The following is a 136,682-nucleotide window of genomic DNA, read 5'->3' as shown; positions in this document are numbered from 1 at the left end:
ATGCTGTGGGGCCCAACTCGCCCTTTGGAAAGAAGCCTGCACGTTGTGCCTTTCAGCTCTAGGGCAAAGTAGCACACCCAGAGCAGAAGTCCTTCTTCAACCAGATCAGGCCTGCAAAGAAACTGCGTTTCACAGGCCTTTGGAAGAGATGCTCCCGGTAGGCTGTAAGAGCACTGTGCAGAGCGAGTTGTTTCTTAGGTTCCCAAAGAGCTGGAAGCAAGATGCTGTGGGGCCCAACTCGCCCCTTGGAAAGAATCCTGCACGTTGTGCCTTTCAGCTCTAGGGCAAAGTAGCACACCCAGAGCAGAAGCCCTACTTCAGCCAGATCAGGCCTGCAAAGAAACTGCGTTTCACAGGCCTTTGGAAGAGATGTTCCCGGTAGGCTGTAAGAGCACTGTGCAGAGCGAGTTGTTTCTTAGCTTCCCAAAGAGCTGGAAGCAAGATGCTGTGGGGCCCAACTCGCCCCTTGGAAAGAAGCCTGCACGTTGTGCCTTTCAGCTCTAGGGCAATGTAGCACACCCAGAGCAGAAGTCCTACTTCAGCCAGATCAGGCCTGCAAAGAAACTGCGTTTCACAGGCCTTTGGAAGAGATGTTCCCACTAGGCTGTTAGAGCACTGTGCAGAGCGAGTTGTTTCTCAGCTTCCCAAAGAGCTGGAAGCAAGATGCTGTGGGGCCCAACTCGCCCTTTAGAAAGAAGCCTGCACGTTATACCTTTCAGCTCTAGGGCAAAGTAGCACACCCAGAGCTGAAGTCCTACTTCAGCCAGATCAGGCCTGCAAAGAAACTGCGTTTCACAGGCCTTTGGAAGAGATGTTCCCGGTAGGCTGTAAGAGCACTGTGCAGAGCGAGTTGTTTCTTAGCTTCCCAAAGAGCTGGAAGCAAGATGCTGTGGGGCCCAACTCGCCCTTTGGAAAGAAGCCTGCACGTTGTGCCTTTCAGCTCTAGGGCAAAGTAGCACACCCAGAGCAGAAGTCCTACATCAGCCAGATCAGGCCTGCAAAGAAACTGCGTTTCACAGGCCTTTGGAAGAGATGCTCCCGGTAGGCTGTAAGAGCACTGTGCAGAGCGAGTTGTTTCTTAGGTTCCCAAAGAGCTGGAAGCAAGATGCTGTGGGGCCCAACTCGCCCTTTGGAAAGAAGCCTGCACGTTGTGCCTTTCAGCTCTCGGGCAAAGTAGCACACCCAGAGCAGAAGTCCTACTTCAGCCAGATCAGGCCTGCAAAGAAACTGCGTTTCACAGGCCTTTGGAAGAGATGTTCCCTGTAGGCTGTAAGAGCACTGTGCAGAGCGAGTTGTTTCTTAGCTTCCCAAAGAGCTGGAAGCAAGATGCTGTGGGGCCCAACTCGCCCCTTGGAAAGAAGCCTGCACGTTGTGCCTTTCAGCTCTAGGGCAATGTAGCACACCCAGAGAAGAAGTCCTACTTCAGCCAGATCAGGCCTGCAAGGAAACTGCGTTTCACAGGCCTTTGGAAGAGATGTTCCCACTAGGCTGTTAGAGCACGGTGCAGAGCGAGTTGTTTCTTAGGTTCCCAAAGAGCTGGAAGCAAGATGCTGTGGGGCCCAACTCGCCCCTTGGAAAGAATCCTGCACGTTGTGCCTTTCAGCTCTAGGGCAACGTAGCACACCCAGAGCAGAAGCCCTACTTCAGCCAGATCAGGCCTGCAAAGAAACTGCGTTTCACAGGCCTTTGGAAGAGATGTTCCCGGTAGGCTGTAAGAGCACTGTGCAGAGCGAGTTGTTTCTTAGCTTCCCAAAGAGCTGGAAGCAAGATGCTGTGGGGCCCAACTCGCCCCTTGGAAAGAAGCCTGCACGTTGTGCCTTTCAGCTCTAGGGCAATGTAGCACACCCTGAGCAGAAATCCTACTTCAGCCAGATCAGGCCTGCAAAGAAACTGCGTTTCACAGGCCTTTGGAAGAGATGTTCCCACTAGGCTGTTAGAGCACTGTGCAGAGCGAGTTGTTTCTCAGCTTCCCAAAGAGCTGGAAGCAAGATGCTGTGGGGCCCAACTCGCCCTTTGGAAAGAAGCCTGCATGTTATGCCTTTCAGCTCTAGGGCAAAGTAGCACACCCAGAGCAGAAGTCCTACTTCAGCCAGATCAGGCCTGCAAAGAAACTGCGTTTCACAGGCCTTTGGAAGAGATGTTCCCGGTAGGCTGTAAGAGCACTGTGCAGAGCGAGTTGTTTCTTAGATTCCCAAAGAGCTGGAAGCAAGATGCTGTGGGGCCCAACTCGCCCTTTGGAAAGAAGCCTGCACGTTGTGCCTTTCAGCTCTAGGGCAAAGTAGCACACCCAGAGCAGAAGTCCTACTTCAGCCATATCAGGCCTGCAAGAAAACTGCGTTTCACAGGCCTTTGGAAGAGATGTTCCCGGTAGGCTGTAAGAGCACTGTGCAGAGCGAGTTGTTTCTCAGCTTCCCAAAGAGCTGGAAGCAAGATGCTGTGGGGCCCAACTCGCCCTTTGGAAAGAAGCCTGCACGTTGTGCCTTTCAGCTCTAGGGCAAAGTAGCACACCCAGAGCAGAAGTCCTACTTCAGCCAGACCAGGCCTTCAAAGAAACTGCGTTTCACAGGCCTTTGGAAGAGATGTTCCCGGTAGGCTGTAAGAGCACTGTGCAGAGCGAGTTGTTTCTTAGCTTCCCAAAGAGCTGGAAGCAAGATGCTGTGGGGCCCAACTCGCCCTTTGGAAAGAAGCCTGCACGTTGTGCCTTTCAGCTCTAGGGCAATGTAGCACACCCAGAGCAGAAGTCCTACTTCAGCCAGATCAGGCCTGCAAAGAAACTGCGTTTCACAGGCCTTTGGAAGAGATGTTCCCTGTAGGCTGTAAGAGCACTGTGCAGAGCGAGTTGTTTCTTAGGTTCCCAAGAGCTGGAAGCAAGATGCTGTGGGGCCCAACTCGCCCTTTGGAAAGAAGCCTGCACGTTGTGCCTTTCAGCTCTAGGGCAAAGTAGCACACCCAGAGCAGAAGTCCTACTTCAACCACATCAGGCCTGCAAAGAAACTGCGTTTCACAGGCCTTTGGAAGAGATGCTCCCGGTAGGCTGTAAGAGCACTGTGCAGAGCGAGTTGTTTCTTAGGTTCCCAAAGAGCTGGAAGCAAGATGCTGTGTTTCCCAACACGCCCCTTGGAAAGAATCCTGCACGTTGTGCCTTTCAGCTCTAGAGCAATGTAGCACACCCAGAGCAGAAGTCCTACTTCAGCCAGATCAGGCCTGCAAAGAAACTGCGTTTCACAGGCCTTTGGAAGAGATGTTCCCGTTAGGCTGTAAGAGCACTGTGCAGAGCGAGTTGTTTCTTAGCTTCCCAAAGAGCTATAAGCAAGATGCTGTGGGGCCCAACTCGCCCCTTGGAAAGAAGCCAGCACGTTGTGCATTTCAGCTCTAGGGCAATGTAGCACACCCAGAGCAGAAGTCCTACTTCAGCCAGATCAGGCCTGCAAAGAAACTGCGTTTCACAGGCCTTTGGAAGAGATGTTCCCACTAGGCTGTTAGAGCACGGTGCAGAGCGAGTTGTTTCTTAGGTTCCCAAAGAGCTGGAAGCAAGATGCTGTGGGGCCCAACTCGCCCCTTGGAAAGAATCCTGCACGTTGTGCCTTTCAGCTCTAGGGCAACGTAGCACACCCAGAGCAGAAGCCCTACTTCAGCCAGATCAGGCCTGCAAAGAAACTGCGTTTCACAGGCCTTTGGAAGAGATGTTCCCGGTAGGCTGTAAGAGCACTGTGCAGAGCGAGTTGTTTCTTAGCTTCCCAAAGAGCTGGAAGCAAGATGCTGTGGGGCCCAACTCGCCCCTTGGAAAGAAGCCTGCACGTTGTGCCTTTCAGCTCTAGGGCAATGTAGCACACCCAGAGCAGAAATCCTACTTCAGCCAGATCAGGCCTGCAAAGAAACTGCGTTTCACAGGCCTTTGGAAGAGATGTTCCCACTAGGCTGTTAGAGCACTGTGCAGAGCGAGTTGTTTCTCAGCTTCCCAAAGAGCTGGAAGCAAGATGCTGTGGGGCCCAACTCGCCCTTTGGAAAGAAGCCTGCATGTTATGCCTTTCAGCTCTAGGGCAAAGTAGCACACCCAGAGCAGAAGTCCTACTTCAGCCAGATCAGGCCTGCAAAGAAACTGCGTTTCACAGGCCTTTGGAAGAGATGTTCCCGGTAGGCTGTAAGAGCATTTTGCAGAGCGAGTTGTTTCTTAGATTCCCAAAGAGCTGGAAGCAAGATGCTGTGGGGCCCAACTCGCCCTTTGGAAAGAAGCCTGCACGTTGTGCCTTTCAGCTCTAGGGCAAAGTAGCACACCCAGAGCAGAAGTCCTACTTCAGCCATATCAGGCCTGCAAGAAAACTGCGTTTCACAGGCCTTTGGAAGAGATGTTCCCGGTAGGCTGTAAGAGCACTGTGCAGAGCGAGTTGTTTCTCAGCTTCCCAAAGAGCTGGAAGCAAGATGCTGTGGGGCCCAACTCGCCCTTTGGAAAGAAGCCTGCACGTTGTGCCTTTCAGCTCTAGGGCAAAGTAGCACACCCAGAGCAGAAGTCCTACTTCAGCCAGACCAGGCCTTCAAAGAAACTGCGTTTCACAGGCCTTTGGAAGAGATGTTCCCGGTAGGCTGTAAGAGCACTGTGCAGAGCGAGTTGTTTCTTAGCTTCCCAAAGAGCTGGAAGCAAGATGCTGTGGGGCCCAACTCGCCCTTTGGAAAGAAGCCTGCACGTTGTGCCTTTCAGCTCTAGGGCAATGTAGCACACCCAGAGCAGAAGTCCTACTTCAGCCAGATCAGGCCTGCAAAGAAACTGCGTTTCACAGGCCTTTGGAAGAGATGTTCCCTGTAGGCTGTAAGAGCACTGTGCAGAGCGAGTTGTTTCTTAGGTTCCCAAGAGCTGGAAGCAAGATGCTGTGGGGCCCAACTTGCCCTTTGGAAAGAAGCCTGCACGTTGTGCCTTTCAGCTCTAGGGCAAAGTAGCACACCCAGAGCAGAAGTCCTACTTCAACCACATCAGGCCTGCAAAGAAACTGCGTTTCACAGGCCTTTGGAAGAGATGCTCCCGGTAGGCTGTAAGAGCACTGTGCAGAGCGAGTTGTTTCTTAGGTTCCCAAAGAGCTGGAAGCAAGATGCTGTGTTTCCCAACACGCCCCTTGGAAAGAATCCTGCACGTTGTGCCTTTCAGCTCTAGAGCAATGTAGCACACCCAGAGCAGAAGTCCTACTTCAGCCAGATCAGGCCTGCAAAGAAACTGCGTTTCACAGGCCTTTGGAAGAGATGTTCCCGTTAGGCTGTAAGAGCACTGTGCAGAGCGAGTTGTTTCTTAGCTTCCCAAAGAGCTATAAGCAAGATGCTGTGGGGCCCAACTCGCCCCTTGGAAAGAAGCCAGCACGTTGTGCATTTCAGCTCTAGGGCAATGTAGCACACCCAGAGCAGAAGTCCTACTTCAGCCAGATCAGGCCTGCAAAGAAACTGCGTTTCACAGGCCTTTGGAAGAGATGTTCCCACTAGGCTGTAAGAGCACTGTGCAGAGCGAGTTGTTTCTTAGCTTCCCAAAGAGCTGGAAGCAAGATGCTGTGGGGCCCAAATCGCCCTTTGGAAAGAAGCCTGCACGTTGTGCCTTTCAGCTCTAGGGCAAAGTAGCACACCCAGAGCAGAAGTCCTACTTCAGCCAGATCAGGCCTGCAAAGAAACTGCGTTTCACAGGCCTTTGGAAGAGATGTTCCCACTAGGCTGTAAGAGCACTGTGCAGAGCGAGTTGTTTCTTAGCTTCCCAAAGAGCTGGAAGCAAGATGCTGTGGGGCCCAACTCGCCCTTTGGAAAGAAGCCTGCACGTTGTGCCTTTCAGCTCTAGGGCCAAGTAGCACACCCAGGGCAGAAGTCCTACTTCAGCCAGACCAGGCCTGGAAAGAAACTGCGTTTCACAGGCCTTTGGAAGAGAGGCTCCCGGTAAGCTGTAAGAGCGCTGTGCAGAGCGAGTTGTTTCTTAGCTTCCCAAAGAGCTGGAAGCAAGATGCTGTGGGGCCCAACTCGCCCATTGGAAAGAAGCCTGCACGTTGTGCCTTTCAGCTCTAGGGCAAAGTAGCACACCCAGAGCAGAAGTCCTACTTCAGCCAGATCAGGCCTGCAAAGAAACTGCGTTTCACAGGCCTTTGGAAGAGATGTTCCCGGTAGGCTGTAAGAGCACTGTGCAGAGCGAGTTGTTTCTTAGCTTCCCAAAGAGCTGGAAGCAAGATGCTGTGGGGCCCAACTCGCCCTTTGGAAAGAAGCCTGCACGTTGTGCCTTTCAGCTCTAGGGCAAAGTAGCACACCCAGAGCAGAAGTCCTACTTCAGCCAGATCAGGCCTGCAAAGAAACTGCGTTTCACAGGCCTTTGGAAGAGATGTTCCCGGTAGGCTGTAAGAGCACTGTGCAGAGCGAGTTGTTTCTCAGCTTCCCAAAGAGCTGGAAGCAAGATGCTGTGGGGCCCAACTCGCCCTTTGGAAAGAAGCCTGCACGTTGTGCCTTTCAGCTCTCGGGCAAAGTAGCACACCCAGAGCAGAAGTCCTACTTCAGCCAGATCAGGCCTGCAAAGAAACTGCGTTTCACAGGCCTTTGGAAGAGATGTTCCCGGTAGGCTGTAAGAGCACTGTGCAGAGCGAGTTGTTTCTTAGCTTCCCAAAGAGCTGGAAGCAAGATGCTGTGGGGCCCAACTCGCCCCTTGGAAAGAAGCCTGCACGTTGTGCCTTTCAGCTCTAGGGCAATGTAGCACACCCAGAGCAGAAGTCCTACTTCAGCCAGATCAGGCCTGCAAAGAAACTGCGTTTCACAGGCCTTTGGAAGAGATGTTCCCACTAGGCTGTTAGAGCACGGTGCAGAGCGAGTTGTTTCTCAGCTTCCCAAAGAGCTGGAAGCAAGATGCTGTGGGGCCCAACTAGCCCTTTGGAAAGAAGCCTGCACGTTATGCCTTTCAGCTCTAGGGCAAAGTAGCACACCCAGAGCTGAAGTCCTACTTCAGCCAGATCAGGCCTGCAAAGAAACTGCGTTTCACAGGCCTTTGGAAGAGATGTTCCCGGTAGGCTGTAAGAGCACTGTGCAGAGCGAGTTGTTTCTTAGCTTCCCAAAGAGCTGGAAGCAAGATGCTGTGGGGCCCAACTCGCCCTTTGGAAAGAAGACTGCACGTTGTGCCTTTCAGCTCTAGGGCAAAGTAGCACACCCAGAGCAGAAGTCCTACTTCAACCAGATCAGGCCTGCAAAGAAACTGCGTTTCACAGGCCTTTGGAAGAGATGCTCCCGGTAGGCTGTAAGAGCACTGTGCAGAGCGAGTTGTTTCTTAGGTTCCCAAAGAGCTGGAAGCAAGATGCTGTGGGGCCCAACTCGCCCCTTGGAAAGAATCCTGCACGTTGTGCCTTTCAGCTCTAGAGCAATGTAGCACACCCAGAGCAGAAGTCCTACTTCAGCCAGATCAGGCCTGCAAAGAAACTGCGTTTCACAGGCCTTTGGAAGTGATGTTCCCGGTAGGCTGTAAGAGCACTGTGCAGAGCGAGTTGTTTCTTAGCTTCCCAAAGAGCTAAAAGCAAGATGCCGTGGGGCCCAACTCGCCCCTTGGAAAGAAGCCAGCGCGTTGTGCCTTTCAGCTCTAGGGCAATGTAGCACACCCAGAGCAGAAGTCCTACTTCAGCCAGATCAGGCCTAGAAAGAAACTGCGTTTCACAGGCCTTTGGAAGAGATGTTCCCTGTAGGCTGTAAGAGCACTGTGCAGAGCGAGTTGTTTCTTATCTTCCCAAAGAGCTGGAAGCAAGATGCTGTGGGGCCCAACTCGCCCTTTGGAAAGAAGCCTGCACGTTGTGCCTTTCAGCTCTAGGGCAAAGTAGCACACTCAGAGCAGAAGTCCTACTTCAGCCAGATCAGGCCTGCAAAGAAACTGCGTTTCACAGGCCTTTGGAAGAGATGTTCCCACTAGGCTATAAGAGCACTGTGTAGAGCGAGTTGTTTCTTAGCTTCCCAAAGAGCCGGAAGCAAGATGCTGTAGGGCCCAAATCGCCCTTTGGAAAGAAGCCTGCACGTTGTGCCTTTCAGCTCTAGGGCAAAGTAGCACACCCAGAGCAGAAGAACTACTACAGCCAGATCAGGCCTGCAAAGAAACTGCGTTTCACAGGCCTTTGGAAGAGATGTTCCCGGTAGGCTGTAAGAGCACTGTGCAGAGCGAGTTGTTTCTCAGCTTCCCAAAGAGCTGGAAGCAAGATGCTGTGGGGCCCAACTCGCCCTTTGCAAAGAAGCCTGCACGTTGTGCCTTTCAGCTCTAGGGCAAAGTAGCACACCCAGAGCAGAAGCCCTACTTCAGCCAGATCAGGCCTGCAAAGAAACTGCGTTTCACAGGCCTTTGGAAGAGATGTTCCCGGTAGGCTGTAAGAGCACTGTGCAGAGCGAGTTGCTTCTCAGCTTCCCAAAGAGCTGGAAGCAAGATGCTGTGGGGCCCAACTCGCCCTTTGGAAAGAAGCCTGCACGTTGTGCCTTTCAGCTCTAGGGCAAAGTAGCACACCCAGAGCAGAAGTTCTACTTCAGCCAGATCAGGCCTGCAAAGAAACTGCGTTTCACAGGCCTTTGGAAGAGATGTTCCCGGTAGGCTGTAAGAGCACTGTGCAGAGCGAGTTGTTTCTTAGCTTCCCAAAGAGCTGGAAGCAAGATGCTGTAGGGCCCAACTCGCCCATTGGAAAGAAGCCTGCACGTTGTGCCTTTCAGCTCTAGGGCAAAGTAGCACACCCAGAGCAGAAGTCCTACTTCAGCCAGATCAGGCCTGCAAAGAAACTGCGTTTCACAGGCCTTTGGAAGAGATGTTCCCGGTAGGCTGTAAGACCACTGTGCAGAGCGAGTTGTTTCTTAGCTTCCCAAAGAGCTGGAAGCAAGATGCTCTGGGGCCCAACTCGCCCTTTGGAAAGAAGCCTGCACGTTGTGCCTTTCAGCTCTAGGTCAAAGTAGCACACCCAGAGCAGAAGTCCTACATCAGCCAGATCAGGCCTGCAAAGAAACTGCGTTTCACAGGCCTTTGGAAGAGATGCTCCCGGTAGGCTGTAAGAGCGCTGTGCAGAGCGAGTTGTTTCTTAGCTTCCCAAAGAGTTGGAAGCAAGATGCTGTGGGGCCCAACTCGCCCTTTGGAAAGAAGCCTGCACGTTGTGCCTTTCAGCTCTAGGGCCAAGTAGCACACCCAGGGCAGAAGTCCTACTTCAGCCAGACCAGGCCTGGAAAGAAACTGCGTTTCACAGGCCTTTGGAAGAGAGGCTCCCGGTAAGCTGTAAGAGCGCTGTGCAGAGCGAGTTGTTTCTTAGCTTCCCAAAGAGCTGGAAGCAAGATGCTGTGGGGCCCAACTCGCCCATTGGAAAGAAGCCTGCACGTTGTGCCTTTCAGCTCTAGGGCAAAGTAGCACACCCAGAGCAGAAGTCCTACTTCAGCCAGATCAGGCCTGCAAAGAAACTGCGTTTCACAGGCCTTTGGAAGAGATGTTCCCGGTAGGCTGTAAGAGCACTGTGCAGAGCGAGTTGTTTCTTAGCTTCCCAAAGAGCTGGAAGCAAGATGCTGTGGGGCCCAACTCGCCCTTTGGAAAGAAGCCTGCACGTTGTGCCTTTCAGCTCTAGGGCAAAGTAGCACACCCAGAGCAGAAGTCCTACTTCAGCCAGATCAGGCCTGCAAAGAAACTGCGTTTCACAGGCCTTTGGAAGAGATGTTCCCGGTAGGCTGTAAGAGCACTGTGCAGAGCGAGTTGTTTCTCAGCTTCCCAAAGAGCTGGAAGCAAGATGCTGTGGGGCCCAACTCGCCCTTTGGAAAGAAGCCTGCACGTTGTGCCTTTCAGCTCTCGGGCAAAGTAGCACACCCAGAGCAGAAGTCCTACTTCAGCCAGATCAGGCCTGCAAAGAAACTGCGTTTCACAGGCCTTTGGAAGAGATGTTCCCGGTAGGCTGTAAGAGCACTGTGCAGAGCGAGTTGTTTCTTAGCTTCCCAAAGAGCTGGAAGCAAGATGATGTGGGGCCCAACTCGCCCCTTGGAAAGAAGCCTGCACGTTGTGCCTTTCAGCTCTAGGGCAATGTAGCACACCCAGAGCAGAAGTCCTACTTCAGCCAGATCAGGCCTGCAAAGAAACTGCGTTTCACAGGCCTTTGGAAGAGATGTTCCCACTAGGCTGTTAGAGCACGGTGCAGAGCGAGTTGTTTCTCAGCTTCCCAAAGAGCTGGAAGCAAGATGCTGTGGGGCCCAACTAGCCCTTTGGAAAGAAGCCTGCACGTTATGCCTTTCAGCTCTAGGGCAAAGTAGCACACCCAGAGCTGAAGTCCTACTTCAGCCAGATCAGGCCTGCAAAGAAACTGCGTTTCACAGGCCTTTGGAAGAGATGTTCCCGGTAGGCTGTAAGAGCACTGTGCAGAGCGAGTTGTTTCTTAGCTTCCCAAAGAGCTGGAAGCAAGATGCTGTGGGGCCCAACTCGCCCTTTGGAAAGAAGACTGCACGTTGTGCCTTTCAGCTCTAGGGCAAAGTAGCACACCCAGAGCAGAAGTCCTACTTCAACCAGATCAGGCCTGCAAAGAAACTGCGTTTCACAGGCCTTTGGAAGAGATGCTCCCGGTAGGCTGTAAGAGCACTGTGCAGAGCGAGTTGTTTCTTAGGTTCCCAAAGAGCTGGAAGCAAGATGCTGTGGGGCCCAACTCGCCCCTTGGAAAGAATCCTGCACGTTGTGCCTTTCAGCTCTAGAGCAATGTAGCACACCCAGAGCAGAAGTCCTACTTCAGCCAGATCAGGCCTGCAAAGAAACTGCGTTTCACAGGCCTTTGGAAGTGATGTTCCCGGTAGGCTGTAAGAGCACTGTGCAGAGCGAGTTGTTTCTTAGCTTCCCAAAGAGCTAAAAGCAAGATGCCGTGGGGCCCAACTCGCCCCTTGGAAAGAAGCCAGCGCGTTGTGCCTTTCAGCTCTAGGGCAATGTAGCACACCCAGAGCAGAAGTCCTACTTCAGCCAGATCAGGCCTAGAAAGAAACTGCGTTTCACAGGCCTTTGGAAGAGATGTTCCCTGTAGGCTGTAAGAGCACTGTGCAGAGCGAGTTGTTTCTTAGCTTCCCAAAGAGCTGGAAGCAAGATGCTGTGGGGCCCAACTCGCCCTTTGGAAAGAAGCCTGCACGTTGTGCCTTTCAGCTCTAGGGCAAAGTAGCACACTCAGAGCAGAAGTCCTACTTCAGCCAGATCAGGCCTGCAAAGAAACTGCGTTTCACAGGCCTTTGGAAGAGATGTTCCCACTAGGCTATAAGAGCACTGTGTAGAGCGAGTTGTTTCTTAGCTTCCCAAAGAGCCGGAAGCAAGATGCTGTGGGGCCCAAATCGCCCTTTGGAAAGAAGCCTGCACGTTGTGCCTTTCAGCTCTAGGGCAAAGTAGCACACCCAGAGCAGAAGAACTACTACAGCCAGATCAGGCCTGCAAAGAAACTGCGTTTCACAGGCCTTTGGAAGAGATGTTCCCGGTAGGCTGTAAGAGCACTGTGCAGAGCGAGTTGTTTCTCAGCTTCCCAAAGAGCTGGAAGCAAGATGCTGTGGGGCCCAACTCGCCCTTTGCAAAGAAGCCTGCACGTTGTGCCTTTCAGCTCTAGGGCAAAGTAGCACACCTAGAGCAGAAGCCCTACTTCAGCCAGATCAGGCCTGCAAAGAAACTGCGTTTCACAGGCCTTTGGAAGAGATGTTCCCGGTAGGCTGTAAGAGCACTGTGCAGAGCGAGTTGCTTCTCAGCTTCCCAAAGAGCTGGAAGCAAGATGCTGTGGGGCCCAACTCGCCCTTTGGAAAGAAGCCTGCACGTTGTGCCTTTCAGCTCTAGGGCAAAGTAGCACACCCAGAGCAGAAGTTCTACTTCAGCCAGATCAGGCCTGCAAAGAAACTGCGTTTCACAGGCCTTTGGAAGAGATGTTCCCGGTAGGCTGTAAGAGCACTGTGCAGAGCGAGTTGTTTCTTAGCTTCCCAAAGAGCTGGAAGCAAGATGCTGTGGGGCCCAACTCGCCCTCTGGAAAGAAGGCTGCACGTTGTGCCTTTCAGCTCTAGGTCAATGTAGCACACCCAGAGCAGAAGTCCTACTTCAGGCAGATCAGGCCTGCAAAGTAACTGCGTTTCACAGGCCTTTGGAAGAGATGTTCCCGGTAGGCTGTAAGACCACTGTGCAGAGCGAGTTGTTTCTTAGCTTCCCAAAGAGCTGGAAGCAAGATGCTGTGGGGCCCAACTCGCCCTTTGGAAAGAAGCCAGCACGTTGTGCCTTTCAGCTCTAGGGCAATGTAGCACACCCAGAGCAGAAGTCCTACTTCAGCCAGATCAGGCCTGCAAAGAAACTGCGTTTCACAGGCCTTTGGAAGAGATGTTCCCGGTAGGCTATAAGAGCACTGTGTAGAGCGAGTTGTTTCTTAGCTTCCCAAAGAGCTGGAAGCAAGATGCTGTGGGCCCAACTCGCCCTTTGGAAAGAAGCCTGCACGTTCTGCCTTTCAGCTCTAGGGCAAAGTAGCACACCCAGAAGTCCTACTTCAGCCAGATCAGGCCTGCAAAGAAACTGCGTTTCACAGGCCTTTGGAAGAGATGTTCCCGGTAGGCTGTAAGAGCACTGTGCAGAGCGAGTTGGTTCTTAGCTTCCCAAAGAGCTGGAAGCAAGATGCTGTGGGGCACAACTCGCCCTTTGGAAAGAAGCCTGCACGTTGTGCCTTTCAGCTCTAGGGCAATGTAGCACAGCCATAGCAGAAGCCCTACTTCAGCCAGATCAGGCCTGCAAAGAAAGTGCGTTTCACAAGCCTTTGGAAGAGATGTTCCCGGTAGGCTGTAAGAGCACTGTGCAGAGCGAGTTGTTTCTTAGCTTCCCAAAGAGCTGGAAGCAAGATGCTGTGGGGCCCAACTCGCCCTTTGGAAAGAAGCCTGCACGTTGTGCCTTTCAGCTCTAGGGCAATGTAGCACACCCAGAGCAGAAGTCCTACTTCAGCCAGATCAGGCCTGCAAAGAAACTGCGTTTCACAGGCCTTTGGAAGAGATGTTCCCGGTAGGCTGTAAGAGCACTGTGCAGAGCGAGTTGTTTCTTAGCTTCCCAAAGAGCTGGAAGCAAGATGCTGTGGGGCCCAACTCGCCCCTTGGAAAGAAGCCTGCACGTTGTGCCTTTCAGCTCTAGGGCAAAGTAGCACACCCAGAGCAGAAGTCCTACTTCAGGCAGATCAGGCCTGCAAAGAAACTGCGTTTCACAGGCCTTTGGAAGAGATGTTCCCGGTAGGCTGTAACAGCACTTTGCAGAGTGAGTTGTTTCTTAGCTTCCCAAAGAGCTTTAAGCAAGATGCTGTGGGGCCCAACTCGCCCCTTGGAAAGAAGCCAGCACGTTGTGCCTTTCAGCTCTAGGGCAATGTAGCACACCCAGAGCAGAAGTCCTACTTCAGCCAGATCAGGCCTGCAAAGAAACTGCGTTTCACAGGCCTTTGGAAGAGATGTTCCCGGTAGGCTGTAAGAGCACTGTGCAGAGCGACTTGTTTCTTATGTTCCCGAAGAGCTGGAAGCAAGATGCTGTGGGGCCCAACTCGCCCCTTGGAAAGAAGCCTGCACGTTGTGCCTTTCAGCTCTAGGGCAATGTAGCACACCCAGAGCAGAAGTCCTACTTCAGGCAGACCAGGCCTGCAAAGAAACTGCGTTTCACAGGCCTTTGGAAGACATGTTCCCACTAGGCTGTAAGAGCACTGTGCAGAGCGAGTTGTTACTTAGCTTCCCAAAGAGCTGGAAGCAAGATGCTGTGGGGCCCAACTCGCCCTTTGGAAAGAAGCCTGCACGTTGTGCCTTTCAGCTCTAGGGCAAAGTAGCACACCCAGAGCAGAAGTCCTACATCAGCCAGATCAGGCCTGCAAAGAAACTGCGTTTCACAGGCCTTTGGAAGGGATGTTCCCGGTAGGCTGTAAGAGCACTGTGCAGAGCGAGTTGTTTCTCAGCTTCCCAAAGAGCTGGAAGCAAGATGCTGTGGGGCCCAACTCGCCCTTTGGAAAGAAGCCTGCACGTTGTGCCTTTCAGCTCTAGGGCAAAGTAGCACACCCAGAGCAGAAGTCCTACTTCAGCCAGATCAGGCCTGCAAAGAAACTGCGTTTCACAGGCCTTTGGAAGAGATGTTCCCGGTAGGCTGTAAGAGCACTGTGCAGAGCGAGTTGTTTCTCAGCTTCCCAAAGAGCTGGAAGCAAGATGCTGTGGGGCCCAACTCGCCCTTTGGAAAGAAGCCTGCACGTTGTGCCTTTCAGCTCTAGGGCAAAGTAGCACACCCAGAGCAGAAGTCCTACTTCAGCCAGATCAGGCCTGCAAAGAAACTGCGTTTCACAGGCCTTTGGAAGAGATGTTCCCGGTAGGCTGTAAGAGCACTGTGCAGAGCGAGTTGTTTCTTAGCTTCCCAAAGAGCTGGAAGCAAGATGCTGTGGGGCCCAACTCGCCCCTTGGAAAGAAGCCAGCACGTTGTGCCTTTCAGCTCTAGGGCAATGTAGCACACCCAGAGCAGAAGTCCTACTTCAGCCAGATCAGGCCTGCAAAGAAACTGCGTTTCACAGGCCTTTGGAAGAGATGTTCCCGGTAGGCTGTAAGAGCACTGTGCAGAGCGAGTTGTTTCTTAGCTTCCCAAAGAGCTGGAAGCAAGATGCTGTGGGGCCCAACTCGCCCTTTGGAAAGAAGCCTGCACGTTGTGCCTTTCAGCTCTAGGGCAATGTAGCACACCCAGAGCAGAAGTCCTACTTCAGCCAGATCAGGCCTGCAAAGAACCTGCGTTTCACAGGCCTTTGGAAGAGATGTTCCTGGTAGGCTATAAGAGCACTGTGTAGAGCGAGTTGTTTCTTAGCTTCCCAAAGAGCTGGAAGCAAGATGCTGTGGGGCCCAACTCGCCCTTTGGAAAGAAGCCTGCACGTTGTGCCTTTCAGCTCTAGGGCAAAGTAGCACACCTAGAACAGAAGTCCTACTTCAGCCAGATCAGGCCTGCAAAGAAACTGCGTTTCACAGGCCTTTGGAAGAGATGTTCCCGGTAGGCTGTAAGAGCACTGTGCAGAGCGAGTTCTTTCTTAGCTTCCCAAAGAGCTGGAAGCAAGATGCTGTGGGGCCCAACTCGCCCTTTGGAAAGAAGCCTGCACGTTGTGCCTTTCAGCTCTAGGGCAATGTAGCACAGCCAGAGCAGAAGCCCTACTTCAGCCAAATCAGGACTGCAAAGAAAGTGCGTTTCACAGGCCTTTGGAAGAGATGTTCCCGGTAGGCTATAAGAGCATTGTGTAGAGCGAGTTGTTTCTTAGCTTCCCAAAGAGCTGGAAGCAAGATGCTGTGGGGCCCAACTCGCCCTTTGGAAAGAAGCCTGCACGTTGTGCCTTTCAGCTCTAGGGCAAAGTAGCACACCCAGAGCAGAAGTCCTACATCAGCCAGATCAGGCCTGCAAAGAAACTGCGTTTCACAGGCCTTTGGAAGAGATGCTCCCGGTAGGCTGTAAGAGCGCTGTGCAGAGCGAATTGTTTCTTAGCTTCCCAAAGAGCTGGAAGCAAGATGCTGTGGGGCCCAACTCGCCCTTTGGAAAGAAGCCTGCACGTTGTGCCTTTCAGCTCTAGGGCAAAGTAGCACACCCAGAGCAAAAGTCCTACTTCAGCCAGACCAACCCTGGAAAGAAACTGCATTTCACAGGCCTTTGGAAGAGAGGCTCCCGGTAAGCTGTAAGAGCGCTGTGCAGAGCGAGTTGTTTCTTAGCTTCCCAAAGAGCTGGAAGCAAGATGCTGTGGGGCCCAACTCGCCCTTTGGAAAGAAGCCTGCACGTTGTGCCTTTCAGCTCTAGGGCAAAGTAGCACACCCAGAGCAGAAGTCCTACTTCAGCCAGATCAGGCCTGCAAAGAAACTGCGTTTCACAGGCCTTTGGAAGAGATGTTCCCACTAGGCTATAAGAGCACTGTGTAGAGCGAGTTGTTTCTTAGCTTCCCAAAGAGCCGGAAGCAAGATGCAGTGAGGCCCAAATCGCCCTTTGGAAAGAAGCCTGCACGTTGTGCCTTTCAGCTCTATGGCAAAGTAGCACACCCAGAGCAGAAGTCCTACTTCAGCCAGATCATGCCTGCAATGAAACTGCGTTTCACAGGCCTTTGGAAGAGATGTTCCCACTAGGCTGTAAGAGCACTGTGCAGAGCGAGTTGTTTCTTAGCTTCCCAAAGAGCTGGAAGCAAGATGCTGTGGGGCCCAACTCGCCCTTTGGAAAGAAGCCTGCACGTTGTGCCTTTCAGCTCTAGGGCAAAGTAGCACACCCAGAGCAGAAGTCCTACTTCAGCCAGATCAGGCCTGCAAAGAAACTGCGTTTCACAGGCCTTTGGAAGAGATGTTCCCGGTAGGCTGTAAGAGCACTGTGCAGAGCGAGTTGTTTCTTAGCTTCCCAAAGAGCTGGAAGCAAGATGCTGTGGGGCCCAACTCGCCCTTTGGAAAGAAGCCTGCACGTTGTGCCTTTCAGCTCTAGGGGAAAGTAGCACACCCAGAGCAGAAGTTCTACTTCAGCCAGATCAGGCCTGCAAAGAAACTGCGTTTCACAGGCCTTTGGAAGAGATGTTCCCGGTAGGCTGTAAGAGCACTGTGCAGAGCGAGTTGTTTCTCAGCTTCCCAAAGAGCTGGAAGCAAGATGCTGTGGGGCCCAACTCGCCCTTTGGAAAGAAGCCTGCACGTTGTGCCTTTCAGCTCTAGGGCAAAGTAGCACACCCAGAGCAGAAGTCCTACTTCAGCCAGATCAGGCCTGCAAAGAAACTGCGTTTCACAGGCCTCTGGAAGAGATGTTCCCGGTAGGCTGTAAGAGCACTGTGCAGAGCGAGTTGTTTCTCAGCTTCCCAAAGAGCTGTAAGCAAGATGCTGTGGGGCCCAACTCGCCCTTTGGAAAGAAGCCTGCACGTTGTGACTTTCAGCTCTAGGGCAAAGTAGCACACCCAGAGCAGAAGTCCTACTTCAGCCAGATCAGGCCTGCAAAGAAAGTGCGTTTCACAGGCCTTTGGAAGAGATGTTCCCACTAGGCTGTAAGAGCACTGTGCAGAGCGAGTTGTTTCTTAGCTTCCCAAAGAGCTGGAAGCAAGATGCTGTGGGGCCCAACGCGCCCCTTGGAAAGAAGCCTGCACGTTGTGCCTTTCAGCTCTAGGGCAAAGTAGCACACCCAGAGCAGAAGTCCTACTTCAGCCAGATCAGGCCTGCAAAGAAACTGCGTTTCACAGGCCTTTGGAAGAGATGTTCCCAGTAGGCTGTAAGAGCACTGTGCAGAGCGAGTTGTTTCTTAGATTCCCAAAGAGCTGGAAGCAAGATGCTGTGGGGCCCAACTCGCCCCTTGGAAAGAAGGCTGCACGTTGTGCCTTTCAGCTCTAGGGCAATGTAGCACACCCAGAGCAGAAGTCCTACTTCAGCCAGATCAGGCCTGCAAAGAAACTGCGTTTCACAGGCCTTTGGAAGAGATGTTCCCACTAGGCTGTAAGAGCACTGTGCAGAGCGAGTTGTTACTTAGCTTCCCAAAGAGCTGGAAGCAAGATGCTGTGGGGCCCAACTCGCCCTTTGGAAAGAAGCCTGCACGTTGTGCCTTTCAGCTCCAGGGCAATGTAGCACACCGAGAGCAGAAGCCCTACTTCAGCCAGATCAGGCCTGCAAAGAAACTGCGTTTCACAGGCCTTTGGAAGAGATGTTCCCGGTAGGCTGTAAGAGCACTGTGCAGAGCGACTTGTTTCTTATGTTCCCGAAGAGCTGGAAGCAAGATGCTGTGGGGCCCAACTCGCCCCTTGGAAAGAAGCCTGCACGTTGTGCCTTTCAGCTCTAGGGCAATGTAGCACACCCAGAGCAGAAGTCCTACTTCAGGCAGACCAGGCCTGCAAAGAAACTGCGTTTCACAGGCCTTTGGAAGACATGTTCCCACTAGGCTGTAAGAGCACTGTGCAGAGCGAGTTGTTACTTAGCTTCCCAAAGAGCTGGAAGCAAGATGCTGTGGGGCCCAACTCGCCCTTTGGAAAGAAGCCTGCACGTTGTGCCTTTCAGCTCTAGGGCAAAGTAGCACACCCAGAGCAGAAGTCCTACATCAGCCAGATCAGGCCTGCAAAGAAACTGCGTTTCACAGGCCTTTGGAAGGGATGTTCCCGGTAGGCTGTAAGAGCACTGTGCAGAGCGAGTTGTTTCTCAGCTTCCCAAAGAGCTGGAAGCAAGATGCTGTGGGGCCCAACTCGCCCTTTGGAAAGAAGCCTGCACGTTGTGCCTTTCAGCTCTAGGGCAAAGTAGCACACCCAGAGCAGAAGTCCTACTTCAGCCAGATCAGGCCTGCAAAGAAACTGCGTTTCACAGGCCTTTGGAAGAGATGTTCCCGGTAGGCTGTAAGAGCACTGTGCAGAGCGAGTTGTTTCTCAGCTTCCCAAAGAGCTGGAAGCAAGATGCTGTGGGGCCCAACTCGCCCTTTGGAAAGAAGCCTGCACGTTGTGCCTTTCAGCTCTAGGGCAAAGTAGCACACCCAGAGCAGAAGTCCTACTTCAGCCAGATCAGGCCTGCAAAGAAACTGCGTTTCACAGGCCTTTGGAAGAGATGTTCCCGGTAGGCTGTAAGAGCACTGTGCAGAGCGTGTTGTTTCTTAGCTTCCCAAAGAGCTGGAAGCAAGATGCTGTGGGGCCCAACTCGCCCCTTGGAAAGAAGCCAGCACGTTGTGCCTTTCAGCTCTAGGGCAATGTAGCACACCCAGAGCAGAAGTCCTACATCAGCCAGATCAGGCCTGCAAAGAAACTGCGTTTCACAGGCCTTTGGAAGAGATGTTCCCGGTAGGCTGTAAGAGCACTGTGCAGAGCGAGTTGTTTCTTAGCTTCCCAAAGAGCTGGAAGCAAGATGCTGTGGGGCCCAACTCGCCCTTTGGAAAGAAGCCTGCACGTTGTGCCTTTCAGCTCTAGGGCAATGTAGCACAGCCAGAGCAGAAGCCCTACTTCAGCCAGATCAGGACTGCAAATAAAGTGCGTTTCACAGGCCTTTGGAAGAGATGTTCCCGGTAGGCTATAAGAGCACTGTGCAGAGCGAGTTGTTTCTTAGCTTCCCAAAGAGCTGGAAGCAAGATGCTGTGGGGCCCAACTCGCCCTTTGGAAAGAAGCCTGCACGTTCTGCCTTTCAGCTCTAGGGCAAAGTAGCACACCCAGAGCAGAAGTCCTACTTCAGCCAGATCAGGCCTGCAAAGAAACTGCGTTTCACAGGCCTTTGGAAGAGATGCTCCCGGTAGGCTGTAAGAGCGCTGTGCAGAGCGAATTGTTTCTTAGCTTCCCAAAGAGCTGGAAGCAAGATGCTGTGGGGCCCAACTCGCCCTTTGGAAAGAAGCCTGCAAGTTGTGCCTTTCAGCTCTAGGGCAAAGTAGCACACCCAGAGCAAAAGTCCTACTTCAGCCAGACCAGGCCAGGAAAGAAACTGCATTTCACAGGCCTTTGGAAGAGAGGCTCCCGGTAAGCTGTAAGAGCGCTGTGCAGAGCGAGTTGTTTCTTAGCTTCCCAAAGAGCTGGAAGCAAGATGCTGTGGGGCCCAACTCGCCCTTTGGAAAGAAGCCTGCACGTTGTGCCTTTCAGCTCTAGGGCAAAGTAGCACACCCAGAGCAGAAGTCCTACTTCAGCCAGATCAGGCCTGCAAAGAAACTGCGTTTCACAGGCCTTTGGAAGAGATGTTCCCACTAGGCTATAAGAGCACTGTGTAGAGCGAGTTGTTTCTTAGCTTCCCAAAGAGCCGGAAGCAAGATGCAGTGAGGCCCAAATCGCCCTTTGGAAAGAAGCCTGCACGTTGTGCCTTTCATCTCTAGGGCAAAGTAGCACACCCAGAGCAGAAGTCCTACTTCAGCCAGATCATGCCTGCAATGAAACTGCGTTTCACAGGCCTTTGGAAGAGATGTTCCCACTAGGCTGTAAGAGCACTGTGCAGAGCGAGTTGTTTCTTAGCTTCCCAAAGAGCTGGAAGCAAGATGCTGTGGGGCCCAACTCGCCCTTTGGAAAGAAGCCTGCACGTTGTGCCTTTCAGCTCTAGGGCAAAGTAGCACACCCAGAGCAGAAGTCCTACTTCAGCCAGATCAGGCCTGCAAAGAAACTGCGTTTCACAGGCCTTTGGAAGAGATGTTCCCGGTAGGCTGTAAGAGCACTGTGCAGAGCGAGTTGTTTCTTAGCTTCCCAAAGAGCTGGAAGCAAGATGCTGTGGGGCCCAACTCGCCCTTTGGAAAGAAGCCTGCACGTTGTGCCTTTCAGCTCTAGGGGAAAGTAGCACACCCAGAGCAGAAGTTCTACTTCAGCCAGATCAGGCCTGCAAAGAAACTGCGTTACACAGGCCTTTGGAAGAGATGTTCCCGGTAGGCTGTAAGAGCACTGTGCAGAGCGAGTTGTTTCTCAGCTTCCCAAAGAGCTGGAAGCAAGATGCTGTGGGGCCCAACTCGCCCTTTGGAAAGAAGCCTGCACGTTGTGCCTTTCAGCTCTAGGGCAAAGTAGCACACCCAGAGCAGAAGTCCTACTTCAGCCAGATCAGGCCTGCAAAGAAACTGCGTTTCACAGGCCTTTGGAAGAGATGTTCCCGGTAGGCTGTAAGAGCACTGTGCAGAGCGAGTTGTTTCTCAGCTTCCCAAAGAGCTGTAAGCAAGATGCTGTGGGGCACAACTCGCCCTTTGGAAAGAAGCCTGCACGTTGTGACTTTCAGCTCTAGGGCAAAGTAGCACACCCAGAGCAGAAGTCCTACTTCAGCCAGATCAGGCCTGCAAAGAAAGTGCGTTTCACAGGCCTTTGGAAGAGATGTTGCCGGTAGGCTGTAAGAGCACTGTGCAGAGCGAGTTGTTTCTTAGCTTCCCAAAGAGCTGGAAGCAAGATGCTGTGGGGCCCAACTCGCCCCTTGGAAAGAAGCCTGCACGTTGTGCCTTTCAGCTCTAGGGCAAAGTAGCACACCCAGAGCAGAAGTCCTACTTCAGGCAGATCAGGCCTGCAAAGAAACTGCGTTTCACAGGCCTTTGGAAGAGATGTTCCCGGTAGGCTGTAAGAGCACTGTGCAGAGCGACTTGTTTCTTATGTTCCCGAAGAGCTGGAAGCAAGATGCTGTGGGGCCCAACTCGCCCCTTGGAAAGAAGCCTGCACGTTGTGCCTTTCAGCTCTAGGGCAATGTAGCACACCCAGAGCAGAAGTCCTACTTCAGGCAGACCAGGCCTGCAAAGAAACTGCGTTTCACAGGCCTTTGGAAGACATGTTCCCACTAGGCTGTAAGAGCACTGTGCAGAGCGAGTTGTTACTTAGCTTCCCAAAGAGCTGGAAGCAAGATGCTGTGGGGCCCAACTCGCCCTTTGGAAAGAAGCCTGCACGTTGTGCCTTTCAGCTCTAGGGCAAAGTAGCACACCCAGAGCAGAAGTCCTACATCAGCCAGATCAGGCCTGCAAAGAAACTGCGTTTCACAGGCCTTTGGAAGGGATGTTCCCGGTAGGCTGTAAGAGCACTGTGCAGAGCGAGTTGTTTCTCAGCTTCCCAAAGAGCTGGAAGCAAGATGCTGTGGGGCCCAACTCGCCCTTTGGAAAGAAGCCTGCACGTTGTGCCTTTCAGCTCTAGGGCAAAGTAGCACACCCAGAGCAGAAGTCCTACTTCAGCCAGATCAGGCCTGCAAAGAAACTGCGTTTCACAGGCCTTTGGAAGAGATGTTCCCGGTAGGCTGTAAGAGCACTGTGCAGAGCGAGTTGTTTCTCAGCTTCCCAAAGAGCTGGAAGCAAGATGCTGTGGGGCCCAACTCGCCCTTTGGAAAGAAGCCTGCACGTTGTGCCTTTCAGCTCTAGGGCAAAGTAGCACACCCAGAGCAGAAGTCCTACTTCAGCCAGATCAGGCCTGCAAAGAAACTGCGTTTCACAGGCCTTTGGAAGAGATGTTCCCGGTAGGCTGTAAGAGCACTGTGCAGAGCGAGTTGTTTCTTAGCTTCCCAAAGAGCTGGAAGCAAGATGCTGTGGGGCCCAACTCGCCCCTTGGAAAGAAGCCAGCACGTTGTGCCTTTCAGCTCTAGGGCAATGTAGCACACCCAGAGCAGAAGTCCTACATCAGCCAGATCAGGCCTGCAAAGAAACTGCGTTTCACAGGCCTTTGGAAGAGATGTTCCCGGTAGGCTGTAAGAGCACTGTGCAGAGCGAGTTGTTTCTTAGCTTCCCAAAGAGCTGGAAGCAAGATGCTGTGGGGCCCAACTCGCCCTTTGGAAAGAAGCCTGCACGTTGTGCCTTTCAGCTCTAGGGCAATGTAGCACACCCAGAGCAGAAGTCCTACTTCAGCCAGATCAGGCCTGCAAAGAACCTGCGTTTCACAGGCCTTTGGAAGAGATGTTCCCGGTAGGCTATAAGAGCACTGTGTAGAGCGAGTTGTTTCTTAGCTTCCCAAAGAGCTGGAAGCAAGATGCTGTGGGGCCCAACTCGCCCTTTGGAAAGAAGCCTGCACGTTGTGCCTTTCAGCTCTAGGGCAAAGTAGCACACCTAGAACAGAAGTCCTACTTCAGCCAGATCAGGCCTGCAAAGAAACTGCGTTTCACAGGCCTTTGGAAGAGATGTTCCCGGTAGGCTGTAAGAGCACTGTGCAGAGCGAGTTGTTTCTTAGCTTCCCAAAGAGCTGGAAGCAAGATGCTGTGGGGCCCAACTCGCCCTTTGGAAAGAAGCCTGCACGTTCTGCCTTTCAGCTCTAGGGCAAAGTAGCACACCCAGAAGTCCTACTTCAGCCAGATCAGGCCTGCAAAGAAACTGCGTTTCACAGGCCTTTGGAAGAGATGTTCCCGGTAGGCTGTAAGAGCACTGTGCAGAGCGAGTTGTTTCTTAGCTTCCCAAAGAGCTGGAAGCAAGATGCTGTGGGGCCCAACTCGCCCTTTGGAAAGAAGCCTGCACGTTGTGCCTTTCAGCTCTAGGGCAATGTAGCACAGCCAGAGCAGAAGCCCTACTTCAGCCAGATCAGGCCTGCAAAGAAAGTGCGTTTCACAAGCCTTTGGAAGAGATGTTCCCGGTAGGCTGTAAGAGCACTGTGCAGAGCGAGTTGTTTCTTAGCTTCCCAAAGAGCTGGAAGCAAGATGCTGTGGGGCCCAACTCGCCCTTTGGAAAGAAGCCTGCACGTTGTGCCTTTCAGCTCTAGGGCAATGTAGCACACCCAGAGCAGAAGTCCTACTTCAGCCAGATAAGGCCTGCAAAGAAACTGCGTTTCACAGGCCTTTGGAAGAGATGTTCCCGGTAGGCTGTAAGAGCACTGTGCAGAGCGAGTTGTTTCTTAGCTTCCCAAAGAGCTGGAAGCAAGATGCTGTGGGGCCCAACTCGCCCCTTGGAAAGAAGCCTGCACGTTGTGCCTTTCAGCTCTAGGGCAAAGTAGCACACCCAGAGCAGAAGTCCTACTTCAGGCAGATCAGGCCTGCAAAGAAACTGCGTTTCACAGGCCTTTGGAAGAGATGTTCCCGGTAGGCTGTAACAGCACTTTGCAGAGCGAGTTGTTTCTTAGCTTCCCAAAGAGCTTTAAGCAAGATGCTGTGGGGCCCAACTCGCCCCTTGGAAAGAAGCCAGCACGTGGTGCCTTTCAGCTCTAGGGCAATGTAGCACACCCAGAGCAGAAGTCCTACTTCAGCCAGATCAGGCCTGCAAAGAAACTGCGTTTCACAGGCCTTTGGAAGAGATGTTCCCGGTAGGCTGTAAGAGCACTGTGCAGAGCGACTTGTTTCTTATGTTCCCGAAGAGCTGGAAGCAAGATGCTGTGGGGCCCAACTCGCCCCTTGGAAAGAAGCCTGCACGTTGTGCCTTTCAGCTCTAGGGCAATGTAGCACACCCAGAGCAGAAGTCCTACTTCAGGCAGACCAGGCCTGCAAAGAAACTGCGTTTCACAGGCCTTTGGAAGACATGTTCCCACTAGGCTGTAAGAGCACTGTGCAGAGCGAGTTGTTACTTAGCTTCCCAAAGAGCTGGAAGCAAGATGCTGTGGGGCCCAACTCGCCCTTTGGAAAGAAGCCTGCACGTTGTGCCTTTCAGCTCTAGGGCAAAGTAGCACACCCAGAGCAGAAGTCCTACATCAGCCAGATCAGGCCTGCAAAGAAACTGCGTTTCACAGGCCTTTGGAAGGGATGTTCCCGGTAGGCTGTAAGAGCACTGTGCAGAGCGAGTTGTTTCTCAGCTTCCCAAAGAGCTGGAAGCAAGATGCTGTGGGGCCCAACTCGCCCTTTGGAAAGAAGCCTGCACGTTGTGCCTTTCAGCTCTAGGGCAAAGTAGCACACCCAGAGCAGAAGTCCTACTTCAGCCAGATCAGGCCTGCAAAGAAACTGCGTTTCACAGGCCTTTGGAAGAGATGTTCCCGGTAGGCTGTAAGAGCACTGTGCAGAGCGAGTTGTTTCTCAGCTTCCCAAAGAGCTGGAAGCAAGATGCTGTGGGGCCCAACTCGCCCTTTGGAAAGAAGCCTGCACGTTGTGCCTTTCAGCTCTAGGGCAAAGTAGCACACCCAGAGCAGAAGTCCTACTTCAGCCAGATCAGGCCTGCAAAGAAACTGCGTTTCACAGGCCTTTGGAAGAGATGTTCCCGGTAGGCTGTAAGAGCACTGTGCAGAGCGAGTTGTTTCTTAGCTTCCCAAAGAGCTGGAAGCAAGATGCTGTGGGGCCCAACTCGCCCCTTGGAAAGAAGCCAGCACGTTGTGCCTTTCAGCTCTAGGGCAATGTAGCACACCCAGAGCAGAAGTCCTACATCAGCCAGATCAGGCCTGCAAAGAAACTGCGTTTCACAGGCCTTTGGAAGAGATGTTCCCGGTAGGCTGTAAGAGCACTGTGCAGAGCGAGTTGTTTCTTAGCTTCCCAAAGAGCTGGAAGCAAGATGCTGTGGGGCCCAACTCGCCCTTTGGAAAGAAGCCTGCACGTTGTGCCTTTCAGCTCTAGGGCAATGTAGCACACCCAGAGCAGAAGTCCTACTTCAGCCAGATCAGGCCTGCAAAGAACCTGCGTTTCACAGGCCTTTGGAAGAGATGTTCCCGGTAGGCTATAAGAGCACTGTGTAGAGCGAGTTGTTTCTTAGCTTCCCAAAGAGCTGGAAGCAAGATGCTGTGGGGCCCAACTCGCCCTTTGGAAAGAAGCCTGCACGTTGTGCCTTTCAGCTCTAGGGCAAAGTAGCACACCTAGAACAGAAGTCCTACTTCAGCCAGATCAGGCCTGCAAAGAAACTGCGTTTCACAGGCCTTTGGAAGAGATGTTCCCGGTAGGCTGTAAGAGCACTGTGCAGAGCGAGTTCTTTCTTAGCTTCCCAAAGAGCTGGAAGCAAGATGCTGTGGGGCCCAACTCGCCCTTTGGAAAGAAGCCTGCACGTTGTGCCTTTCAGCTCTAGGGCAATGTAGCACAGCCAGAGCAGAAGCCCTACTTCAGCCAGATCAGGACTGCAAAGAAAGTGCGTTTCACAGGCCTTTGGAAGAGATGTTCCCGGTAGGCTATAAGAGCACTGTGTAGAGCGAGTTGTTTCTTAGCTTCCCAAAGAGCTGGAAGCAAGATGCTGTGGGGCCCAACTCGCCCTTTGGAAAGAAGCCTGCACGTTCTGCCTTTCAGCTCTAGGGCAAAGTAGCACACCCAGAGCAGAAGTCCTACTTCAGCCAGATCAGGCCTGCAAAGAAACTGCGTTTCACAGGCCTTTGGAAGAGATGCTCCCGGTAGGCTGTAAGAGCGCTGTGCAGAGCGAATTGTTTCTTAGCTTCCCAAAGAGCTGGAAGCAAGATGCTGTGGGGCCCAACTCGCCCTTTGGAAAGAAGCCTGCAAGTTGTGCCTTTCAGCTCTAGGGCAAAGTAGCACACCCAGAGCAAAAGTCCTACTTCAGCCAGACCAGGCCAGGAAAGAAACTGCATTTCACAGGCCTTTGGAAGAGAGGCTCCCGGTAAGCTGTAAGAGCGCTGTGCAGAGCGAGTTGTTTCTTAGCTTCCCAAAGAGCTGGAAGCAAGATGCTGTGGGGCCCAACTCGCCCTTTGGAAAGAAGCCTGCACGTTGTGCCTTTCAGCTCTAGGGCAAAGTAGCACACCCAGAGCAGAAGTCCTACTTCAGCCAGATCAGGCCTGCAAAGAAACTGCGTTTCACAGGCCTTTGGAAGAGATGTTCCCACTAGGCTATAAGAGCACTGTGTAGAGCGAGTTGTTTCTTAGCTTCCCAAAGAGCCGGAAGCAAGATGCAGTGAGGCCCAAATCGCCCTTTGGAAAGAAGCCTGCACGTTGTGCCTTTCAGCTCTAGGGCAAAGTAGCACACCCAGAGCAGAAGTCCTACTTCAGCCAGATCATGCCTGCAATGAAACTGCGTTTCACAGGCCTTTGGAAGAGATGTTCCCAGTAGCCTGTAAGAGCACTGTGCAGAGCGAGTTGTTTCTTAGCTTCCCAAAGAGCTGGAAGCAAGATGCTGTGGGGCCCAACTCGCCCTTTGGAAAGAAGCCTGCACGTTGTGCCTTTCAGCTCTAGGGCAAAGTAGCACACCCAGAGCAGAAGTCCTACTTCAGCCAGATCAGGCCTGCAAAGAAACTGCGTTTCACAGGCCTTTGGAAGAGATGTTCCCGGTAGGCTGTAAGAGCACTGTGCAGAGCGAGTTGTTTCTTAGCTTCCCAAAGAGCTGGAAGCAAGATGCTGTGGGGCCCAACTCGCCCTTTGGAAAGAAGCCTGCACGTTGTGCCTTTCAGCTCTAGGGGAAAGTAGCACACCCAGAGCAGAAGTTCTACTTCAGCCAGATCAGGCCTGCAAAGAAACTGCGTTACACAGGCCTTTGGAAGAGATGTTCCCGGTAGGCTGTAAGAGCACTGTGCAGAGCGAGTTGTTTCTCAGCTTCCCAAAGAGCTGGAAGCAAGATGCTGTGGGGCCCAACTCGCCCTTTGGAAAGAAGCCTGCAGGTTGTGCCTTTCAGCTCTAGGGCAAAGTAGCACACCCAGAGCAGAAGTCCTACTTCAGCCAGATCAGGCCTGCAAAGAAACTGCGTTTCACAGGCCTTTGGAAGAGATGTTCCCGGTAGGCTGTAAGAGCACTGTGCAGAGCGAGTTGTTTCTCAGCTTCCCAAAGAGCTGTAAGCAAGATGCTGTGGGGCACAACTCGCCCTTTGGAAAGAAGCCTGCACGTTGTGACTTTCAGCTCTAGGGCAAAGTAGCACACCCAGAGCAGAAGTCCTACTTCAGCCAGATCAGGCCTGCAAAGAAAGTGCGTTTCACAGGCCTTTGGAAGAGATGTTCCCACTAGGCTGTAAGAGCACTGTGCAGAGCGAGTTGTTTCTTAGCTTCCCAAAGAGCTGGAAGCAAGATGCTGTGGGGCCCAACTCGCCCCTTGGAAAGAAGCCTGCACGTTGTGCCTTTCAGCTCTAGGGCAAAGTAGCACACCCAGAGCAGAAGTCCTACTTCAGCCAGATCAGGCCTGCAAAGAAACTGCGTTTCACAGGCCTTTGGAAGAGATGTTCCCAGTAGGCTGTAAGAGCACTGTGCAGAGCGAGTTGTTTCTTAGATTCCCAAAGAGCTGGAAGCAAGATGCTGTGGGGCCCAACTCGCCCCTTGGAAAGAAGGCTGCACGTTGTGCCTTTCAGCTCTAGGGCAATGTAGCACACCCAGAGCAGAAGTCCTACTTCAGCCAGATCAGGCCTGCAAAGAAACTGCGTTTCAGAGGCCTTTGGAAGAGATGTTCCCACTAGGCTGTAAGAGCACTGTGCAGAGCGAGTTGTTTCTTAGCTTCCCAAAGAGCTGGAAGCAAGATGCTGTGGGGCCCAACTCGCCCTTTGGAAAGAAGCCTGCACGTTGTGCCTTTCAGCTCTAGGGCAATGTAGCACAGCCAGAGCAGAAGCCCTACTTCAGCCAGATCAGGCCTGCAAAGAAAGTGCGTTTCACAAGCCTTTGGAAGAGATGTTCCCGGTAGGCTGTAAGAGCACTGTGCAGAGCGAGTTGTTTCTTAGCTTCCCAAAGAGCTGGAAGCAAGATGCTGTGGGGCCCAACTCGCCCTTTGGAAAGAAGCCTGCACGTTGTGCCTTTCAGCTCTAGGGCAATGTAGCACACCCAGAGCAGAAGTCCTACTTCAGCCAGATAAGGCCTGCAAAGAAACTGCGTTTCACAGGCCTTTGGAAGAGATGTTCCCGGTAGGCTGTAAGAGCACTGTGCAGAGCGAGTTGTTTCTTAGCTTCCCAAAGAGCTGGAAGCAAGATGCTGTGGGGCCCAACTCGCCCCTTGGAAAGAAGCCTGCACGTTGTGCCTTTCAGCTCTAGGGCAAAGTAGCACACCCAGAGCAGAAGTCCTACTTCAGGCAGATCAGGCCTGCAAAGAAACTGCGTTTCACAGGCCTTTGGAAGAGATGTTCCCGGTAGGCTGTAACAGCACTTTGCAGAGCGAGTTGTTTCTTAGCTTCCCAAAGAGCTTTAAGCAAGATGCTGTGGGGCCCAACTCGCCCCTTGGAAAGAAGCCAGCACGTGGTGCCTTTCAGCTCTAGGGCAATGTAGCACACCCAGAGCAGAAGTCCTACTTCAGCCAGATCAGGCCTGCAAAGAAACTGCGTTTCACAGGCCTTTGGAAGAGATGTTCCCGGTAGGCTGTAAGAGCACTGTGCAGAGCGACTTGTTTCTTATGTTCCCGAAGAGCTGGAAGCAAGATGCTGTGGGGCCCAACTCGCCCCTTGGAAAGAAGCCTGCACGTTGTGCCTTTCAGCTCTAGGGCAATGTAGCACACCCAGAGCAGAAGTCCTACTTCAGGCAGACCAGGCCTGCAAAGAAACTGCGTTTCACAGGCCTTTGGAAGACATGTTCCCACTAGGCTGTAAGAGCACTGTGCAGAGCGAGTTGTTACTTAGCTTCCCAAAGAGCTGGAAGCAAGATGCTGTGGGGCCCAACTCGCCCTTTGGAAAGAAGCCTGCACGTTGTGCCTTTCAGCTCTAGGGCAAAGTAGCACACCCAGAGCAGAAGTCCTACATCAGCCAGATCAGGCCTGCAAAGAAACTGCGTTTCACAGGCCTTTGGAAGGGATGTTCCCGGTAGGCTGTAAGAGCACTGTGCAGAGCGAGTTGTTTCTCAGCTTCCCAAAGAGCTGGAAGCAAGATGCTGTGGGGCCCAACTCGCCCTTTGGAAAGAAGCCTGCACGTTGTGCCTTTCAGCTCTAGGGCAAAGTAGCACACCCAGAGCAGAAGTCCTACTTCAGCCAGATCAGGCCTGCAAAGAAACTGCGTTTCACAGGCCTTTGGAAGAGATGTTCCCGGTAGGCTGTAAGAGCACTGTGCAGAGCGAGTTGTTTCTCAGCTTCCCAAAGAGCTGGAAGCAAGATGCTGTGGGGCCCAACTCGCCCTTTGGAAAGAAGCCTGCACGTTGTGCCTTTCAGCTCTAGGGCAAAGTAGCACACCCAGAGCAGAAGTCCTACTTCAGCCAGATCAGGCCTGCAAAGAAACTGCGTTTCACAGGCCTTTGGAAGAGATGTTCCCGGTAGGCTGTAAGAGCACTGTGCAGAGCGAGTTGTTTCTTAGCTTCCCAAAGAGCTGGAAGCAAGATGCTGTGGGGCCCAACTCGCCCCTTGGAAAGAAGCCAGCACGTTGTGCCTTTCAGCTCTAGGGCAATGTAGCACACCCAGAGCAGAAGTCCTACATCAGCCAGATCAGGCCTGCAAAGAAACTGCGTTTCACAGGCCTTTGGAAGAGATGTTCCCGGTAGGCTGTAAGAGCACTGTGCAGAGCGAGTTGTTTCTTAGCTTCCCAAAGAGCTGGAAGCAAGATGCTGTGGGGCCCAACTCGCCCTTTGGAAAGAAGCCTGCACGTTGTGCCTTTCAGCTCTAGGGCAATGTAGCACACCCAGAGCAGAAGTCCTACTTCAGCCAGATCAGGCCTGCAAAGAACCTGCGTTTCACAGGCCTTTGGAAGAGATGTTCCCGGTAGGCTATAAGAGCACTGTGTAGAGCGAGTTGTTTCTTAGCTTCCCAAAGAGCTGGAAGCAAGATGCTGTGGGGCCCAACTCGCCCTTTGGAAAGAAGCCTGCACGTTGTGCCTTTCAGCTCTAGGGCAAAGTAGCACACCTAGAACAGAAGTCCTACTTCAGCCAGATCAGGCCTGCAAAGAAACTGCGTTTCACAGGCCTTTGGAAGAGATGTTCCCGGTAGGCTGTAAGAGCACTGTGCAGAGCGAGTTCTTTCTTAGCTTCCCAAAGAGCTGGAAGCAAGATGCTGTGGGGCCCAACTCGCCCTTTGGAAAGAAGCCTGCACGTTGTGCCTTTCAGCTCTAGGGCAATGTAGCACAGCCAGAGCAGAAGCCCTACTTCAGCCAGATCAGGACTGCAAAGAAAGTGCGTTTCACAGGCCTTTGGAAGAGATGTTCCCGGTAGGCTATAAGAGCACTGTGTAGAGCGAGTTGTTTCTTAGCTTCCCAAAGAGCTGGAAGCAAGATGCTGTGGGGCCCAACTCGCCCTTTGGAAAGAAGCCTGCACGTTCTGCCTTTCAGCTCTAGGGCAAAGTAGCACACCCAGAGCAGAAGTCCTACTTCAGCCAGATCAGGCCTGCAAAGAAACTGCGTTTCACAGGCCTTTGGAAGAGATGCTCCCGGTAGGCTGTAAGAGCGCTGTGCAGAGCGAATTGTTTCTTAGCTTCCCAAAGAGCTGGAAGCAAGATGCTGTGGGGCCCAACTCGCCCTTTGGAAAGAAGCCTGCAAGTTGTGCCTTTCAGCTCTAGGGCAAAGTAGCACACCCAGAGCAAAAGTCCTACTTCAGCCAGACCAGGCCAGGAAAGAAACTGCATTTCACAGGCCTTTGGAAGAGAGGCTCCCGGTAAGCTGTAAGAGCGCTGTGCAGAGCGAGTTGTTTCTTAGCTTCCCAAAGAGCTGGAAGCAAGATGCTGTGGGGCCCAACTCGCCCTTTGGAAAGAAGCCTGCACGTTGTGCCTTTCAGCTCTAGGGCAAAGTAGCACACCCAGAGCAGAAGTCCTACTTCAGCCAGATCAGGCCTGCAAAGAAACTGCGTTTCACAGGCCTTTGGAAGAGATGTTCCCACTAGGCTATAAGAGCACTGTGTAGAGCGAGTTGTTTCTTAGCTTCCCAAAGAGCCGGAAGCAAGATGCAGTGAGGCCCAAATCGCCCTTTGGAAAGAAGCCTGCACGTTGTGCCTTTCAGCTCTAGGGCAAAGTAGCACACCCAGAGCAGAAGTCCTACTTCAGCCAGATCATGCCTGCAATGAAACTGCGTTTCACAGGCCTTTGGAAGAGATGTTCCCAGTAGCCTGTAAGAGCACTGTGCAGAGCGAGTTGTTTCTTAGCTTCCCAAAGAGCTGGAAGCAAGATGCTGTGGGGCCCAACTCGCCCTTTGGAAAGAAGCCTGCACGTTGTGCCTTTCAGCTCTAGGGCAAAGTAGCACACCCAGAGCAGAAGTCCTACTTCAGCCAGATCAGGCCTGCAAAGAAACTGCGTTTCACAGGCCTTTGGAAGAGATGTTCCCGGTAGGCTGTAAGAGCACTGTGCAGAGCGAGTTGTTTCTTAGCTTCCCAAAGAGCTGGAAGCAAGATGCTGTGGGGCCCAACTCGCCCTTTGGAAAGAAGCCTGCACGTTGTGCCTTTCAGCTCTAGGGGAAAGTAGCACACCCAGAGCAGAAGTTCTACTTCAGCCAGATCAGGCCTGCAAAGAAACTGCGTTACACAGGCCTTTGGAAGAGATGTTCCCGGTAGGCTGTAAGAGCACTGTGCAGAGCGAGTTGTTTCTCAGCTTCCCAAAGAGCTGGAAGCAAGATGCTGTGGGGCCCAACTCGCCCTTTGGAAAGAAGCCTGCAGGTTGTGCCTTTCAGCTCTAGGGCAAAGTAGCACACCCAGAGCAGAAGTCCTACTTCAGCCAGATCAGGCCTGCAAAGAAACTGCGTTTCACAGGCCTTTGGAAGAGATGTTCCCGGTAGGCTGTAAGAGCACTGTGCAGAGCGAGTTGTTTCTCAGCTTCCCAAAGAGCTGTAAGCAAGATGCTGTGGGGCACAACTCGCCCTTTGGAAAGAAGCCTGCACGTTGTGACTTTCAGCTCTAGGGCAAAGTAGCACACCCAGAGCAGAAGTCCTACTTCAGCCAGATCAGGCCTGCAAAGAAAGTGCGTTTCACAGGCCTTTGGAAGAGATGTTCCCACTAGGCTGTAAGAGCACTGTGCAGAGCGAGTTGTTTCTTAGCTTCCCAAAGAGCTGGAAGCAAGATGCTGTGGGGCCCAACTCGCCCCTTGGAAAGAAGCCTGCACGTTGTGCCTTTCAGCTCTAGGGCAAAGTAGCACACCCAGAGCAGAAGTCCTACTTCAGCCAGATCAGGCCTGCAAAGAAACTGCGTTTCACAGGCCTTTGGAAGAGATGTTCCCAGTAGGCTGTAAGAGCACTGTGCAGAGCGAGTTGTTTCTTAGATTCCCAAAGAGCTGGAAGCAAGATGCTGTGGGGCCCAACTCGCCCCTTGGAAAGAAGGCTGCACGTTGTGCCTTTCAGCTCTAGGGCAATGTAGCACACCCAGAGCAGAAGTCCTACTTCAGCCAGATCAGGCCTGCAAAGAAACTGCGTTTCAGAGGCCTTTGGAAGAGATGTTCCCACTAGGCTGTAAGAGCACTGTGCAGAGCGAGTTGTTACTTAGCTTCCCAAAGAGCTGGAAGCAAGATGCTGTGGGGCCCAACTCGCCCTTTGGAAAGAAGCCTGCACGTTGTGCCTTTCAGCTCCAGGGCAATGTAGCACACCGAGAGCAGAAGCCCTACTTCAGCCAGATCAGGCCTGCAAAGAAACTGCGTTTCACAGGCCTTTGGAAGAGATGTTCCCGGTAGGCTGTAACAGCACTTTGCAGAGCGAGTTGTTTCTTAGCTTCCCAAAGAGCTGGAAGCAAGATGCTGTGGGGCCCAACTCGCCCCTTGGAAAGAATCCAGCACGTTGTGCCTTTCAGCTCTAGGGCAATGTAGCACACCCAGAGCAGAAATCCTACTTCAGCCAGATCAGGCCTGCAAAGAAACTGCGTTTCACAGGCCTTTGGAAGAGATGTTCCCGGTAGGCTGTAAGAGCACTGTGCAGAGCGACTTGTTTCTTATGTTCCCGAAGAGCTGGAAGCAAGATGCTGTGGGGCCCAACTCGCCCCTTGGAAAAAGCCTGCACGTTGTGCCTTTCAGCTCTAGGGCAATGTAGCACACCCAGAGCAGAAGTCCTACTTCAGGCAGACCAGGCCTGCAAAGAAACTGCGTTTCACAGGCCTTTGGAAGACATGTTCCCACTAGGCTGTAAGAGCACTGTGCAGAGCGAGTTGTTACTTAGCTTCCCAAAGAGCTGGAAGCAAGATGCTGTGGGGCCCAACTCGCCCTTTGGAAAGAAGCCTGCACGTTGTGCCTTTCAGCTCTAGGGCAAAGTAGCACACCCAGAGCAGAAGTCCTACATCAGCCAGATCAGGCCTGCAAAGAAACTGCGTTTCACAGGCCTTTGGAAGGGATGTTCCCGGTAGGCTGTAAGAGCACTGTGCAGAGCGAGTTGTTTCTCAGCTTCCCAAAGAGCTGGAAGCAAGATGCTGTGGGGCCCAACTCGCCCTTTGGAAAGAAGCCTGCACGTTGTGCCTTTCAGCTCTAGGGCAAAGTAGCACACCCAGAGCAGAAGTCCTACTTCAGCCAGATCAGGCCTGCAAAGAAACTGCGTTTCACAGGCCTTTGGAAGAGATGTTCCCGGTAGGCTGTAAGAGCACTGTGCAGAGCGAGTTGTTTCTCAGCTTCCCAAAGAGCTGGAAGCAAGATGCTGCGGGGCCCAACTCGCCCTTTGGAAAGAAGCCTGCACGTTGTGCCTTTCAGCTCTAGGGCAAAGTAGCACACCCAGAGCAGAAGTCCTACTTCAGCCAGATCAGGCCTGCAAAGAAACTGCGTTTCACAGGCCTTTGGAAGAGATGTTCCCGGTAGGCTGTAAGAGCACTGTGCAGAGCGAGTTGTTTCTTAGCTTCCCAAAGAGCTGGAAGCAAGATGCTGTGGGGCCCAACTCGCCCCTTGGAAAGAAGCCAGCACGTTGTGCCTTTCAGCTCTAGGGCAATGTAGCACACCCAGAGCAGAAGTCCTACATCAGCCAGATCAGGCCTGCAAAGAAACTGCGTTTCACAGGCCTTTGGAAGAGATGTTCCCGGTAGGCTGTAAGAGCACTGTGCAGAGCGAGTTGTTTCTTAGCTTCCCAAAGAGCTGGAAGCAAGATGCTGTGGGGCCCAACTCGCCCTTTGGAAAGAAGCCTGCACGTTGTGCCTTTCAGCTCTAGGGCAATGTAGCACACCCAGAGCAGAAGTCCTACTTCAGCCAGATCAGGCCTGCAAAGAAACTGCGTTTCACAGGCCTTTGGAAGACATGTTCCCACTAGGCTGTAAGAGCACTGTGCAGAGCGAGTTGTTACTTAGCTTCCCAAAGAGCTGGAAGCAAGATGCTGTGGGGCCCAACTCGCCCTTTGGAAAGAAGCCTGCACGTTGTGCCTTTCAGCTCTAGGGCAAAGTAGCACACCCAGAGCAGAAGTCCTACATCAGCCAGATCAGGCCTGCAAAGAAACTGCGTTTCACAGGCCTTTGGAAGGGATGTTCCCGGTAGGCTGTAAGAGCACTGTGCAGAGCGAGTTGTTTCTCAGCTTCCCAAAGAGCTGGAAGCAAGATGCTGTGGGGCCCAACTCGCCCTTTGGAAAGAAGCCTGCACGTTGTGCCTTTCAGCTCTAGGGCAAAGTAGCACACCCAGAGCAGAAGTCCTACTTCAGCCAGATCAGGCCTGCAAAGAAACTGCGTTTCACAGGCCTTTGGAAGAGATGTTCCCGGTAGGCTGTAAGAGCACTGTGCAGAGCGAGTTGTTTCTCAGCTTCCCAAAGAGCTGGAAGCAAGATGCTGTGGGGCCCAACTCGCCCTTTGGAAAGAAGCCTGCACGTTGTGCCTTTCAGCTCTAGGGCAAAGTAGCACACCCAGAGCAGAAGTCCTACTTCAGCCAGATCAGGCCTGCAAAGAAACTGCGTTTCACAGGCCTTTGGAAGAGATGTTCCCGGTAGGCTGTAAGAGCACTGTGCAGAGCGAGTTGTTTCTTAGCTTCCCAAAGAGCTGGAAGCAAGATGCTGTGGGGCCCAACTCGCCCCTTGGAAAGAAGCCAGCACGTTGTGCCTTTCAGCTCTAGGGCAATGTAGCACACCCAGAGCAGAAGTCCTACATCAGCCAGATCAGGCCTGCAAAGAAACTGCGTTTCACAGGCCTTTGGAAGAGATGTTCCCGGTAGGCTGTAAGAGCACTGTGCAGAGCGAGTTGTTTCTTAGCTTCCCAAAGAGCTGGAAGCAAGATGCTGTGGGGCCCAACTCGCCCTTTGGAAAGAAGCCTGCACGTTGTGCCTTTCAGCTCTAGGGCAATGTAGCACACCCAGAGCAGAAGTCCTACTTCAGCCAGATCAGGCCTGCAAAGAACCTGCGTTTCACAGGCCTTTGGAAGAGATGTTCCCGGTAGGCTATAAGAGCACTGTGTAGAGCGAGTTGTTTCTTAGCTTCCCAAAGAGCTGGAAGCAAGATGCTGTGGGGCCCAACTCGCCCTTTGGAAAGAAGCCTGCACGTTGTGCCTTTCAGCTCTAGGGCAAAGTAGCACACCTAGAACAGAAGTCCTACTTCAGCCAGATCAGGCCTGCAAAGAAACTGCGTTTCACAGGCCTTTGGAAGAGATGTTCCCGGTAGGCTGTAAGAGCACTGTGCAGAGCGAGTTGTTTCTTAGCTTCCCAAAGAGCTGGAAGCAAGATGCTGTGGGGCCCAACTCGCCCTTTGGAAAGAAGCCTGCACGTTGTGCCTTTCAGCTCTAGGGCAATGTAGCACAGCCAGAGCAGAAGCCCTACTTCAGCCAGATCAGGACTGCAAAGAAAGTGCGTTTCACAGGCCTTTGGAAGAGATGTTCCCACTAGGCTGTAAGAGCACTGTGCAGAGCGAGTTGTTTCATAGCTTCCCAAAGAGCTGGAAGCAAGATGCTGTGGGGCCCAACTCGCCCTTTGGAAAGAAGCCTGCACGTTGTGCCTTTCAGCTCTAGGGCAATGTAGCACACCCAGAGCAGAAGTCCTACTTCAGCCAGATCAGGCCTGCAAAGAAACTGCGTTTCACAGGCCTTTGGAAGAGATGTTCCCGGTAGGCTGTAAGAGCACTGTGCAGAGCGAGTTGTTTCTTAGCTTCCCAAAGAGCTGGAAGCAAGATGCTGTGGGGCCCAACTCGCCCCTTGGAAAGAAGCCTGCACGTTGTGCCTTTCAGCTCTAGGGCAAAGTAGCACACCCAGAGCAGAAGTCCTACTTCAGCCAGATCAGGCCTGCAAAGAAACTGCGTTTCACAGGCCTTTGGAAGAGATGTTCCCGGTAGGCCGTAAGAGCACTGTGCAGAGCGAGTTGTTTCTTAGCTTCCCAAAGAGCTGGAAACAAGATGCTGTGGGGCCCAACTCGCCCTTTGGAAAGAAGCCTGCACGTTGTGCCTTTCAGCTCTAGGGCAAAGTAGCACACCTAGAACAGAAGTCCTACTTCAGCCAGATCAGGCCTGCAAAGAAACTGCGTTTCACAGGCCTTTGGAAGAGATGTTCCCGGTAGGCTGTAAGAGCACTGTGCAGAGCGAGTTGTTTCTTAGCTTCCCAAAGAGCTGGAAGCAAGATGCTGTGGGGCCCAACTCGCCCTTTGGAAAGAAGCCTGCACGTTGTGCCTTTCAGCTCTAGGGCAATGTAGCACAGCCAGAGCAGAAGCCCTACTTCAGCCAGATCAGGACTGCAAAGAAAGTGCGTTTCACAGGCCTTTGGAAGAGATGTTCCCGGTAGGCTATAAGAGCACTGTGTAGAGCGAGTTGTTTCTTAGCTTCCCAAAGAGCTGGAAGCAAGATGCTGTGGGGCCCAACTCGCCCTTTGGAAAGAAGCCTGCACGTTCTGCCTTTCAGCTCTAGGGCAAAGTAGCACACCCAGAAGTCCTACTTCAGCCAGATCAGGCCTGCAAAGAAACTGCGTTTCACAGGCCTTTGGAAGAGATGTTCCCGGTAGGCTGTAAGAGCACTGTGCAGAGCGAGTTGTTTCTTAGCTTCCCAAAGAGCTGGAAGCAAGATGCTGTGGGGCCCAACTCGCCCTTTGGAAAGAAGCCTGCACGTTGTGCCTTTCAGCTCTAGGGCAATGTAGCACAGCCAGAGCAGAAGCCCTACTTCAGCCAGATCAGGCCTGCAAAGAAAGTGCGTTTCACAAGCCTTTGGAAGAGATGTTCCCACTAGGCTGTAAGAGCACTGTGCAGAGCGAGTTGTTTCTTAGGTTCCCAAAGAGCTGGAAGCAAGATGCTGTGGGGCCCAACTCGCCCTTTGGAAATAAGCCTGCACGTTGTGCCTTTCAGCTCTAGGGCAATGTAGCACACCCAGAGCAGAAGTCCTACTTCAGCCAGATCAGGCCTGCAAAGAAACTGCGTTTCACAGGCCTTTGGAAGAGATGTTCCCTGTAGGCTGTAAGAGCACTGTGCAGAGCGAGTTGTTTCTTAGCTTCCCAAAGAGCTGGAAGCAAGATGCTGTGGGGCCCAACTCGCCCCTTGGAAAGAAGCCTGCACGTTGTGCCTTTCAGCTCTAGGGCAAAGTAGCACACCCAGAGCAGAAGTCCTACTTCAGGCAGATCAGGCCTGCAAAGAAACTGCGTTTCACAGGCCTTTGGAAGAGATGTTCCCGGTAGGCTGTAACAGCACTTTGCAGAGCGAGTTGTTTCTTAGCTTCCCAAAGAGCTGGAAGCAAGATGCTGTGGGGCCCAACTCGCCCCTTGGAAAGAAGCCAGCACGTTGTGCCTTTCAGCTCTAGGGCAATGTAGCACACCCAGAGCAGAAGTCCTACTTCAGCCAGATCAGGCCTGCAAAGAAACTGCGTTTCACAGGCCTTTGGAAGAGATGTTCCCTGTAGGCTGTAAGAGCACTGTGCAGAGCGAGTTGTTTCTTAGCTTCCCAAAGAGCTGGAAGCAAGATGCTGTGGGGCCCAACTCGCCCCTTGGAAAGAAGCCTGCACGTTGTGCCTTTCAGCTCTAGGGCAAAGTAGCACACCCAGAGCAGAAGTCCTACTTCAGCCAGATCAGGCCTGCAAAGAAACTGCGTTTCACAGGCCTTTGGAAGAGATGTTCCCGGTAGGCTGTAAGAGCACTGTGCAGAGCGACTTGTTTCTTATGTTCCCGAAGAGCTGGAAGCAAGATGCTGTGGGGCCCAACTCGCCCCTTGGAAAGAAGCCTGCACGTTGTGCCTTTCAGCTCTAGGGCAATGTAGCACACCCAGAGCAGAAGTCCTACTTCAGGCAGACCAGGCCTGCAAAGAAACTGCGTTTCACAGGCCTTTGGAAGACATGTTCCCACTAGGCTGTAAGAGCACTGTGCAGAGCGAGTTGTTACTTAGCTTCCCAAAGAGCTGGAAGCAAGATGCTGTGGGGCCCAACTCGCCCTTTGGAAAGAAGCCTGCACGTTGTGCCTTTCAGCTCTAGGGCAAAGTAGCACACCCAGAGCAGAAGTCCTACATCAGCCAGATCAGGCCTGCAAAGAAACTGCGTTTCACAGGCCTTTGGAAGGGATGTTCCCGGTAGGCTGTAAGAGCACTGTGCAGAGCGAGTTGTTTCTCAGCTTCCCAAAGAGCTGGAAGCAAGATGCTGTGGGGCCCAACTCGCCCCTTGGAAAGAAGCCTGCACGTTGTGCCTTTCAGCTCTAGGGCAAAGTAGCACACCCAGAGCAGAAGTCCTACTTCAGCCAGATCAGGCCTGCAAAGAAACTGCGTTTCACAGGCCTTTGGAAGAGATGTTCCCGGTAGGCTGTAAGAGCACTGTGCAGAGCGAGTTGTTTCTCAGCTTCCCAAAGAGCTGGAAGCAAGATGCTGTGGGGCCCAACTCGCCCTTTGGAAAGAAGCCTGCACGTTGTGCCTTTCAGCTCTAGGGCAAAGTAGCACACCCAGAGCAGAAGTCCTACTTCAGCCAGATCAGGCCTGCAAAGAAACTGCGTTTCACAGGCCTTTGGAAGAGATGTTCCCGGTAGGCTGTAAGAGCACTGTGCAGAGCGAGTTGTTTCTTAGCTTCCCAAAGAGCTGGAAGCAAGATGCTGTGGGGCCCAACTCGCCCCTTGGAAAGAAGCCAGCACGTTGTGCCTTTCAGCTCTAGGGCAATGTAGCACACCCAGAGCAGAAGTCCTACATCAGCCAGATCAGGCCTGCAAAGAAACTGCGTTTCACAGGCCTTTGGAAGAGATGTTCCCGGTAGGCTGTAAGAGCACTGTGCAGAGCGAGTTGTTTCTTAGCTTCCCAAAGAGCTGGAAGCAAGATGCTGTGGGGCCCAACTCGCCCTTTGGAAAGAAGCCTGCACGTTGTGCCTTTCAGCTCTAGGGCAATGTAGCACACCCAGAGCAGAAGTCCTACTTCAGCCAGATCAGGCCTGCAAAGAACCTGCGTTTCACAGGCCTTTGGAAGAGATGTTCCCGGTAGGCTATAAGAGCACTGTGTAGAGCGAGTTGTTTCTTAGCTTCCCAAAGAGCTGGAAGCAAGATGCTGTGGGGCCCAACTCGCCCTTTGGAAAGAAGCCTGCACGTTGTGCCTTTCAGCTCTAGGGCAAAGTAGCACACCTAGAACAGAAGTCCTACTTCAGCCAGATCAGGCCTGCAAAGAAACTGCGTTTCACAGGCCTTTGGAAGAGATGTTCCCGGTAGGCTGTAAGAGCACTGTGCAGAGCGAGTTGTTTCTTAGCTTCCCAAAGAGCTGGAAGCAAGATGCTGTGGGGCCCAACTCGCCCTTTGGAAAGAAGCCTGCACGTTGTGCCTTTCAGCTCTAGGGCAATGTAGCACAGCCAGAGCAGAAGCCCTACTTCAGCCAGATCAGGACTGCAAAGAAAGTGCGTTTCACAGGCCTTTGGAAGAGATGTTCCCGGTAGGCTATAAGAGCACTGTGTAGAGCGAGTTGTTTCTTAGCTTCCCAAAGAGCTGGAAGCAAGATGCTGTGGGGCCCAACTCGCCCTTTGGAAAGAAGCCTGCACGTTCTGCCTTTCAGCTCTAGGGCAAAGTAGCACACCCAGAGCAGAAGTCCTACTTCAGCCAGATCAGGCCTGCAAAGAAACTGCGTTTCACAGGCCTTTGGAAGAGATGCTCCCGGTAGGCTGTAAGAGCGCTGTGCAGAGCGAATTGTTTCTTAGCTTCCCAAAGAGCTGGAAGCAAGATGCTGTGGGGCCCAACTCGCCCTTTGGAAAGAAGCCTGCAAGTTGTGCCTTTCAGCTCTAGGGCAAAGTAGCACACCCAGAGCAAAAGTCCTACTTCAGCCAGACCAGGCCAGGAAAGAAACTGCATTTCACAGGCCTTTGGAAGAGAGGCTCCCGGTAAGCTGTAAGAGCGCTGTGCAGAGCGAGTTGTTTCTTAGCTTCCCAAAGAGCTGGAAGCAAGATGCTGTGGGGCCCAACTCGCCCTTTGGAAAGAAGCCTGCACGTTGTGCCTTTCAGCTCTAGGGCAAAGTAGCACACCCAGAGCAGAAGTCCTACTTCAGCCAGATCAGGCCTGCAAAGAAACTGCGTTTCACAGGCCTTTGGAAGAGATGTTCCCACTAGGCTATAAGAGCACTGTGTAGAGCGAGTTGTTTCTTAGCTTCCCAAAGAGCCGGAAGCAAGATGCAGTGAGGCCCAAATCGCCCTTTGGAAAGAAGCCTGCACGTTGTGCCTTTCAGCTCTAGGGCAAAGTAGCACACCCAGAGCAGAAGTCCTACTTCAGCCAGATCATGCCTGCAATGAAACTGCGTTTCACAGGCCTTTGGAAGAGATGTTCCCGGTAGCCTGTAAGAGCACTGTGCAGAGCGAGTTGTTTCTTAGCTTCCCAAAGAGCTGGAAGCAAGATGCTGTGGGGCCCAACTCGCCCTTTGGAAAGAAGCCTGCACGTTGTGCCTTTCAGCTCTAGGGCAAAGTAGCACACCCAGAGCAGAAGTCCTACTTCAGCCAGATCAGGCCTGCAAAGAAACTGCGTTTCACAGGCCTTTGGAAGAGATGTTCCCGGTAGGCTGTAAGAGCACTGTGCAGAGCGAGTTGTTTCTTAGCTTCCCAAAGAGCTGGAAGCAAGATGCTGTGGGGCCCAACTCGCCCTTTGGAAAGAAGCCTGCACGTTGTGCCTTTCAGCTCTAGGGGAAAGTAGCACACCCAGAGCAGAAGTTCTACTTCAGCCAGATCAGGCCTGCAAAGAAACTGCGTTACACAGGCCTTTGGAAGAGATGTTCCCGGTAGGCTGTAAGAGCACTGTGCAGAGCGAGTTGTTTCTCAGCTTCCCAAAGAGCTGGAAGCAAGATGCTGTGGGGCCCAACTCGCCCTTTGGAAAGAAGCCTGCACGTTGTGCCTTTCAGCTCTAGGGCAAAGTAGCACACCCAGAGCAGAAGTCCTACTTCAGCCAGATCAGGCCTGCAAAGAAACTGCGTTTCACAGGCCTTTGGAAGAGATGTTCCCGGTAGGCTGTAAGAGCACTGTGCAGAGCGAGTTGTTTCTCAGCTTCCCAAAGAGCTGTAAGCAAGATGCTGTGGGGCACAACTCGCCCTTTGGAAAGAAGCCTGCACGTTGTGACTTTCAGCTCTAGGGCAAAGTAGCACACCCAGAGCAGAAGTCCTACTTCAGCCAGATCAGGCCTGCAAAGAAAGTGCGTTTCACAGGCCTTTGGAAGAGATGTTCCCACTAGGCTGTAAGAGCACTGTGCAGAGCGAGTTGTTTCTTAGCTTCCCAAAGAGCTGGAAGCAAGATGCTGTGGGGCCCAACTCGCCCCTTGGAAAGAAGCCTGCACGTTGTGCCTTTCAGCTCTAGGGCAAAGTAGCACACCCAGAGCAGAAGTCCTACTTCAGCCAGATCAGGCCTGCAAAGAAACTGCGTTTCACAGGCCTTTGGAAGAGATGTTCCCAGTAGGCTGTAAGAGCACTGTGCAGAGCGAGTTGTTTCTTAGATTCCCAAAGAGCTGGAAGCAAGATGCTGTGGGGCCCAACTCGCCCCTTGGAAAGAAGGCTGCACGTTGTGCCTTTCAGCTCTAGGGCAATGTAGCACACCCAGAGCAGAAGTCCTACTTCAGCCAGATCAGGCCTGCAAAGAAACTGCGTTTCAGAGGCCTTTGGAAGAGATGTTCCCACTAGGCTGTAAGAGCACTGTGCAGAGCGAGTTGTTACTTAGCTTCCCAAAGAGCTGGAAGCAAGATGCTGTGGGGCCCAACTCGCCCTTTGGAAAGAAGCCTGCACGTTGTGCCTTTCAGCTCCAGGGCAATGTAGCACACCGAGAGCAGAAGCCCTACTTCAGCCAGATCAGGCCTGCAAAGAAACTGCGTTTCACAGGCCTTTGGAAGAGATGTTCCCGGTAGGCTGTAACAGCACTTTGCAGAGCGAGTTGTTTCTTAGCTTCCCAAAGAGCTGGAAGCAAGATGCTGTGGGGCCCAACTCGCCCCTTGGAAAGAATCCAGCACGTTGTGCCTTTCAGCTCTAGGGCAATGTAGCACACCCAGAGCAGAAGTCCTACTTCAGCCAGATCAGGCCTGCAAAGAAACTGCGTTTCACAGGCCTTTGGAAGAGATGTTCCCGGTAGGCTGTAAGAGCACTGTGCAGAGCGACTTGTTTCTTATGTTCCCGAAGAGCTGGAAGCAAGATGCTGTGGGGCCCAACTCGCCCCTTGGAAAAAGCCTGCACGTTGTGCCTTTCAGCTCTAGGGCAATGTAGCACACCCAGAGCAGAAGTCCTACTTCAGGCAGACCAGGCCTGCAAAGAAACTGCGTTTCACAGGCCTTTGGAAGACATGTTCCCACTAGGCTGTAAGAGCACTGTGCAGAGCGAGTTGTTACTTAGCTTCCCAAAGAGCTGGAAGCAAGATGCTGTGGGGCCCAACTCGCCCTTTGGAAAGAAGCCTGCACGTTGTGCCTTTCAGCTCTAGGGCAAAGTAGCACACCCAGAGCAGAAGTCCTACATCAGCCAGATCAGGCCTGCAAAGAAACTGCGTTTCACAGGCCTTTGGAAGGGATGTTCCCGGTAGGCTGTAAGAGCACTGTGCAGAGCGAGTTGTTTCTCAGCTTCCCAAAGAGCTGGAAGCAAGATGCTGTGGGGCCCAACTCGCCCTTTGGAAAGAAGCCTGCACGTTGTGCCTTTCAGCTCTAGGGCAAAGTAGCACACCCAGAGCAGAAGTCCTACTTCAGCCAGATCAGGCCTGCAAAGAAACTGCGTTTCACAGGCCTTTGGAAGAGATGTTCCCGGTAGGCTGTAAGAGCACTGTGCAGAGCGAGTTGTTTCTCAGCTTCCCAAAGAGCTGGAAGCAAGATGCTGCGGGGCCCAACTCGCCCTTTGGAAAGAAGCCTGCACGTTGTGCCTTTCAGCTCTAGGGCAAAGTAGCACACCCAGAGCAGAAGTCCTACTTCAGCCAGATCAGGCCTGCAAAGAAACTGCGTTTCACAGGCCTTTGGAAGAGATGTTCCCGGTAGGCCGTAAGAGCACTGTGCAGAGCGAGTTGTTTCTTAGCTTCCCAAAGAGCTGGAAGCAAGATGCTGTGGGGCCCAACTCGCCCCTTGGAAAGAAGCCAGCACGTTGTGCCTTTCAGCTCTAGGGCAATGTAGCACACCCAGAGCAGAAGTCCTACATCAGCCAGATCAGGCCTGCAAAGAAACTGCGTTTCACAGGCCTTTGGAAGAGATGTTCCCGGTAGGCTGTAAGAGCACTGTGCAGAGCGAGTTGTTTCTTAGCTTCCCAAAGAGCTGGAAGCAAGATGCTGTGGGGCCCAACTCGCCCTTTGGAAAGAAGCCTGCACGTTGTGCCTTTCAGCTCTAGGGCAATGTAGCACACCCAGAGCAGAAGTCCTACTTCAGCCAGATCAGGCCTGCAAAGAACCTGCGTTTCACAGGCCTTTGGAAGAGATGTTCCCGGTAGGCTATAAGAGCACTGTGTAGAGCGAGTTGTTTCTTAGCTTCCCAAAGAGCTGGAAGCAAGATGCTGTGGGGCCCAACTCGCCCTTTGGAAAGAAGCCTGCACGTTGTGCCTTTCAGCTCTAGGGCAAAGTAGCACACCTAGAACAGAAGTCCTACTTCAGCCAGATCAGGCCTGCAAAGAAACTGCGTTTCACAGGCCTTTGGAAGAGATGTTCCCGGTAGGCTGTAAGAGCACTGTGCAGAGCGAGTTGTTTCTTAGCTTCCCAAAGAGCTGGAAGCAAGATGCTGTGGGGCCCAACTCGCCCTTTGGAAAGAAGCCTGCACGTTGTGCCTTTCAGCTCTAGGGCAATGTAGCACACCCAGAGCAGAAGCCCTACTTCAGCCAGATCAGGACTGCAAAGAAAGTGCGTTTCACAGGCCTTTGGAAGAGATGTTCCCGGTAGGCTATAAGAGCACTGTGTAGAGCGAGTTGTTTCTTAGCTTCCCAAAGAGCTGGAAGCAAGATGCTGTGGGGCCCAACTCGCCCTTTGGAAAGAAACCTGCACGTTCTGCCTTTCAGCTCTAGGGCAAAGTAGCACACCCAGAAGTCCTACTTCAGCCAGATCAGGCCTGCAAAGAAACTGCGTTTCACAGGCCTTTGGAAGAGATGTTCCCGGTAGGCTGTAAGAGCACTGTGCAGAGCGAGTTGTTTCTTAGCTTCCCAAAGAGCTGGAAGCAAGATGCTGTGGGGCCCAACTCGCCCTTTGGAAAGAAGCCTGCACGTTGTGCCTTTCAGCTCTAGGGCAATGTAGCACAGCCAGAGCAGAAGCCCTACTTCAGCCAGATCAGGCCTGCAAAGAAAGTGCGTTTCACAAGCCTTTGGAAGAGATGTTCCCACTAGGCTGTAAGAGCACTGTGCAGAGCGAGTTGTTTCTTAGGTTCCCAAAGAGCTGGAAGCAAGATGCTGTGGGGCCCAACTCGCCCCTTGGAAAGAAGCCTGCACGTTGTGCCTTTCAGCTCTAGGGCAAAGTAGCACACCCAGAGCAGAAGTCCTACTTCAGGCAGATCAGGCCTGCAAAGAAACTGCGTTTCACAGGCCTTTGGAAGAGATGTTCCCGGTAGGCTGTAACAGCACTTTGCAGAGCGAGTTGTTTCTTAGCTTCCCAAAGAGCTGGAAGCAAGATGCTGTGGGGCCCAACTCGCCCCTTGGAAAGAAGCCAGCACGTTGTGCCTTTCAGCTCTAGGGCAATGTAGCACACCCAGAACAGAAGTCCTACTTCAGCCAGATCAGGCCTGCAAAGAAACTGCGTTTCACAGGCCTTTGGAAGAGATGTTCCCGGTAGGCTGTAAGAGCACTGTGCAGAGCGACTTGTTTCTTATGTTCCCGAAGAGCTGGAAGCAAGATGCTGTGGGGCCCAACTCGCCCCTTGGAAAGAAGCCTGCACGTTGTGCCTTTCAGCTCTAGGGCAATGTAGCACACCCAGAGCAGAAGTCCTACTTCAGGCAGACCAGGCCTGCAAAGAAACTGCGTTTCACAGGCCTTTGGAAGACATGTTCCCACTAGGCTGTAAGAGCACTGTGCAGAGCGAGTTGTTACTTAGCTTCCCAAAGAGCTGGAAGCAAGATGCTGTGGGGCCCAACTCGCCCTTTGGAAAGAAGCCTGCACGTTGTGCCTTTCAGCTCTAGGGCAAAGTAGCACACCCAGAGCAGAAGTCCTACATCAGCCAGATCAGGCCTGCAAAGAAACTGCGTTTCACAGGCCTTTGGAAGGGATGTTCCCGGTAGGCTGTAAGAGCACTGTGCAGAGCGAGTTGTTTCTCAGCTTCCCAAAGAGCTGGAAGCAAGATGCTGTGGGGCCCAACTCGCCCTTTGGAAAGAAGCCTGCACGTTGTGCCTTTCAGCTCTAGGGCAAAGTAGCACACCCAGAGCAGAAGTCCTACTTCAGCCAGATCAGGCCTGCAAAGAAACTGCGTTTCACAGGCCTTTGGAAGAGATGTTCCCGGTAGGCTGTAAGAGCACTGTGCAGAGCGAGTTGTTTCTCAGCTTCCCAAAGAGCTGGAAGCAAGATGCTGTGGGGCCCAACTCGCCCTTTGGAAAGAAGCCTGCACGTTGTGCCTTTCAGCTCTAGGGCAAAGTAGCACACCCAGAGCAGAAGTCCTACTTCAGCCAGATCAGGCCTGCAAAGAAACTGCGTTTCACAGGCCTTTGGAAGAGATGTTCCCGGTAGGCTGTAAGAGCACTGTGCAGAGCGAGTTGTTTCTTAGCTTCCCAAAGAGCTGGAAGCAAGATGCTGTGGGGCCCAACTCGCCCCTTGGAAAGAAGCCAGCACGTTGTGCCTTTCAGCTCTAGGGCAATGTAGCACACCCAGAGCAGAAGTCCTACATCAGCCAGATCAGGCCTGCAAAGAAACTGCGTTTCACAGGCCTTTGGAAGAGATGTTCCCGGTAGGCTGTAAGAGCACTGTGCAGAGCGAGTTGTTTCTTAGCTTCCCAAAGAGCTGGAAGCAAGATGCTGTGGGGCCCAACTCGCCCTTTGGAAAGAAGCCTGCACGTTGTGCCTTTCAGCTCTAGGGCAATGTAGCACACCCAGAGCAGAAGTCCTACTTCAGCCAGATCAGGCCTGCAAAGAACCTGCGTTTCACAGGCCTTTGGAAGAGATGTTCCCGGTAGGCTATAAGAGCACTGTGTAGAGCGAGTTGTTTCTTAGCTTCCCAAAGAGCTGGAAGCAAGATGCTGTGGGGCCCAACTCGCCCTTTGGAAAGAAGCCTGCACGTTGTGCCTTTCAGCTCTAGGGCAAAGTAGCACACCTAGAACAGAAGTCCTACTTCAGCCAGATCAGGCCTGCAAAGAAACTGCGTTTCACAGGCCTTTGGAAGAGATGTTCCCGGTAGGCTGTAAGAGCACTGTGCAGAGCGAGTTGTTTCTTAGCTTCCCAAAGAGCTGGAAGCAAGATGCTGTGGGGCCCAACTCGCCCTTTGGAAAGAAGCCTGCACGTTGTGTCTTTCAGCTCTAGGGCAATGTAGCACAGCCAGAGCAGAAGCCCTACTTCAGCCAGATCAGGACTGCAAAGAAAGTGCGTTTCACAGGCCTTTGGAAGAGATGCTCCCACTAGGCTGTAAGAGCACTGTGCAGAGCGAGTTGTTTCATAGCTTCCCAAAGAGCTGGAAGCAAGATGCTGTGGGGCCCAACTCGCCCTTTGGAAAGAAGCCTGCACGTTGTGCCTTTCAGCTCTAGGGCAATGTAGCACACCCAGAGCAGAAGTCCTACTTCAGCCAGATCAGGCCTGCAAAGAAACTGCGTTTCACAGGCCTTTGGAAGAGATGTTCCCGGTAGGCTGTAAGAGCACTGTGCAGAGCGAGTTGTTTCTTAGCTTCCCAAAGAGCTGGAAGCAAGATGCTGTGGGGCCCAACTCGCCCCTTGGAAAGAAGCCTGCACGTTGTGCCTTTCAGCTCTAGGGCAAAGTAGCACACCCAGAGCAGAAGTCCTACTTCAGCCAGATCAGGCCTGCAAAGAAACTGCGTTTCACAGGCCTTTGGAAGAGATGTTCCCGGTAGGCCGTAAGAGCACTGTGCAGAGCGAGTTGTTTCTTAGCTTCCCAAAGAGCTGGAAACAAGATGCTGTGGGGCCCAACTCGCCCTTTGGAAAGAAGCCTGCACGTTGTGCCTTTCAGCTCTAGGGCAAATTAGCACACCTAGAACAGAAGTCCTACTTCAGCCAGATCAGGCCTGCAAAGAAACTGCGTTTCACAGGCCTTTGGAAGAGATGTTCCCGGTAGGCTGTAAGAGCACTGTGCAGAGCGAGTTGTTTCTTAGCTTCCCAAAGAGCTGGAAGCAAGATGCTGTGGGGCCCAACTCGCCCTTTGGAAAGAAGCCTGCACGTTGTGCCTTTCAGCTCTAGGGCAATGTAGCACAGCCAGAGCAGAAGCCCTACTTCAGCCAGATCAGGACTGCAAAGAAAGTGCGTTTCACAGGCCTTTGGAAGAGATGTTCCCGGTAGGCTATAAGAGCACTGTGTAGAGCGAGTTGTTTCTTAGCTTCCCAAAGAGCTGGAAGCAAGATGCTGTGGGGCCCAACTCGCCCTTTGGAAAGAAGCCTGCACGTTCTGCCTTTCAGCTCTAGGGCAAAGTAGCACACCCAGAAGTCCTACTTCAGCCAGATCAGGCCTGCAAAGAAACTGCGTTTCACAGGCCTTTGGAAGAGATGTTCCCGGTAGGCTGTAAGAGCACTGTGCAGAGCGAGTTGTTTCTTAGCTTCCCAAAGAGCTGGAAGCAAGATGCTGTGGGGCCCAACTCGCCCTTTGGAAAGAAGCCTGCACGTTGTGCCTTTCAGCTCTAGGGCAATCTAGCACAGCCAGAGCAGAAGCCCTACTTCAGCCAGATCAGGCCTGCAAAGAAAGTGCGTTTCACAAGCCTTTGGAAGAGATGTTCCCACTAGGCTGTAAGAGCACTGTGCAGAGCGAGTTGTTTCTTAGGTTCCCAAAGAGCTGGAAGCAAGATGCTGTGGGGCCCAACTCGCCCTTTGGAAATAAGCCTGCACGTTGTGCCTTTCAGCTCTAGGGCAATGTAGCACACCCAGAGCAGAAGTCCTACTTCAGCCAGATCAGGCCTGCAAAGAAACTGCGTTTCACAGGCCTTTGGAAGAGATGTTCCCTGTAGGCTGTAAGAGCACTGTGCAGAGCGAGTTGTTTCTTAGCTTCCCAAAGAGCTGGAAGCAAGATGCTGTGGGGCCCAACTCGCCCCTTGGAAAGAAGCCTGCACGTTGTGCCTTTCAGCTCTAGGGCAAAGTAGCACACCCAGAGCAGAAGTCCTACTTCAGGCAGATCAGGCCTGCAAAGAAACTGCGTTTCACAGGCCTTTGGAAGAGATGTTCCCGGTAGGCTGTAACAGCACTTTGCAGAGCGAGTTGTTTCTTAGCTTCCCAAAGAGCTGGAAGCAAGATGCTGTGGGGCCCAACTCGCCCCTTGGAAAGAAGCCAGCACGTTGTGCCTTTCAGCTCTAGGGCAATGTAGCACACCCAGAGCAGAAGTCCTACTTCAGCCAGATCAGGCCTGCAAAGAAACTGCGTTTCACAGGCCTTTGGAAGAGATGTTCCCGGTAGGCTGTAAGAGCACTGTGCAGAGCGACTTGTTTCTTATGTTCCCGAAGAGCTGGAAGCAAGATGCTGTGGGGCCCAACTCGCCCCTTGGAAAGAAGCCTGCACGTTGTGCCTTTCAGCTCTAGGGCAATGTAGCACACCCAGAGCAGAAGCCCTACTTCAGCCAGATCAGGACTGCAAAGAAAGTGCGTTTCACAGGCCTTTGGAAGAGATGTTCCCGGTAGGCTATAAGAGCACTGTGTAGAGCGAGTTGTTTCTTAGCTTCCCAAAGAGCTGGAAGCAAGATGCTGTGGGGCCCAACTCGCCCTTTGGAAAGAAGCCTGCACGTTCTGCCTTTCAGCTCTAGGGCAAAGTAGCACACCCAGAAGTCCTACTTCAGCCAGATCAGGCCTGCAAAGAAACTGCGTTTCACAGGCCTTTGGAAGAGATGTTCCCGGTAGGCTGTAAGAGCACTGTGCAGAGCGAGTTGTTTCTTAGCTTCCCAAAGAGCTGGAAGCAAGATGCTGTGGGGCCCAACTCGCCCTTTGGAAAGAAGCCTGCACGTTGTGCCTTTCAGCTCTAGGGCAATGTAGCACAGCCAGAGCAGAAGCCCTACTTCAGCCAGATCAGGCCTGCAAAGAAAGTGCGTTTCACAAGCCTTTGGAAGAGATGTTCCCACTAGGCTGTAAGAGCACTGTGCAGAGCGAGTTGTTTCTTAGGTTCCCAAAGAGCTGGAAGCAAGATGCTGTGGGGCCCAACTCGCCCTTTGGAAATAAGCCTGCACGTTGTGCCTTTCAGCTCTAGGGCAATGTAGCACACCCAGAGCAGAAGTCCTACTTCAGCCAGATCAGGCCTGCAAAGAAACTGCGTTTCACAGGCCTTTGGAAGAGATGTTCCCTGTAGGCTGTAAGAGCACTGTGCAGAGCGAGTTGTTTCTTAGCTTCCCAAAGAGCTGGAAGCAAGATGCTGTGGGGCCCAACTCGCCCCTTGGAAAGAAGCCTGCACGTTGTGCCTTTCAGCTCTAGGGCAAAGTAGCACACCCAGAGCAGAAGCCCTACTTCAGCCAGATCAGGCCTGCAAAGAAACTGCGTTTCACAGGCCTTTGGAAGAGATGTTCCCGGTAGGCTGTAAGAGCACTGTGCAGAGCGACTTGTTTCTTATGTTCCCGAAGAGCTGGAAGCAAGATGCTGTGGGGCCCAACTCGCCCCTTGGAAAGAAGCCTGCACGTTGTGCCTTTCAGCTCTAGGGCAATGTAGCACACCCAGAGCAGAAGTCCTACTTCAGGCAGACCAGGCCTGCAAAGAAACTGCGTTTCACAGGCCTTTGGAAGACATGTTCCCACTAGGCTGTAAGAGCACTGTGCAGAGCGAGTTGTTACTTAGCTTCCCAAAGAGCTGGAAGCAAGATGCTGTGGGGCCCAACTCGCCCTTTGGAAAGAAGCCTGCACGTTGTGCCTTTCAGCTCTAGGGCAAAGTAGCACACCCAGAGCAGAAGTCCTACTTCAGCCAGATCAGGCCTGCAAAGAAACTGCGTTTCACAGGCCTTTGGAAGAGATGTTCCCACTAGGCTATAAGAGCACTGTGTAGAGCGAGTTGTTTCTTAGCTTCCCAAAGAGCCGGAAGCAAGATGCAGTGAGGCCCAAATCGCCCTTTGGAAAGAAGCCTGCACGTTGTGCCTTTCAGCTCTAGGGCAAAGTAGCACACCCAGAGCAGAAGTCCTACTTCAGCCAGATCATGCCTGCAATGAAACTGCGTTTCACAGGCCTTTGGAAGAGATGTTCCCACTAGGCTGTAAGAGCACTGTGCAGAGCGAGTTGTTTCTTAGCTTCCCAAAGAGCTGGAAGCAAGATGCTGTGGGGCCCAACTCGCCCTTTGGAAAGAAGCCTGCACGTTGTGCCTTTCAGCTCTAGGGCAAAGTAGCACACCCAGAGCAGAAGTCCTACTTCAGCCAGATCAGGCCTGCAAAGAAACTGCGTTTCACAGGCCTTTGGAAGAGATGTTCCCGGTAGGCTGTAAGAGCACTGTGCAGAGCGAGTTGTTTCTTAGCTTCCCAAAGAGCTGGAAGCAAGATGCTGTGGGGCCCAACTCGCCCTTTGGAAAGAAGCCTGCACGTTGTGCCTTTCAGCTCTAGGGGAAAGTAGCACACCCAGAGCAGAAGTTCTACTTCAGCCAGATCAGGCCTGCAAAGAAACTGCGTTACACAGGCCTTTGGAAGAGATGTTCCCGGTAGGCTGTAAGAGCACTGTGCAGAGCGAGTTGTTTCTCAGCTTCCCAAAGAGCTGGAAGCAAGATGCTGTGGGGCCCAACTCGCCCTTTGGAAAGAAGCCTGCACGTTGTGCCTTTCAGCTCTAGGGCAAAGTAGCACACCCAGAGCAGAAGTCCTACTTCAGCCAGATCAGGCCTGCAAAGAAACTGCGTTTCACAGGCCTTTGGAAGAGATGTTCCCGGTAGGCTGTAAGAGCACTGTGCAGAGCGAGTTGTTTCTCAGCTTCCCAAAGAGCTGTAAGCAAGATGCTGTGGGGCACAACTCGCCCTTTGGAAAGAAGCCTGCACGTTGTGACTTTCAGCTCTAGGGCAAAGTAGCACACCCAGAGCAGAAGTCCTACTTCAGCCAGATCAGGCCTGCAAAGAAAGTGCGTTTCACAGGCCTTTGGAAGAGATGTTGCCGGTAGGCTGTAAGAGCACTGTGCAGAGCGAGTTGTTTCTTAGCTTCCCAAAGAGCTGGAAGCAAGATGCTGTGGGGCCCAACTCGCCCCTTGGAAAGAAGCCTGCACGTTGTGCCTTTCAGCTCTAGGGCAAAGTAGCACACCCAGAACAGAAGTCCTACTTCAGGCAGATCAGGCCTGCAAAGAAACTGCGTTTCACAGGCCTTTGGAAGAGATGTTCCCGGTAGGCTGTAAGAGCACTGTGCAGAGCGACTTGTTTCTTATCTTCCCGAAGAGCTGGAAGCAAGATGCTGTGGGGCCCAACTCGCCCCTTGGAAAGAAGCCTGCACGTTGTGCCTTTCAGCTCTAGGGCAATGTAGCACACCCAGAGCAGAAGTCCTACTTCAGGCAGACCAGGCCTGCAAAGAAACTGCGTTTCACAGGCCTTTGGAAGACATGTTCCCACTAGGCTGTAAGAGCACTGTGCAGAGCGAGTTGTTACTTAGCTTCCCAAAGAGCTGGAAGCAAGATGCTGTGGGGCCCAACTCGCCCTTTGGAAAGAAGCCTGCACGTTGTGCCTTTCAGCTCTAGGGCAAAGTAGCACACCCAGAGCAGAAGTCCTACTTCAGCCAGATCAGGCCTGCAAAGAAACTGCGTTTCACAGGCCTTTGGAAGAGATGTTCCCGGTAGGCTGTAAGAGCACTGTGCAGAGCGAGTTGTTTCTCAGCTTCCCAAAGAGCTGGAAGCAAGATGCTGTGGGGCCCAACTCGCCCTTTGGAAAGAAGCCTGCACGTTGTGCCTTTCAGCTCTAGGGCAAAGTAGCACACCCAGAGCAGAAGTCCTACTTCAGCCAGATCAGGCCTGCAAAGAAACTGCGTTTCACAGGCCTTTGGAAGAGATGTTCCCGGTAGGCTGTAAGAGCACTGTGCAGAGCGAGTTGTTTCTTAGCTTCCCAAAGAGCTGGAAGCAAGATGCTGTGGGGCCCAACTCGCCCCTTGGAAAGAAGCCAGCACGTTGTGCCTTTCAGCTCTAGGGCAATGTAGCACACCCAGAGCAGAAGTCCTACATCAGCCAGATCAGGCCTGCAAAGAAACTGCGTTTCACAGGCCTTTGGAAGAGATGTTCCCGGTAGGCTGTAAGAGCACTGTGCAGAGCGAGTTGTTTCTTAGCTTCCCAAAGAGCTGGAAGCAAGATGCTGTGGGGCCCAACTCACCCTTTGGAAAGAAGCCTGCACGTTGTGCCTTTCAGCTCTAGGGCAATGTAGCACACCCAGAGCAGAAGTCCTACTTCAGCCAGATCAGGCCTGCAAAGAACCTGCGTTTCACAGGCCTTTGGAAGAGATGTTCCCGGTAGGCTGTAAGAGCACTGTGCAGAGCGAGTTGTTTCTTAGCTTCCCAAAGAGCTGGAAGCAAGATGCTGTGGGGCCCAACTCGCCCCTTGGAAAGAAGCCAGCACGTTGTGCCTTTCAGCTCTAGGGCAATGTAGCACACCCAGAGCAGAAGTCCTACTTCAGCCAGATCAGGCCTGCAAAGAAACTGCGTTTCACAGGCCTTTGGAAGAGATGTTCCCGGTAGGCTGTAAGAGCACTGTGCAGAGCGACTTGTTTCTTATGTTCCCGAAGAGCTGGAAGCAAGATGCTGTGGGGCCCAACTCGCCCCTTGGAAAGAAGCCTGCACGTTGTGCCTTTCAGCTCTAGGGCAAAGTAGCACACCCAGAGCAGAAGTCCTACTTCAGCCAGATCAGGCCTGCAAAGAAACTGCGTTTCACAGGCCTTTGGAAGAGATGTTCCCGGTAGGCTGTAAGAGCACTGTGCAGAGCGAGTTGTTTCTCAGCTTCCCAAAGAGCTGGAAGCAAGATCCTGTGGGGCCCAACTCGCCCTTTGGAAAGAAGCCTGCACGTTGTGCCTTTCAGCTCTAGGGCAAAGTAGCACACCCAGAGCAGAAGTCCTACTTCAGCCAGATCAGGCCTGCAAAGAAACTGCGTTTCACAGGCCTTTGGAAGAGATGTTCCCGGTAGGCTGTAAGAGCACTGTGCAGAGCGAGTTGTTTCTTAGCTTCCCAAAGAGCTGGAAGCAAGATGCTGTGGGGCCCAACTCGCCCCTTGGAAAGAAGCCAGCACGTTGTGCCTTTCAGCTCTAGGGCAATGTAGCACACCCAGAGCAGAAGTCCTACATCAGCCAGATCAGGCCTGCAAAGAAACTGCGTTTCACAGGCCTTTGGAAGAGATGTTCCCGGTAGGCTGTAAGAGCACTGTGCAGAGCGAGTTGTTTCTTAGCTTCCCAAAGAGCTGGAAGCAAGATGCTGTGGGGCCCAACTCGCCCTTTGGAAAGAAGCCTGCACGTTGTGCCTTTCAGCTCTAGGGCAATGTAGCACACCCAGAGCAGAAGTCCTACATCAGCCAGATCAGGCCTGCAAAGAACCTGCGTTTCACAGGCCTTTGGAAGAGATGTTCCCGGTAGGCTATAAGAGCACTGTGTAGAGCGAGTTGTTTCTTAGCTTCCCAAAGAGCTGGAAGCAAGATGCTGTGGGGCCCAACTCGCCCTTTGGAAAGAAGCCTGCACGTTGTGCCTTTCAGCTCTAGGGCAAAGTAGCACACCTAGAACAGAAGTCCTACTTCAGCCAGATCAGGCCTGCAAAGAAACTGCGTTTCACAGGCCTTTGGAAGAGATGTTCCCGGTAGGCTGTAAGAGCACTGTGCAGAGCGAGTTGTTTCTTAGCTTCCCAAAGAGCTGGAAGCAAGATGCTGTGGGGCCCAACTCGCCCTTTGGAAAGAAGCCTGCACGTTGTGCCTTTCAGCTCTAGGGCAATGTAGCACAGCCAGAGCAGAAGCCCTACTTCAGCCAGATCAGGACTGCAAAGAAAGTGCGTTTCACAGGCCTTTGGAAGAGATGTTCCCGGTAGGCTATAAGAGCACTGTGTAGAGCGAGTTGTTTCTTAGCTTCCCAAAGAGCTGGAAGCAAGATGCTGTGGGGCCCAACTCGCCCTTTGGAAAGAAGCCTGCACGTTCTGCCTTTCAGCTCTAGGGCAAAGTAGCACACCCAGAGCAGAAGTCCTACTTCAGCCAGATCAGGCCTGCAAAGAAACTGCGTTTCACAGGCCTTTGGAAGAGATGCTCCCGGTAGGCTGTAAGAGCGCTGTGCAGAGCGAATTGTTTCTTAGCTTCCCAAAGAGCTGGAAGCAAGATGCTGTGGGGCCCAACTCGCCCTTTGGAAAGAAGCCTGCAAGTTGTGCCTTTCAGCTCTAGGGCAAAGTAGCACACCCAGAGCAAAAGTCCTACTTCAGCCAGACCAGGCCAGGAAAGAAACTGCATTTCACAGGCCTTTGGAAGAGAGGCTCCCGGTAAGCTGTAAGAGCGCTGTGCAGAGCGAGTTGTTTCTTAGCTTCCCAAAGAGCTGGAAGCAAGATGCTGTGGGGCCCAACTCGCCCTTTGGAAAGAAGCCTGCACGTTGTGCCTTTCAGCTCTAGGGCAAAGTAGCACACCCAGAGCAGAAGTCCTACTTCAGCCAGATCAGGCCTGCAAAGAAACTGCGTTTCACAGGCCTTTGGAAGAGATGTTCCCACTAGGCTATAAGAGCACTGTGTAGAGCGAGTTGTTTCTTAGCTTCCCAAAGAGCCGGAAGCAAGATGCAGTGAGGCCCAAATCGCCCTTTGGAAAGAAGCCTGCACGTTGTGCCTTTCAGCTCTAGGGCAAAGTAGCACACCCAGAGCAGAAGTCCTACTTCAGCCAGATCATGCCTGCAATGAAACTGCGTTTCACAGGCCTTTGGAAGAGATGTTCCCACTAGGCTGTAAGAGCACTGTGCAGAGCGAGTTGTTTCTTAGCTTCCCAAAGAGCTGGAAGCAAGATGCTGTGGGGCCCAACTCGCCCTTTGGAAAGAAGCCTGCACGTTGTGCCTTTCAGCTCTAGGGCAAAGTAGCACACCCAGAGCAGAAGTCCTACTTCAGCCAGATCAGGCCTGCAAAGAAACTGCGTTTCACAGGCCTTTGGAAGAGATGTTCCCGGTAGGCTGTAAGAGCACTGTGCAGAGCGAGTTGTTTCTTAGCTTCCCAAAGAGCTGGAAGCAAGATGCTGTGGGGCCCAACTCGCCCTTTGGAAAGAAGCCTGCACGTTGTGCCTTTCAGCTCTAGGGGAAAGTAGCACACCCAGAGCAAAAGTTCTACTTCAGCCAGATCAGGCCTGCAAAGAAACTGCGTTACACAGGCCTTTGGAAGAGATGTTCCCGGTAGGCTGTAAGAGCACTGTGCAGAGCGAGTTGTTTCTCAGCTTCCCAAAGAGCTGGAAGCAAGATGCTGTGGGGCCCAACTCGCCCTTTGGAAAGAAGCCTGCACGTTGTGCCTTTCAGCTCTAGGGCAAAGTAGCACACCCAGAGCAGAAGTCCTACTTCAGCCAGATCAGGCCTGCAAAGAAACTGCGTTTCACAGGCCTTTGGAAGAGATGTTCCCGGTAGGCTGTAAGAGCACTGTGCAGAGCGAGTTGTTTCTCAGCTTCCCAAAGAGCTGTAAGCAAGATGCTGTGGGGCACAACTCGCCCTTTGGAAAGAAGCCTGCACGTTGTGACTTTCAGCTCTAGGGCAAAGTAGCACACCCAGAGCAGAAGTCCTACTTCAGCCAGATCAGGCCTGCAAAGAAAGTGCGTTTCACAGGCCTTTGGAAGAGATGTTGCCGGTAGGCTGTAAGAGCACTGTGCAGAGCGAGTTGTTTCTTAGCTTCCCAAAGAGCTGGAAGCAAGATGCTGTGGGGCCCAACTCGCCCCTTGGAAAGAAGCCTGCACGTTGTGCCTTTCAGCTCTAGGGCAAAGTAGCACACCCAGAGCAGAAGTCCTACTTCAGGCAGATCAGGCCTGCAAAGAAACTGCGTTTCACAGGCCTTTGGAAGAGATGTTCCCGGTAGGCTGTAAGAGCACTGTGCAGAGCGACTTGTTTCTTATGTTCCCGAAGAGCTGGAAGCAAGATGCTGTGGGGCCCAACTCGCCCCTTGGAAAGAAGCCTGCACGTTGTGCCTTTCAGCTCTAGGGCAATGTAGCACACCCAGAGCAGAAGTCCTACTTCAGGCAGACCAGGCCTGCAAAGAAACTGCGTTTCACAGGCCTTTGGAAGACATGTTCCCACTAGGCTGTAAGAGCACTGTGCAGAGCGAGTTGTTACTTAGCTTCCCAAAGAGCTGGAAGCAAGATGCTGTGGGGCCCAACTCGCCCTTTGGAAAGAAGCCTGCACGTTGTGCCTTTCAGCTCTAGGGCAAAGTAGCACACCCAGAGCAGAAGTCCTACATCAGCCAGATCAGGCCTGCAAAGAAACTGCGTTTCACAGGCCTTTGGAAGGGATGTTCCCGGTAGGCTGTAAGAGCACTGTGCAGAGCGAGTTGTTTCTCAGCTTCCCAAAGAGCTGGAAGCAATATGCTGTGGGGCCCAACTCGCCCTTTGGAAAGAAGCCTGCACGTTGTGCCTTTCAGCTCTAGGGCAAAGTAGCACACCCAGAGCAGAAGTCCTACTTCAGCCAGATCAGGCCTGCAAAGAAACTGCGTTTCACAGGCCTTTGGAAGAGATGTTCCCGGTAGGCTGTAAGAGCACTGTGCAGAGCGAGTTGTTTCTCAGCTTCCCAAAGAGCTGGAAGCAAGATGCTGTGGGGCCCAACTCGCCCTTTGGAAAGAAGCCTGCACGTTGTGCCTTTCAGCTCTAGGGCAAAGTAGCACACCCAGAGCAGAAGTCCTACTTCAGCCAGATCAGGCCTGCAAAGAAACTGCGTTTCACAGGCCTTTGGAAGAGATGTTCCCGGTAGGCTGTAAGAGCACTGTGCAGAGCGAGTTGTTTCTTAGCTTCCCAAAGAGCTGGAAGCAAGATGCTGTGGGGCCCAACTCGCCCCTTGGAAAGAAGCCAGCACGTTGTGCCTTTCAGCTCTAGGGCAATGTAGCACACCCAGAGCAGAAGTCCTACATCAGCCAGATCAGGCCTGCAGAGAAACTGCGTTTCACAGGCCTTTGGAAGAGATGTTCCCGGTAGGCTGTAAGAGCACTGTGCAGAGCGAGTTGTTTCTTAGCTTCCCAAAGAGCTGGAAGCAAGATGCTGTGGGGCCCAACTCGCCCTTTGGAAAGAAGCCTGCACGTTGTGCCTTTCAGCTCTAGGGCAATGTAGCACACCCAGAGCAGAAGTCCTACTTCAGCCAGATCAGGCCTGCAAAGAACCTGCGTTTCACAGGCCTTTGGAAGAGATGTTCCCGGTAGGCTATAAGAGCACTGTGTAGAGCGAGTTGTTTCTTAGCTTCCCAAAGAGCTGGAAGCAAGATGCTGTGGGGCCCAACTCGCCCTTTGGAAAGAAGCCTGCACGTTGTGCCTTTCAGCTCTAGGGCAAAGTAGCACACCTAGAACAGAAGTCCTACTTCAGCCAGATCAGGCCTGCAAAGAAACTGCGTTTCACAGGCCTTTGGAAGAGATGTTCCCGGTAGGCTGTAAGAGCACTGTGCAGAGCGAGTTGTTTCTTAGCTTCCCAAAGAGCTGGAAGCAAGATGCTGTGGGGCCCAACTCGCCCTTTGGAAAGAAGCCTGCACGTTCTGCCTTTCAGCTCTAGGGCAAAGTAACACACCCAGAAGTCCTACTTCAGCCAGATCAGGCCTGCAAAGAAACTGCGTTTCACAGGCCTTTGGAAGAGATGTTCCCGGTAGGCTGTAAGAGCACTGTGCAGAGCGAGTTGTTTCTTAGCTTCCCAAAGAGCTGGAAGCAAGATACTGTGGGGCCCAACTCGCCCTTTGGAAAGAAGCCTGCACGTTGTGCCTTTCAGCTCTAGGGCAATGTAGCACAGCCAGAGCAGAAGCCCTACTTCAGCCAGATCAGGCCTGCAAACAAAGTGCGTTTCACAAGCCTTTGGAAGAGATGTTCCCGGTAGGCTGTAAGAGCACTGTGCAGAGCGAGTTGTTTCTTAGCTTCCCAAAGAGCTGGAAGCAAGATGCTGTGGGGCCCAACTCGCCCTTTGGAAAGAAGCCTGCACGTTGTGCCTTTCAGCTCTAGGGCAATGTAGCACACCCAGAGCAGAAGTCCTACTTCAGCCAGATCAGGCCTGCAAAGAAACTGCGTTTCACAGGCCTTTGGAAGAGATGTTCCCGGTAGGCTGTAAGAGCACTGTGCAGAGCGAGTTGTTTCTTAGCTTCCCAAAGAGCTGGAAGCAAGATGCTGTGGGGCCCAACTCGCCCCTTGGAAAGAAGCCTGCACGTTGTGCCTTTCAGCTCTAGGGCAAAGTAGCACACCCAGAGCAGAAGTCCTACTTCAGGCAGATCAGGCCTGCAAAGAAACTGCGTTTCACAGGCCTTTGGAAGAGATGTTCCCGGTAGGCTGTAACAGCACTTTGCAGAGCGAGTTGTTTCTTAGCTTCCCAAAGAGCTTTAAGCAAGATGCTGTGGGGCCCAACTCGCCCCTTGGAAAGAAGCCAGCACGTTGTGCCTTTCAGCTCTAGGGCAATGTAGCACACCCAGAGCAGAAGTCCTACTTCAGCCAGATCAGGCCTGCAAAGAAACTGCGTTTCACAGGCCTTTGGAAGAGATGTTCCCGGTAGGCTGTAAGAGCACTGTGCAGAGCGACTTGTTTCTTATGTTCCCGAAGAGCTGGAAGCAAGATGCTGTGGGGCCCAACTCGCCCCTTGGAAAGAAGCCTGCACGTTGTGCCTTTCAGCTCTAGGGCAATGTAGCACACCCAGAGCAGAAGTCCTACTTCAGGCAGACCAGGCCTGCAAAGAAACTGCGTTTCACAGGCCTTTGGAAGACATGTTCCCACTAGGCTGTAAGAGCACTGTGCAGAGCGAGTTGTTACTTAGCTTCCCAAAGAGCTGGAAGCAAGATGCTGTGGGGCCCAACTCGCCCTTTGGAAAGAAGCCTGCACGTTGTGCCTTTCAGCTCTAGGGCAAAGTAGCACACCCAGAGCAGAAGTCCTACATCAGCCAGATCAGGCCTGCAAAGAAACTGCGTTTCACAGGCCTTTGGAAGGGATGTTCCCGGTAGGCTGTAAGAGCACTGTGCAGAGCGAGTTGTTTCTCAGCTTCCCAAAGAGCTGGAAGCAAGATGCTGTGGGGCCCAACTCGCCCTTTGGAAAGAAGCCTGCACGTTGTGCCTTTCAGCTCTAGGGCAAAGTAGCACACCCAGAGCAGAAGTCCTACTTCAGCCAGATCAGGCCTGCAAAGAAACTGCGTTTCACAGGCCTTTGGAAGAGATGTTCCCGGTAGGCTGTAAGAGCACTGTGCAGAGCGAGTTGTTTCTCAGCTTCCCAAAGAGCTGGAAGCAAGATGCTGTGGGGCCCAACTCGCCCTTTGGAAAGAAGCCTGCACGTTGTGCCTTTCAGCTCTAGGGCAAAGTAGCACACCCAGAGCAGAAGTCCTACTTCAGCCAGATCAGGCCTGCAAAGAAACTGCGTTTCACAGGCCTTTGGAAGAGATGTTCCCGGTAGGCTGTAAGAGCACTGTGCAGAGCGAGTTGTTTCTTAGCTTCCCAAAGAGCTGGAAGCAAGATGCTGTGGGGCCCAACTCGCCCCTTGGAAAGAAGCCAGCACGTTGTGCCTTTCAGCTCTAGGGCAATGTAGCACACCCAGAGCAGAAGTCCTACATCAGCCAGATCAGGCCTGCAAAGAAACTGCGTTTCACAGGCCTTTGGAAGAGATGTTCCCGGTAGGCTGTAAGAGCACTGTGCAGAGCGAGTTGTTTCTTAGCTTCCCAAAGAGCTGGAAGCAAGATGCTGTGGGGCCCAACTCGCCCTTTGGAAAGAAGCCTGCACGTTGTGCCTTTCAGCTCTAGGGCAATGTAGCACACCCAGAGCAGAAGTCCTACTTCAGCCAGATCAGGCCTGCAAAGAACCTGCGTTTCACAGGCCTTTGGAAGAGATGTTCCCGGTAGGCTATAAGAGCACTGTGTAGAGCGAGTTGTTTCTTAGCTTCCCAAAGAGCTGGAAGCAAGATGCTGTGGGGCCCAACTCGCCCTTTGGAAAGAAGCCTGCACGTTGTGCCTTTCAGCTCTAGGGCAAAGTAGCACACCTAGAACAGAAGTCCTACTTCAGCCAGATCAGGCCTGCAAAGAAACTGCGTTTCACAGGCCTTTGGAAGAGATGTTCCCGGTAGGCTGTAAGAGCACTGTGCAGAGCGAGTTGTTTCTTAGCTTCCCAAAGAGCTGGAAGCAAGATGCTGTGGGGCCCAACTCGCCCTTTGGAAAGAAGCCTGCACGTTGTGCCTTTCAGCTCCAGGGCAATGTAGCACACCGAGAGCAGAAGCCCTACTTCAGCCAGATCAGGCCTGCAAAGAAACTGCGTTTCACAGGCCTTTGGAAGAGATGTTCCCGGTAGGCTGTAACAGCACTTTGCAGAGCGAGTTGTTTCTTAGCTTCCCAAAGAGCTGGAAGCAAGATGCTGTGGGGCCCAACTCGCCCCTTGGAAAGAAGCCAGCACGTTGTTCCTTTCAGCTCTAGGGCAATGTAGCACACCCAGAGCAGAAGTCCTACTTCAGCCAGATTAGGCCTGCAAAGAAACTGCGTTTCACAGGCCTTTGGAAGAGATGTTCCCGGTAGGCTGTAAGAGCACTGTGCAGAGCGACTTGTTTCTTATGTTCCCGAAGAGCTGGAAGCAAGATGCTGTGGGGCCCAACTCGCCCCTTGGAAAAAGCCTGCACGTTGTGCCTTTCAGCTCTAGGGCAATGTAGCACACCCAGAGCAGAAGTCCTACTTCAGGCAGACCAGGCCTGCAAAGAAACTGCGTTTCACAGGCCTTTGGAAGACATGTTCCCACTAGGCTGTAAGAGCACTGTGCAGAGCGAGTTGTTACTTAGCTTCCCAAAGAGCTGGAAGCAAGATGCTGTGGGGCCCAACTCGCCCTTTGGAAAGAAGCCTGCACGTTGTGCCTTTCAGCTCTAGGGCAAAGTAGCACACCCAGAGCAGAAGTCCTACATCAGCCAGATCAGGCCTGCAAAGAAACTGCGTTTCACAGGCCTTTGGAAGGGATGTTCCCGGTAGGCTGTAAGAGCACTGTGCAGAGCGAGTTGTTTCTCAGCTTCCCAAAGAGCTGGAAGCAAGATGCTGTGGGGCCCAACTCGCCCTTTGGAAAGAAGCCTGCACGTTGTGCCTTTCAGCTCTAGGGCAAAGTAGCACACCCAGAGCAGAAGTCCTACTTCAGCCAGATCAGGCCTGCAAAGAAACTGCGTTTCACAGGCCTTTGGAAGAGATGTTCCCGGTAGGCTGTAAGAGCACTGTGCAGAGCGAGTTGTTTCTCAGCTTCCCAAAGAGCTGGAAGCAAGATGCTGCGGGGCCCAACTCGCCCTTTGGAAAGAAGCCTGCACGTTGTGCCTTTCAGCTCTAGGGCAAAGTAGCACACCCAGAGCAGAAGTCCTACTTCAGCCAGATCAGGCCTGCAAAGAAACTGCGTTTCACAGGCCTTTGGAAGAGATGTTCCCGGTAGGCTGTAAGAGCACTGTGCAGAGCGAGTTGTTTCTTAGCTTCCCAAAGAGCTGGAAGCAAGATGCTGTGGGGCCCAACTCGCCCCTTGGAAAGAAGCCAGCACGTTGTGCCTTTCAGCTCTAGGGCAATGTAGCACACCCAGAGCAGAAGTCCTACATCAGCCAGATCAGGCCTGCAAAGAAACTGCGTTTCACAGGCCTTTGGAAGAGATGTTCCCGGTAGGCTGTAAGAGCACTGTGCAGAGCGAGTTGTTTCTTAGCTTCCCAAAGAGCTGGAAGCAAGATGCTGTGGGGCCCAACTCGCCCTTTGGAAAGAAGCCTGCACGTTGTGCCTTTCAGCTCTAGGGCAATGTAGCACACCCAGAGCAGAAGTCCTACTTCAGCCAGATCAGGCCTGCAAAGAACCTGCGTTTCACAGGCCTTTGGAAGAGATGTTCCCGGTAGGCTATAAGAGCACTGTGTAGAGCGAGTTGTTTCTTAGCTTCCCAAAGAGCTGGAAGCAAGATGCTGTGGGGCCCAACTCGCCCTTTGGAAAGAAGCCTGCACGTTGTGCCTTTCAGCTCTAGGGCAAAGTAGCACACCTAGAACAGAAGTCCTACTTCAGCCAGATCAGGCCTGCAAAGAAACTGCGTTTCACAGGCCTTTGGAAGAGATGTTCCCGGTAGGCTGTAAGAGCACTGTGCAGAGCGAGTTGTTTCTTAGCTTCCCAAAGAGCTGGAAGCAAGATGCTGTGGGGCCCAACTCGCCCTTTGGAAAGAAGCCTGCACGTTGTGCCTTTCAGCTCTAGGGCAATGTAGCACAGCCAGAGCAGAAGCCCTACTTCAGCCAGATCAGGACTGCAAAGAAAGTGCGTTTCACAGGCCTTTGGAAGAGATGTTCCCGGTAGGCTATAAGAGCACTGTGTAGAGCGAGTTGTTTCTTAGCTTCCCAAAGAGCTGGAAGCAAGATGCTGTGGGGCCCAACTCGCCCTTTGGAAAGAAGCCTGCACGTTCTGCCTTTCAGCTCTAGGGCAAAGTAGCACACCCAGAAGTCCTACTTCAGCCAGATCAGGCCTGCAAAGAAACTGCGTTTCACAGGCCTTTGGAAGAGATGTTCCCGGTAGGCTGTAAGAGCACTGTGCAGAGCGAGTTGTTTCTTAGCTTCCCAAAGAGCTGGAAGCAAGATGCTGTGGGGCCCAACTCGCCCTTTGGAAAGAAGCCTGCACGTTGTGCCTTTCAGCTCTAGGGCAATGTAGCACAGCCAGAGCAGAAGCCCTACTTCAGCCAGATCAGGCCTGCAAAGAAAGTGCGTTTCACAAGCCTTTGGAAGAGATGTTCCCACTAGGCTGTAAGAGCACTGTGCAGAGCGAGTTGTTTCTTAGGTTCCCAAAGAGCTGGAAGCAAGATGCTGTGGGGCCCAACTCGCCCTTTGGAAATAAGCCTGCACGTTGTGCCTTTCAGCTCTAGGGCAATGTAGCACACCCAGAGCAGAAGTCCTACTTCAGCCAGATCAGGCCTGCAAAGAAACTGCGTTTCACAGGCCTTTGGAAGAGATGTTCCCTGTAGGCTGTAAGAGCACTGTGCAGAGCGAGTTGTTTCTTAGCTTCCCAAAGAGCTGGAAGCAAGATGCTGTGGGGCCCAACTCGCCCCTTGGAAAGAAGCCTGCACGTTGTGCCTTTCAGCTCTAGGGCAAAGTAGCACACCCAGAGCAGAAGTCCTACTTCAGGCAGATCAGGCCTGCAAAGAAACTGCGTTTCACAGGCCTTTGGAAGGGATGTTCCCGGTAGGCTGTAACAGCACTTTGCAGAGCGAGTTGTTTCTTAGCTTCCCAAAGAGCTGGAAGCAAGATGCTGTGGGGCCCAACTCGCCCCTTGGAAAGAAGCCAGCACGTTGTGCCTTTCAGCTCTAGGGCAATGTAGCACACCCAGAGCAGAAGTCCTACTTCAGCCAGATCAGGCCTGCAAAGAAACTGCGTTTCACAGGCCTTTGGAAGAGATGTTCCCGGTAGGCTGTAAGAGCACTGTGCAGAGCGACTTGTTTCTTATGTTCCCGAAGAGCTGGAAGCAAGATGCTGTGGGGCCCAACTCGCCCCTTGGAAAGAAGCCTGCACGTTGTGCCTTTCAGCTCTAGGGCAATGTAGCACACCCAGAGCAGAAGTCCTACTTCAGGCAGACCAGGCCTGCAAAGAAACTGCGTTTCACAGGCCTTTGGAAGACATGTTCCCACTAGGCTGTAAGAGCACTGTGCAGAGCGAGTTGTTTCTCAGCTTCCCAAAGAGCTGGAAGCAAGATGCTGTGGGGCCCAACTCGCCCTTTGGAAAGAAGCCTGCACGTTGTGCCTTTCAGCTCTAGGGCAAAGTAGCACACCCAGAGCAGAAGTCCTACTTCAGCCAGATCAGGCCTGCAAAGAAACTGCGTTTCACAGGCCTTTGGAAGAGATGTTCCCGGTAGGCTGTAAGAGCACTGTGCAGAGCGAGTTGTTTCTCAGCTTCCCAAAGAGCTGGAAGCAAGATGCTGTGGGGCCCAACTCGCCCTTTGGAAAGAAGCCTGCACGTTGTGCCTTTCAGCTCTAGGGCAAAGTAGCACACCCAGAGCAGAAGTCCTACTTCAGCCAGATCAGGCCTGCAAAGAAACTGCGTTTCACAGGCCTTTGGAAGAGATGTTCCCGGTAGGCTGTAAGAGCACTGTGCAGAGCGAGTTGTTTCTTAGCTTCCCAAAGAGCTGGAAGCAAGATGCTGTGGGGCCCAACTCGCCCCTTGGAAAGAAGCCAGCACGTTGTGCCTTTCAGCTCTAGGGCAATGTAGCACACCCAGAGCAGAAGTCCTACATCAGCCAGATCAGGCCTGCAAAGAAACTGCGTTTCACAGGCCTTTGGAAGAGATGTTCCCGGTAGGCTGTAAGAGCACTGTGCAGAGCGAGTTGTTTCTTAGCTTCCCAAAGAGCTGGAAGCAAGATGCTGTGGGGCCCAACTCGCCCTTTGGAAAGAAGCCTGCACGTTGTGCCTTTCAGCTCTAGGGCAATGTAGCACACCCAGAGCAGAAGTCCTACTTCAGCCAGATCAGGCCTGCAAAGAACCTGCGTTTCACAGGCCTTTGGAAGAGATGTTCCCGGTAGGCTATAAGAGCACTGTGTAGAGCGAGTTGTTTCTTAGCTTCCCAAAGAGCTGGAAGCAAGATGCTGTGGGGCCCAACTCGCCCTTTGGAAAGAAGCCTGCACGTTGTGCCTTTCAGCTCTAGGGCAAAGTAGCACACCTAGAACAGAAGTCCTACTTCAGCCAGATCAGGCCTGCAAAGAAACTGCGTTTCACAGGCCTTTGGAAGAGATGTTCCCGGTAGGCTGTAAGAGCACTGTGCAGAGCGAGTTGTTTCTTAGCTTCCCAAAGAGCTGGAAGCAAGATGCTGTGGGGCCCAACTCGCCCTTTGGAAAGAAGCCTGCACGTTGTGCCTTTCAGCTCTAGGGCAATGTAGCACAGCCAGAGCAGAAGCCCTACTTCAGCCAGATCAGGACTGCAAAGAAAGTGCGTTTCACAGGCCTTTGGAAGAGATGTTCCCACTAGGCTGTAAGAGCACTGTGCAGAGCGAGTTGTTTCATAGCTTCCCAAAGAGCTGGAAGCAAGATGCTGTGGGGCCCAACTCGCCCTTTGGAAAGAAGCCTGCACGTTGTGCCTTTCAGCTCTAGGGCAATGTAGCACACCCAGAGCAGAAGTCCTACTTCAGCCAGATCAGGCCTGCAAAGAAACTGCGTTTCACAGGCCTTTGGAAGAGATGTTCCCGGTAGGCTGTAAGAGCACTGTGCAGAGCGAGTTGTTTCTTAGCTTCCCAAAGAGCTGGAAGCAAGATGCTGTGGGGCCCAACTCGCCCTTTGGAAAGAAGCCTGCACGTTGTGCCTTTCAGCTCTAGGGCAAAGTAGCACACCCAGAGCAGAAGTCCTACTTCAGCCAGATCAGGCCTGCAAAGAAACTGCGTTTCACAGGCCTTTGGAAGAGATGTTCCCGGTAGGCCGTAAGAGCACTGTGCAGAGCGAGTTGTTTCTTAGCTTCCCAAAGAGCTGGAAACAAGATGCTGTGGGGCCCAACTCGCCCTTTGGAAAGAAGCCTGCAAGTTGTGCCTTTCAGCTCTAGGGCAAAGTAGCACACCTAGAACAGAAGTCCTACTTCAGCCAGATCAGGCCTGCAAAGAAACTGCGTTTCACAGGCCTTTGGAAGAGATGTTCCCGGTAGGCTGTAAGAGCACTGTGCAGAGCGAGTTGTTTCTTAGCTTCCCAAAGAGCTGGAAGCAAGATGCTGTGGGGCCCAACTCGCCCTTTGGAAAGAAGCCTGCACGTTGTGCCTTTCAGCTCTAGGGCAATGTAGCACAGCCAGAGCAGAAGCCCTACTTCAGCCAGATCAGGACTGCAAAGAAAGTGCGTTTCACAGGCCTTTGGAAGAGATGTTCCCGGTAGGCTATAAGAGCACTATGTAGAGCGAGTTGTTTCTTAGCTTCCCAAAGAGCTGGAAGCAAGATGCTTTGGGGCCCAACTCGCCCTTTGGAAAGAAGCCTGCACGTTCTGCCTTTCAGCTCTAGGGCAAAGTAGCACACCCAGAAGTCCTACATCAGCCAGATCAGGCCTGCAAAGAAACTGCGTTTCACAGGCCTTTGGAAGAGATGTTCCCGGTAGGCTGTAAGAGCACTGTGCAGAGCGAGTTGTTTCTTAGCTTCCCAAAGAGCTGGAAGCAAGATGCTGTGGGGCCCAACTCGCCCTTTGGAAAGAAGCCTGCACGTTGTGCCTTTCAGCTCTAGGGCAATGTAGCACAGCCAGAGCAGAAGCCCTACTTCAGCCAGATCAGGCCTGCAAAGAAAGTGCGTTTCACAAGCCTTTGGAAGAGATGTTCCCACTAGGCTGTAAGAGCACTGTGCAGAGCGAGTTGTTTCTTAGGTTCCCAAAGAGCTGGAAGCAAGATGCTGTGGGGCCCAACTCGCCCTTTGGAAATAAGCCTGCACGTTGTGCCTTGCAGCTCTAGGGCAATGTAGCACACCCAGAGCAGAAGTCCTACTTCAGCCAGATCAGGCCTGCAAAGAAACTGCGTTTCACAGGCCTTTGGAAGAGATGTTCCCTGTAGGCTGTAAGAGCACTGTGCAGAGCGAGTTGTTTCTTAGCTTCCCAAAGAGCTGGAAGCAAGATGCTGTGGGGCCCAACTCGCCCCTTGGAAAGAAGCCTGCACGTTGTGCCTTTCAGCTCTAGGGCAAAGTAGCACACCCAGAGCAGAAGTCCTACTTCAGGCAGATCAGGCCTGCAAAGAAACTGCGTTTCACAGGCCTTTGGAAGAGATGTTCCCGGTAGGCTGTAACAGCACTTTGCAGAGCGAGTTGTTTCTTAGCTTCCCAAAGGGCTGGAAGCAAGATGCTGTGGGGCCCAACTCGCCCCTTGGAAAGAAGCCAGCACGTTGTGCCTTTCAGCTCTAGGGCAATGTAGCACACCCAGAGCAGAAGTCCTACTTCAGCCAGATCAGGCCTGCAAAGAAACTGCGTTTCACAGGCCTTTGGAAGAGATGTTCCCGGTAGGCTGTAAGAGCACTGTGCAGAGCGACTTGTTTCTTATGTTCCCGAAGAGCTGGAAGCAAGATGCTGTGGGGCCCAACTCGCCCCTTGGAAAGAAGCCTGCACGTTGTGCCTTTCAGCTCTAGGGCAATGTAGCACACCCAGAGCAGAAGTCCTACTTCAGGCAGACCAGGCCTGCAAAGAAACTGCGTTTCACAGGCCTTTGGAAGACATGTTCCCACTAGGCTGTAAGAGCACTGTGCAGAGCGAGTTGTTACTTAGCTTCCCAAAGAGCTGGAAGCAAGATGCTGTGGGGCCCAACTCGCCCTTTGGAAAGAAGCCTGCACGTTGTGCCTTTCAGCTCTAGGGCAAAGTAGCACACCCAGAGCAGAAGTCCTACATCAGCCAGATCAGGCCTGCAAAGAAACTGCGTTTCACAGGCCTTTGGAAGGGATGTTCCCGGTAGGCTGTAAGAGCACTGTGCAGAGCGAGTTGTTTCTCAGATTCCCAAAGAGCTGGAAGCAAGATGCTGTGGGGCCCAACTCGCCCTTTGGAAAGAAGCCTGCACGTTGTGCCTTTCAGCTCTAGGGCAAAGTAGCACACCCAGAGCAGAAGTCCTACTTCAGCCAGATCAGGCCTGCAAAGAAACTGCGTTTCACAGGCCTTTGGAAGAGATGTTCCCGGTAGGCTGTAAGAGCACTGTGCAGAGCGAGTTGTTTCTCAGCTTCCCAAAGAGCTGGAAGCAAGATGCTGTGGGGCCCAACTCGCCCTTTGGAAAGAAGCCTGCACGTTGTGCCTTTCAGCTCTAGGGCAAAGTAGCACACCCAGAGCAGAAGTCCTACTTCAGCCAGATCAGGCCTGCAAAGAAACTGCGTTTCACAGGCCTTTGGAAGAGATGTTCCCGGTAGGCTGTAAGAGCACTGTGCAGAGCGAGTTGTTTCTTAGCTTCCCAAAGAGCTGGAAGCAAGATGCTGTGGGGCCCAACTCGCCCCTTGGAAAGAAGCCAGCACGTTGTGCCTTTCAGCTCTAGGGCAATGTAGCACACCCAGAGCAGAAGTCCTACATCAGCCAGATCAGGCCTGCAAAGAAACTGCGTTTCACAGGCCTTTGGAAGAGATGTTCCCGGTAGGCTGTAAGAGCACTGTGCAGAGAGAGTTGTTTCTTAGCTTCCCAAAGAGCTGGAAGCAAGATGCTGTGGGGCCCAACTCGCCCTTTGGAAAGAAGCCTGCACGTTGTGCCTTTCAGCTCTAGGGCAATGTAGCACACCCAGAGCAGAAGTCCTACTTCAGCCAGATCAGGCCTGCAAAGAACCTGCGTTTCACAGGCCTTTGGAAGAGATGTTCCCGGTAGGCTATAAGAGCACTGTGTAGAGCGAGTTGTTTCTTAGCTTCCCAAAGAGCTGGAAGCAAGATGCTGTGGGGCCCAACTCGCCCTTTGGAAAGAAGCCTGCACGTTGTGCCTTTCAGCTCTAGGGCAAAGTAGCACACCTAGAACAGAAGTCCTACTTCAGCCAGATCAGGCCTGCAAAGAAACTGCGTTTCACAGGCCTTTGGAAGAGATGTTCCCGGTAGGCTGTAAGAGCACTGTGAAGAGCGAGTTGTTTCTTAGCTTCCCAAAGAGCTGGAAGCAAGATGCTGTGGGGCCCAACTCGCCCTTTGGAAAGAAGCCTGCACGTTGTGCCTTTCAGCTCTAGGGCAATGTAGCACAGCCAGAGCAGAAGCCCTACTTCAGCCAGATCAGGACTGCAAAGAAAGTGCGTTTCACAGGCCTTTGGAAGAGATGTTCCCACTAGGCTGTAAGAGCACTGTGCAGAGCGAGTTGTTTCATAGCTTCCCAAAGAGCTGGAAGCAAGATGCTGTGGGGCCGAACTCGCCCTTTGGAAAGAAGCCTGCACGTTGTGCCTTTCAGCTCTAGGGCAATGTAGCACACCCAGAGCAGAAGTCCTACTTCAGCCAGATCAGGCCTGCAAAGAAACTGCGTTTCACAGGCCTTTGGAAGAGATGTTCCCGGTAGGCTGTAAGAGCACTGTGCAGAGCGAGTTGTTTCTTAGCTTCCCAAAGAGCTGGAAGCAAGATGCTGTGGGGCCCAACTCGCCCCTTGGAAAGAAGCCTGCACGTTGTGCCTTTCAGCTCTAGGGCAAAGTAGCACACCCAGAGCAGAAGTCCTACTTCAGCCAGATCAGGCCTGCAAAGAAACTGCGTTTCACAGGCCTTTGGAAGAGATGTTCCCGGTAGGCCGTAAGAGCACTGTGCAGAGCGAGTTGTTTCTTAGCTTCCCAAAGAGCTGGAAACAAGATGCTGTGGGGCCTAACTCGCCCTTTGGAAAGAAGCCTGCACGTTGTGCCTTTCAGCTCTAGGGCAAAGTAGCACACCTAGAACAGAAGTCCTACTTCAGCCAGATCAGGCCTGCAAAGAAACTGCGTTTCACAGGCCTTTGGAAGAGATGTTCCCGGTAGGCTGTAAGAGCACTGTGCAGAGCGAGTTGTTTCTTAGCTTCCCAAAGAGCTGGAAGCAAGATGCTGTGGGGCCCAACTCGCCCTTTGGAAAGAAGCCTGCACGTTCTGCCTTTCAGCTCTAGGGCAATGTAGCACAGCCAGAGCAGAAGCCCTACTTCAGCCAGATCAGCACTGCAAAGAAAGTGCGTTTCACAGGCCTTTGGAAGAGATGTTCCCGGTAGGCTATAAGAGCACTGTGTAGAGCGAGTTGTTTCTTAGCTTCCCAAAGAGCTGGAAGCAAGATGCTGTGGGGCCCAACTCGCCCTTTGGAAAGAAGCCTGCACGTTCTGCCTTTCAGCTCTAGGGCAAAGTAGCACACCCAGAAGTCCTACTTCAGCCAGATCAGGCCTGCAAAGAAACTGCGTTTCACAGGCCTTTGGAAGAGATGTTCCCGGTAGGCTGTAAGAGCACTGTGCAGAGCGAGTTGTTTCTTAGCTTCCCAAAGAGCTGGAAGCAAGATGCTGTGGGGCCCAACTCGCCCTTTGGAAAGAAGCCTGCACGTTGTGCCTTTCAGCTCTAGGGCAATGTAGCACAGCCAGAGCAGAAGCCCTACTTCAGCCAGATCAGGCCTGCAAAGAAAGTGCGTTTCACAAGCCTTTGGAAGAGATGTTCCCACTAGGCTGTAAGAGCACTGTGCAGAGCGAGTTGTTTCTTAGGTTCCCAAAGAGCTGGAAGCAAGATGCTGTGGGGCCCAACTCGCCCTTTGGAAAGAAGCCTGCACGTTGTGCCTTTCAGCTCTAGGGCAATGTAGCACACCCAGAGCAGAAGTCCTACTTCAGCCAGATCAGGCCTGCAAAGAAACTGCGTTTCACAGGCCTTTGGAAGAGATGTTCCCGGTAGGCTGTAAGAGCACTGTGCAGAGCGAGTTGTTTCTTAGCTTCCCAAAGAGCTGGAAGCAAGATGCTGTGGGGCCCAACTCGCCCCTTGGAAAGAAGCCTGCACGTTGTGCCTTTCAGCTCTAGGGCAAAGTAGCACACCCAGAGCAGAAGTCCTACTTCAGCCAGATCAGGCCTGCAAAGAAACTGCGTTTCACAGGCCTTTGGAAGAGATGTTCCCGGTAGGCTGTAAGAGCACTGTGCAGAGCGAGTTGTTTCTTAGCTTCCCAAAGAGCTGGAAGCAAGATGCTGTGGGGCCCAACTCGCCCTTTGGAAAGAAGCCTGCACGTTGTGCCTTTCAGCTCTAGGGCAATGTAGCACACCCAGAGCAGAAGTCCTACTTCAGCCAGATCAGGCCTGCAAAGAACCTGCGTTTCACAGGCCTTTGGAAGAGATGTTCCCGGTAGGCTATAAGAGCACTGTGTAGAGCGAGTTGTTTCTTAGCTTCCCAAAGAGCTGGAAGCAAGATGCTGTGGGGCCCAACTCGCCCTTTGGAAAGAAGCCTGCACGTTGTGCCTTTCAGCTCTAGGGCAAAGTAGCACACCTAGAACAGAAGTCCTACTTCAGCCAGATCAGGCCTGCAAAGAAACTGCGTTTCACAGGCCTTTGGAAGAGATGTTCCCGGTAGGCTGTAAGAGCACTGTGCAGAGCGAGTTGTTTCTTAGCTTCCCAAAGAGCTGGAAGCAAGATGCTGTGGGGCCCAACTCGCCCTTTGGAAAGAAGCCTGCACGTTGTGCCTTTCAGCTCTAGGGCAATGTAGCACAGCCAGAGCAGAAGCCCTACTTCAGCCAGATCAGGACTGCAAAGAAAGTGCGTTTCACAGGCCTTTGGAAGAGATGTTCCCGGTAGGCTATAAGAGCACTGTGTAGAGCGAGTTGTTTCTTAGCTTCCCAAAGAGCTGGAAGCAAGATGCTGTGGGGCCCAACTCGCCCTTTGGAAAGAAGCCTGCACGTTCTGCCTTTCAGCTCTAGGGCAAAGTAGCACACCCAGAAGTCCTACTTCAGCCAGATCAGGCCTGCAAAGAAACTGCGTTTCACAGGCCTTTGGAAGAGATGTTCCCGGTAGGCTGTAAGAGCACTGTGCAGAGCGAGTTGTTTCTTAGCTTCCCAAAGAGCTGGAAGCAAGATGCTGTGGGGCCCAACTCGCCCTTTGGAAAGAAGCCTGCACGTTGTGCCTTTCAGCTCTAGGGCAATGTAGCACAGCCAGAGCAGAAGCCCTACTTCAGCCAGATCAGGCCTGCAAAGAAAGTGCGTTTCACAAGCCTTTGGAAGAGATGTTCCCACTAGGCTGTAAGAGCACTGTGCAGAGCGAGTTGTTTCTTAGGTTCCCAAAGAGCTGGAAGCAAGATGCTGTGGGGCCCAACTCGCCCTTTGGAAAGAAGCCTGCACGTTGTGCCTTTCAGCTCTAGGGCAATGTAGCACACCCAGAGCAGAAGTCCTACTTCAGCCATGTCAGGCCTCCAAAGAAACTGCGTTTCACAGGCCTTTGGAAGAGATGTTCCCGGTAGGCTGTAAGAGCACTGTGCAGAGCGAGTTGTTTCTTAGCTTCCCAAAGAGCTGGAAGCAAGATGCTGTGGGGCCCAACTCGCCCCTTGGAAAGAAGCCTGCACGTTGTGCCTTTCAGCTCTAGGGCAAAGTAGCACACCCAGAGCAGAAGTCCTACTTCAGGCAGATCAGGCCTGCAAAGAAACTGCGTTTCACAGGCCTTTGGAAGAGATGTTCCCGGTAGGCTGTAACAGCACTTTGCAGAGCGAGTTGTTTCTTAGCTTCCCAAAGAGCTGGAAGCAAGATGCTGTGGGGCCCAACTCGCCCCTTGGAAAGAAGCCAGCACGTTGTGCCTTTCAGCTCTAGGGCAATGTAGCACACCCAGAGCAGAAGTCCTACTTCAGCCAGATCAGGCCTGCAAAGAAACTGCGTTTCACAGGCCTTTGGAAGAGATGTTCCCGGTAGGCTGTAAGAGCACTGTGCAGAGCGACTTGTTTCTTATGTTCCCGAAGAGCTGGAAGCAAGATGCTGTGGGGCCCAACTCGCCCCTTGGAAAGAAGCCTGCACGTTGTGCCTTTCAGTTCTAGGGCAATGTAGCACACCCAGAGCAGAAGTCCTACTTCAGGCAGACCAGGCCTGCAAAGAAACTGCGTTTCACAGGCCTTTGGAAGACATGTTCCCACTAGGCTGTAAGAGCACTGTGCAGAGCGAGCTGTTACTTAGCTTCCCAAAGAGCTGGAAGCAAGATGCTGTGGGGCCCAACTCGCCCTTTGGAAAGAAGCCTGCACGTTGTGCCTTTCAGCTCTAGGGCAAAGTAGCACACCCAGAGCAGAAGTCCTACATCAGCCAGATCAGGCCTGCAAAGAAACTGCGTTTCACAGGCCTTTGGAAGGGATGTTCCCGGTAGGCTGTAAGAGCACTGTGCAGAGCGAGTTGTTTCTCAGCTTCCCAAAGAGCTGGAAGCAAGATGCTGTGGGGCCCAACTCGCCCTTTGGAAAGAAGCCTGCACGTTGTGCCTTTCAGCTCTAGGGCAAAGTAGCACACCCAGAGCAGAAGTCCTACTTCAGCCAGATCAGGCCTGCAAAGAAACTGCGTTTCACAGGCCTTTGGAAGAGATGTTCCCGGTAGGCTGTAACAGCACTTTGCAGAGCGAGTTGTTTCTTAGCTTCCCAAAGAGCTGGAAGCAAGATGCTGTGGGGCCCAACTCGCCCCTTGGAAAGAAGCCAGCACGTTGTGCCTTTCAGCTCTAGGGCAATGTAGCACACCCAGAGCAGAAGTCCTACTTCAGCCAGATCAGGCCTGCAAAGAAACTGCGTTTCACAGGCCTTTGGAAGATATGTTCCCGGTAGGCTGTAAGAGCACTGTGCAGAGCGACTTGTTTCTTATGTTCCCGAAGAGCTGGAAGCAAGATGCTGTGGGGCCCAACTCGCCCCTTGGAAAGAAGCCTGCACGTTGTGCCTTTCAGCTCTAGGGCAATGTAGCACACCCAGAGCAGAAGTCCTACTTCAGGCAGACCAGGCCTGCAAAGAAACTGCGTTTCACAGGCCTTTGGAAGACATGTTCCCACTAGGCTGTAAGAGCACTGTGCAGAGCGAGTTGTTACTTAGCTTCCCAAAGAGCTGGAAGCAAGATGCTGTGGGGCCCAACTCGCCCTTTGGAAAGAAGCCTGCACGTTGTGCCTTTCAGCTCTAGGGCAAAGTAGCACACCCAGAGCAGAAGTCCTACATCAGCCAGATCAGGCCTGCAAAGAAACTGCGTTTCACAGGCCTTTGGAAGGGATGTTCCCGGTAGGCTGTAAGAGCACTGTGCAGAGCGAGTTGTTTCTTAGCTTCCCAAAGAGCTGGAAGCAAGATGCTGTGGGGCCCAACTCGCCCCTTGGAAAGAAGCCTGCACGTTGTGCCTTTCAGCTCTAGGGCAAAGTAGCACACCCAGAGCAGAAGTCCTACTTCAGCCAGATCAGGCCTGCAAAGAAACTGCGTTTCACAGGCCTTTGGAAGAGATGTTCCCACTAGGCTGTAAGAGCACTGTGCAGAGCGAGTTGTTTCATAGCTTCCCAAAGAGCTGGAAGCAAGATGCTGTGGGGCCCAACTCGCCCTTTGGAAAGAAGCCTGCACGTTGTGCCTTTCAGCTCTAGGGCAATGTAGCACACCCAGAGCAGAAGTCCTACTTCAGCCAGATCAGGCCTGCAAAGAAACTGCGTTTCACAGGCCTTTGGAAGAGATGTTCCCGGTAGCCTGTAAGAGCACTGTGCAGAGCGAGTTGTTTCTTAGCTTCCCAAAGAGCTGGAAGCAAGATGCTGTGGGGCCCAACTCGCCCCTTGGAAAGAAGCCTGCACGTTGTGCCTTTCAGCTCTAGGGCAAAGTAGCACACCCAGAGCAGAAGTCCTACTTCAGCCACATCAGGCCTGCAAAGAAACTGCGTTTCACAGGCCTTTGGAAGAGATGTTCCCGGTAGGCTGTAACAGCACTGTGCAGAGCGAGTTGTTTCTTAGCTTCCCAAAGAGCTGGAAGCAAGACGCTGTGGGGCCCAACTCACCCCTTGGAAAGAAGCAAGCACGTTGTGCCTTTCAGCTCTAGGGCAATGTAGCACACCCAGAGCAGAAGTCCTACTTGAGCCAGATCAGGCCTGCAAAGAAACTTCGTTTCACAGTCCTTTGTAAGACATGTTCCCGGTAGGCTGTAAGAGCACTGTGCAGAGCGACTTGTTCCTTATGTTCCCGAAGAGCTGGAAGCAAGATGCTGTGGGGCCCAACTCGCCCCTTGGAAAGAAGCCTGCACGTTGTGCCTTTCAGCTCTAGGGCAATGTAGCACACCCAGAGGAGAAGTCCTACTTCAGCCAGAACAGGCCTGCAAAGAAACTGCGTTTCACAGGCCATTGGAAGAGATGTTCCCGGTAGGCTTTAAGAGGACTGTGCAGAGCGAGTTGTTTCTCAGCTTCCCAAAGAGCTGGAAGCAAGATGCTGTGGGGCCCAACTCGCCCTTTGGAAAGAAGCCTGCACGTTGTGCCTTTCAGCTCTAGGGCAATGTAGCACACCCGGACAGAAGCCCTACTTCAGCCAGATCAGGCCTGCAAAGAAGCTGCGTTTCACAGGCCTTTGGAAGAGATGTTCCCGGTAGGCTGTAAGAGCACTGTGCAGAGCGAGCTGTTTCTTAGCTTCCCAAAGAGCTGGAAGCAAGATGCTGTGGGGCCCAACTCGCCCTTTGGAAAGAAGCCTGCACGGTGTGCCTTTCAGCTCTAGGGCAATGTAGGACACCCAGAGCAGAAGTCCTACTTCAGCCAGATCAGGCCTGCAAAGAAACTGCGTTTCACAGGCCTTTGGAAGAGATGTTCCCGGTAGGCTGTAAGAGCACTGTGCAGAGCGAGTTGTTTCTTAGGTTCCCAAAGAGCTGGAAGCAAGATGCTGTGGGGCCCAACTCGCCCTTTGGAAAGAAGCCTTCACGTTGTGTCCTCAGCTCTAGAGCAAAGTAGCACACTCAGAGCAGAAGTCCTACTTCAGCCAGATCAGGCCTGCAAAGAAACTGCGTTTCACAGGCCTTTGGAAGAGATGTTCCCGGTAGGCTGTAAGAGCACTGTGCAGAGCGAGTTGTTTCTTATGTTCCCGAAGAGCTGGAAGCAAGATGCTGTGGGGCCCAACTCGCCCCTTGGAAAGAAGCCTGCACGTTGTGCCTTTCAGTTCTAGGGCAATGTAGCACACCCAGAGCAGAAGTCCTACTTCAGGCAGACCAGGCCTGCAAAGAAACTGCGTTTCACAGGCCTTTGGAAGACATGTTCCCACTAGGCTGTAAGAGCACTGTGCAGAGCGAGCTGTTACTTAGCTTCCCAAAGAGCTGGAAGCAAGATGCTGTGGGGCCCAACTCGCCCTTTGGAAAGAAGCCTGCACGTTGTGCCTTTCAGCTCTAGGGCAAAGTAGCACACCCAGAGCAGAAGTCCTACATCAGCCAGATCAGGCCTGCAAAGAAACTGCGTTTCACAGGCCTTTGGAAGGGATGTTCCCGGTAGGCTGTAAGAGCACTGTGCAGAGCGAGTTGTTTCTCAGCTTCCCAAAGAGCTGGAAGCAAGATGCTGTGGGGCCCAACTCGCCCTTTGGAAAGAAGCCTGCACGTTGTGCCTTTCAGCTCTAGGGCAAAGTAGCACACCCAGAGCAGAAGTCCTACTTCAGCCAGATCAGGCCTGCAAAGAAACTGCGTTTCACAGGCCTTTGGAAGAGATGTTCCCGGTAGGCTGTAACAGCACTTTGCAGAGCGAGTTGTTTCTTAGCTTCCCAAAGAGCTGGAAGCAAGATGCTGTGGGGCCCAACTCGCCCCTTGGAAAGAAGCCAGCACGTTGTGCCTTTCAGCTCTAGGGCAATGTAGCACACCCAGAGCAGAAGTCCTACTTCAGCCAGATCAGGCCTGCAAAGAAACTGCGTTTCACAGGCCTTTGGAAGATATGTTCCCGGTAGGCTGTAAGAGCACTGTGCAGAGCGACTTGTTTCTTATGTTCCCGAAGAGCTGGAAGCAAGATGCTGTGGGGCCCAACTCGCCCCTTGGAAAGAAGCCTGCACGTTGTGCCTTTCAGCTCTAGGGCAATGTAGCACACCCAGAGCAGAAGTCCTACTTCAGGCAGACCAGGCCTGCAAAGAAACTGCGGTTCACAGGCCTTTGGAAGACATGTTCCCACTAGGCTGTAAGAGCACTGTGCAGAGCGAGTTGTTACTTAGCTTCCCAAAGAGCTGGAAGCAAGATGCTGTGGGGCCCAACTCGCCCTTTGGAAAGAAGCCTGCACGTTGTGCCTTTCAGCTCTAGGGCAAAGTAGCACACCCAGAGCAGAAGTCCTACATCAGCCAGATCAGGCCTGCAAAGAAACTGCGTTTCACAGGCCTTTGGAAGGGATGTTCCCGGTAGGCTGTAAGAGCACTGTGCAGAGCGAGTTGTTTCTTAGCTTCCCAAAGAGCTGGAAGCAAGATGCTGTGGGGCCCAACTCGCCCCTTGGAAAGAAGCCTGCACGTTGTGCCTTTCAGCTCTAGGGCAAAGTAGCACACCCAGAGCAGAAGTCCTACTTCAGCCAGATCAGGCCTGCAAAGAAAGTGCGTTTCACAGGCCTTTGGAAGAGATGTTCCCACTAGGCTGTAAGAGCACTGTGCAGAGCGAGTTGTTTCATAGCTTCCCAAAGAGCTGGAAGCAAGATGCTGTGGGGCCCAACTCGCCCTTTGGAAAGAAGCCTGCACGTTGTGCCTTTCAGCTCTAGGGCAATGTAGCACACCCAGAGCAGAAGTCCTACTTCAGCCAGATCAGGCCTGCAAAGAAACTGCGTTTCACAGGCCTTTGGAAGAGATGTTCCCAGTAGCCTGTAAGAGCACTGTGCAGAGCGAGTTGTTTCTTAGCTTCCCAAAGAGCTGGAAGCAAGATGCTGTGGGGCCCAACTCGCCCCTTGGAAAGAAGCCTGCACGTTGTGCCTTTCAGCTCTAGGGCAAAGTAGCACACCCAGAGCAGAAGTCCTACTTCAGCCAGATCAGGCCTGCAAAGAAACTGCGTTTCACAGGCCTTTGGAAGAGATGTTCCCGGTAGGCTGTAACAGCACTGTGCAGAGCGAGTTGTTTCTTAGCTTCCCAAAGAGCTGGAAGCAAGACGCTGTGGGGCCCAACTCACCCCTTGGAAAGAAGCAAGCACGTTGTGCCTTTCAGCTCTAGGGCAATGTAGCACACCCAGAGCAGAAGTCCTACTTGAGCCAGATCAGGCCTGCAAAGAAACTTCGTTTCACAGTCCTTTGTAAGACATGTTCCCGGTAGGCTGTAAGAGCACTGTGCAGAGCGACTTGTTCCTTATGTTCCCGAAGAGCTGGAAGCAAGACGCTGTGGGGCCCAACTCGCCCCTTGGAAAGAAGCCTGCACGTTGTGCCTTTCAGCTCTAGGGCAATGTAGCACACCCAGAGGAGAAGTCCTACTTCAGCCAGAACAGGCCTGCAAAGAAACTGCGTTTCACAGGCCATTGGAAGAGATGTTCCCGGTAGGCTTTAAGAGGACTGTGCAGAGCGAGTTGTTTCTCAGCTTCCCAAAGAGCTGGAAGCAAGATGCTGTGGGGCCCAACTCGCCCTTTGGAAAGAAGCCTGCACGTTGTGCCTTTCAGCTCTAGGGCAATGTAGCACACCCGGACAGAAGCCCTACTTCAGCCAGATCAGGCCTGCAAAGAAGCTGCGTTTCACAGGCCTTTGGAAGAGATGTTCGCGGTAGGCTGTAAGAGCACTGTGCAGAGCGAGCTGTTTCTTAGCTTCCCAAAGAGCTGGAAGCAAGATGCTGTGGGGCCCAACTCGCCCTTTGGAAAGAAGCCTGCACGGTGTGCCTTTCAGCTCTAGGGCAATGTAGGACACCCAGAGCAGAAGTCCTACTTCAGCCAGATCAGGCCTGCAAAGAAACTGCGTTTCACAGGCCTTTGGAAGAGATGTTCCCGGTAGGCTGTAAGAGCACTGTGCAGAGCGAGTTGTTTCTTAGGTTCCCAAAGAGCTGGAAGCAAGATGCTGTGGGGCCCAACTCGCCCTTTGGAAAGAAGCCTTCACGTTGTGTCCTCAGCTCTAGAGCAAAGTAGCACACTCAGAGCAGAAGTCCTACTTCAGCCAGATCAGGCCTGCAAAGAAACTGCGTTTCACAGGCATTTGGAAGAGATGTTCCCGGTAGGCTGTAACAGCACTGTGCAGAGCGACTTGTTTCTTAGCTTCCCAAAAGCTGGAAGCAAGATGCTGTGGGGCCCAACTCGCCCTTTGGAAAGAAGCCTGCACGTTGTGCCTTTCAGCTCTAGGGCAAAGTAGCACACCCAGAGCAGAAGTCCTACTTCAGCCAGATCAGGCCTGCAAAGAAACTGCGTTTCACAGGCCTTTGGAAGAGATGTTCCCGGTAGGCTGTAAGAGCACTGTGCAGAGCGAGTTGTTTCTTAAGTTCCCACAGAGCTGGAAGCAAGATGCTGTGGGGCCCAACTCGCCCTTTGGAAAGAAGCCTGCACGTTGTGCCTTTCAGCTCTAGGGCAAAGTAGCACACCCAGAGCAGAAGTCCTACTTCAGCCAGATCAGGCCTGCAAAGAAACTGCGTTTCACAGGCCTTTGGAAGAGATGCTCCCGGTAGGCTGTAAGAGCACTGTGCAGAGCGAGTTGTTTCTTAGGTTCCCAAAGAGCTGGAAGCAAGATGCTGTGGTGCCCAACTCGCCCCTTGGAAAGAATCCTGCACGTTGTGCCTTTCAGCTCTAGAGCAATGTAGCACACCCAGAGCAGAAGTCCTACTTCAGCCAGATCAGGCCTGCAAAGAAACTGCGTTTCACAGGCCTTTGGAAGAGATGTTCCCACTAGGCTGTAAGAGCACTGTGCAGAGCGAGTTGTTTCTTAGCTTCCCAAAGAGCTGGAAGCAAGATGCCGTGGGGCCCAACTGGCCCTTTGGAAAGAAGCCTGCACGTTGTGCCTTTCAGCTCTAGGGCAATGTAGCACACCCGGACAGAAGCCCTACTTCAGCCAGATCAGGCCTGCAAAGAAGCTGCGTTTCACAGGCCTTTGGAAGAGATGTTCCCGGTAGGCTGTAAGAGCACTGTGCAGAGCGAGCTGTTTCTTAGCTTCCCAAAGAGCTGGAAGCAAGATGCTGTGGGGCCCAACTCGCCCTTTGGAAAGAAGCCTGCACGGTGTGCCTTTCAGCTCTAGGGCAATGTAGGACACCCAGAGCAGAAGTCCTACTTCAGCCAGATCAGGCCTGCAAAGAAACTGCGTTTCACAGGCCTTTGGAAGAGATGTTCCCGGTAGGCTGTAAGAGCACTGTGCAGAGCGAGTTGTTTCTTAGGTTCCCAAAGAGCTGGAAGCAAGATGCTGTGGGGCCCAACTCGCCCTTTGGAAAGAAGCCTTCACGTTGTGTCCTCAGCTCTAGAGCAAAGTAGCACACTCAGAGCAGAAGTCCTACTTCAGCCAGATCAGGCCTGCAAAGAAACTGCGTTTCACAGGCATTTGGAAGAGATGTTCCCGGTAGGCTGTAAGAGCACTGTGCAGAGCGACTTGTTTCTTAGCTTCCCAAAAGCTGGAAGCAAGATGCTGTGGGGCCCAACTCGCCCTTTGGAAAGAAGCCTGCACGTTGTGCCTTTCAGCTCTAGGGCAAAGTAGCACACCCAGAGCAGAAGTCCTACTTCAGCCAGATCAGGCCTGCAAAGAAACTGCGTTTCACAGGCCTTTGGAAGAGATGTTCCCGGTAGGCTGTAAGAGCACTGTGCAGAGCGAGTTGTTTCTTAACTTCCCACAGAGCTGGAAGCAAGATGCTGTGGGGCCCAACTCGCCCTTTGGAAAGAAGCCTGCACGTTGTGCCTTTCAGCTCTAGGGCAAAGTAGCACACCCAGAGCAGAAGTCCTACTTCAGCCAGATCAGGCCTGCAAAGAAACTGCGTTTCACAGGCCTTTGGAAGAGATGCTCCCGGTAGGCTGTAAGAGCACTGTGCAGAGCGAGTTGTTTCTTAGGTTCCCAAAGAGCTGGAAGCAAGATGCTGTGGTGCCCAACTCGCCCCTTGGAAAGAATCCTGCACGTTGTGCCTTTCAGCTCTAGAGCAATGTAGCACACCCAGAGCAGAAGTCCTACTTCAGCCAGATCAGGCCTGCAAAGAAACTGCGTTTCACAGGCCTTTGGAAGAGATGTTCCCACTAGGCTGTAAGAGCACTGTGCAGAGCGAGTTGTTTCTTAGCTTCCCAAAGAGCTGGAAGCAAGATGCCGTGGGGCCCAACTGGCCCTTTGGAAAGAAGCCTGCACGTTGTGCCTTTCAGCTCTAGGGCAAAGTAGCACACCCAGAGCTGAAGTCCTACTTCTGCCAGATCAGGCCTGCAAAGAAACTGCGTTTCACAGGCCTTTGGAAGAGATGTTCCCACTAGGCTGTAAGAGCACTGTGCAGAGCGAGTTGTTTCTTAGCTTCCCAAAGAGCTGGAAGCAAGATGCTGTGGGGCCCAACTCGCCCCTTGGAAAGCAGCCTGCACGTTGTGCCTTTCAGCTCTAGGGCAAAGTAGCACACAAAGAGCAGAAGTCCTACTCCAGCCAGATCAGGCCTGCAAAGAAACTGCGTTTCACAGGCCTTTGGAAGAGATGTTACCACTAGGCTGTAAGAGCACTGTGCAGAGCGAGTTGTTTCTTAGCTTCCCAAAGAGCTGGAAGCAAGATGCTGTGGGGCCCAACTCGCCCTTTGGAAAGAAGCCTGCACGTTGTGCCTTTCAGCTCTATGGCAAAGTAGCACACCCAGAGCAGAAGTCCTACTTCAGCCAGACCAGGCCTGCAAAGAAACTGCGTTTCACAGGCCTTTGGAAGAGATGTTCCCGGTAGGCTGTAAGAGCACTGTGCAGAGCGAGTTCTTTCTTAGGTTCCCAAAGATCTGGAAGCAAGACGCTGTGGGGCCCAACTCACCCCTTGGAAAGAAGCCAGCACGTTGTGCCTTTCAGCTCTAGGGCAATGTAGCACACCCAGAGCAGAAGTCCTACTTCAGCCAGATCAGGCCTGCAAAGAAACTGCGTTTCACAGTCCTTTGTAAGACATGTTCCCGGTAGGCTGTAAGAGCACTGTGCAGAGCTACTTGTTTCTTATGTTCCCGAAGAGCTGGAAGCAAGATGCTGTGGGGCCCAACTCGCCCCTTGGAAAGAAGCCTGCACGTTGTGCCTTTCAGCTCTAGGGCAATGTAGCACACCCAGAGGAGAAGTCCTACTTCAGCCAGAACAGGCCTGCAAAGAAACTGCGTTTCACAGGCCTTTGGAAGAGATGTTCCCGGTAGGCTTTAAGAGCACTGTGCAGAGCGAGTTGTTTCTCAGCTTGCCAAAGAGCTGGAAGGAAGATGCTGTGGGGCCCAACTCGCCCTTTTGAAAGGAGCCTGCACGTTGTGCCTTTCAGCTCTAGGGCAATGTAGCACACCCAGAGCAGAAGCCCTACTTCAGCCAGATCAGGCCTGCAAAGAAGCTGCGTTTCACAGGCCTTTGGAAGAGATGTTCCCAGTAGGCTGTAAGAGCACTGTGCAGAGCGAGTTGTTTCTTAGCTTCCCAAAGAGCTGGAAGCAAGATGCTGTGGGGCCCAACTCGCCCTTTGGAAAGAAGCCTGCACATTGTGCCTTTCAGCTCTAGGGCAAAGTAGCACACCCAGAGCAGAAGTCCTACTTCAGCCAGATCAGGCCTGCAAAGAAACTGCGTTTCACAGGCCTTTGGAAGAGATGTTCCCGGTAGGCTGTAAGAGCACTGTGCAGAGCGAGTTGTTTCTTATCTTCCCAAAGAGCTGGAAGCAAGATGCTGTGGGGCCCAACTCGCCCTTTGGAAAGAAGCCTGCACGTTGTGCGTTTCAGCTCTAGGGCAAAGTAGCACACCCAGAGCAGAAGTCCTACTTCAGCCAGATCAGGCCTGCAAAGAAACTGCGTTTCACAGGCCTTTGGAAGAGATGCTCCCGGTAGGCTGTAAGAGCACTGTGCAGAGCGAGTTGTTTCTTAGGTTCCCAAAGAGCTGGAAGCAAGATGCTGTGGGGTTCAACTCGCCCCTTGGAAAGAATCCTGCACGTTGTGCCTTTCAGCTCTAGAGCAATGTAGCACACCCAGAGCAGAAGTCCTACTTCAGCCAGATCAGGCCTGCAAAGAAACTGCGTTTCACAGGCCTTTGGAAGAGATGTTCCCACTAGGCTGTAAGAGCACTGTGCAGAGCGAGTTGTTTCTTAGCTTCCCAAAGAGCTGGAAGCAAGATGCTGTGGGGCCCAACTCGCCCCTTGGAAAGAAGCCTGCACGTTGTGCCTTTCAGCTCTAGGGCAAAGTAGCACACAAAGAGCAGAAGTCCTACTCCAGCCAGATCAGGCCTGCAAAGAAACTGCGTTTCACAGGCCTTTGGAAGAGATGTTACCACTAGGCTGTAAGAGCACTGTGCAGAGCGAGTTGTTTCTTAGCTTCCCAAAGAGCTGGAATCAAGATGCTGTGTGGCCCAACTCGCCCTTTGGAAAGAAGCCTGCACGTTGTGCCTTTCAGCTCTAGGGCAAAGTAGCACACCCAGAGCAGAAGTCCTACTTCAGCCAGACCAGGCCTGCAAAGAAACTGCGTTTCACAGGCCTTTGGAAGAGATGTTCCCGGTAGGCTGTAAGAGCACTGTGCAGAGCGAGTTGTTTCTTAGCTTCCCAAAGAGCTGGAAGCAAGATGCTGTGGGGCCCAACTCGCCATTTGGAAAGAAGCCTGCACGGTGTGCCTTTCAGCTCTAGGGCAAAGAAGCACACCCAGAGCAGAAGTCCTACTTCAGCCAGATTAGGCCTGCATAGAAACTGCGTTTCACAGGCCTTTGGAAGAGATGTTCCCGGTAGGCTGTAAGAGCACTGTGCAGAGCGAGTTGTTTCTTAGCTTCCCAAAGAGCTGGAAGCAAGATGCTGTGGGGCCGAACTCGCCCTTTGGAAAGAAGCCTGCACATTGTGCCTTTCAGCTCTAGGGCAAAGTAGCACACCCAGAGCAGAAGTCCTACTTCAGCCAGATCAGGCCTGCAAAGAAACTGCGTTTCACAGGCCTTTGGAAGAGATGTTCCTGGTAGGCTGTAAGAGCACTGTGCAGAGCTAGCTGTTTCTTAGCTTCCCAAAGTGCTGGAAGCAAGATGCTGTGGGGCCGAACTCGCCCCTTGGAAAGAAGCCTGCAGCTTGTCCCTTTCAGCTCTAGGGAAAAGTAGCACACCCAGAGCAGAAGTCCTACTTCAGCCAGATCAGGCCTGCAAAGAAACTGCGTTTCATAGGCCTTTGGAAGATACGTTCCCGGTAGGCTGTAAGAGCACTGTGCAGAGCGAGTTGTTTCTTAGCTTCCAAAAGAGCTGGAAGAAAGATGCTGTGGGGCCCAACTCGCCCTTTGGAAAGAAGCCTGCACGTTGTGCCTTTCAGCTCTAGGGCAAAGTAGCACACCCAGAGCAGAAGTCCTACATCAGCCACATCAGGCCTACAAAGAAACCGCGTTTCACAGGTCTTTGGAAGAGATGTCCCCGGTAGGCTGTAAGAGCACTGTGCAGAGCGAGTTCTTTCTTAGGTTCCCAAAGATCTGGAAGCAAGATGCTGTGGGGCCCAACTCGCCCTTTGGAAAGAAGCCTGCACGGTGTGCCTTTCAGCCCTAGGGCAATGTAGCACACCCAGAGCAGAAGTCCTACTTCAGCCAGATCAGGCCTGCAAAGAAACTGCGTTTCACAGGCCTTTGGAAGAGATGTTCCCGGTAGGCTGTAAGAGCACTGTGCAGAGCGAGTTGTTTCTTAGCTTCCCAAGGAGCTGGAAGCAAGATGCTGTGGGGCCCAACTCGCCCTTTGGAAAGAATTCCGCACGTTGTGCCTTTCAGCTCCAGGGCAAAGTAGCACACCCAGAGCGGAAATCCTACTTCAGCCAGATCAGGCCTGCAAAGAAACAGCGTTTCACAGGCCTTTGGAAGAGATGTTCCCGGTAGGCTGTAAGAGGACTGTGCAGAGCGAGTTGTTTCTTACCTTCCCAAAGAACTGGAAGCAAGATGCTGTGGGGCCCAACTTGCCCCTTGGAAAGAAGCCTGCACATTGTCCCTTTCAGCTCTAGGGCAATGTAGCACACCCAGAGCAGAAGTCATACTTCAGCCAGATCAGGCCTGCAAAGAAACTGCGTTTCACAGGCCTTTGGAAGAGATGTTCCCGGTAGGCTGTAAGAGCACTGTGCAGAGCGAGTTGTTTCTTAGCTTCCCAAAGAGCTGGAAGCAAGATGCTGTGGGGCCCAACTCGCCCCTTGGAAAGAAGCCTGCACGTTGTGCCTTTCAGCTCTAGGGCAAAGTAGCACACCCAGAGCAGAAGTCCTACTTCAGCCAGATCAGGCCTGCAAAGAAACTGCGTTTCACAGGTCTTTGGAAGAGATGTTCCCGGTAGGCTGTAACAGCACTGTGCAGAGCGAGTTGTTTCTTAGCTTCCCAAAGAGCTGGAAGCAAGACGCTGTGGGGCCCAACTCACCCCTTGGAAAGAAGCCTGCACGTTGTGCCTTTCAGCTCTAGGGCAATGTAGCACACCCAGAGCAGAAGTCCTACTTCAGCCAGATCAGGCCTGCAAAGAAACTGCGTTTCACAGTCCTTTGTAAGACATGTTCCCGGTAGGCTGTAAGAGCACTGTGCAGAGCGACTTGTTTCTTATGTTCCCGAAGAGCTGGAAGCAAGATGCTGTGGGGCCCAACTCGCCCCTTGGAAAGAAGCCTGCACGTTGTGCCTTTCAGCTCTAGGGCAATGTAGCACACCCAGAGGAGAAGTCCTACTTCAGCCAGAACAGGCCTGCAAAGAAACTGCGTTTCACAGGCCTTTGGAAGAGATGTTCCCGGTAGGCTTTAAGAGCACTGTGCAGAGCGAGTTGTTTCTCAGCTTCCCAAAGAGCTGGAAGCAAGATGCTGTGGGGCCCAACTCGCCCTTTGGAAAGAAGCCTGCACGTTGTCCCTTTCAGCTCTAGGGCAATGTAGCACACCCAGAGCAGAAGCCCTACTTCAGCCAGATCAGGCCTGCAAAGAAGCTGCGTTTCACAGGCCTTTGGAAGAGATGTTCCCAGTAGGCTGTAAGAGCACTGTGCAGAGCGAGTTGTTTCTTAGCTTCCCAAAGAGCTGGAAGCAAGATGCTGTGGGGCCCAACTCGCCCTTTGGAAAGAAGCCTGCACGTTGTGCCTTTCAGTTCTAGGGCAAAGTAGCACACCCAGAGCAGAAGTCCTACTTCAGCCAGATCAGGCCTGCAAAGAAACTGCGTTTCACAGGCCTTTGGAAGAGATGTTCCCGGTAGGCTGTAAGAGCACTGTGCAGAGCGAGTTGTTTCTTATCTTCCCAAAGAGCTGGAAGCAAGATGCTGTGGGGCCCAACTCGCTTTTTGGAAAGGAGACTGCACGTTGTTCCTTTGAGCTCTAGGTCAATGTGGCACACCCAGAGCAGAAGTTCTACTTCAGCCAGATCAGGGCTGGGAAGAAACTGCGTTTCACAGGCCTTTGTAAGACTCGTTCCCTGTAGGCTGTAAAACAGCAGTGCAGAGCAAGCTGTTTCTTAGCTGCCCAAAGAGGTGGAAGCCCCACGCTGTGGGGCCTGTCTGCCCTTGAGGAGTCAAGGCAGGACTTTGAGCCTTGCAACTCTAGGCCGAAGTAGGACATGGCATAGCAGCAGTTCTACCTCAGCGAGACAAGGCCTGCAAAGAAACTGCATTTCTCAGGCCTTTGCAAGAGATGCCCCCAGTTGGCTGTAAGAGAGGTCTGCAGAGCCAGTTGTTTCTTAGCTTCCCAAAGAGCTGGAAGCAAGATGCTGTGGGGCCCAACTCGCCCTTTGTAAAGAAGCCTGCACGGTGTGACTTTCAGCTCTAGGGCAAAGTAGCACACCCAGAGCAGAAGTCCTACTTCAGCCAGATCAGGCCTGCAAAGAAACTGCATTTCACAGGCCTTTGCAATAGATGTTCCCGGTAGGCTGTAAGAGCACTGTGCAGAGCGGGTTGTTTCTTAGCTTCCCAAAGAGCTGGAAGCAAGATGGTGTGGGGCCCAACTCGCCCTTTGGAAAGAAGCCTGCACGTTGTGCCTTTCAGCTCTAGGGCAAAGTAGCACACCCAGAGCAGAAGTCCTACTTCAGCCAGATCAGGCCTGCAAAGAAAGTGCGTTTCACAGGCCTTGGAAGAGATGTTCCCGGTAGGCTGTAAGAGCACTGTGCAGAGCGAGTTGTTTCTTAGCTTCCCAAAGAGCTGGAAGCAAGATGCTGAGGGGCCCAACTCGCCCTTTCGAAAGGAGCCTGCACGTTGTGCCTTTCAGCTCTAGGGCAATGTAGCACACCCAGAGCAGAAGTCCTACTTCAGCCAGATCAGGCCTGCAAAGAAACTGCGTTTCACAGGCTTTTGGAAGAGATGTTCCCGGTAGGCTGTAAGAGCACTGTGCAGAGCGAGATGTTTCTTAGCTTCCCAAAGAGCTGGAAGCAAGATGCTGTGGGGCCCAACTCGCTTTTTGGAAAGGAGACTGCACGTTGTTCCTTTGAGCTCTAGGTCAATGTGGCACACCCAGAGCAGAAGTTCTACTTCAGCCAGATCAGGGCTGGGAAGAAACTGCGTTTCACAGTCCTTTGTAAGACATGTTCCCGGTAGGCTGTAAGAGCCCTATGCAGAGCGAGTTGTTTCGTAGCTGCCGAAAGAGCTGGATGCTGGACCTGAGGGACTTGTCTACCCTTGTGGAATCAAGGCAGGACTTTGGGCCTTGCAGCTCTAGCGCCATGTAGGACCCGGCAGAGCAGAAGTTCTACTTCAGCCAGATCAGGGCTGGGAATAAACTGCGTTTCACAGGCCTTTGTAAGACTCGTTCCCTGTAGGCTGTAAAACAGCAGTGCAGAGCAAGCTGTTTCTTAGCTGCCCAAAGAGGTGGAAGCCCCACGCTGTGGGGCCTGTCTGCCCTTGAGGAGTCAAGGCAGGACTTTGAGCCTTGCAACTCTAGGCCGAAGTAGGACATGGCATAGCAGCAGTTCTACCTCAGCGAGATAAGGCCTGCAAGGAAACTGCATTTCTCAGGCCTTTGCAAGAGATGCTCCCAGTTGGCTGTAAGAGAGGTCTGCAGAGCCAGTTGTTTCTTAGCTTCCCAAAGAGCTGGAAGGAAGATGCTTTGGGGACCAACTCGCCCTTTGGATAGGAGACTGCACGTTGTGTCTTTCAGCTCTAAGGCTATGTAGCACACCCGGAGCAGAATTCTACTTCAGATACATCAGGACTGCAAAGAAAATGCGTTTCACAGGCCTTCGTAAGAGATGTTCCCGGTAGGCTGTAAGAGCGCTGTGCAGAGCGAGTTGTTTCTTAGCTTCCCAAAGAGCTGGAAGCAAGATGCTCTGGGGCCCAACTCGCCCTTTGTTAAGAAGCCTGCACGTTGTGCCTGTGAGCTCTAGGTCAATGTGGCACACCCAGAGCAGAAGTTCTACTTCAGCCAGATCAGGCCTGCAAAGAAAATGCGTTTCACAGGACTTTGTAAGTGATGTTCCCGGTAGGCTGTAAGAGCACTGTGCAGAGCGAGTTGTTTCTTAGCTTCCCAAAGAGCTGGAAGCAAGATGCTGTGGGGCCCAACTCGCCCTTTGGATAGGACACTACACGTTGTGCCTTTCAGCTCTAGGGCAATGTGGCACACCCAGAGCAGAAGTTCTACTTCAGCCAGATCAGGCCTGCAAAGAAACTGCGTTCACAGGCCTTGGGAACAGATGTTCCACATAGGTTGTAAGAGCACTGGGCAGAGCCAGTTGTTTCTTAGCTTCCCAAAGAGCTCTAAGCAAGATGCTTTGGGGCCTCTCTGCCCCTTTGCAAACAAGGCAGCCCTTCTGGTCTGGCTGCTGTAGGCAAATGTAGCACACCCAGAGCAGAAATTCTACTTCAGTAAGATCAGGCCTGCCAAGAAACTGCATTTCACATGCCTTTGTAAGTGATGTACCCGGTAGGCTGTGGTAGCAGTTTTCAGTGCCAGTAGTACCTTAGCTTCCCAAAGAGCTGGAAGCAAGATGTATGGGGCCTCTCTCCCCCTTTGGAAACAAGGCAACCCTTTGGGCCTGACAGCTCTATGCCAATGAAGCACACCCAGAGCAGAAGGTCTGCTTCAGCCAGATCAGGCCTGCCAAGAAACTGCATTTCACAGGCCTTGGTAACAGATGTTCCAGGTAGGTTGTAAGAGCACTGGGCAGAGCCAGTAGTTTCTTAGCTCCCAATGAGCTGGAAGCAAGATGCTTTGGGGCCTCTCTACCCCTTTGCAAGGAAGCCAGCATTTTGGGCATGGCAGCTCTATGGCAATGTAGCACACCCAGAGCAGAAGTTCTGCTTCAGTCAGATCAGGCCTACCAAGAAACTGCGTTTCACAGGCCTTTGTAAGATATCTTCCCGGTAGGCTGTAAAACACCAATGCAGAGCGAGTTGTTGCCTAGCTGCACAAAGAGCTGGTAGCTGGATGCTGAGGGACTAGTCTCCCCTTGGGGAAGCAAGGCAGGACTTTGTGCCTTGCAGCTCTAGGCCCATGTAGGACACGGCATAGCAGAAGTTCTACTTCAGCCAGATCAGGGCTGGGAAGAAACTGCGTTTCACAGGCCTTTGTAAGACTCGTTCCCTGTAGGCTGTAAAACAGCAGTGCAGAGCAAGCTGTTTCTTAGCTGCCCAAAGAGGTGGAAGCCCCACGCTGTGGGGCCTGTCTTCCCTTGAGGAGTCAAGGCAGGACTTTGAGCCTTGCAACTCTAGGCCGAAGTAGGACATGGCATAGCAGCAGTTCTACCTCAGCGAGATAAGGCCTGCAAGGAAACTGCATTTCTCAGGCCTTTGCAAGAGATGCTCCCAGTTGGCTGTAAGAGAGGTCTGCAGAGCCAGTTGTTTCTTAGCTTCCCAAAGAGCTGGAAGCAAGATGGTGTGGGGCCCAACTCGCCCTTTCAAAAGGAGCCTGCACGTTGTGCCCTTCAGCTGTAGGGCAAAGTAGCACACCCAGAGCAGAAGTCCTACTTCAGCCAGATCAGGCCTGCAAAGAAACTGTGTTTCACAGGCCTTTGGAAGAGATGTTCCCGGTAGGCTGTAAGAGCACTGTGCAGAGCGAGTTGTTTCTTAGCTTCCCAAAGAGCTGGAAGCAAGATGCTTTGGGGCCCAACTCGCTTTTTGGAAAGGAGACTGCACGTTGTTCCTTTGAGCTCTAGGTCAATGTGGCACACCCAGAGCAGAAGTTCTACTTCAGCCAGATCAGGGCTGGGAAGAAACTGCGTTTCACAGGCCTTTGTAAGACTCGTTCCCTGTAGGCTGTAAAACAGCAGTGCAGAGCAAGCTGTTTCTTAGCTGCCCAAAGAGGTGGAAGCCCCACGCTGTGGGGCCTGTCTGCCCTTGAGGAGTCAAGGCAGGACTTTGAGCCTTGCAACTCTAGGCCGAAGTAGGACATGGCATAGCAGCAGTTCTACCTCAGCGAGATAAGGCCTGCAAAGAAACTGCATTTCTCAGGCCTTTGCAAGAGATGCTCCCAGTTGGCTGTAAGAGAGGTCTGCAGAGCCAGTTGTTTCTTAGCTTCCCAAAGACCTGGAAGGATGATGCTTTGGGGCCCAACTCGCCCTTTGGAAAGAAGACTGCGGGTTGTGCCTTTCAGCTCCAGGCCAATGTAGCACACCCAGAGCAGAAGTTCTACTTCAGGCAGATCAGGCCTGCCAACAAACTGCGTTTCACAGGCCTTTGGAAGAGATGTTCCCAGTAGGCTGTAAGAGCACTGTGCAGAGCGAGTTGTTTCTTAGCTTCCCAAAGGGCTGGTAGCAAGATGCTTTTGGGCCCAACTCACCCTTTGGAAAGAAGCCAGCACGTTGCGCCTTTCAGCTCTAGGGCAGTGTGGCTCACCCAGAGCAGAAGTTCTACTTCAGCCAGATCAGGCCTGAAAAGAAACTGCGTTTCACAGGCCTTTGTAAGACATGTTCCAGGTAGGCTGGAAGAGCCCTGTGCAGAGCAAGCTGTTTCTTAGCTGCTCCAAGAGCTGGAAGCTGGACGCTGAGGTACTAGTCTCCCCTTGGGGACACAAGGCAGGACTTTGTGCCTTGCATCTCTAGGGCCATGTTGCACACGGCAGAGCAGAAGTTCTACTTCAGCCAGATCACGGCTCTGAAGAAACTGCGTTTCACAGTCCTTTGTAAGACATGTTCCCGGTAGGCTGTAAGAGCACTGTGCAGAGCGAGTTGTTTCTTAGCTTCCCAAAGAGCTGGAAGCAAGATGCTTTAGGGCCCAACTCGCCCTTTGGAAAGAAGCCTGCACGTTGTTCCTTTGAGCTCTAGGTCAATGTGGCAAACCCAGAGCAGAAGTTCTACTTCAGCCAGATCAGGGCTGGGAAGAAACTGCGTTTCACAGTCCTTTGTAAGACATGTTCCCGGTAGGCTGTAAGAGCCCTATGCAGAGCGAGTTGTTTCGTAGCTGCCGAAAGAGCTGGATGCTGGACCTGAGGGACTTGTCTACCCTTGTGGAATCAAGGCAGGACTTTGGGCCTTGCAGCTCTAGCGCCATGTAGGACCCGGCAGAGCAGAAGTTCTACTTCAGCCAGATCAGGGCTGGGAATAAACTGCGTTTCACAGGCCTTTGTAAGACTCGTTCCCTGTAGGCTGTAAAACAGCAGTGCAGAGCAAGCTGTTTCTTAGCTGCCCAAAGAGGTGGAAGCCCCACGCTGTGGGGCCTGTCTGCCCTTGAGGAGTCAAGGCAGGACTTTGAGCCTTGCAACTCTAGGCCGAAGTAGGACATGGCATAGCAGCAGTTCTACCTCAGCGAGATAAGGCCTGCAAGGAAACTGCATTTCTCAGGCCTTTGCAAGAGATGCTCCCAGTTGGCTGTAAGAGAGGTCTGCAGAGCCAGTTGTTTCTTAGCTTCCCAAAGAGCTGGAAGGAAGATGCTTTGGGGACCAACTCGCCCTTTGGATAGGAGACTGCACGTTGTGTCTTTCAGCTCTAAGGCTATGTAGCACACCCGGAGCAGAATTCTACTTCAGATACATCAGGACTGCAAAGAAAATGCGTTTCACAGGCCTTCGTAAGAGATGTTCCCGGTAGGCTGTAAGAGCGCTGTGCAGAGCGAGTTGTTTCTTAGCTTCCCAAAGAGCTGGAAGCAAGATGCTCTGGGGCCCAACTCGCCCTTTGTTAAGAAGCCTGCACGTTGTGCCTGTGAGCTCTAGGTCAATGTGGCACACCCAGAGCAGAAGTTCTACTTCAGCCAGATCAGGCCTGCAAAGAAAATGCGTTTCACAGGACTTTGTAAGTGATGTTCCCGGTAGGCTGTAAGAGCACTGTGCAGAGCGAGTTGTTTCTTAGCTTCCCAAAGAGCTGGAAGCAAGATGCTGTGGGGCCCAACTCGCCCTTTGGATAGGACACTGCACGTTGTGCCTTTCAGCTCTAGGGCAATGTGGCACACCCAGAGCAGAAGTTCTACTTCAGCCAGATCAGGCCTGCAAAGAAACTGCGTTCACAGGCCTTGGGAACAGATGTTCCACATAGGTTGTAAGAGCACTGGGCAGAGCCAGTTGTTTCTTAGCTTCCCAAAGAGCTCTAAGCAAGATGCTTTGGGGCCTCTCTGCCCCTTTGCAAACAAGGCAGCCCTTCTGGTCTGGCTGCTGTAGGCAAATGTAGCACACCCAGAGCAGAAATTCTACTTCAGTAAGATCAGGCCTGCCAAGAAACTGCATTTCACATGCCTTTGTAAGTGATGTACCCGGTAGGCTGTGGTAGCAGTTTTCAGTGCCAGTAGTACCTTAGCTTCCCAAAGAGCTGGAAGCAAGATGTATGGGGCCTCTCTCCCCCTTTGGAAACAAGGCAACCCTTTGGGCCTGACAGCTCTATGCCAATGAAGCACACCCAGAGCAGAAGGTCTGCTTCAGCCAGATCAGGCCTGCCAAGAAACTGCATTTCACAGGCCTTGGTAACAGATGTTCCAGGTAGGTTGTAAGAGCACTGGGCAGAGCCAGTAGTTTCTTAGCTCCCAATGAGCTGGAAGCAAGATGCTTTGGGGCCTCTCTACCCCTTTGAGAGGAAGCCAGCATTTTGGGCATGGCAGCTCTATGGCAATGTAGCACACCCAGAGCAGAAGTTCTGCTTCAGTCAGATCAGGCCTACCAAGAAACTGCGTTTCACAGGCCTTTGTAAGATATCTTCCCGGTAGGCTGTAAAACACCAATGCAGAGCGAGTTGTTGCCTAGCTGCACAAAGAGCTGGTAGCTGGATGCTGAGGGACTAGTCTCCCCTTGGGGAAGCAAGGCAGGACTTTGTGCCTTGCAGCTCTAGGCCCATGTAGGACACGGCATAGCAGAAGTTCTACTTCAGCCAGATCAGGGCTGGGAAGAAACTGCGTTTCACAGGCCTTTGTAAGACTCGTTCCCTGTAGGCTGTAAAACAGCAGTGCAGAGCAAGCTGTTTCTTAGCTGCCCAAAGAGGTGGAAGCCCCACGCTGTGGGGCCTGTCTGCCCTTGAGGAGTCAAGGCAGGACTTTGAGCCTTGCAACTCTAGGCCGAAGTAGGACATGGCATAGCAGCAGTTCTACCTCAGCGAGATAAGGCCTGCAAAGAAACTGCATTTCTCAGGCCTTTGCAAGAGATGCTCCCAGTTGGCTGTAAGAGAGGTCTGCAGAGCCAGTTGTTTCTTAGCTTCCCAAAGAGCTGGAAGCAAGATGGTGTGGGGCCCAACTCGCCCTTTCAAAAGGAGCCTGCACGTTGTGCCCTTCAGCTGTAGGGCAAAGTAGCACACCCAGAGCAGAAGTCCTACTTCAGCCAGATCAGGCCTGCAAAGAAACTGTGTTTCACAGGCCTTTGGAAGAGATGTTCCCGGTAGGCTGTAAGAGCACTGTGCAGAGCGAGTTGTTTCTTAGCTTCCCAAAGAGCTGGAAGCAAGATGCTTTGGGGCCCAACTCGCTTTTTGGAAAGGAGACTGCACGTTGTTCCTTTGAGCTCTAGGTCAATGTGGCACACCCAGAGCAGAAGTTCTACTTCAGCCAGATCAGGGCTGGGAAGAAACTGCGTTTCACAGGCCTTTGTAAGACTCGTTCCCTGTAGGCTGTAAAACAGCAGTGCAGAGCAAGCTGTTTCTTAGCTGCCCAAAGAGGTGGAAGCCCCACGCTGTGGGGCCTGTCTGCCCTTGAGGAGTCAAGGCAGGACTTTGAGCCTTGCAACTCTAGGCCGAAGTAGGACATGGCATAGCAGCAGTTCTACCTCAGCGAGATAAGGCCTGCAAGGAAACTGCATTTCTCAGGCCTCTGCAAGAGATGCTCCCAGTTGGCTGTAAGAGAGGTCTGCAGAGCCAGTTGTTTCTTAGCTTCCCAAAGAGCTGGAAGGAAGATGCTTTGGGAACCAACTCGCCCTTTGGATAGGAGACTGCTCGTTGTGCCTTTCAGCTCTAGGGCAAAGTAGCACACCCAGAGCAGAAGTCCTACTTCAGCCAGATCAGGCCTGCAAAGAAACTGCGTTTCACAGGCCTTTGGAAGAGATGTTCCTGGTAGGCTGTAAGAGCACTGTGCAGAGCGAGTTGTTTCTTAGCTTCCCAAAGAGCTGGAAGCAAGATGCTGTGGGGCCCAACTCGCCCTTTGGAAAGAAGCCTGCACGTTGTGCCTTTCAGCTCTAGGGCAAAGTAGCACACCCAGAGCAGAAGTCCTACTTCAGCCAGACCAGGCCTGCAAAGAAACTGCGTTTCACAGGCCTTTGGAAAGGATGTTCCCGGTAGGCTGTAAGAGCACTGTGCAGAGCGAGTTGTTTCTTAGCTTCCCAAAGAGCTGGAAGCAAGATGCTGTGGGGCCCAACTCGCCCTTTGGAAAGAAGCCTGCACGTTGTGCCTTTCAGCTCTAGGGCAAAGCAGCACACCCAGAGCAGAATTCCTACTTCAGCCAGATCAGGCCTGCAAAGAAACTGCGTTTCACAGGCCTTTGGAAGATATGTTCCCCGTAGGCTGTAAGAGACTGTGCAGAGCGAGTTGTTTCTTAGCTTCCCAAAGAGCTGGAAGCAAGATGCTGTGGGGCCCAACTCGCCCTTTGGAAAGAAGCCTGCACGTTGTGCCTTTCAGCTCTAGGGCAAAGTAGCACACCCAGAGCAGAAGTCCTACTTCAGCCAGATCAGGCCTGCAAAGAAACTGCGTTTCACAGGCCTTTGGAAGAGATGTTCCCGGTAGGCTGTAAGAGCACTGTGCAGAGCGAGTTGTTTCTCAGCTTCCCAATGAGCTGGAAGCAAGATTCTGTGGGGCCCAACTCGCCCTTTGGAAAGAAGCCTGCACGTTGTGCCTTTCAGCTCTAGGGCAAAGTAGCACACCCAGAGCAGATGTCCTACTTCAGCCAGATCAGGCCTGCAAAGAAACTGCGTTTCACAGGCCTTTGGAAGAGATGTTCCCGGTAGGCTGTAAGAGCACTGTGCAGAGCGAGTTGTTTCTTAGCTTCCCAAAGGGCTGGAAGCAAGATGCTGTGGGGCCCAACTCGCCCTTTGGAAAGAAGCCTGCACGTTGTGCCTTTCAGCTCTAGGGCAAAGTAGCACACCCAGAGCAGAAGTCCTACTTCAGCCAGATCAGGCCTGCAAAGAAACTGCGTTTCACAGGCCTTTGGAAGAGATGTGCCCGGTAGGCTGTAAGAGCACTGTGCAGAGCGAGTTGTTTCTTAGCTTCCCAAAGAGCTGGAAGCAAGATTCTGTGGGGCCCAACTCGCCCTTTGGAAAGAAGCCTGCACGTTGTGCCTTTCAGCTCTAGGGCAAAGTAGCACACCCAGAGCAGAAGTCCTACTTCAGCCAGACCAGGCCTGCAAAGAAACTGCGTTTCACAGGCCTTTGGAAAGGATGTTCCCGGTAGGCTGTAAGAGCACTGTGCAGAGCGAGTTGTTTCTTAGCTTCCCAAAGAGCTGGAAGCAAGATGCTGTGGGGCCCAACTCGGCCTTTGGAAAGAAGCCTGCACGTTGTGCCTTTCAGCTCTAGGGCAAAGTAGCACACCCAGAGCAGAAGTCCTACTTCAGCCAGATCAGGCCTGCAAAGAAACTGCGTTTCACAGGCCTTAGGATGAGATGTTCCCGGTAGGCTGTAAGAGCACTGTGCAGAGCGACTTGTTTCTTAGCTTCCCAAAGAGCTGGAAGCAAGATGCTGTGGGGCCCAACTCGCCCTTTGGAAAGAAGCCTGCACGTTGTGCCTTTCAGCTCTAGGGCAAAGTAGCACACCCAGAGCAGAAGTCCTACTTCAGCCAGATCAGGCCTGCAAAGAAACTGCGTTTCACAGGCCTTTGGAAGAGATGTTCCCGGTAGGCTGTAAGAGAACTGTGCAGAGCGAGTTGTTTCTTAGCTTCCCAAAGAGCTGGAAGCAAGATGCTGTGGGGCCCAACTCGCCCTTTTGGAAAGAAGCCTGCACGTTGTGCCTTTCAGCTCTAGGGCAAAGTAGCACACCCAGAGCAGAAGTCCTACTTCAGCCAGATCAGGCCTGCAAAGAAACTGCGTTTCACAGGCCTTTGGAAGAGATGTTCCCGGTAGGCTGTAAGAGCACTGTGCAGAGCGACTTGTTTCTTAGCTTCCCAAAGAGCTGGAAGCAAGATGCTGTGGGGCCCAACTCGCCCTTAGGAAAGAAGCATGTACCTTGTGCCTTTCAGCTCTACGGCAATGGAGCACACCCAGAGCAGAAGTCCTACTTCAGCCAGATCAGGCCTGCAAAGAAACTGCGTTTCACAGGCCTTTGGAAGAGATGTTCCCACTAGGCTGTAAGAGAACTGTGCAGAGCGAGTTGTTACTTAGCTTCCCAAAGAGCTGGAAGCAAGATGCTGTGGGGCCCAACTCGCCCTTTGGAAAGAAGCCTGTACGTTTTGCCTTTCAGCTCTAGGGCAATGGAGCACACCCAGAGCAGAAGTCCTACTTCAGCCAGATCAGGCCTGCAAAGAAACTGCGTTTCACAGGCCTTTGGAAGAGATGTTCCCGGTAGGCTGTAAGAGACTGTGCAGAGCGAGTTGTTTCTTAGCTTCCCAAAGAGCTGGAAGCAAGATGCTGTGGGGCCCAACTCGCCCTTTGGAAAGAAGCCTGCACGTTGTGCCTTTCAGCTCTAGGGCAAAGTAGCACACCCAGAGCAGAAGTCCTACTTCAGCCAGACCAGGCCTGCAAAGAAACTGCGTTTCACAGGCCTTTGGAAAGGATGTTCCCGGTAGGCTGTAAGAGCACTGTGCAGAGCGAGTTGTTTCTTAGCTTCCCAAAGAGCTGGAAGCAAGATGCTGTGGGGCCCAACACGCCCTTTGGAAAGAAGCCTGCACGTTGTGCCTTTCAGCTCTAGGGCAAAGTAGCACACCCAGAGCAGAAGTCCTACTTCAGCCAGATCAGGCCTGCAAAGAAACTGCGTTTCACAGGCCTTTGGAAGAGATGTTCCCGGTAGGCTGTAAGAGCACTGTGCAGAGCTAGTTGTTTCCCAGCTTCCCAAATAGCTGGAAGCAAGATGCTGTGGGGCCCAACTCACCCTTTGGAAAGAAGCCTGCACGTTGTGCCTTTCAGCTCTAGGGCAAAGTAGCACACCCAGAGCAGAAGTCCTACTTCAGCCAGACCAGGCCTGCAAAGAAACTGCGTTTCACTGGCCTTTGGAAAGGATGTTCCCGGTAGGCTGTAAGAGCACTGTGCAGAGCGAGTTGTTTCTTAGCTTCCCAAAGAGCTGGAAGCAAGATGCTGTGGGGCCCAACTCGCCCTTTGGAAAGAACCCTGCACGTTGTGCCTTTCAGCTCTAGGGCAAAGTAGCACACCCAGAGCAGAAGTCCTACTTCACCCAGATCAGGCCTGCAAAGAAACTGCGTTTCACAGGCCTTTGGAAGAGATGTTCCCGGAAGGCTGTAAGAGCACTGTGCAGAGCGAGTTGTTTCTTAGCTTCCCAAAGAGCTGGAAGCAAGATGCTGTGGGGCCCAACTCGCCCTTTGGAAAGAAGCCTGCACGTTGTGCCTTTCAGCTATAGGGCAAAGTAGCACACCCAGAGCAGAAGTCCTACTTCAGCCAGACCAGGCCTGCAAAGAAACTGCGTTTCACAGGCCTTTGGAAAGGATGTTCCCGGTAGGCTGTAAGAGCACTGTGCAGAGCGAGTTGTTTCTTAGCTTCCCAAAGAGCTGGAAGCAAGATGCTGTGGGGCCCAACTCGCCCTTTGGAAAGAAGCCTGCACGTTGTGCCTTTCAGCTCTAGGGCAAAGTAGCACACCCAGAGCAGAAGTCCTACTTCAGCCAGATCAGGCCTGCAAAGAAACTGCGTTTCACAGGCCTTTGGAAGAGATGTGCCCGGTAGGCTGTAAGAGCACTGTGCAGAGCGAGTTGTTTCTTAGCTTCCCAAAGAGCTGGAAGCAAGATGCTGTGGGGCCCAACTCGCCCTTTGGAAAGAAGCCTGCACGTTGTGCCTTTCAGCTCTAGGGCAAAGTAGCACACCCAGAGCAGAAGTCCTACTTCAGCCAGACCAGGCCTGCAAAGAAACTGCGTTTCACAGGCCTTTGGAATGGATGTTCCCGGTAGGCTGTAAGAGCACTGTGCAGAGCGAGTTGTTTCTTAGCTTCCCAAAGAGCTGGAAGCAAGATGCTGTGGGGCCCAACTCGCCCTTTGGAAAGAAGCCTGCACGTTGTGCCTTTCAGCTCTAGGGCAAAGCAGCACACCCAGAGCAGAATTCCTACTTCAGCCAGATCAGGCCTGCAAAGAAACTGCGTTTCACAGGCCTTTGGAAGATATGTTCCCGGTAGGCTGTAAGAGACTGTGCAGAGCGAGTTGTTTCTTAGCTTCCCAAAGAGCTGGAAGCAAGATGCTGTGGGGCCCAACTCGCCCTTTGGAAAGAAGCCTGCACGTTGTGCCTTTCAGCTCTAGGGCAAAGTAGCACACCCAGAGCAGAAGTCCTACTTCAGCCAGATCAGGCCTGCAAAGAAACTGCGTTTCACAGGCCTTTGGAAGAGATGTTCCCGGTAGGCTGTAAGAGCACTGTGCAGAGCGATTTGTTTCTTAGCTTCCCAAAGAGCTGGAAGCAAGATGCTGTGGGGCCCAACTCGCCCTTTGGAAAGAAGCCTGCACGTTGTGCCTTTCAGCTCTAGGGCAAAGTAGCACACCCAGAGCAGAAGTCCTACTTCAGCCAGACCAGGCCTGCAAAGAAACTGCGTTTCACAGGCCTTTGGAAAGGATGATCCCGGTAGGCTGTAAGAGCACTGTGCAGAGCGAGTTGTTTCTTAGCTTCCCAAAGAGCTGGAAGCAAGATGCTGTGGGGCCCAACTCGCCCTTTGGAAAGAAGCCTGCACGTTGTGCCTTTCAGCTCTAGGGCAAAGGAGCACACCCAGAGCAGAAGTCCTACTTCAGCCAGATCAGGCCTGCAAAGAAACTGCGTTTCACAGGCCTTTGGAAGAGATGTTCCCGGTAGGCTGTAAGAGCACTGTGCAGAGCGAGTTGTTTCTTAGCTTCCCAAAGAGCTGGAAGCAAGATGCTGTGGGGCCCAACTCGTCCTTTGGAAAGAAGCCTGCACGTTGTGCCTTTCAGCTCTAGGGCAAAGTAGCACACCCAGAGCAGAAGCCCTACTTCAGCCAGATCAGGCCTGCAAAGAAACTGCGTTTCACAGGCATTTGGAAGAGATGTTCCCGGTAGGCTGTAAGAGCACTGTGCAGAGCGAGTTGTTTCTTAGCTTCCCAAAGAGCTGGAAGCAAGATGCTGTGGGGCCCAACTCGCCCTTTGGAAAGAAGCCTGCACGTTGTGCCTTTCAGCTCTAGGGCAAAGTAGCACACCAAGAGCAGAAGTCCTACTTCAGCCAGATCAGGCCTGCAAAGAAACTGCGTTTCACAGGCCTTTGGAAGAGATGTTCCCGGTAGGCTGTAAGAGCAGTGTGCAGAGCGAGTGGTTTCATAGCTTCCCAACGAGCTGGAAGCAAGATGCTGTGGGGCCCAACTCGCCCATTGGAAAGAAGCCTGCACGTTGTGCCTTTCAGCTCTAGGGCAATGTAGCACACCCAGAGCAGAAGTCCTACTTCAGACAGATCAGGCCTGCAAAGAAACTGCGTTTCACAGGCCTTTGGAACATGTGTTCCCACTAGGCTGTAAGCGCACTGTGCAGAGCGAGTTGTTTCTTAGCTTCCCAAAGAGCTGGAAGCAAGATGCTGTGGGGCCCAACTCGCCATTTGCAAAGAAGCCTGCACGTTGTGCCTTTCAGCTCTAGGGCAAAGTAGCAGACCCAGAGCAGAAGTCCAACTTCAGCCAGATCAGGCCTGCAAACAAACTGCGTTTCACAACCCTTGGGAAGAGATGTTCCCGGTAGGCTGTAAGAGCACTGTGCAGAGGGAGTTGTTTCTTAGCTACACAAAGAGCTGGAAGCAAGATGCTGTGGGGCCCAACTCGCCCTTTGGAAAGAAGCCTGCACGTTGTGCCTTTCAGCTCTAGGGCAAAGTAGCACACCAAGAGCAGAAGTCCTACTTCAGCCAGATCAGGCCTGCAAAGAAACTGCGTTTCACAGGCCTTTGGAAGAGATGTTCCCGGTAGGCTGTAAGAGCACTGTGCAGAGCGACTTGTTTCTTAACTTCCCAAAGAGCTGGAAGCAAGATGCTGTGGGGCCCAACTCGCCCTTTGGAAAGAAGCCTGCACGTTGTGCCTTTCAGCTATAGGGCAAAGTAGCACACCCAGAGCAGAAGTCCTACTTCAGCCAGACCAGGCCTGCAAAGAAACTGCGTTTCACAGGCCTTTGGAAGAGATGTTCCCGGTAGGCTGTAAGAGCACTGTGCACAGCGAGTTGTTTCTCAGCTTCCCAAAGAGCTGGAAGCAAGATGCTGTGGGGCCCAACTCGCCCTTTGGAAAGAAGCCTGCACGTTGTGCCTTTCAGCTCTAGGGCAATGTAGCACACCCAGAGCAGAAGTCCTACTTCAGCCAGATCAGGCCTGCAAAGAAACTGCGTTTCACAGGCCTCTGGAAGAGATGTTCCCGGTAGGCTGTAAGAGCACTGTGTAGAGCGAGTTGTTTCTTAGCTTCCCAAAAGGCTGGAAGCAAGATGCTGTGGGGCCCAACTCGCCCTTTGGAAAGAAGCCTGCACGTTGTGCCTTTCAGCTCTAGGGCAAAGTAGCACACCCAGAGCAGAAGTCCTACTTCAGCCAGATCAGGCCTGCAAAGAAACTGCGTTTCACAGGCCTTTGGAAGAGATGTTCCCACTAGGCTGTAAGAGCACTGTGCAGAGCGAGTTGTTTCTTAGCTTCCCAAAGAGCTGGAAGCAAGATGCTGTGGGGCCCAACTCGCCCTTTGGAAAGAAGCCTGCACGTTGTGCCTTTCAGCTCTAGGGCAAAGTAGCACACCCAGAGCAGAAGCCCTACTTCAGCCAGATCAGGCCTGCAAAGAAACTGCGTTTCACAGGCCTTTGGAAGAGATGTTCCCGGTAGGCTGTAAGAGCACTGTGCAGAGCGAGTTGTTTCTTAGCTTCCCAAAGAGCTGGAAGCAAGATGCTGTGGGGCCCAACTCGCCCTTTGGAAAGAAGCCTGCACGTTGTGCCTTTCAGCTCTAGGGCAAAGTAGCACACCAAGAGCAGAAGTCCTACTTCAGCCAGATCAGGCCTGCAAAGAAACTGCGTTTCACAGGCCTTTGGAAGAGATGTTCCCGGTAGGCTGTAAGAGCACTGTGCAGAGCGAGTGGTTTCATAGCTTCCCAACGAGCTGGAAGCAAGATGCTGTGGGGCCCAACTCGCCCCTTGGAAAGAAGCCTGCACGTTGTGCCTTTCAGCTCTAGGGCAATGTAGCACACCCAGAGCAGAAGTCCTACTTCAGACAGATCAGGCCTGCAAAGAAACTGCGTTTCACAGGCCTTTGGAACATGTGTTCCCACTAGGCTGTAAGCGCACTGTGCAGAGCGAGTTGTTTCTTAGCTTCCCAAAGAGCTGGAAGCAAGATGCTGTGGGGCCCAACTCGCCATTTGCAAAGAAGCCTGCACGTTGTGCCTTTCAGCTCTAGGGCAAAGTAGCAGACCCAGAGCAGAAGTCCAACTTCAGCCAGATCAGGCCTGCAAACAAACTGCGTTTCACAACCCTTGGGAAGAGATGTTCCCGGTAGGCTGTAAGAGCACTGTGCAGAGGGAGTTGTTTCTTAGCTACACAAAGAGCTGGAAGCAAGATGCTGTGGGGCCCAACTCGCCCTTTGGAAAGAAGCCTGCACGTTGTGCCTTTCAGCTCTAGGGCAAAGTAGCACACCAAGAGCAGAAGTCCTACTTCAGCCAGATCAGGCCTGCAAAGAAACTGCGTTTCACAGGCCTTTGGAAGAGATGTTCCCGGTAGGCTGTAAGAGCACTGTGCAGAGCGACTTGTTTCTTAACTTCCCAAAGAGCTGGAAGCAAGATGCTGTGGGGCCCAACTCGCCCTTTGGAAAGAAGCCTGCACGTTGTGCCTTTCAGCTATAGGGCAAAGTAGCACACCCAGAGCAGAAGTCCTACTTCAGCCAGACCAGGCCTGCAAAGAAACTGCGTTTCACAGGCCTTTGGAAGAGATGTTCCCGGTAGGCTGTAAGAGCACTGTGCACAGCGAGTTGTTTCTCAGCTTCCCAAAGAGCTGGAAGCAAGATGCTGTGGGGCCCAACTCGCCCTTTGGAAAGAAGCCTGCACGTTGTGCCTTTCAGCTCTAGGGCAATGTAGCACACCCAGAGCAGAAGTCCTACTTCAGCCAGATCAGGCCTGCAAAGAAACTGCGTTTCACAGGCCTCTGGAAGAGATGTTCCCGGTAGGCTGTAAGAGCACTGTGTAGAGCGAGTTGTTTCTTAGCTTCCCAAAAGGCTGGAAGCAAGATGCTGTGGGGCCCAACTCGCCCTTTGGAAAGAAGCCTGCACGTTGTGCCTTTCAGCTCTAGGGCAAAGTAGCACACCCAGAGCAGAAGTCCTACTTCAGCCAGATCAGGCCTGCAAAGAAACTGCGTTTCACAGGCCTTTGGAAGAGATGTTCCCACTAGGCTGTAAGAGCACTGTGCAGAGCGAGTTGTTTCTTAGCTTCCCAAAGAGCTGGAAGCAAGATGCTGTGGGGCCCAACTCGCCCTTTGGAAAGAAGCCTGCACGTTGTGCCTTTCAGCTCTAGGGCAAAGTAGCACACCCAGAGCAGAAGCCCTACTTCAGCCAGATCAGGCCTGCAAAGAAACTGCGTTTCACAGGCCTTTGGAAGAGATGTTCCCGGTAGGCTGTAAGAGCACTGTGCAGAGCGAGTTGTTTCTTAGCTTCCCAAAGAGCTGGAAGCAAGATGCTGTGGGGCCCAACTCGCCCTTTGGAAAGAAGCCTGCACGTTGTGCCTTTCAGCTCTAGGGCAAAGTAGCACACCAAGAGCAGAAGTCCTACTTCAGCCAGATCAGGCCTGCAAAGAAACTGCGTTTCACAGGCCTTTGGAAGAGATGTTCCCGGTAGGCTGTAAGAGCACTGTGCAGAGCGAGTGGTTTCATAGCTTCCCAACGAGCTGGAAGCAAGATGCTGTGGGGCCCAACTCGCCCCTTGGAAAGAAGCCTGCACGTTGTGCCTTTCAGCTCTAGGGCAATGTAGCACACCCAGAGCAGAAGTCCTACTTCAGACAGATCAGGCCTGCAAAGAAACTGCGTTTCACAGGCCTTTGGAACATGTGTTCCCACTAGGCTGTAAGAGCACTGTGCAGAGCGAGTTGTTTCTTAGCTTCCCAAAGAGCTGGAAGCAAGATGCTGTGGGGCCCCACTCGCCATTTGCAAAGAAGCCTGCACGTTGTGCCTTTCAGCTCTAGGGCAAAGTAGCAGACCCAGAGCAGAAGTCCAACTTCAGCCAGATCAGGCCTGCAAACAAACTGCGTTTCACAACCCTTGGGAAGAGATGTTCCCACTAGGCTGTAAGAGCACTGTGCAGAGCGAGTTGTTTCTTAGCTACCCAAAGAGCTGGAAGCAAGATGCTGTTGGGCCCAACTCGCCCTTTGGAAAGAAGCCTGCACGTTGTGCCTTTCAGCTCTAGGGCAAAGTAGCACACCCAGAGCAGAAGTCCTACTTCAGCCAGATCAGGCCTGCAAAGAAACTGCGTTTCACAGGCCTTTGGAAGAGATGTTCCCGGTAGGCTGTAAAAGCACTGTGCAGAGCGACTTGTTTCTTAACTTCCCAAAGAGCTGGAAGCAAGATGCTGTGTGGCCCAACTCGCCCTTGGAAAGAAGCCTGCACGTTGTGCCTTTCAGCTATAGGGCAAAGTAGCACACCCAGAGCAGAAGTCCTACTTCAGCCAGATCAGGCCTGCAAAGAAACTGCGTTTCACAGGCCTTTGGAAGAGAAGTTCCCGGTAGGCTGTAAGAGCACTGTGCAGAGCGAGTTGTTTCTCAGCTTCCCAAAGAGCTGGACGCAAGATGCTGTGGGGCCCAACTCGCCCTTTGGAAAGAAGCCTGCACGTTGTGCCTTTCAGCTCTAGGGCAAAGTAGCACACCCAGAGCAGAAGCCCTACTTCAGCCAGATCAGGCCTGCAAAGAAACTGCGTTTCACAGGCCTTTGGAAGAGATGTTCCCGGTAGGCTGTAAGAGCACTGTGCAGAGCGAGTTGTTTCTTAGCTTCCCAAAGAGCTGGAAGCAAGATGCTGTGGGGCCCAACTCGACCTTTGGAAAGAAGCCTGCACGTTGTGCCTTTCAGCTCTAGGGCAAAGTAGCACACCCAGAGCAGAAGTCCTACTTCAGCCAGACCAGGCCTGCAAAGAAACTGCGTTTCACAGGCCTTTGGAAAGGATGTTCCCGGTAGGCTGTAAGAGCACTGTGCAGAGCGAGTTGTTTCTTAGCTTCCCAAAGAGCTGGAAGCAAGATGCTGTGGGGCCCAACTCGCCCTTTGGAAAGAAGCCTGCACGTTGTGCCTTTCAGCTCTAGGGCAAAGTAGCACACCCAGAGCAGAAGTCCTACTTCAGCCAGATCAGGCCTTCAAAGAAACTGCGTTTCACAGGCCTTTGGAAAGGATGTTCCCGGTAGGCTGTAAGAGCACTGTGCAGAGCGAGTTGTTTCTTAGCTTCCCAAAGAGATGGAAGCAAGATGCTGTGGGGCCCAACTCGCCCTTTGGAAAGAAGCCTGCACGTTGTGCCTTTCAGCTCTAGGGCAAAGTAGCACACCCAGAGCAGAAGTCCTACTTCAGCCAGACCAGGCCTGCAAAGAAACTGCGTTTCACAGGCCTTTGGAAAGGATGTTCCCGGTAGGCTGTAAGATCACTGTGCAGAGCGACTTGTTTCTTAGCTTCCCAAAGAGCTGGAAGCAAGATGCTGTGGGGCCCAACTCGCCCTTTGGAAAGAAGCCTGCACGTTGTGCCTTTCAGCTCTAGGGCAAAGCAGCACACCCAGAGCAGAAGTCCTACTTCAGCCAGATCAGGCCTGCAAAGAAACTGCGTTTCACAGGCCTTTGGAAGAGATGTTCCCGGTAGGCTGTAAGAGCACTGTGCAGAGCGAGTTGTTTCTCAGCTTCCCAAAGAGCTGGAAGCAAGATGCTGTGGGGCCCAACTCGCCCTTTGGAAAGAAGCCTGCACGTTGTGCCTTTCAGCTCCAGGGGAAAGTAGCACACCCAGAGCAGAAGTCCTACTTCAGCCAGATCAGGCCTTCAAAGAAACTGCGTTTCACAGGCCTTTGGAAGAGATGTTCCCACTAGGCTGTAAGAGCACTGTGCAGAGCGAGTTGTTTCTCAGCTTCCCAAAGAGCTGGAAGCAAGATGCTGTGGGGCCCAACTCGCCCTTTGGAAAGAAGCCTGCACGTTGTGCCTTTCAGCTCTAGGGCAAAGTAGCACACCCAGAGCAGAAGTCCTACTTCAGCCAGATCACGCCTGCAAAGAAACTGCGTTTCACAGGCCTTTGGAAGAGATGTTCCCGGTAGGCTGTAAGAGCACTGTGCAGAGCGAGTTGTTTCTCAGCTTCCCAAAGAGCTGGAAGCAAGATGCTGTGGGGCCCAACTCGCCCTTTGGAAAGAAGCCTGCACGTTGTGCCTTTCAGCTCTAGGGCAAAGTAGCACACCCAGAGCAGAAGTCCTACTTCAGCCAGACCAGGCCTGCAAAGAAACTGCGTTTCACAGGCCTTTGGAAGAGATGTTCCCGGTAGGCTGTAAGAGCACTGTGCAGAGCGAGTTGTTTCTCAGCTTCCCAAAGAGCTGGAAGCAAGATGCTGTGGGGCCCAACTCGCCCTTTGGAAAGAAGCCTGCACGTTGTGCCTTTCAGCTCTAGGGCAATGTAGCACACCCAGAGCAGAAGTCCTACTTCAGCCAGATCAGGCCTGCAAAGAAACTGCGTTTCACAGGCCTCTGGAAGAGATGTTCCCGGTAGGCTGTAAGAGCACTGTGTAGAGCGAGTTGTTTCTTAGCTTCCCAAAAGGCTGGAAGCAAGATGCTGTGGGGCCCAACTCGCCCTTTGGAAAGAAGCCTGCACGTTGTGCCTTTCAGCTCTAGGGCAAAGTAGCACACCCAGAGCAGAAGTCCTACTTCAGCCAGATCAGGCCTGCAAAGAAACTGCGTTTCACAGGCCTTTGGAAGAGATGTTCCCACTAGGCTGTAAGAGCACTGTGCAGAGCGAGTTGTTTCTTAGCTTCCCAAAGAGCTGGAAGCAAGATGCTGTGGGGCCCAACTCGCCCTTTGGAAAGAAGCCTGCACGTTGTGCCTTTCAGCTCTAGGGCAAAGTAGCACACCCAGACCAGAAGTCCTACTTCAGCCAGATCAGGCCTGCAAAGAAACTGCGTTACACAGGCCTTTGGAAGAGATGTTCCTGGTAGGCTGTAAGAGCACTGTGCAGAGCGAGTTGTTTCTTAGCTTCCCAAAGAGCTGGAAGCAAGATGCTGTGGGGCCCAACTCGCCCTTTGGAAAGAAGCCTGCACGTTGTGCCTTTCAGCTCTAGGGCAAAGTAGCACACCAAGAGCAGAAGTCCTACTTCAGCCAGATCAGGCCTGCAAAGAAACTGTGTTTCACAGGCCTTTGGAAGAGATGTTCCCGGTAGGCTGTAAGAGCACTGTGCAGAGCGAGTGGTTTCATAGCTTCCCAACGAGCTGGAAGCAAGATGCTGTGGGGCCCAACTCGCCCCTTGGAAAGAAGCCTGCACGTTGTGCCTTTCAGCTCTAGGGCAATGTAGCACACCCAGAGCAGAAGTCCTACTTCAGACAGATCAGGCCTGCAAAGAAACTGCGTTTCACAGGCCTTTGGAACATGTGTTCCCACTAGGCTGTAAGAGCACTGTGCAGAGCGAGTTGTTTCTTAGCTTCCCAAAGAGCTGGAAGCAAGATTCTGTGGGGCCCCACTCGCCATTTGCAAAGAAGCCTGCACGTTGTGCCTTTCAGCTCTAGGGCAAAGTAGCAGACCCAGAGCAGAAGTCCAACTTCAGCCAGATCAGGCCGGCAAACAAACTGCGTTTCACAACCCTTGGGAAGAGATGTTCCCACTAGGCTGTAAGAGCACTGTGCAGAGCGAGTTGTTTCTTAGCTACCCAAAGAGCTGGAAGCAAGATGCTGTTGGGCCCAACTCGCCCTTTGGAAAGAAGCCTGCACGTTGTGCCTTTCAGCTCTAGGGCAAAGTAGCACACCAAGAGCAGAAGTCCTACTTCAGCCAGATCAGGCCTGCAAAGAAACTGCGTTTCACAGGCCTTTGGAAGAGATGTTCCCGGTAGGCTGTAAGAGCACTGTGCAGAGCGACTTGTTTCTTGACTTCCCAAAGAGCTGGAAGCAAGATGCTGTGTGGCCCAACTCGCCCTTTGGAAAGAAGCCTGCACGTTGTGCCTTTCAGCTATAGGGCAAAGTAGCACACCCAGAGCAGAAGTCCTACTTCAGCCAGATCAGGCCTGCAAAGAAACTGCGTTTCACAGGCCTTTGGAAGAGAAGTTCCCGGTAGGCTGTAAGAGCACTGTGCAGAGCGAGTTGTTTCTCAGCTTCCCAAAGAGCTGGACGCAAGATGCTGTGGGGCCCAACTCGCCCTTTGGAAAGAAGCCTGCACGTTGTGCCTTTCAGCTCTAGGGCAAAGTAGCACACCCAGAGCAGAAGCCCTACTTCAGCCAGATCAGGCCTGCAAAGAAACTGCGTTTCACAGGCCTTTGGAAGAGATGTTCCCGGTAGGCTGTAAGAGCACTGTGCAGAGCGAGTTGTTTCTTAGCTTCCCAAAGAGCTGGAAGCAAGATGCTGTGGGGCCCAACTCGCCCTTTGGAAAGAAGCCTGCACGTTGTGCCTTTCAGCTCTAGGGCAAAGTAGCACACCCAGAGCAGAAGTCCTACTTCAGCCAGACCAGGCCTGCAAAGAAACTGCGTTTCACAGGCCTTTGGAAAGGATGTTCCCGGTAGGCTGTAAGAGCACTGTGCAGAGCGAGTTGTTTCTTAGCTTCCCAAAGAGCTGGAAGCAAGATGCTGTGGGGCCCAACTCGCCCTTTGGAAAGAAGCCTGCACGTTGTGCCTTTCAGCTCTAGGGCAAAGTAGCACACCCAGAGCAGAAGTCCTACTTCAGCCAGATCAGGCCTGCAAAGAAACTGCGTTTCACAGGCCTTTGGAAAGGATGTTCCCGGTAGGCTGTAAGAGCACTGTGCAGAGCGAGTTGTTTCTTAGCTTCCCAAAGAGCTGGAAGCAAGATGCTGTGGGGCCCAACTCGCCCTTTGGAAAGAAGCCTGCACGTTGTGCCTTTCAGCTCTAGGGCAAAGTAGCACACCCAGAGCAGAAGTCCTACTTCAGCCAGACCAGGCCTGCAAAGAAACTGCGTTTCACAGGCCTTTGGAAAGGATGTTCCCGGTAGGCTGTAAGATCACTGTGCAGAGCGACTTGTTTCTTAGCTTCCCAAAGAGCTGGAAGCAAGATGCTGTGGGGCCCAACTCGCCCTTTGGAAAGAAGCCTGCACGTTGTGCCTTTCAGCTCTAGGGCAAAGTAGCACACCCAGAGCAGAAGTCCTACTTCAGCCAGACCAGGCCTGCAAAGAAACTGCGTTTCACAGGCCTTTGGAACATGTGTTCCCACTAGGCTGTAAGAGCACTGTGCAGAGCGAGTTTTTTCTTAGCTTCCCAAAGAGCTGGAAGCAAGATGCTGTGGGGCCCAACTCGCCCTTTGGAAAGAAGCCTGCACTTTGTGCCTTTCAGCTCTAGGGTAAAGTAGCACACCCAGAGAAGAAGTCCTACTTCAGCCAGATCAGGCCTGCAAAGAAACTGCGTTTCACAGGCCTTTGGAAGAGATGTTCCCGGTAGGCTGTAAGAGCACTGTGCAGAGCGAGTTGTTTCTCAGCTTCCCAAAGAGCTGGAAGCAAGATGCTGTGGGGCCCAACTCGCCCTTTGGAAAGAAGCCTGCACGTTGTGCCTTTCAGCTCTAGGGCAAAGTAGCACACCCAGAGCAGAAGTCCTACTTCAGCCAGATCAGGCCTGCAAAGAAACTGCGTTTCACAGGCCTTTGGAAGAGATGTTCCCGGTAGGCTGTAAGAGCACTATGCAGAGCGAGTTGTTTCTTAGCTTCCCAAAGAGCTGGAAGCAAGATGCTGTGGGGCCCAACTCGCCCTTTGGAAAGAAGCCTGCACGTTGTGCCTTTCAGCTCTAGGGCAAAGTAGCACACCCAGAGCAGAAGTCCTACTTCAGCCAGATCAGGCCTGCAAAGAAACTGCGTTTCACAGGCCTTTGGAAGAGATGTTCCCGGTAGGCTGTAAGAGCACTGTGCAGAGCGACTTGTTTCTTAGCTTCCCAAAGAGCTGGAAGCAAGATGCTGTGGGGCCCAACTCGCCCTTTGGAAAGAATCCTGTACCTTGTGCCTTTCAGCTCAAGGGCAATGGAGCACACCCAGAGCAGAAGTCCTACTTCAGCCAGATCAGGCCTGCAAAGAAACTGCGTTTCACAGGCCTTTGGAAGAGATGTTCCCACTAGGCTGTAAGAGCACTGTGCAGAGCGAGTTGTTACTTAGCTTCCCAAAGAGCTGGAAGCAAGATGCTGTGGGGCCCAACTCGCCCTTTGGAAAGAAGCCTGCACGTTGTGCCTTTCAGCTCCAGGGCAAAGTAGCACACCCAGAGCAGAAGTCCTACTTCAGCCAGATCAGGCCTTCAAAGAAACTGCGTTTCACAGGCCTTTGGAAGAGATGTTCCCACTAGGCTGTAAGAGCACTGTGCAGAGCGAGTTGTTTCTCAGCTTCCCAAAGAGCTGGAAGCAAGATGCTGTGGGGCCCAACTCGCCCTTTGGAAAGAAGCCTGCACGTTGTGCCTTTCAGCTCTAGGGCAAAGTAGCACACCCAGAGCAGAAGTCCTACTTCAGCCAGATCACGCCTGCAAAGAAACTGCGTTTCACAGGCCTTTGGAAGAGATGTTCCCGGTGGGCTGTAAGAGCACTGTGCAGAGCGAGTTGTTTCTCAGCTTCCCAAAGAGCTGGAAGCAAGATGCTGTGGGGCCCAACTCGCCCTTTGGAAAGAAGCCTGCACGTTGTGCCTTTCAGCTCTAGGGCAAAGTAGCACACCCAGAGCAGAAGTCCTACTTCAGCCAGACCAGGCCTGCAAAGAAACTGCGTTTCACAGACCTTTGGAAGAGATGTTCCCACTAGGCTGTAAGAGCACTGTGCAGAGCGAGTTGTTTCTTAGGTTCCCAAAGAGCTGGAAGCAAGATGCTGTGGGGCCCAACTCGCCCTTTGGAAAGAAGCCTGCATGTTGTGCCTTTCAGCTCTAGGGCAAAGTAGCACACCCAGAGCAGAAGTCCTACTTCAGCCAGATCAGGCCTGCAAAGAAACTGCGTTTCACAGGCCTTTGGAAGAGATGTTCCCGGTAGGCTGTAAGAGCACTGTGCAGAGCGAGTTGTTTCTTAGCTTCCCAAAGAGCTGGAAGCAAGATGCTGTGGGGCCCAACTCGCCCTTTGGAAAGAAGCCTGCACGTTGTGCCTTTCAGCTCTAGGGCAATGTAGCACACCCAGAGCAGAAGTCCTACTTCAGCCAGATCAGGCCTGCAAAGAAACTGCGTTTCACAGGCCTCTGGAAGAGATGTTCCCGGTAGGCCGTAAGAGCACTGTGTAGAGCGAGTTCTTTCTTAGCTTCCCAAAAGGCTGGAAGCAAGATGCTGTGGGGCCCAAGTCGCCCTTTGGAAAGAAGCCTGCACGTTGTGCCTTTCAGCTCTAGGGCAAAGTAGCACACCCAGAGCAGAAGTCCTACTTCAGCCAGATCAGGCCTGCAAAGAAACTGCGTTTCACAGGCCTTTGGAAGAGATGTTCCCACTAGGCTGTAAGAGCACTGTGCAGAGCGAGTTGTTTCTTAGCTTCCCAAAGAGCTGGAAGCAAGATGCTGTGGGGCCCAACTCGCCCTTTGGAAAGAAGCCTGCACGTTGTGCCTTTCAGCTCTAGGGCAAAGTAGCACACCCAGAGCAGAAGCCCTACTTCAGCCAGATCAGGCCTGCAAAGAAACTGCGTTTCACAGGCCTTTGGAAGAGATGTTCCCGGTAGGCTGTAAGAGCACTGTGCACAGCGAGTTGTTTCTTAGCTTCCCAAAGAGCTGGAAGCAAGATGCTGTGGGGCCCAACTCGCCATTTGCAAAGAAGCCTGCACGTTGTGCCTTTCAGCTCTAGGGTAAAGTAGCAGACCCAGAGCAGAAGTCCAACTTCAGCCAGATCAGGCCTGCAAACAAACTGCGTTTCACAACCCTTGGGAAGAGATGTTCTCACTAGGCTGTAAGAGCACTGTGCAGAGCGATTTGTTTCTTAGCTACCCAAAGAGCTGGAAGCAAGATGCTGTGGGGCCCAACTCGCCCTTTGGAAAGAAGCCTGCACGTTGTGCCTTTCAGCTCTAGGGCAAAGTAGCACACCAAGAGCAGAAGTCCTACTTCAGCCAGATCAGGCCTGCAAAGAAACTGCGTTTCACAGGCCTTTGGAAGAGATGTTCCCGGTAGGCTGTAAGAGCACTGTGCAGAGCGACTTGTTTCTTAGCTTCCCAAAGAGCTGGAAGCAAGATGCTGTGGGCCCCAACTCGCCCTTTGGAAAGAAGCCTGCACGTTGTGCCTTTCAGCTATAGGGCAAAGTAGCACACCCAGAGCAGAAGTCCTACTTCAGCCAGATCAGGCCTGCAAAGAAACTGCGTTTCACAGGCCTTTGGAAGAGATGTTCCCGGTAGGCTGTAAGAGCACTGTGCAGAGCGACTTGTTTCTTAGCTTCCCAAGAGCTGGAAGCAAGATGCTGTGGGGCCCAACTCGCCCTTTGGAAAGAAGCCTGCACGTTGTGCCTTTCAGCTCTAGGGCAAAGTAGCACACCCAGAGCAGAAGTCCTACTTCAGCCAGATCAGGCCTGCAAAGAAACTGCGTTTCACAGGCCTTTGGAAGAGATGTTCCCGGTAGGCTGTAAGAGCACTGTGCAGAGCGAGTTGTTTCTTAGCTTCCCAAAGAGCTGGAAGCAAGATGCTGTGGGGCCCAACTCGCCCTTTGGAAAGAAGCCTGCACGTTGTGCCTTTCAGCTCTAGGGCAAAGTAGCACACCCAGAGCAGAAGTCCTACTTCAGCCAGACCAGGCCTGCAAAGAAACTGCGTTTCACAACCCTTGGGAAGAGATGTTCCCACTAGGCTGTAAGAGCACTGTGCAGAGCGAGTTGTTTCTTAGCTTCCCAAAGAGCTGGAAGCAAGATGCTGTGGGGCCCAACTCGCCCTTTGGAAAGAAGCCTGCACGTTGTGCCTTTCAGCTCTAGGGCAAAGTAGCACACCCAGAGCAGAAGTCCTACTTCAGCCAGATCAGGCCTGCAAAGAAACTGCGTTTCACAGGCCTTTGGAAGAGATGTTCCCGGTAGGCTGTAAGAGCACTGTGCAGAGCGAGTTGTTTCTTAGCTTCCCAAAGAGCTGGAAGCAAGATGCTGTGGGGCCCAACTCGCCCTTTGGAAAGAAGCCTGCACGTTGTGCCTTTCAGCTCTAGGGCAAAGTAGCACACCCAGAGCAGAAGTCCTACTTCAGCCAGACCAGGCCTGCAAAGAAACTGCGTTTCACAGACCTTTGGAAGAGATGTTCCCGGTAGGCTGTAAGAGCACTGCGCAGAGCGAGTTGTTTCTTAGCTTCCCAAAGAGCTGGAAGCAAGATGCTGTGGGGCCCAACTCGCCCTTTGGAAAGAAGCCTGCACGTTGTGCCTTTCAGCTCTAGGGCAAAGTAGCACACCCAGAGCAGAAGTCCTACTTCAGCCAGATCAGGCCTGCAAAGAAACTGCGTTTCACAGGCCTTTGGAAGAGATGTTCCCGGTAGGCTGTAAGAGCACTGTGCAGAGCGAGTTGTTTCTTAGCTTCCCAAAGAGCTGGAAGCAAGATGCTGTGGGGCCCAACTCGCCCTTTGGAAAGAAGCCTGTACGTTGTGCCTTTCAGCTCTAGGGCAATGGAGCACACCCAGAGCAGAAATCCTACTTCAGCCAGATCAGGCCTGCAAAGAAACTGCGTTTCACAGGCCTTTGGAAGAGATGTTCCCACTAGGCTGTAAGAGCACTGTGCAGAGCGAGTTGTTACTTAGCTTCCCAAAGAGCTGGAAGCAAGATGCTGTGGGGCCCAACTCGCCCTTTGGAAAGAAGCCTGCACGTTGTGCCTTTCAGCTCTAGGGCAAAGTAGCACACCCAGAGCAGACGTCCTACTTCAGCCAGACCAGGCCTGCAAAGAAACTGCGTTTCACAGGCCTTTGGAAAGGATGTTCCCGGTAGGCTGTAAGAGCACTGTGCAGAGCGAGTTGTTTCTTAGCTTCCCAAAGAGCTGGAAGCAAGATGCTGTGGGGCCCAACTCGCCCTTTGGAAAGGAGCCTGCAGGTTGTGCCTTTCAGCTCTAGGGTAAAGTAGCACACCCAGAGCCGAAGTCCTACTTCAGCCAGATCAGGCCTGCAAAGAAACTGCGTTTCACAGGCCTTTGGAAGAGATGTTCCCGGTAGGCTGTAAGAGCACTGTGCAGAGCGAGTTGTTTCTTAGCTTCCCAAAGAGCTGGAAGCAAGATGCTGTGGGGCCCAACTCGCCCTTTGGAAAGAAGCCTGCACGTTGTGCCTTTCAGCTCTAGGGCAAAGTAGCACACCCAGAGGAGAAGTCCTACCTCAGCCAGATCACGCCTGCAAAGAAAGTGCGTTTCACAGGCCTTTGGAAGAGATGTTCCCGGTAGGCTGTAAGAGCACTGTGCAGAGCGAGTTGTTTCTCAGCTTCCCAAAGAGCTGGAAGCAAGATGCTGTGGGGCCCAACTCGCCCTTTGGAAAGAAGCCTGCACGTTGTGCCTTTCAGCTCTAGGGCAAAGTAGCACACCCAGAGCAGAAGTCCTACTTCAGCCAGACCAGGCCTGCAAAGAAACTGCGTTTCACAGACCATTGGAAGAGATGTTCCCAGTAGGCTGTTAGAGCACTGTGCAGAGCGAGTTGTTTCTTAGGTTCCCAAAGAGCTGGAAGCAAGATGCTGTGGGGCCCAACTCGCCCTTTGGAAAGAAGCCTGCATGTTGTGCCTTTCAGCTCTAGGGCAAAGTAGCACACCCAGAGCAGAAGTCCTACTTCAGCCAGATCAGGCCTGCAAAGAAACTGCGTTTCACAGGCCTTTGGAAGAGATGTTCCCGGTAGGCTGTAAGAGCACTGTGCAGAGCGAGTTGTTTCTTAGCTTCCCAAAGAGCTGGAAGCAAGATGCTGTGGGGCCCAACTCGCCCTTTGGAAAGAAGCCTGCACGTTGTACCTTTCAGCTCTAGGGCAATGTAGCACACCCAGAGCAGAAGTCCTACTTCAGCCAGATCAGGCCTGCAAAGAAACTGCGTTTCACAGGCCTCTGGAAGAGATGTTCCCGGTAGGCTGTAAGAGCACTGTGTAGAGCGAGTTGTTTCTTAGATTCCCAAAAGGCTGGAAGCAAGATGCTGTGGGGCCCAACTAGCCCTTTGGAAAGAAGCCTGCACGTTGTGCCTTTCAGCTCTAGGGCAAAGTAGCACACCCAGAGCAGAAGTCCTACTTCAGCCAGATCAGGCCTGCAAAGAAACTGCGTTTCACAGGCCTTTGGAAGAGATGTTCCCACTAGGCTGTAAGAGCACTGTGCAGAGCGAGTTGTTTCTTAGCTTCCCAAAGAGATGGAAGGAAGATGCTGTGGGGCCCAACTCGCCCTTTGGAAAGAAGCCTGCACGTTGTGCCTTTCAGCACTAGGGCAAAGTAGCACACCCAGAGCAGAAGCCCTACTTCAGCCAGATCAGGCCTGCAAAGAAACTGCATTTCACAGGCCTTTGGAAGACATGTTCCCGGTAGGCTGTAAGAGCACTGTGCAGAGCGAGTTGTTTCTTAGCTTCCCAAAGAGCTGGAAGCAAGATGCTGTGGGGCCCAACTCGCCCTTTGGAAAGAAGCCTGCACGTTGTGCCTTTCAGCTCTAGGGCAAAGTAGCACACCAAGAGCAGAAGTCCTACTTCAGCCAGATCAGGCCTGCAAAGAAACTGCGTTTCACAGGCCTTTGGAAGAGATGTTCCCGGTAGGCTGTAAGAGCACTGTGCAGAGCGAGTGGTTTCATAGCTTCCCAAAGAGCTGGAAGCAAGATGCTGTGGGGCCCAACTCGCCCCTTGGAAAGAAGCCAGCACGTTGTGCCTTTCAGCTCTAGGGCAATGTAGCACACCCAGAGCAGAAGTCCTATTTCAGCCAGATCAGGCCTGCAAAGAAACTGCGTTTCACAGGCCTTTGGAACATGGGTTCCCACTAGGCTGTAAGAGCACTGTGCAGAGCGAGTTGTTTCTTAGCTTCCCAAAGAGCTGGAAGCAAGATGCTGTGGGGCCCAACTCGCCCTTTGGAAAGAAGCCTGCACGTTGTGCCTTTCAGCTCTAGGGCAAAGTAGCACACCCAGAGCAGAAGTCCTACTTCAGCCAGATCAGGCCTGCAAAGAAACTGCGTTTCACAGGCCTTTGGAAGAGCTGTTCCCGGTAGGCTGTAAGAGCACTGTGCAGAGCGAGTTGTTTCTTAGCTTCCCAAAGAGCTGGAAGCAAGAAGCTGTGGGGCCCAACTCGCCCTTTGGAAAGAAGCCTGCACGTTGTGCCTTTCAGCTCTAGGGCAAAGTAGCACACCCAGAGCAGAAGTCCTACTTCAGCCAGATCAGGCCTGCAAAGAAACTGCATTTCACAGGCCTTTGGAAGAGATGTTCCCGGTAGGCTGTAAGAGAACTGTGCAGAGCGAGTTGTTTCTTAGCTTCGCAAAGAGCTGGAAGCAAGATGCTGTGGGGCCCAACTCGCCCTTTGGAAAGAAGCCTGCACGTTGTGCCTTTCAGCTCTAGGGCAAAGTAGCACACCCAGAGCAGAAGTCCTACTTCAGCCAGATCAGGCCTGCAAAGAAACTGCGTTTCACAGTCCTTTGGAAGAGATGTTCCCGGTAGGCTGTAAGAGCACTGTGCAGAGCGAGTTGTTTCTTAGCTTCCCAAAGAGCTGGAAGCAAGATGCTGTGGGGCCCAACTCGCCCCTTGGAAAGAAGCCTGCACGTTGTGCCTTTCAGCTCTAGGGCAATGTAGCACACCCAGAGCAGAAGTCCTACTTCAGCCAGATCAGGCCTGCAAAGAAACTGCGTTTCACAGGCCTTTGGATGAGATGTTCCCGGTAGGCTGTAAGAGCACTGTGCATAGCGAGTTGTTTCTTAGATTCCCAAAGAGCTGGAAGCAAGATGCTGTGGGGCCCAACTCGCCCTTTGGAAAGAAGCCTGCACGTTGTGCCTTTCAGCTTCAGGGCAATGTAGCACACCGAGAGCAGAAGCCCTACTTCAGCCAAATCAGGCCTGCAAAGAAACTGCGTTTCACAGGCCGTTGGAAGAGATGTTCCCGGTAGGCTGTAAGAGCACTGTGCAGAGCGAGTTGTTTCTTAGCTTCCCAAAGAGCTGGAATCAAGATGCTGTGGGGCCCAACTCGCCCTTTGGAAAGAAGCCTGCACGTTGTGCCTTTCAGCTGTAGGGCAATGTAGCACACCAAGAGCAGAGGTCCAACATCAGCCAGATCAGGCCTGCAAAGGAACTGCGTTTCACAGGCCTTTGGAAGAGATGTTCCCGGTAGGCTGTAAGAGCATTGTGCAGAGCGAGTTGTTTCTTAGCTTCCCAAAGAGCTGGAAGCAAGATGCTGTGGGGCCCAACTCGCCCTTTGGAAAGAAGCCTGCACGTTGTGCCTTTCAGCTCTAGGTCAATTTAGCACACCCAGAGCAGAAGTCCTACTTCAGCCAGATGAGGCCTGCAAAGAAACTGCGTTTCACAGGCCTCTGGAAGAGATGTTCCCGGTAGGCTATAAGAGCACTGTGTAGAGCGAGTTGTTTCTTAGCTTCCCAAAGAGCTGGAAGCAAGATGCTGTGGGGCCCAACTCGCCCTTTGGAAAGAAGCCTGCACGTTGTGCCTTTCAGCTCTAGGGCAAAGTAGCACACCCAGAGCAGAAGTCCTACTTCAGCCAGATCAGGCCTGCAAAGAAACTGCGTTTCACAGGCCTTTGGAACAGCTGTTCCCGGTAGGCTGTAAGAGCACTGTGCAGAGCGAGTTGTTTCTTAGCTTCCCAAAGAGCTGGAAGCAAGATGCTGTGGGGCCCAACTCGCCCTTTGGAAAGAAGCCTGCACGTTGTTCCTTTCAGCTCTAGGGCAAAGGAGCACACCCAGAGCAGAAGGCCCAATTCAGCCAGATCAGGCCTGCAAAGAAACTGGGTTTCACAAGCCTTTGGAAGAGATGTTCCCGGTAGGCTGTAAGAGCACTGTGCAGAGAGAGTTGCTTCTTAGGTTCCCAAAGAGCTGGAAGCAAGATGCTGTGGGGCCCAACTCGCCCTTTGGAAAGAAGCCTGCACGTTGTGCCTTTCAGCTCTAGGGCAAAGTAGCACACCCAGAGAAGAAGTCCTACTTCAGCCAGATCAGGCCTGCAAAGAAACTGCGTTTCACAGGCCTTTGGAAGAGATGTTCCCGGTAGGCTGTAAGAGCACTGTGCAGAGCGAGTTGTTTCCTAGCTTCCCAAAGAGCTGGAAGCAAGATGCTGTGGGGCCCAACTCGCCCTTTGGAAAGAAGCCTGTACGTTGTGCCTTTCAGCTCTAGGGCAAAGTAGCACACCCAGAGCAGCAGTCCTACTTCAGCCAGATCAGGCCTGCAAAGAAACTGCGTTTCACAGGCCTTTGGAAGAGATGTTCCCGGTAGGCTGTAAGAGCACTGTGCAGAGCGAGTTGTTTCTTAGATTCCCAAAGAGCTGGAAGCAAGATGCTGTGGGGCCCAACTCGCCCTTTGGAAAGAAGCCTGCACGTTGTGCCTTTCAGCTCCAGGGCAATGTAGCACACCGAGAGCAGAAGCCCTACTTCAGCCAAATCAGGCCTGCAAAGAAACTGCGTTTCACATTCCTTTGGAAGAGATGTTCCCAATAGGCTGTAAGAGCACTGAGCAGAGCGAGTTGTTTCTTAGCTTCCCAAAGAGCTGGAAGCAAGATGCTGTGGGGCCCAACTCGCCCTTTGGAAAGAAGCCTGCACGTTGTACCTTTCAGCTCTAGGGCAAAGTAGCACACCCAGAGCAGAAGTCCTACTTCAGCCAGATCAGGCCTGCAAAGAAACTGCGTTTCACAGGCCGTTGGAAGAGATGTTCCCGGTAGGCTGTAAGAGCACTGTGCAGAGCGAGTTGTTTCTTAGCTTCCCAAAGAGCTGGAAGCAAGATGCTGTGGGGCCCAACTCGCCCTTTGGAAAGAAGCCTGCACGTTGTGCCTTTCAGCTCTAGGGCAAAGTAGCACACCCAGAGCAGAAGTCCTACTTCAGCCAGATCAGGCCTGCAAAGAAACGGCGTTTCACAGTCCTTTGGAAGAGATGTTCCCGGTAGGCTGTAAGAGCACTGTGCAGAGCGAGTTGTTTCTTAGCTTCCCAAAGAGCTGGAAGCAAGATGCTGTGGGGCCCAACTCGCCCCTTGGAAAGAAGCCTGCACGTTGTGCCTTTCAGCTCTAGGGCAATGTAGCACACCCAGAGCAGAAGTCCTACTTCAGCCAGATCAGGCCTGCAAAGAAACTGCGTTTCACAGGCCTTTGGAATAGATGTTCCCGGTAGGCTGTAAGAGCACTGTGCAGAGCGAGTTGTTTCTTAGCTTCCCAAAGAGCTGGAAGCAAGATGCTGTGGGGCCCAACTCGCCCCTTGGAAAGAAGGCTGCACGTTGTGCCTTTCAGCTCTAGGGCAATGTAGCACACCCAGAGCAGAAGTCCTACTTCAGCCAGATCAGGCCTGCAAAGAAACTGGGCTTCACAGGCCTTTGGAAGAGATGTTCCCACTAGGCTGTAAGAGCACTGTGCAGAGCGAGTTGTTACTTAGCTTCCCAAGGAGCTGGAAGCAAGGTGCTGTGGGGCCCAACTCGCCCTTTGGAAAGAAGCCTGCACGTTGTGCCTTTCAGCTCCAGGGCAATGTAGCACACCGAGAGCAGAAGCCCTACTTCAGCCAAATCAGGCCTGCAAAGAAACTGCGTTTCACAGGCCTTTGGAAGAGATGTTCCCGATAGGCTGTAAGAGCACTGAGAAGAGCGAGTTGTTTCTTAGCTTCCCAAAGAGCTGGAAGCAAGATGCTGTGGGGCCCAACTCGCCCTTTGGAAAGAAGCCTGCACGTTGTACCTTTCAGCTCTAGGGCAAAGTAGCACACCCAGAGCAGAAGTCCTACTTCAGCCAGATCAGGCCTGCAAAGAAACTGCGTTTCACAGGCCGTTGGAAGAGATGTTCCCGGTAGGCTGTAAGAGCACTGTGCAGAGCGAGTTGTTTCTTAGCTTCCCAAAGAGCTGGAAGCAAGATGCTGTGGGGCCCAACTCGCCCTTTGGAAAGAAGCCTGCACGTTGTGCCTTTCAGCTGTAGGGCAATGTAGCACACCAAGAGCAGAGGTCCAACATCAGCCAGATCAGGCCTGCAAAGGAACTGCGTTTCACAGGCCTTTGGAAGAGACGTTCCCGGTAGGCTGTAAGAGCATTGTGCAGAGCGAGTTGTTTCTTAGCTTCCCAAAGAGCTGGAAGCAAGATGCTGTGGGGCCCAACTCGCCCTTTGGAAAGAAGCCTGCACGTTGTGCCTTTCAGCTCTAGGTCAATTTATCACACCCAGAGCAGAAGTCCTACTTCAGCCAGATCAGGCCTGCAAAGAAACTGCGTTTCACAGGCCTTTGGAAGAGCTGTTCCCGGTAGGCTGTAAGAGCACTGTGCAGAGCGAGCTGTTTCTTAGCTTCCCAAAGAGCTGGAAGCAAGATGCTGTGGGGCCCAACTCGCCCTTTGGAAAGAAGCCTGCACGTTGTGCCTTTCAGCTCTAGGGCAAAGGAGCACACCCAGAGCAGAAGTCCTAATTCAGCCAGATCAGGCCTGCAAAGAAACTGCGTTTCACAAGCCTTTGGAAGAGATGTTCCCGGTAGGCTGTAAGAGCACTGTGCAGAGAGAGTTGTTTCTTAGGTTCCCAAAGAGCTGGAAGCAAGATGCTGTTTGGCCCAACTCGCCCTTTGGAAAGAAGCCTGCACGTTGTGCCTTTCAGCTCTAGGGCAAAGTAGCAAACCCAGAGCAGAAGTCCTACTTCAGCCAGATCAGGCCTGCAAAGAAACTGCGTTTCACAGGCCTTTGGAAGAGATGTTCCCGGTAGGCTGTAAGAGCACTGTGCAGAGCGAGTTGTTTCTTAGCTTCCCAAAGAGCTGGAAGCAAGATGCTGTGGGGCCCAACTCGCCCCTTGGAAAGAAGCCTGCACCTTGTGCCTTTCAGCTCTAGGGCAATGTAGCACACCCAGAGCAGAAGTCCTACTTCACCCAGATCAGGCCTGCAAAGAAACTGCATTTCACAGGCCTTTGGAAGAGATGTTCCCGGTAGGCTGTAAGAGAACTGTGCAGAGCGAGTTGTTTCTTAGCTTCCCAAAGAGCTGGAAGCAAGATGCTGTGGGGCCCAACTCGCCCTTTGGAAAGAAGCCTGCACGTTGTGCCTTTCAGCTCTAGGGCAAAGTAGCACACCCAGAGCAGAAGTCCTACTTCAGCCAGATCAGGCCTGCAAAGAAACTGCGTTTCACAGGCCTTTCGAAGAGATGTTCCCCATAGGCTGTAAGAGACTGTGCAGAGTGAGTTGCTTCTTAGCTTCCCAAAGAGCTGGAAGCAAGATGCTGTTGGGCCCAACTCGCCCTTTGGAAAGAAGCCTGCACGTTGTGCCTTTCAGCTCTAGGGCAAAGTAGCACACCCAGAGCAGAAGTCCTACTTCAGCCAGATCAGGCCTGCAAAGAAACTGCGTTTCACAGGCCTTTGGAAGAGATGTTCCCCGTAGGCTGTAAGAGACTGTGCAGAGCGAGTTGTTTCTTAGCTTCCCAAAGAGCTGGAAGCAAGATGCTGTGGGGCCCAACTCGCCCTTTGGAAAGAAGCCTGCACGTTGTGCCTTTCAGCTCTAGGGCAAAGTAGCACACCCAGAGCAGAAGTCCTACTTCAGCCAGATCAGGCCTGCAAAGAAACTGCGTTTCACAGGCCTTTGGAAGAGATGTTCCCGGTACGCTGTAAGAGCACTGTGCAGAGCGACTTGTTTCTCAGCTTCCCAAAGAGCTGGAAGCAAGATGCTGTGGGGCCCAACTCGCCCTTTGGAAAGAAGCCTGCACGTTGTGCCTTTCAGCCCTAGGGCAAAGTAGCACACCCAGAGCAGAAGTCCTACTTCAGCCAGATCAGGCCTGCAAAGAAACTGCATTTCACATGCCTTTGGAAGAGATGTTCCCGGTAGGCTGTAAGAGCACTGTGCAGAGCGAGTTGTTTCTTAGCTTCCCAAAGAGCTGGAAGCAAGATGCTGTGGGGCCCAACTCGCCCTTTGGAAAGAAGCCTGCACGTTGTGCCTTTCAGCTCTAGGGCAAAGTAGCACACCCAGAGCAGAAGTCCTACTTCAGCCAGATCAGGCCTGCAAAGAAACTGCGTTTCACAGGCCTTTGGAAGAGATGTTCCCGGTAGGCTGTAAGAGCACTGTGCAGAGCGAGTTGTTTCTTAGCTTCCCAAAGAGCTGGAAGCAAGATGCTGTGGGGCCCAACTCGCCCTTTGGAAAGAAGCCTGCACGTTGTGCCTTTCAGCTCTAGGGCAAAGTAGCACACCCAGAGCAGAAGTCCTACTTCAGCCAGATCAGGCCTGCAAAGAAACTGCGTTTCACAGGCCTTTGGAAGAGCTGTTCCCGGTAGGCTGTAAGAGCACTGTGCAGAGCGAGTTGTTTCTTAGCTTCCCAAAGAGCTGGAAGCAAGATGCTGTGGGGCCCAACTCGCCCTTTGGAAGGAAGACTGCGAGTTGTGCCTTTCAGCTCCAGGCCAATGTAGCACACCCAGAGCAGAAGTTCTACTTCAGCCAGATCAGGCCTGCCAACAAACTGCGTTTCACAGGCCTTTGGAAGAGATGTTCCCGGTAGGCTGTAAGAGCACTGTGCAGAGCGAGTTGTTTCTTAGCTTCCCAAAGGGCTGGTAGCAAGATGCTTTTGGGCCCAACTCACCCTTTGGAAAGAAGCCTGCACGTTGCGCCTTTCAGCTCTAGGGCAATGTGGCTCACCCAGAGCAGAAGTTCTACTTCAGCCAGATCAGGCCTGCAAAGAAACTGCGTTTCACAGGCCTTTGTAAGACATGTTCCAGGTAGGCTGGAAGAGCCCTGTGCACAGCAAGCTGTTTCTTAGCTGCTCCAAGACTTGGAAGCTGGACGCTGAGGTAATAGTCTACCCTTGGAGACACAAGGCAGGACTTTGTGCCTTGCATCTGTAGGGCCATGTTGCACACGGCAGAGCAGAAGTTCTACTTCTGCCAGATAAGGGCTGGGAAGAAACTGCGTTTCACAGTCCTTTGTAAGACATGTTCCCGGTAGGCTGTAAGAGCCCTATGCAGAGCGAGTTGTTTCTTAGCTGCCGAAAGAGCTGGATGCTGGACCTGAGGGACATGTCTACCCTTGTGGAATCAAGGCAGGACTTTGGGCCTTGCAGCTCTAGCGCCATGTAGGACCCGGCAGAGCAGAAGTTCTACTTCAGCCAGATCAGGGCTGGGAATAAACTGCGTTTCACAGGCCTTTGTAAGACTCGTTCCCTGTAGGCTGTAAAACAGCAGTGCAGAGCAAGCTGTTTCTTAGCTGCCCAAAGAGGTGGAAGCCCCACGCTGTGGGGCCTGTCTGCCCTTGAGGAGTCAAGGCAGGATTTTGAGCCTTGCAACTCTAGGCCGAACTAGGACATGGCATAGCAGCAGTTCTACCTCAGCGAGATAAGGCCGGCAAGGAAACTGCATTTCTCAGGCCTTTGCAAGAGATGCTCCCAGTTGGCTGTAAGAGAGGTCTGCAGAGCCAGTTGTTTCTTAGCTTCCCAAAGAGCTGGAAACAAGATGCTGTGGGGCCCAACTCGCCCTTTGGAAAGAAGCCTGCACGGTGTGCCTTTCAGCTCTAGGGCAAAGTAGCACACCCAGAGCAGAAGTCCTACTTCAGCCAGATCAGGCCTGCAAAGAAACTGCGTTTCACAGGCCTTTGCAATAGATGTTCCCGGTAGGCTGTAAGAGCACTGTGCAGAGCGGGTTGTTTCTTAGCTTCCCAAAGAGCTGGAAGCAAGATGGTGTGGGGCCCAACTCGCCCTTTGGAAAGAAGCCTGCACGTTGTGCCTTTCAGCTCTAGGGCAAAGTAGCACACCCAGAGCAGAAGTCCTACTTCAGCCAGATCAGGCCTGCAAAGAAACTGCGTTTCACAGGCCTTTGGAAGAGATGCTCCCGGTAGGCTGTAAGAGCACTGTGCAGAGCGAGTTGTTTCTTAGGTTCCCAAAGAGCTGGAAGCAAGATGCTGTGGGGCCCAACTCGCCCTTTCGAAAGGAGCCTGCTCGTTGTGCCTTTCAGCTCTAGAGCAATGTAGCACACCCAGAGCAGAAGTCCTACTTCAGCCAGATCAGGCCTGCAAAGAAACTGTGTTTCACAGGCCTTTGGAAGAGATGTTCCCGGTAGGCTGTAAGACCACTGTGCAGAGCGAGTTGTTTCTTAGCTTCCCAAAGAGCTGGAAGCAAGATGCTTTGGGGCCCAACTCGCTTTTTGGAAAGGAGACTGCACGTTGTTCCTTTGAGCTCTAGGTCAATGTGGCACACCCAGAGCAGAAGTTCTACTTCAGCCAGATCAGGGCTGGGAAGAAACTCCGTTTCACAGTCCTTTGTAAGACATGTTCCCGGTAGGCTGTAAGAGCCCTATGCAGAGCGAGTTGTTTTGTAGCTGCCGAAAGAGCTGGATGCTGGACCTGAGGGACTTGTCTACCCTTGTGGAATCAAGGCAGGACTTTGGGCCTTGCAGCTCTAGCGCCATGTAGGACCCGGCAGAGCAGAAGTTCTACTTCAGCCAGATCAGGGCTGGGAATAAACTGCGTTTCACAGGCCTTTGTAAGACTCGTTCCCTGTAGGCTGTAAAACACCAGTGCAGAGCAAGCTGTTTCTTAGCTGCCCAAAGAGGTGGAAGCCCCACGCTGTGGAGCCTGTCTGCCCTTGAGGAGTCAAGGCAGGACTTTGAGCCTTGCAACTCTAGGCCGAAGTAGGACATGGCATAGCAGCAGTTCTACCTCAGCGAGATAAGGCCTGCAAAGAAACTGCATTTCTCAGGCCTTTGCAAGAGATGCTCCCAGTTGGCTGTAAGAGAGGTCTGCAGAGCCAGTTGTTTCTTAGCTTCCCAAAGAGCTGGAAGCAAGATGCTGTGGGGCCCAACTCGCCCTTTGGAAAGAAGCCTGCACGGTGTGCCTTTCAGCTCTAGGGCAAAGTAGCACAGCCAGAGCAGAAGTCCTACTTCAGCCAGATCAGGCCGGCAAAGAAACTGCGTTTCACAGGCCTTTGCAATAGATGTTCCCGGTAGGCTGTAAGAGCACTGTGCAGAGCGGGTTGTTTCTTAGCTTCCCAAAGAGCTGGAAGCAAGATGGTGTGGGGCCCAACTCGCCCTTTGGAAAGAAGCCTGCACGTTGTGCCTTTCAGCTCTAGGGCAAAGTAGCACACCCAGAGCAGAAGTCCTACTTCAGCCAGATCAGGCCTGAAAAGAAACTGCGTTTCACAGGCCTTTGGAAGAGATGTTCCCGGTAGGCTGTAAGAGCACTGTGCAGAGCGAGTTGTTTCTTAGCTTCCCAAAGAGCTGGAAGCAAGATGCTGTGGGGCCCAACTCGCCCTTTCGAAAGGAGCCTGCACGTTGTGCCTTTCAGCTCTAGGGCAATGTAGCACACCCAGAGCAGAAGTCCTACTTCAGCCAGATCAGGCCTGCCGAAACTGCGTTTCACAGGCCTTTGGAAGAGATGTTCCCAGTAGGCTGTAAGAGCACTGTGCAGAGCGAGTTGTTTCTTAGCTTCCCAAAGAGCTGGAAGCAAGATGCTGTGGGGCCCAACTCGCCCTTTCGAAAGGAGCCTGCTCGTTGTGCCTTTCAGCTCTAGGGCAATGTAGCACACCCAGAGCAGAAGTCCTACTGCAGCCAGATCAGGCCTGCAAAGAAACTGCGTTTCACAGGCCTTTGTAAGACATGTTCCCGGTAGGCTGTAAGAGCCCTATGCAGAGCAAGTTGTTTCGTAGCTGCCGAAAGAGCTGGATGCCGGACCTGAGGGACATGTCTACCCTTGTGGAATCAAGGCAGGACTTTGGGCCTTGCAGCTCTAGCGCCATGTAGGACCCGGCAGAGCAGAAGTTCTACTTCAGCCAGATCAGGGCTGGGAATAAACTGCGTTTCACAGGCCTTTGTAAGACTCGTTCCCTGTAGGCTGTAAAACAGCAGTGCAGAGCAAGCTGTTTCTTAGCTGCCCAAAGAGGTGGAAGCCCCACGCTGTGGGGCCTGTCTGCCCTTGAGGAGTCAAGGCAGGACTTTGAGCCTTGCAACTCTAGGCCGAAGTAGGACATGGCATAGCAGCAGTTCTACCTCAGCGAGATAAGGCCTGCAAAGAAACTGCATTTCTCAGGCCTTTGCAAGAGATGCTCCCAGTTGGCTGTAAGAGAGGTCTGCAGAGCCAGTTGTTTCTTAGCTTCCCAAAGAGCTGGAAGCAAGATGCTGTGGGGCCCAACTCGCCCTTTGGAAAGAAGCCTGCACGGTGTGCCTTTCAGCTCTAGGGCAAAGTAGCACAGCCAGAGCAGAAGTCCTACTTCAGCCAGATCAGGCCTGCAAAGAAACTGCGTTTCACAGGCCATGGCAATAGATGTTCCCGGTAGGCTGTAAGAGCACTGTGCAGAGCGGGTTGTTTCTTAGCTTCCCAAAGAGCTGGAAGCAAGATGGTGTGGGGCCCAACTCGCCCTTTGGAAAGAAGCCTGCACGTTGTGCCTTTCAGCTCTAGGGCAAAGTAGCACACCCAGAGAAGAAGTCCTACTTCAGCCAGATCAGGCCTGCAAAGAAACTGTGTTTCACAGGCCTTTGGAAGAGATGTTCCCGGTAGTCTGTAAGAGCACTGCGCAGAGCGAGTTGTTTCTTAGCTTCCCAAAGAGCTGGAAGCAAGATGCTGTGGGGCCCAACTCGCCCTTTCGAAAAGAGCCTGCACGTTGTGCCTTTCAGCTCTAGGGCAATGTAGCACACCCAGAGCAGAAGTCCTACTTCAGCCAGATCAGGCCTGCAAAGAAACTGCGTTTCACAGGCCTTTGGAAGAGATGTTCCCAATAGGCTGTAAGAGCACTGTGCAGAGCGAGTTGTTTCTTAGCTTCCCAAAGAGCTGGAAGCAAGATGCTGTGGGGCCCAACTCGCCCTTTCGAAAGGAGCCTGCTCGTTGTGCCTTTCAGCTCTAGGGCAATGTAGCACACCCAGAGCAGAAGTCCTACTGCAGCCAGATCAGGCCTGCAAAGAAACTGCGTTTCACAGGCCTTTGTAAGACATGTTCCCGGTAGGCTGTAAGAGCCCTATGCAGAGCGAGTTGTTTCATAGCTGCCGAAAGAGCTGGATGCTGGACCTGAGGGACTTGTCTACCCTTGTGGAATCAAGGCAGGACTTTGGGCCTTGCAGCTCTAGCGCCATGTACGACCCGGCAGAGCAGAAGTTCTACTTCAGCCAGATCAGGGCTGGGAATAAACTGCGTTTCACAGGCCTTTGTAAGACTCGTTCCCTGTAGGCTGTAAAACAGCAGTGCAGAGCAAGCTGGTTCTTAGCTGCCCAAAGAGGTGGAAGCCCCACGCTGTGGGGCCTGTCTGCCCTTGAGGAGTCAAGGCAGGATTTTGAGCCTTGCAACTCTAGGCCGAACTAGGACATGGCATAGCAGCAGTTCTACCTCAGCGAGATAAGGCCTGCAAAGAAACTGCATTTCTCAGGCCTTTGCAAGAGATGCTCCCAGTTGGCTGTAAGAGAGGTCTGCAGAGCCAGTTGTTTCTTAGCTTCCCAAAGAGCTGGAAGCAAGATGCTGTGGGGCCCAACTCGCCCTTTCGAAAGGAGCCTGCTCGTTGTGCCTTTCAGCTCTAGGGCAATGTAGCACACCCAGAGCAGAAGTCCTACTTCAGCCAGATCAGGCCCGCAAAGAAACTGCGTTTCACAGGCCTTTGGAAGAGATGTTCCCGGTAGGCTGTAAGAGCACTGTGCAGAGCGAGTTGTTTCTTAGCTTCCCAAAGAGCTGGAAGCAAGATGCTTTGGGGCCCAACTCGCTTTTTGGAAAGGAGACTGCGGGTTGTGCCTTTCAGCTCCAGGCCAATGTGGCACACCCAGAGCAGAAGTTCTACTTCAGCCAGATCAGGCCTGCCAACAAACTGCGTTTCACAGGCCTTTGGAAGAGATGTTCCCGGTAGGCTGTAAGAGCACTGTGCAGAGCGAGTTGTTTCTTAGCTTCCCAAAGGGCTCGTAGCAAGATGCTTTTGGGCCCAACTCACCCTTTGGAAAGAAGCCTGCACGTTGCGCCTTTCAGCTCTAGGGCAATGTGGCTCACCCAGAGCAGAAGTTCTACTTCAGCCAGATCAGGCCTGCAAAGAAACTGCGTTTCACAGGCCTTTGTAAGACATGTTCCAGGTAGGCTGGAAGAGCCCTGTGCACAGCAAGCTGTTTCATAGCTGCTCCAAGAGCTGGAAGCTGGACGCTGAGGTACTAGTCTCCCCTTGGGGACCCAAGGCAGCACTTTGTGCCTTGCATCTCTAGGGCCATGTTGCACACGGCAGAGCAGAAGTTCTACTTCTGCCAGATCAGGGCTGGGAAGAAACTGCGTTTCACAGTCCTTTGTAAGACATGTTCCCGTTAGGCTGTAAGAGCCCTATGCAGAGCGAGTTGTTTCTTAGCTGCCGAAAGAGCTGGATGCTGGACCTGAGGGACTTGTCTACCCTTGTGGAATCAAGGCAGGACTTTGGGCCTTGCAGCTCTAGCGCCATGTAGGACCCGGCAGAGCAGAAGTTCTACTTCAGCCAGATCAGGGCTGGGAATAAACTGCGTTTCACAGGCCTTTGTAAGACTCGTTCCCTGTAGGCTGTAAAACAGCAGTGCAGAGCAAGCTGTTTCTTAGCTGCCCAAAGAGGTGGAAGCCCCACGCTGTGGGGCCTGTCTGCCCTTGAGGAGTCAAGGCAGGACTTTGAGCCTTGCAACTCTAGGCCGAACTAGGACATGGCATAGCAGCAGTTCTACCTCAGCGAGATAAGGCCAGCAAGGAAACTGCATTTCTCAGGCCTTTGCAAGAGATGCTCCCAGTTGGCTGTAAGAGAGGTCTGCAGAGCCAGTTGTTTCTTAGCTTCCCAAAGAGCTGGAAGCAAGATGCTGTGGGGCCCAACTCGCCCTTTGGAAAGAAGCCTGCACGTTGTGCCTTTCAGCTCTAGGGCAATGTAGCACACCGAGAGCAGAAGCCCTACTTCAGCAAAATGAGGCCTGCAAAGAAACTGCGTTTCACAGGCCTTTGGAAGAGATGTTCCCGATAGGGTGTAAGAGCACTGAGCAGAGCGAGTTGTTTCTTAGCTTCCCAAAGAGCTGGAAGCAAGATGCTGTGGGGCCCAACTCGCCCTTTGGAAAGAAGCCTGCACGTTGTACCTTTCAGTTCTAGGGCAAAGTAGCACACCCAGAGCAGAAGTCCTACTTCAGGCAGATCAGGCGTGCAAAGAAACTTCGTTTCACAGGCCGTTGGAAGAGATGTTCCCGGTAGGCTGTAAGAGCACTGTGGAGAGCGAGTTGTTTCTTAGCTTCCCAAAGAGCTGGAAGCAAGATGCTGTGGGGCCCAACTCGCCCCTTGGAAAGAAGCCTGCACGTTGTGCCTTTCAGCTCTAGGGCAATGTAGCACACCCAGAGAAGAAGTCCTACTTCAGCCAGATCAGGCCTGCAAAGAAACTGCGTTTCACAGGCCTTTGGAAGAGATGTTCCCGGTAGTCTGTAAGAGCACTGTGCAGAGGGAGTTGTTTCTTAGCTTCCCAAAGAGCTGGAAGCAAGATGCTGTGGGGCCCAACTCGCCCCTTGGAAAGAAGCCTGCACGTTGTGCCTTTCAGCTCTAGGGCAATGTAGCACACCCAGAGCAGAAGTCCTACTTCAGCCAGATCAGGCCTGCAAAGAAACTGCGTTTCACAGGCCTTTGGAATAGATGTTCCCACTAGGCTGTAAGAGCACTGTGCAGAGCGAGTTGTTACTTAGCTTCCCAAAGAGCTGGAAGCAAGATGCTGTGGGGCCCAACTCGCTTTTTGGAAAGGAGACTGCACGTTGTTCCTTTGAGCTCTAGGTCAATGTGGCACACCCAGAGCAAAGTTCTACTTCAGCCAGATCAGGGCTGGGAAGAAACTGCGTTTCACAGTCCTTTGTAAGACATGTTCCCGGTAGGCTGTAAGAGCCCTATGCAGAGCGAGTTGTTTCGTAGCTTCCGAAAGAGCTGGATGCTGGACCTGAGGGACTTGTCTACCCTTGTGGAATCAAGGCAGGACTTTGGGCCTTGCAGCTCTAGCGCCATGTAGGACCCGGCAGAGCAGAAGTTCTACTTCAGCCAGATCAGGGCTGGGAATAAACCGCGTTTCACAGGCCTTTGTAAGACTCGTTCCCTGTAGGCTGTAAAACAGCAGTGCAGAGCAAGCTGTTTCTTAGCTGCCCAAATAGGTGGAAGCCCCACGCTGTGGGGCCTGTCTGCCCTTGAGGAGTCAAGGCAGGACTTTGAGCCTCGCAACTCTAAGCCGAAGTAGGACATGGCATAGCAGCAGTTCTACCTCAGCGAGATAAGGCCTGCAAAGAAACTGCATTTCTCAGGCCTTTGCAAGAGATGCTCCCAGTTGGCTGTAAGAGAGGTCTGCAGAGCCAGTTGTTTCTTAGCTTCCCAAAGAGCTGGAAGGAAGATGCTTTGGGGCCCAACTCGCCCTTTGGAAGGAAGACTGCGGGTTGTGCCTTTCAGCTCCAGGCCAATGTAGCACAGCCAGAGCAGAAGTTCTACTTCAGCCAGATCAGGCCTGCCAACAAACTGCGTTTCACAGGCCTTTGGAAGACATGTTCCCGGTAGGCTGTAAGAGCACTGTGCAGAACGAGTTGTTTCTTAGCTTCCCAAAGGGCTGGTAGCAAGATGCTTTTGGGCCCAACTCACCCTTTGGAAAGAAGCCTGCACGTTGCGCCTTTCAGCTCTAGGGCAATGTGTCTCACCCAGAGCAGAAGTTCTACTTCAGCCAGATCAGGCCTGCAAAGAAACTGCGTTTCACAGGCCTTTGTAAGACATGTTCCAGGTAGGCTGGAAGAGCCCTGTGCACAGCAAGCTGTTTCTTAGCTGCTCCAAGACCTGGAAGCTGGACGCTGAGGTAATAGTCTCCCCTTGGAGACACAAGGCAGGACTTTGTGCCTTGCATCTCTAGGGCCATGTTGCACACGGCAGAGCAGAAGTTCTACTTCTGCCAGATAAGGGCTGGGAAGAAACTGCGTTTCACAGTCCTTTGTAAGACATGTTCCCGGTAGGCTGTAAGAGCCCTATGCAGAGCGAGTTGTTTCGTAGCTGCCGAAAGAGCTGGATGCTGGACCTGAGGGACATGTCTACCCTTGTGGAATCAAGGCAGGACTTTGGGCCTTGCAGCTCTAGCGCCATGTAGGACCCGGCAGAGCAGAAGTTCTACTTCAGCCAGATCAGGGCTGGGAATAAACTGCGTTTCACAGGCCTTTGTAAGACTCGTTCCCTGTAGGCTGTAAAACAGCAGTGCAGAGCAAGCTGTTTCTTAGCTGCCCAAAGAGGTGGAAGCCCCACGCTGTGGGGCCTGTCTGCCCTTGAGGAGTCAAGGCAGGATTTTGAGCCTTGCAACTCTAGGCCGAACTAGGACATGGCAAAGCAGCAGTTCTACCTCAGCGAGATAAGGCCGGCAAGGAAACTGCATTTCTCAGGCCTTTGCAAGAGATGCTCCCAGTTGGCTGTAAGAGAGGACTGCAGAGCCAGTTGTTTCTTAGCTTCCCAAAGAGCTGGAAACAAGATGCTGTGGGGCCCAACTCGCCCTTTGGAAAGAAGCCTGCACGGTGTGCCTTGCAGCACTAGGGCAAAGTAGCACACCCAGAGCAGAAGTCCTACTTCAGCCAGATCAGGCCTGCAAAGAAACTGCGTTTCACAGGCCTTTGGAAGAGATGTTCCCGGTAGGCTGTAAGAGCACTGTGCAGAGCGGGTTGTTTCTTAGCTTCCCAAAGAGCTGGAAGCAAAATGGTGTGGGGCCCAACTCGCCCTTTGGAAAGAAGCCTGCACGTTGTGCCTTTCAGCTCTAGGGCAAAGTAGCACACCCAGAGCAGAAGTCCTACTTCAGCCAGATCAGGCCTGCAAAGAAACTGCGTTTCACAGGCCTTTGGAAGAGATGCTCCCGGTAGGCTGTAAGAGCACTGTGCAGAGCGAGTTGTTTCTTAGGTTCCCAAAGAGCTGGAAGCAAGATGCTGTGGGGCCCAACTCGCCCTTTCGAAAGAAGCCTGCTCGTTGTGCCTTTCAGCTCTAGGGCAATGTAGCACACCCAGAGCAGAAGTCCTACTTCAGCCAGATCAGGCCTGCAAAGAAACTGTGTTTCACAGGCCTTTGGAAGAGATGTTCCCGGTAGGCTGTAAGACCACTGTGCAGAGCGAGTTGTTTCTTAGCTTCCCAAAGAGCTGGAAGCAAGATGCTTTGGGGCCCAACTCGCTTTTTGGAAAGGAGACTGCACGTTGTTCCTTTGAGCTCTAGGTCAATGTGGCACACCCAGAGCAGAAGTTCTACTTCAGCCAGATCAGGGCTGGGAAGAAACTCCGTTTCACAGTCCTTTGTAAGACATGTTCCCGGTAGGCTGTAAGAGCCCTATGCAGAGCGAGTTGTTTCGTAGCTGCCGAAAGAGCTGGATGCTGGACCTGAGGGACTTGTCTACCCTTGTGGAATCAAGGCAGGACTTTGGGCCTTGCAGCTCTAGCGCCATGTAGGACCCGGCAGAGCAGAAGTTCTACTTCAGCCAGATCAGGGCTGGGAATAAACTGCGTTTCACAGGCCTTTGTAAGACTCGTTCCCTGTAGGCTGTAAAACACCAGTGCAGAGCAAGCTGTTTCTTAGCTGCCCAAAGAGGTGGAAGCCCCACGCTGTGGGGCCTGTCTGCCCTTGAGGAGTCAAGGCAGGACTTTGAGCCTTGCAACTCTAGGCCGAAGTAGGACATGGCATAGCAGCAGTTCTACCTCAGCGAGATAAGGCCTGCAAAGAAACTGCATTTCTCAGGCCTTTGCAAGAGATGCTCCCAGTTGGCTGTAAGAGAGGTCTGCAGAGCCAGTTGTTTCTTAGCTTCCCAAAGAGCTGGAAGCAAGATGCTGTGGGGCCCAACTCGCCCTTTGGAAAGAAGCCTGCACGGTGTGCCTTTCAGCTCTAGGGCAAAGTAGCACAGCCAGAGCAGAAGTCCTACTTCAGCCAGATCAGGCCGGCAAAGAAACTGCGTTTCACAGGCCTTTGCAATAGATGTTCCCGGTAGGCTGTAAGAGCACTGTGCAGAGCGGGTTGTTTCTTAGCTTCCCAAAGAGCTGGAAGCAAGATGGTGTGGGGCCCAACTCGCCCTTTGGAAAGAAGCCTGCACGTTGTGCCTTTCAGCTCTAGGGCAAAGTAGCACACCCAGAGCAGAAGTCCTACTTCAGCCAGATCAGGCCTGAAAAGAAACTGCGTTTCACAGGCCTTTGGAAGAGATGTTCCCGGTAGGCTGTAAGAGCACTGTGCAGAGCGAGTTGTTTCTTAGCTTCCCAAAGAGCTGGAAGCAAGATGCTGTGGGGCCCAACTCGCCCTTTCGAAAGGAGCCTGCACGTTGTGCCTTTCAGCTCTAGGGCAATGTAGCACACCCAGAGCAGAAGTCCTACTTCAGCCAGATCAGGCCTGCCGAAACTGCGTTTCACAGGCCTTTGGAAGAGATGTTCCCAGTAGGCTGTAAGAGCACTGTGCAGAGCGAGTTGTTTCTTAGCTTCCCAAAGAGCTGGAAGCAAGATGCTGTGGGGCCCAACTCGCCCTTTCGAAAGGAGCCTGCTCGTTGTGCCTTTCAGCTCTAGGGCAATGTAGCACACCCAGAGCAGAAGTCCTACTGCAGCCAGATCAGGCCTGCAAAGAAACTGCGTTTCACAGGCCTTTGTAAGACATGTTCCCGGTAGGCTGTAAGAGCCCTATGCAGAGCAAGTTGTTTCGTAGCTGCCGAAAGAGCTGGATGCCGGACCTGAGGGACATGTCTACCCTTGTGGAATCAAGGCAGGACTTTGGGCCTTGCAGCTCTAGCGCCATGTAGGACCCGGCAGAGCAGAAGTTCTACTTCAGCCAGATCAGGGCTGGGAATAAACTGCGTTTCACAGGCCTTTGTAAGACTCGTTCCCTGTAGGCTGTAAAACAGCAGTGCAGAGCAAGCTGTTTCTTAGCTGCCCAAAGAGGTGGAAGCCCCACGCTGTGGGGCCTGTCTGCCCTTGAGGAGTCAAGGCAGGACTTTGAGCCTTGCAACTCTAGGCCGAAGTAGGACATGGCATAGCAGCAGTTCTACCTCAGCGAGATAAGGCCTGCAAAGAAACTGCATTTCTCAGGCCTTTGCAAGAGATGCTCCCAGTTGGCTGTAAGAGAGGTCTGCAGAGCCAGTTGTTTCTTAGCTTCCCAAAGAGCTGGAAGCAAGATGCTGTGGGGCCCAACTCGCCCTTTGGAAAGAAGCCTGCACGGTGTGCCTTTCAGCTCTAGGGCAAAGTAGCACAGCCAGAGCAGAAGTCCTACTTCAGCCAGATCAGGCCTGCAAAGAAACTGCGTTTCACAGGCCATGGCAATAGATGTTCCCGGTAGGCTGTAAGAGCACTGTGCAGAGCGGGTTGTTTCTTAGCTTCCCAAAGAGCTGGAAGCAAGATGGTGTGGGGCCCAACTCGCCCTTTGGAAAGAAGCCTGCACGTTGTGCCTTTCAGCTCTAGGGCAAAGTAGCACACCCAGAGAAGAAGTCCTACTTCAGCCAGATCAGGCCTGCAAAGAAACTGTGTTTCACAGGCCTTTGGAAGAGATGTTCCCGGTAGTCTGTAAGAGCACTGCGCAGAGCGAGTTGTTTCTTAGCTTCCCAAAGAGCTGGAAGCAAGATGCTGTGGGGCCCAACTCGCCCTTTCGAAAAGAGCCTGCACGTTGTGCCTTTCAGCTCTAGGGCAATGTAGCACACCCAGAGCAGAAGTCCTACTTCAGCCAGATCAGGCCTGCAAAGAAACTGCGTTTCACAGGCCTTTGGAAGAGATGTTCCCAATAGGCTGTAAGAGCACTGTGCAGAGCGAGTTGTTTCTTAGCTTCCCAAAGAGCTGGAAGCAAGATGCTGTGGGGCCCAACTCGCCCTTTCGAAAGGAGCCTGCTCGTTGTGCCTTTCAGCTCTAGGGCAATGTAGCACACCCAGAGCAGAAGTCCTACTGCAGCCAGATCAGGCCTGCAAAGAAACTGCGTTTCACAGGCCTTTGTAAGACATGTTCCCGGTAGGCTGTAAGAGCCCTATGCAGAGCGAGTTGTTTCATAGCTGCCGAAAGAGCTGGATGCTGGACCTGAGGGACTTGTCTACCCTTGTGGAATCAAGGCAGGACTTTGGGCCTTGCAGCTCTAGCGCCATGTACGACCCGGCAGAGCAGAAGTTCTACTTCAGCCAGATCAGGGCTGGGAATAAACTGCGTTTCACAGGCCTTTGTAAGACTCGTTCCCTGTAGGCTGTAATACAGCAGTGCAGAGCAAGCTGGTTCTTAGCTGCCCAAAGAGGTGGAAGCCCCACGCTGTGGGGCCTGTCTGCCCTTGAGGAGTCAAGGCAGGATTTTGAGCCTTGCAACTCTAGGCCGAACTAGGACATGGCATAGCAGCAGTTCTACCTCAGCGAGATAAGGCCTGCAAAGAAACTGCATTTCTCAGGCCTTTGCAAGAGATGCTCCCAGTTGGCTGTAAGAGAGGTCTGCAGAGCCAGTTGTTTCTTAGCTTCCCAAAGAGCTGGAAGCAAGATGCTGTGGGGCCCAACTCGCCCTTTCGAAAGGAGCCTGCTCGTTGTGCCTTTCAGCTCTAGGGCAATGTAGCACACCCAGAGCAGAAGTCCTACTTCAGCCAGATCAGGCCTGCAAAGAAACTGCGTTTCACAGGCCTTTGGAAGAGATGTTCCCGGTAGGCTGTAAGAGCACTGTGCAGAGCGAGTTGTTTCTTAGCTTCCCAAAGAGCTGGAAGCAAGATGCTTTGGGGCCCAACTCGCTTTTTGGAAAGGAGACTGCGGGTTGTGCCTTTCAGCTCCAGGCCAATGTGGCACACCCAGAGCAGAAGTTCTACTTCAGCCAGATCAGGCCTGCCAACAAACTGCGTTTCACAGGCCTTTGGAAGAGATGTTCCCGGTAGGCTGTAAGAGCTCTGTGCAGAGCGAGTTGTTTCTTAGCTTCCCAAAGGGCTCGTAGCAAGATGCTTTTGGGCCCAACTCACCCTTTGGAAAGAAGCCTGCACGTTGCGCCTTTCAGCTCTAGGGCAATGTGGCTCACCCAGAGCAGAAGTTCTACTTCAGCCAGATCAGGCCTGCAAAGAAACTGCGTTTCACAGGCCTTTGTAAGACATGTTCCAGGTAGGCTGGAAGAGCCCTGTGCACAGCAAGCTGTTTCATAGCTGCTCCAAGAGCTGGAAGCTGGACGCTGAGGTACTAGTCTCCCCTTGGGGACCCAAGGCAGCACTTTGTGCCTTGCATCTCTAGGGCCATGTTGCACACGGCAGAGCAGAAGTTCTACTTCTGCCAGATCAGGGCTGGGAAGAAACTGCGTTTCACAGTCCTTTGTAAGACATGTTCCCGTTAGGCTGTAAGAGCCCTATGCAGAGCGAGTTGTTTCTTAGCTGCCGAAAGAGCTGGATGCTGGACCTGAGGGACTTGTCTACCCTTGTGGAATCAAGGCAGGACTTTGGGCCTTGCAGCTCTAGCGCCATGTAGGACCCGGCAGAGCAGAAGTTCTACTTCAGCCAGATAAGGGCTGGGAATAAACTGCGTTTCACAGGCCTTTGTAAGACTCGTTCCCTGTAGGCTGTAAAACAGCAGTGCAGAGCAAGCTGTTTCTTAGCTGCCCAAAGAGGTGGAAGCCCCACGCTGTGGGGCCTGTCTGCCCTTGAGGAGTCAAGGCAGGACTTTGAGCCTTGCAACTCTAGGCCGAACTAGGACATGGCATAGCAGCAGTTCTACCTCAGCGAGATAAGGCCAGCAAGGAAACTGCATTTCTCAGGCCTTTGCAAGAGATGCTCCCAGTTGGCTGTAAGAGAGGTCTGCAGAGCCAGTTGTTTCTTAGCTTCCCAAAGAGCTGGAAGCAAGATGCTGTGGGGCCCAACTCGCCCTTTGGAAAGAAGCCTGCACGTTGTGCCTTTCAGCTCTAGGGCAATGTAGCACACCGAGAGCAGAAGCCCTACTTCAGCAAAATGAGGCCTGCAAAGAAACTGCGTTTCACAGGCCTTTGGAAGAGATGTTCCCGATAGGGTGTAAGAGCACTGAGCAGAGCGAGTTGTTTCTTAGCTTCCCAAAGAGCTGGAAGCAAGATGCTGTGGGGCCCAACTCGCCCTTTGGAAAGAAGCCTGCACGTTGTACCTTTCAGCTCTAGGGCAAAGTAGCACACCCAGAGCAGAAGTCCTACTTCAGGCAGATCAGGCGTGCAAAGAAACTTCGTTTCACAGGCCGTTGGAAGAGATGTTCCCGGTAGGCTGTAAGAGCACTGTGGAGAGCGAGTTGTTTCTTAGCTTCCCAAAGAGCTGGAAGCAAGATGCTGTGGGGCCCAACTCGCCCCTTGGAAAGAAGCCTGCACGTTGTGCCTTTCAGCTCTAGGGCAATGTAGCACACCCAGAGAAGAAGTCCTACTTCAGCCAGATCAGGCCTGCAAAAAAACTGCGTTTCACAGGCCTTTGGAAGAGATGTTCCCGGTAGTCTGTAAGAGCACTGTGCAGAGGGAGTTGTTTCTTAGCTTCCCAAAGAGCTGGAAGCAAGATGCTGTGGGGCCCAACTCGCCCCTTGGAAAGAAGCCTGCACGTTGTGCCTTTCAGCTCTAGGGCAATGTAGCACACCCAGAGCAGAAGTCCTACTTCAGCCAGATCAGGCCTGCAAAGAAACTGCGTTTCACAGGCCTTTGGAATAGATGTTCCCACTAGGCTGTAA

This window comes from Equus caballus, chromosome 6 (assembly GCF_041296265.1).
Source record: "Equus caballus isolate H_3958 breed thoroughbred chromosome 6, TB-T2T, whole genome shotgun sequence".
NCBI lineage: Eukaryota > Metazoa > Chordata > Mammalia > Perissodactyla > Equidae > Equus > Equus caballus.
The sequence above is the reverse complement of the archived record's forward strand: the minus strand, read 5'-3'. Positions refer to the sequence as shown.